Source organism: Amblyomma maculatum, chromosome 9, assembly GCF_055883805.1.
Source record: "Amblyomma maculatum isolate TAMU_Amacu chromosome 9, ASM5588380v1, whole genome shotgun sequence".
NCBI classification, from domain to species: Eukaryota; Metazoa; Arthropoda; class Arachnida; order Ixodida; family Ixodidae; genus Amblyomma; species Amblyomma maculatum.
The window spans coordinates 12,958,053-13,101,615 of record NC_139352.1 but is presented as its reverse complement, the minus strand read 5'-3'; the positions used below and the strand labels follow the sequence as shown (position 1 = coordinate 13,101,615).

Sequence of the window (143,563 nt, the reverse complement as noted above, 5' to 3'; positions counted from 1 at the left end):
TGGGCGAACTCTTCAGGTGATGAGGTTTGAAGCCTTAGCCTGTATGAGACGGACAGGATGTTGTACAGCAGCTGCTGCGGATGGCGTTGTGCTTGGAGATGACTTCGGGCTCGCTTGGGGTGGGCGGAGTATATGTCGGATGAAACAGAGCGAAGGTCGAGGGCGAACAAAGATGAGGACACACACAGCACTGACAGGACAACTGGGGTTTTTCTCTCCTTTTTTTTTTTTAAGAAGTTAAAACACACGTGCAGACATAAGTAAACGGAGCACGCTTTTTAGTTCAAATTAAAATCATGCCTTCTGCACTGGAGATAAAAAAGCAATATTTATTCAAGTGAAAAGGCACTGGCGTCTACTACTGGTCTGCACATGCCATAACTGACAGTTTCAATTAAGCAACGCGTGAAAATTTTTTAAAGCTAATAGCGTGCTCCGTTTAAATTTGTCCGCACCGGTATATGCACATATGGCTCGACGCATGACGAAAGGAAACAGGTGTGGTGCGCATGCCTAACACCGAAGCTCATTACCTTTCTTGCGCCTTGTATAAGAACGCCAACTCTTTATCCGATAACGCCAAAAAAAGGGTGCTGACGCAACTGTCCTCAAGTTCAAGACTTCTTTGAGCCTCAGTTATTGCCCTTGTTATACGGTCGTTTTTTTTTTTTTTTCTTTCGTTTTTTTTTTTTTCTGTAAGTGCTGCACTTATTGAACGTAGGCTTGCATTCTTTTTTTGTGTGTGTTTATTTGTGCATACGAGGCAGTAAAGCGGCCTGTCCTTCGAATTAGCCAAATCTTTTTTGTGTTCTCTTAATCTCTCATTTAAGCATCGTCATCTTTGTCCTATAAAGGTTTTTCCACACGATGGTGGAATTCCGTAAACCCGTCCCTCAGTGTACACAAACCGTTTTTATGTTTTGTATTGCGTCCAGGAATAGGCTCCATCATGGCCTACTAACACGGCTAAGCATAGACAGCTTGCATGAAGCGAGAAGGGCTACTTGTAAGTCCGAATTTGTGTAATCGTTTTTAGAATATGTCACAAGATGTGTACGTAGGGGATGACAACAGCCTTTTTCTGATTGTTGTAGTTATCAGGAGGTCGGTTAGTTCCGCCTTTATAATAATTGCGCCCACGCAGTTTTGGTCACCTGCAGAAGACGAGCGTTCGTATTAGAGAATGGGAATTTAAAAAGTCAGCTACAAAGTTCCGGCAGCAAACAAACAACCAAAAACGTACCTTATGACAAAAAAAAAAATCCCTATGCTTGCTTATCGACCGCATTATACTTACGATTATTGCAGAGCGTTTGGTTCCTCGAAGGTAAAATCCGAACAAGAAAAAGCCCAAACTCTTACCTACAGGAAGCGCAGAGCCATGACAAGTGCGCTTCTTTGGTGATTTAATAAACTTTAATAAACAGACCAAGTTCTTTCTCAAGGCGATGGACTGCGGAGTGCGGAATGCTGCAGAAGACGCTGTAATCACCAGAATTTAATTGGCTACGACGAGTTGAAGTCCAGAACTGTGTAGTACAAGAACCTATGTTATGAGGATACAAAGGTTTGCGTTGTGTTTTTCGCGGTGATGCGGTGATACAGTGGTCAAGATGACTGACTACTGTGTCGCAGAACCAGGGTTCGAACACGACCGCCGGCGGCTGCGTTTCGATGGAGGCGAAACGGAGTGGCGTCCGTGTGCTATGCGATGTCAGTGCACGTTAATGAACTCCAGGTGGTCGAAATTTCTCATGTCCTCCACTACGACGCATCCCATAGCTTAAGTCGCTTTGGAACGTTAAACCCTACAAACCAAACCACCAGAATTTTATTAGTTTCACCGTAGGTGGCAGGCCGGGCATGTTCAAATGAAAAAAATTGTCACCATCCTAAACTGTGACTTTTTTTTTTTTCGCGAAAAGCAGACCTTGCTTCTTTCATTGTGCCTCAGAAAAGAATAAAATGTCTTGTTCCCGCAGAAACTCGAGGTGGTGAAGGCGCACGCCACAAGATGGCGTCCGGCGGACCCGCAATTTGCGCGCGAGTACAAGAACCGGCTTGTGTCGCGAGGCCTGATCGTGCACCAACACCGTCAGGAGGCGATCAAGTACACCAGTGGAGCTACCGTTGGACCCACTGGCACATTCGTGGTACACACCGGCAGCAGGGCCACCGGCGAGGAAAACCCTGCCATTCTCGGAGCCTCCGCCCAAGCCAACTGAGACCCCGAAGAGTGAAATCTGCTTCAAATGAGAACAACTTATTTCGAGTTTGTCATTCAGCGTTTCGCAGGTTTGAATAAATGTCCTCCTTTCGCGCAATTTTCAGTAACTAAGTAATAAACTGATGCGTGTATTCAGCTAATTAGAGTTCACTATGCATACCAAAGCAAAAGTCGGCGGTAATGGCAATGCGCAAGGCAGTCATCGGTCTTAACGAGGAATTAATTGCAGCGCTTGGTGCTCGTCTTCTTAAACGTGACGCAGAATGCCTGTAGAGGAGCTGCATTCACTGGTTAATCGTGCCTGGGTAAGTACTGATTTTGGGCTCTATAAAAATGCGCGGTCGTTATCATTGACGCTCATATAGGAGCTCTCATCTGAAACTGGAGGCGAAGCAGTTTCAAACAAGTTCACTACAACGAGCAGTAATCGAAATATACTGAGGCTAAGTTTTTAGCACGCAGCAACAGGCGTTACCATATTTTCAGTAGCAACTTATCGCGGGGGCTGCAGAAATACACAGGGACACTCAGTCACTGAAGTTTTTTAAGGTCCGGTAGAGGCTACAGACGCCACGAAAACTCGGCTCTCTTACACTGAAGAGAAAACTTTCGCTTGTTTTACAACGGGTCCCAGTGGGCAGTAAAGATTGTAAGAGCACTGTGGAATGTATACACTGCTGAAAGGCAAAAGCCTGAGCGTTGCAGGTGCACACGGTGCATCATGTTTGCTCTCATTATCAGCTAAATGCACCGTCATTATCATTACTAATGACATCACTGTCATTACCACTAATTGCAGCGTAATTGTCATCGCTACTATCATCCTCACTGTGAGAATTATGTGTTTCCCGTTCCCGAGCGTGGCGCAGTTGATTACAGCGCTCGGCTCGGAATCCGAGGAATGGAGGCTTGATTCCCGATGGAAACCAGATTTTTATTTTTCTGACGACGTTGATTTCGATTTCGGGTGATGGCGTCATTTCATTGACAGCTATAGTGTGACCGAACGAACGCCGAGAGTATGAGTCATTAAAGGGTATCGCCTTGAAAGCGACTCATCATACAACGATGCGACCACTTAGGAGTAATTCCGGGATTTCCCTTTTTCCAGTTGAAAAAGGTACAGAATTGTGTAAGAAATATAATAAAATATTATGTAGGTATGTCGTAACGTAATACTTTTCTGAAGTTCTATTGTTGTTGTTTTTTTGCAGTACTTTTCTTGTAACGCTATTGTTGTTGTTTTTTTGCAGTACTTTTCTTGTAACGATAGAAAATTCTGATGTTGCTACAGAACTTTCCGTAGCCACAGCAGCCGCTCAGAAATTCCTCTTTCTCGGCTGGGCTCCTTCGGTGGTTTGCGCCCACCCTTAAAACACGAGGTGTAAATGTCGAAGTAAGCCGACTTGTGTAACATATCAGGCCGCTATTTACGTCATGTAATACGGACGTCGATAGTTCAATTTCATTTAATCCTGCTATAAATTAAATAGAACAGCCCGTTCGCTGATATATTTTTATAAAATTGTCACGTTCTTTGGGATATCATAAAAGGGCGGAAGAAGAATAAAGAGAACGGAAGAAGCAGAAGCTGGCGCTGGGCGGGTGCTGACGAGGAATTATGTGGCTCCTCAGCTTGCTCACGCGCCGATCGGCTATTGGGTCGCTGGTCCTGTTTTTGTTTTTCCGCATTGCGCATTTGCGTCTTTTGTTTTCTGTGGCTAACGCACGCTTTGAGATTGGTAATTTAAGGTAATGTCAACGCAGACTCCCGGCCAAGGGAGGTCCCCTAGGTAGGCTTCCCTTCGGTCTAATGAACTGCCCTTGGAAGCTTTTCAGAGCTCCGGCGTCCGCAACATACCTGTGGCGCTCGTTCTTAAGGATGGTGACACCATTAAAATGAACAACCCAGGGGATGTTAGAACAGCTCTTCAGGAAGCCACTTTCTTCTACGAAGAAATAGCTGAGGTACGCCAATTTGGTCGCGGTGGGATTCTATGCCATTCACCAGACCTGGCATGTGTAAAGGACCTACTAAACTGTTCTTCGTTTGCATCTCATCCAGTAGCAGTTTCATTCATCCATACCTGGCCTGCACACAAGGTCTGGTCCGAGGTGTAGATTCCTTCTTGAATCCAGAAGAAACCCTTAACCTTCTCTCTGCGGCAGGTGTTTTTGCTATCTATCGCTACAGCTGGGAGGTAAATAATGTTCGGGTGCCAACAGAATCAGTAATTGCTACTTTGGCAGGTACTGTCTGTCCATCAGAGATTAAAGCGGAGATTAAAGATTAAAGTAGATCCATTTCTATCAAGTCATCTGCAGTGCAACAATTGCTGGCTTTATAGTCATGCTGGTGGTTGTAAGTCCTCATTGCGATGTTGTAAATGCGGCGATGCCCATAAAAAATCAAAACCTCAAATGCTGTCTTTGCGGGGGAATTCACTCTGCAAAATCTCTGAACTGTCCTTCTAGGGCTCAAGAAATACAAATTCTTGACATAATTGACCGAAAACGCTACTTGCGGCGTGAGGCAATACAAGAAATTAAAGAGAGAGCTCACGGGTATGCAGGTGTACCACCTAAATGCATCAAAGAAAATCTGCCCTATGCAGTTTTTATTTCAGTGCGCCAAAGTAGTTATAGTCATCTTTTTTAATGCGAAACCGAACGTTATTACCTCGAAATAATGTTTTTCTCGATAGAAGTACTAATTTTCTATTCTCATAACAGCAAGATACATCCCAATTCAAGTTTATTAACCGATTCTCTCCTCCTTGTATATCTCAGATCAATTGCGACATTTGTAGAGCATTCGAATGCGGCGAATATCGCTGGCACTGAGTCCCTTCTTCTGGTAAACCTCTGGCAACCGTCTTCCGTCCTTCGTCAGCATGGTCACCAAGCCTGGCGCACGGGCAAAGAATGAAGAGCCATACAGCATAACTGACTCTGTGTCAAACTCTGTGAGCAGTCGGTTCTCGTTGGGTTGCAGCTTGTCGAAGTTACGCATCTTGCCTGGATAATAAAATATCTAAGGTAAACAATTTTTCCGTGCATCGTAAAGGAACTCGGGCACAGTTTTTACACAAAGACGTCGACTGTGTCTTCAGGTTTGCAAATAAATTCTGCTGAAGCGGCTCTCTAAACGGTGCGGCCTCTCGAGAGCTGCGCCAGAATGTTTCCAGCCTTCTTTTATTTATTTTTCAGGTGCACATGTTGAAAATGAAAACAGATTCTAATACTCATTATCATGCGCATGGACTCGAGAGTTGTTTACTTTAGCGTGATGATTACAATTCGTAAAGAAAATACGAGTGCGGTAACCTTACCACAATGCCGCACTCCTTAAGAAATTATGCGGGTATAATAACTTTTAGTGATGCTTTCGTGCACTAAGAACAGTTGGAGTAAGCATCCGAGCAAAAAGGCTTATTTAGTTTCTGAACTTCATCTGCGTATCACCATGCTTTGTTCCTCAAACAAGGAGGCTCTTTAATGACGGCAACCATCGCCTATGTCAGTAATGTCGGGAAGCAGCAAATCAAAAACGGCTGTTTTGCTTCAATTAAGTTTCTATTAATTTCGCATATTCAGGTACATTAACCGATCTTTAACTGACTGCTTTTGTTATGAATGCACATCTAGTTTTGCGCGGAGTTTAAATTTCGACGTATGCGGACGACGTTACAACATTGTTGGCATATTTTAATGCGCCATTTATATTAACGCGACAGCCTTAAAGTACCAGTGGAAATACGGCGTTGGCGTTGTGAGTGAAATATCGTGAACATGGCACTGGCAGGCTGTCAGGTGACATGGCTGAACACTGTGTGGACATAAGGTTGCTTGGTACAACGCTTGGCAGGGGCTGCAAACTCGGACAGCTCCTTTCTCAAGGGTGGATGATACCTGAACTATCCTGCGAGAACCCTTGTATTCACCTTACCCCTAGGCCACGGAGGGATGTTCGTGCGGCTTGGTTAAAGCGCTTTATATGTGTGCTGGTAACATACGCTATCGCCTCATACTCTAAAAGGCGGAGCTTAAGTGCCCCCGATGTATAACACAAAGTCAACTTGTCCGGTCGCTTGACTTTCAAAAAGGTGGTGTGGCCTTGGCCTGATTAAGTGTAGATGACCACCATTCCATGATGTCCACCAAAAAAATATACTGCTCCTTTCTTTACCCAAAACCTAACTTAAAGAAAAAATATGATGCCAGCGTCTGCGTTTCGATGGAGGTGAAGCGTAGAGGCTTCCGGGTGATGTGGGATGTCAGTGCATGCACGTCAAAGATCCCCCGGTGGTCGAAATTACTCCGTATTACTCCACTACGAGACCTCTTTCTCTCTTTCCACTTTCACTACCACCTTCCTCCCTGCCCTTACGGCGCGATTCAGGTGTTCACAGAAACAGGTGTGACAGATACTGCGCCTTTCCTTTCCTGTAAACCAATTATTATTATTATTATTATTATTATTACAGTATGAAGGCACGAAAAGCGAAAAGCATTCGTGTCGCAGATTCGTTTAGTGTTGCCTTTTAATTTTCACTTCCCTCGCGAAAAAAAAATGGCTGACGAGATGAGTGCAAAATACCAATTCTTTAAACTATTTGCAACTATAAGACAGCGACCACACAGCGCACGGGAAAAAGTGTCCCCTATGCACATGATTGGCCAACAGCTCGCCCTTTTTTAGATTTTTTCTACGAAAATAGCCACAACTGTCGGCTGTTTTCTTGACACCACATAGAACTGTGTACATCGCTGCACATTCACTTCAAGCACGACTTTACCATCGACCCAGAGGAAGTGGAGGAGGCTGCGATCGTCCTCGCGATAAGCTCTACCTCAGCCCTTCGTATAATTAGCGACTCGAAAACAGCAATAAGAAATTACAGCAAAGGCAGCAAACAACCACCGTTCAATACAGCTAATCTCGACACCAGCACATTCCTCCCTTCCTGATAATGAGGCTGCCCACAATTTCGCCAGAGGACTCGTCAGCCGAGCGAAGGGACAACCCCTCATGGGGTCAGCGAGGGACCGTATGGTTTCCTAACAAGAAATTACTCTACACTTCCGTCAAGCACGTACCCTATACCCTCCGGGACACAAATCTCTTACAAAGGCACAGGAGGTCCCCTGGAGAAAATTCCAGATGCATATTCCTTCCTAAATCCAGTCACCTACGCCCATGCATACCCTGCATTATGCACACCGTACTGTAACTTATGCCACCAGAGGGCCAACTTACACCACACACTATGGGCATGCCCACGAGACCCCTCTCCGCGGGATCTGCAGCTCTCCATCTGTGAGCAGTGGGAGGCCGCTTGCTCAGCACGGACCCGGTAATCCAACTGCGGGCCATCGAGCGTGCAACCCAGGTCGCCAGAGCTCAAGGGCCCCTGGTCATCAAGCGCGGAAGCTCCTGCCTGCCTGACCTCCTCAAATAATAAATGTTTATCCTCCTCCTCCTCCTTCTCCTCTTCAAGCACGACTTCGTTCAAGCGCGAGTTTGTCTCCGGTTGTTGAAGCCCGAGCGAGCAGCAGGAGCGCACGCGCGCAAGACAGCTTTCTCTCGCGACGGAACTCCAAGCGCGAGCACCAAAAGCGCGCGCAAAGCGAGTTGGCTCTGCGGTCAGGACGAAGCGCGAGGCCTATCGGTTCAAGATCACGTGGGCACTCCCTTCACCCCCGCTCTAGTTTACATCGGCGGCGGCGCGCACTGGGTGTGGTGGTAAGTGAGGAGTCGACTAACTAGACCAACTAGACCACAGTTCTGAACTCTGCTTGTTGCATTACCGCGCGGCCGATGAGAACCTCTCAAAAAAACGGTTGTACCATTTGGTCCTCTGTGTTCGTGTTGTTCATTGGGCCCACCAGTGTGGTATGAGCTAGCGAAGTGATGTTTGGTTCTGAGAGCACAGCCGCAGCCCCGTAGAGAACCCCGCAAAGTTTTAGTAGCAAGTTGTTAACAGGTGACTTTTAATAATACTTTAGGGGCTATATGCGCACTCTTTAGACGTCAATAACCAAATGATTAATTGCAAACTTGTATTAGCTGAAGTTTATTAATATATAACGGTAAGAGAAATGAAGATATGTGATTGTCCCTGACATTTAAACTTTAGGTGACTTGCGCTAGTCTGTACATTTCGTTTCCGCCTACAACTGTGTTTCATTGCCTCGAGGCAAGGGTGCATTAACACTGCCTAAGTGTTATGTATTGAATCCTTATGGAAACTTTTGTGCAAAAAAAGAAAATCCACTCCCTCTAAGCCTAGTGGGTGGAACAGCGCGAAGACACGAATCACAACACTTCAACAAAAATCAACAGAAGCACTCTTCTTGTGTGCTTCGTGTCTTCGCGCAGTTCCACCCACTATGCAATTGTGCCAACTCGCCCAACTGTCCATCCTATTTCAAGCCTGTAGATAACCATGTAAGTTTTATCTATCAGACAAGTTTGCCCAATCAACTGGATCTTTTTCAAACTTAATTGTGTGTGAACGAAAACTGCCGCAGCTTTTTATTGTCGATGCACCGAGCTGTCCATGTTGCACAACTGTTACTTAAACTTTCACTTCATATAGCCTGCTCAATCGGCTAATAAACTCTAAATGCATTTTTCTGAATCATCTAGGCTCCAGATATACTTGAAGCAACCATTTTGTGTCGTTGACCACATTCGAATGGTCGTCATTTTGTTACGCTGGTACTTATCAATAATACGTGTGAGCAACAGCCTGATGGTTGGGAAATGCATCGATAAAAAACGTATACGCTGCCAAGGCAGGAACTACAATACGAGGTTGGTTTATGTTTGTTTACATTGTCACATAGTGGTTGCAATGCCGTTGGTGACAAATGAGGAGGCTTGAAGTTCATTTGAACAAGATCATGAGGCAGATATTCGCCACTTGTGAATTTACCCGGCACTGAAGCCGACGAGAATTCGGCACCTGACGGCAGTGAGCTTTTCGGCGAACAACTCATCTTCATACATTGCATGGACGCAAGGGCCTTATCATCGCTCTCTCTTGAATTTCATTAGAACAGCCAACCTTTTTTTCTTTTATTTATTACCCCTTTAATTTTTTTTACATATTCCATTATGCCCTGGGGCAATTAACAACGTTATTAAAAAAGTTATTAGGCTGACTTGCGCCCACAAAATAACTAAGCAGTCCGCGGCAGCGATAGCAATAAGCATAGGCGTGCGCAGGGTTCTGCATCAGAAGGAGCCAAAATTCATCGCAGCGCCCACCGGTTCCTTAGTTGAGCCACTGGCTTTCCGGAGGAAAATGTGGCTGGAACGCAACAGCACGATTCCAATTGGCCGCCAGTATAGCAAAGAATTTTGCATGGTCATATCCTGCACTTTTAAAAACCATGGCACAGATCCGACGGAGTCAAGGTATGGGGCCGAACTTGGCGCCCCCTTAGAGGATTAGAGGGGGCGGCTGTCATGTATGCTTTACTGCACACACCTTGCAGTGCGATGCAGAGTTCGAGCACTGTTGAGAATGATGGAAACGAATTTCGTACCTTCGGCCACGTTCTCTGGGAAGATGTCCAGGTAGAGGTCTCTGTCGGAGCGCGAGTGTTCGTGGATGAAGCCAACTGTGTGCAGCAGCTCGTGCACTATCGTGCTTCTGCCCAGGCAGTCAGTGCCCAGAGAGAGCTCTTGCCTTCCACCCTGACGACCGACTTCGGAAGCGCAGCTGCGTCCCAAAGGTATATTAGAGGGGGAGAGGATTTCGATGATTATTTCTTTGAAGAAAAGGAATAAATAGCCTATTTGACGTCATTTAGAGGGGAGTTCTTAACGTTACGCTGCGCGGATTTAGGTATTCAATACGTGAGCTTAGCTATCGTCCATCCTACATCGTATTTTTTATTGCACAGTAATATGGCCAGCACGCAGTTACTCATTGATCCTGTTCGATTTAAACGACAGCGATAACATTTCAATTCTGCTGGTCTGATCACAGGAGTGGCTGTCGCTCGCTGGATCTCCGTATTTGCTGCTTTGACTCTTGAACAAAGGGCTAGCGAATCACCTACGAGTAAAATATTGAGCTAGTCACCTGAGTAACGGCAGGTTGACGATTTTTGACCCTTGACAAAAACTTATAGTTAGTGCACTAGGGCAGGAATGTATAATCTGATTTGTGCACTGCATCCTAGTTTTTTAGTGCCACATATTTTGTGCTCTAGGGGAAAAAAAATAAATTAGCATTCAAGAATATTAAGACAGATATATGTGCATCGATTTTTCAAGTTTTCAATCTGCTTCCTAAAATACTACTGGGATTTCCAATACATTTTGCATGGTATTATTGTTCCTAGTGTGCCAGCCATGACGTGGTCTTCTTTCCGAACCACTTTATTATGCGGTTATTCTACACATCCGGTACTGCGTCAATGGCGAAAACAGTCGCTTCAGCTTCCTGAGTTATCAAAGAAAAAAAAAAAAGCCCAGCTTCCCTTTTTTACAGTACGCATCCAAATTTGCTGTAAAGTATCAAAACACACGCTCGTCAAGCTATCAACCGGGTTCTCTCACTTAGCTCGCTCAGTATATATAAGCTTATACCGGCTCGTCTTTTTTATATTGCAGTAGTTTCCTCAAGCCCAGCTCATCACCATTGCCATTGTTAGGTTAAGTCGCCGAAAGGAATGTACCGCTTTCATTCAACTCGACAGTGTTACGACCAAGCATCCGCAATTGCGCGCTCTATTGTTCGCCTGTGGGCATGGATAAGTTTTGTGAATATGTGGTGATGGTCCAATGGCTCTAAGTGAGCCTGTTTCCAGGAATCCTGTTTTGTAAGCATGTTTTGCTTTGTGGACAACCTGCAAATGCCAAATTGACCCTGTCAAGAGAACGTCTGGAAAAACACAAAGAAACGTCCCCCTGCGGGAAATAGCAGGAAGTGCTTTCTTTCTTTTGTTCACCCTTCCAGTCGAGAAGTGCTATCCTCCAGTGATGAATGCCTCCTATCCAAAGGAGACGACAGAGTGACATGTCCGCTGACGTGCAGGACAAGAAAGGAGCATGACTCATACGGCCATTAAGTGATTTCCCGGGAATGCAGGAAAGATTTGCAATTGTCGAAAAGGGACCATGTTGGGAGCCCTATGCGGCGCCACGTGCACTCGGGTTTCTGAGAAGTAAAACCCCTTTTCGGAACCAGCCTGTGGTTTCTTTGCTGAAGAATAGAAATGTACCTCCTCTCCTCGCCGTTCCCAAGCTTTTCCCGCCAACAAGTGATCACGCCCAACGAATGAATGCCGGACCAGTCAGTGCTTCAGACCATCAGTGCAGTGATGTGTTCGATTGGATGCCGATACCTGAGGGGCGTGCCCTGGATTTGGTTGGTCAGCATCTTCAGAGAGGGGCTGGACATAGGGGGTTTTTAAGGACGCTGCAGAATACGAAATGTCGCTCTGGGCCCTGGGTAAACGGCTCATCCAGTCGCTTCTCGCTATGAACTCTTAACGCTTGTCATTTTGCTGATGTACCCTTCTTCTTCATGTAAATATTCTTGTAAATACGTTTTCTCAAAGTGCCAGTAAACCTGCTTGTACATATTTTACCAACTTCGAAGATTCAGTCCTTCTTCAACCCGGAGTCTCTGCACGCTACCAAGTGAAGGCCGGGTCGCCATAGCCCCAGCGTCACGACAACTGGTGGCAGCGGTGGGATCTGAATCTGCAAGCCCCAACACTGGTGACCAGCGTTGGGATCTGAATCTACAAGCCACAACATCTGGTGATTGGAGGTGGATCTGAAGCTACAAGCCACAACATCTTGTGATCGGAGGTGGCATCTCAAGCAACAAGCAGGCGCAACAATCGGCCAACAAGACAGCAGCTCGGAACATCGATCGCATGTGTGGGTGAGTGCTTGGCTTTTCTTCTGATGTGGACCAGGTTCTAGAACAGGGTTAGATTTTAGAACTGGTAAAAAAAGTGTTGAAACGCCTTTAGGTTTGGTAGTTTGCACTGTTGTTTTGGAAGTAGCCGACACTCGGAGCGATCATGGACCTACAAAAGCTGCAGAAACCGGAACTGTTGCAATTGTGTGAGGAATTGGGAATTGATACAAGTGGTTTGGCACGAAAACCCTTGATTATAAAGGCAATCACTGATCTGGGAACCGATGATGAGGAGCTCAGTGAAGCATGGAACCTCATCGGTCAAAAAAAGGAGCAGCTCAGACAGCAGAAAGAGCGGGAAAAAGAGGAAAAGAGGCGTGAGAGCGAACGTGAGTGGGAAAAAGAGGAAAAGAAGCGTGAAAGAGAAGCAAAAAAGCTGGACCAAGAAATTGAGCTCCGGAAATTAGAACTAGAGTTGAGCAAGAGGTCGGGCAATTGTCCCCAGCTAGCGGTACCTCTTCTCAACAAGGAGGCAGATTTCAAGATGTCAAAGTACATGCAGCCATATGTGATATCAGGGGATATCGGTCTGTATCTGGCTAACTTTGAGCGAACCTGCGAAAAACTGTCCTTCCAGCGAGACACTTGGTCTCAGAGATTATTGACGGTTCTGCCCTGCGAGGCAGCGGAGGTTGTCGCGCGGCTGAGCAAGGAGGACGCGGACAACTACGAGAAGGTCAAAACTTGCCTTCTGAGAAAGTATAGGCTTAGCGCCGAGGCGTTCAGACAACGTTTTCGGAACGCTACTAAGTCCAGGGACGAGAGTTACCCTGAATTCCTGTACAATTTAAGAGTCAATTTGGGCGAGTGGCTAAAGAGCACAGATTCCTACAGTGATAGGGACGCTGTAGTCGAGCGAATTCTTTTGGAGCAGTTTTATAACTGCCTCCCAGAAAAAGAAAGAAATTGGTTACAGGACCGAGGCGAAATTAAGTCGGCAACTGAAGCTGCCGAACTTATTGAGGAGTATGCTTCGCGCCGACAATTCAGCAACCCAGCAGTGGATAGGCCCCGCAATCCCAAGTTCAGTGTGAAAAACCGTCAGGAAAGGCACTTTGCTAGAGTTGGAAACGAAGAAATGAAGGTTTCTTCAGGCAAATTCCCTAGAAAGGACGGCAGTGAGAAAAGTGGGGAAGTGACCAACGTGCAGAACACAAAGAATAAGCTTGAGGCTAGGAAGCCGCTCACATGCTTTAGGTGTAATGAGCAGGGTCACATTGCCGTCAACTGCCGGAAAGAAAAGATTGCTTTCTCGTATGTCAGGGACTGCGATGAAAATATGCAGCTTTTAGAACCCTACCTGCATGACCTAGTAGTCAACGGGAAGCCTTGCAAGGTACTGCGCGATTCGGCCGCAACGATGGATGTTGTCCATCCGGCGTATGTGTCGCCTTCCGACTATACAGGACAGTGTGCATGGATCCGACAGGTAGTTGAGGAACAGAGTGTGTGCTTGCCGATCGCGAACGTGGTCATCGAGGGCCCTTTCGGCGAATTAACAACCGAGGCTGCCGTTTCAGGAAAGCTTCCTAAGTGCTATCCGTATTTGTTCTCCAACAAATCGGACATGCTGCTGCGAAAGAGGGGCATCCTTTTCGGAGACAGAGTTGTGCAAGCCTTAACACGTTCAAAGGCGCGAGAACTAGCTACACTGCTCATTCCAGAAAAATCCACAGCGGAGGAAACGGCAGTTAAAACAGTGGTAAATGCGGAAGATAGCAGGTCAGAAAACTTTGAGAGCGAGGCATCTCAGATATGTCAACTTGAAAGTGAGCTTGATGAGACGCGGAATGAGGACGTTCTTGAGAGTAACCTCTTGCCGCCAGTGTCTAGTAATCTCACGAGACTTTTAAGTGGAACCCGAGAGGACTTAGCTATAGAGCAAGCCAATGATCCCAATATACAGGAGATAAGGGAGCGCCACCGCGCCACTAAGACAGCAAACAATATTTCTTTCGAGATGAGAAAGGGAGTGCTGTATCGCTTATTCAAGGATAAGCGCGGAGTAGAGCGGGACCAATTAGTCGTTCCCCAAAAGTACCGCGGAGACTTACTGCGACTTTCCCATGGCAGCTCGTGGTCATGTCACCTTGGAATAAAGAAAACAAAGCAGAGGCTGTTGCAAGAATACTATTGGCCTGGATGTTTTAAGGACACGGAAAATTTTGTACGGTCATGCGACACGTGCCAGCGGGTTGGAAAGGCGCAAGATAAGTGGAAAGCTCCGATGGTGTTAGTACCAATCATTACCGAGCCGTTTCACCGGTTAGTAATAGATGTAGTTGGGCCACTTCCTGTGACAGAGTCAGGGTACCGTTATATCCTCACTATGTTATGCCCAGCCACGAAATTTCCAGAGGCTGTTCCGCTGCGCGAGGTGACGTCCGAGAGTGTAGTGGATTCGCTGCTGTCAGTGTTTGCACGAGTTGGGTTCCCTTCCGAGGTCCAAAGTGATCAGGGTAGCGTTTTCACGAGTGTCCTCACCACCTCATTTCTCGAGCGATGCGGCATTAAGGTAGTGCATAGCTCGATCCATCATCCGCAGAGCAACAGCGTAGAAAGATGGCACTCTGTTCTCAAACGAGTCCTGAGGGGACTGTGCTATGAAAACAAGCGCGAATGGGATACCTGCCTGCCTGCAGCACTTTTCGCTTTGCGGTCAGTGCCGCACGAATCCACTGGATTTAGCCCAGCCGAGTTGGTGTACGGAAGGTCACTGCGCTCACCTTTGCGAATGGTGCGCGAAGCCTGGGAGGGGCGCGGAGAAGACCCAACAGTAGTAGAATTCATTCTGAACCTCTTGAATCGCTTACATAACACTAAGGAACTCGTTGAGGCCAGCATGAAGTCAGCCCAGGCTCGTTCCAAGGTGTACTATGATAAGACAGCCCGTCAAAGGACGTTTTGTATCGGGGACCAGGTGATGTTGCTGAGAAGTTCAAGGCAGAATAAGCTCGAAGTACAGTGGGAAGGACCGGCTGAAGTCGTTGCAAAGCTTTCTAACACTAACTACGCAGTGAAAATTCCCGGTAGGCGTAAAGAAGTGCGCATTTATCATTGCAATCTTATGAAGGCTTATGTGCAGAGGGAAGCCGTGGTAAATCTAACTTTAAACCTTCCCGAGGAGATGGGGGACAACTTGATTTGCCTCAGCGGAAAAGGAAGCAACGCTCAGGAGCTTCTCAAAAAGACGGAGCAGAGAGGAGAACTAAAGAAATCCCAGCTGTCCGATCTGGGCGAAATAATAACAGAGTTTGAGTCCTGCTTCGTGGACAGGCCAGGCAGGACTGATTTGACTGAGCACGATATTGAGCTGACTTCAGACGTGCCAGTGCGATCAAGGTGCTACCGATTCTCTCCAAGGCAAAGAGAAATTCTGGATAGGGAAGTAACTCGCATGCTGGAATTGGGAGTAATAAAACCCTCGGAAAGCGATTATGCTTCGCCTATGATCTTAGTAGAAGCTCCAGGTAAAGACCCTAGGCCTGTGGTAGACTACCGAAAGCTAAATTCTCTCACCAGGGATCAAGTGTATCCTATTCCGAATATTGAGGAGAGAGTAGAACAGGTCAGTAGAGCGGCATATGTGACTACGCTGGACCTTACTCGAGGATACTGGCAAGTACCGCTCACTGAACGCGCCAGCAGATACGCGGCTTTCGTCACTCCGACGGGCAGCTACCAGCCAACAATGATGAGTTTCGGGCTCAAAAATGCTCCATTTTGTTTTTCCCGACTCATGGATAGGGTTTTAAAGGGGTGTGAAACATTCGCGGTGCCTTATTTAGACGACATTGCGGTTTTTTCCGACTCATGGGCGGACCATATGGTACATCTAAGAGCTGTACTGAGCCTTTTGCGTCAAGCTGGACTAACCGTAAAGGCCGAGAAATGTTGCCTGGCAAGGGCGACCGTGGACTACTTGGGTCACAATGTAGGTCAAGGTTTCAGGAAACCCAGCGAGATTAAGATTTCTGCGGTAGCAGACTACCCGCGGCCGAGCACGAAGACGGAAATTCGAGCATTCCTGGGTCTGACTGGGTACTACAATCACTACATCCCTAACTATTCAGCTTTGGCTAGCCCTCTGACCGACGCTCTCCGCAGGACAGAACCGACAAATGTAGTCTGGGACGAACAAAAGGAAGCCTCCTTCGTAAACCTGAAGGCTGTGCTGATTAGCCGTCCGGTATTGCGAGCTCCAGACTATGCCCGAGAATTCACGGTCCAGTGTGATGCCAGTGATCGAGGGTTAGGTGCTGTTCTCTGCCAGAGAGATGACGACGGTAATGAGCACCCCGTGCTCTACCTGAGCAGAAAACTGAGTTCTAGAGAAAGGGCTTATTGCGCGTCAGAGAAAGAGTGCGCTTGCATTGTATGGGCCATTCAAAAATTGCAGTGCTATCTTGGAGGGGCCAAATTCACCGTAGAGACGGACCATTGTCCCCTGGCTTGGCTGCAAACTGCGACATCGAAGAACAGTCGCCTTCTTAGGTGGAGCTTGATTTTACAGCAGTACAATTTTGAAATAAGATACAAAAAGGGGAAGTTAAATGGGAATGCGGACGCGCTTAGCCGCTCTTTCTAAGCGGTCCGAGATGTTCCTCACCATGTATCGAAATTGATAATCAGGTTTTTTTTTTTTTCCGTGCGCTTGTATATGTGTGACTATGTAAAGCAGCACGTTTGGTTTTCTAGGAATACGTGGGTCCTGAACGTCTTGAGAGTGGGCTTTTCTCGAACAACAATGGCAGTTTTCTTTTGACCTGGTCTCTTCAGACGGGAGCCGAGTGCTTGCTTCGACATGTGGTTGAGTTTCAGATAGCTCAAGCAATTTGGCCTACAACAATCAAGACAACGCGACAAGCAACAGCGAGCTTCAAGCGTTCACGAGCAGGCCATTAAGTCGTCTCTTCATGCAGCAGCTGCGGCTGCTGCCCTCCGAGTCTCTTCTGGCGGGGGAGGAGGCTGTTACGACCAAGCATCCGCAATTGCGCGCTCTATTGTTCGCCTGTGGGCATGGATAAGTTTTGTGAATATGTGGTGATGGTCCAATGGCTCTAAGTGAGCCTGTTTCCAGGAATCCTGTTTTGTAAGCATGTTTTGCTTTGTGGACAACCTGCAAATGCCAAATTGACCCTGTCAAGAGAACGTCTGGAAAAACACAAAGAAACGTCCCCCTGCGGGAAATAGCAGGAAGTGCTTTCTTTCTTTTGTTCACCCTTCCAGTCGAGAAGTGCTATCCTCCAGTGATGAATGCCTCCTATCCAAAGGAGACGACAGAGTGACATGTCCGCTGACGTGCAGGACAAGAAAGGAGCATGACTCATACGGCCATTAAGTGATTTCCCGGGAATGCAGGAAAGATTTGCAATTGTCGAAAAGGGACCATGTTGGGAGCCCTATGCGGCGCCACGTGCACTCGGGTTTCTGAGAAGTAAAACCCCTTTTCGGAACCAGCCTGTGGTTTCTTTGCTGAAGAATAGAAATGTACCTCCTCTCCTCGCCGTTCCCAAGCTTTTCCCGCCAACAAGTGATCACGCCCAACGAATGAATGCCGGACCAGTCAGTGCTTCAGACCATCAGTGCAGTGATGTGTTCGATTGGATGCCGATACCTGAGGGGCGTGCCCTGGATTTGGTTGGTCAGCATCTTCAGAGAGGGGCTGGACATAGGGGGTTTTTAAGGACGCTGCAGAGTACGAAATGTCGCTCTGGGCCCTGGGTAAACGGCTCATCCAGTCGCTTCTCGCTATGAACTCTTAACGCTTGTCATTTTGCTGATGTACCCTTCTTCTTCATGTAAATATTCTTGTAAATACGTTTTCTCAAAGTGCCAGTAAACCTGCTTGTACATATTTTACCAACTTCGAAGATTCAGTCCTTCTTCAACCCGGAGTCTCTGCACGCTACCAAGTGAAGGCCGGGTCGCCATAGCCCCAGCGTCACGACAACAGACACCGATGCTGAGGAACCAGCTGTCAACAAAGATTTTAAACTCTTAACACAAACATATGCCACCCCTATTACATTTTTCTTTGCTTGAACATTTTCCCGTACTATAACCGACTACCACTTGTCTGCATTTTTCGTAGGCCCTGTTTTACTGCGTGCATTACCTAATGTCGTATCAGATCGTATTAACTTTGTTACGACCGTGCATCCGCATTTGCGCGCTCTATTGTTCGCCTGTGGGCATGGAAAAGTATTGTGAATATGTGGTGATGGTCCAATGGCTCTAAGTGAGCCTGTTTCCAGGAATCCTGTTTTGTAAGCCTGTTTTGCTTTGTGGACACCCTGCAAATGCCAAATTGACCCTGTCAAGAGAACGTCTGGAAAAACACAAAGAAACGTCCCCCTGCGGGAAATAACAGGAAGTGCTTTCTTTTGTTCACCCTTCCAGTCGAGAAGGGCTATCGTCCAGTGAGGAATGTCTACTTTCCAAAGGAGACGACAGAGTGACATGTCCGCTGACGTGCAGGACAAGAAAGGAGCATGACGCATACGGCCATTAAGTGATTTCCCGGGAATGCAGGAAAGATTTGCAATTGTCGAAAAGGGACAATGTTGGGAGCCCTATGCGGCGCGCACGTGTACTTGGGTTTCTGAGAAGTAAATCCTCTTGCCGGAGCCAGCTGCCTATCGATTCTTGGCTGAAGAATAGAAATGTACCTCCTCTCCTCGCCGTTCCCAAGCTTTTCCCGCCAACAAGTGATCACGCCCAACGAAACAATGCCGGACCAGTCAGTGCTTCAGACCATCAGTGCAGTGATGTGTTCGATTGGATGCCGATATCTGAGGGGCGTGCCCTGGATTTGGTTGGTCAGCATCTTCAGAGAGGGGCTGGACATAGGGGGTTTTAAGGACGCTGCAGAGCACGAAATGTCGCTCTGAGCCCTGGGTAAATGGCTCATCCAGTCGCTTCTCGCTATGAACTCTTAACGCTTGTCATTTTGCTGATGTACCCTTCTTTTTCGTGTAAATAATCTTGTAAATAAGTTTCTCAAAGTGCCATTAAACCTGCTTGTACATATTTCACCAACTTCGAAGATTCAATCCTACTTCAACCCCGAGTCTCTGCACGCTACCAAGTGAAGGCCGGGTCGACGTAGCCCCAGCGTCACGACAACTGGTGACCAGCGTTGGGATCTGAATCTACAAGCCACAACATCTGATGACTGGAGGTGGGATCTGGATCTACAAGCTACAACATCTGGTGATTCGAGGTGGATCAGAATCTACAAGCCACATCTTGTGATCGGAGGTGGCATCTCAAGCAACAAGCAGGCGCAACAATCGGCCAACAAGAGAGCAGCTCGGAACATCGATCGCATGTGTGGGTGAGTGCTTGGCTTTTCTTCTGATGTGGACCAGGTTCTAGAACAGGGTTAGATTTTAGAACTGGTAAAAAGTGTTGAAACGCCTTTAGGTTTGGTAGTTTGCACTGTTGTTTTGGAAGTAGCCGACACTCGGAGCGATCATGGACCTACAAAAGCTGCAGAAACCGGAACTGTTGCAATTGTGTGAGGAATTGGGAATTGATACAAGTGGTTTGGCACGAAAACCTTTGATTATAAAGGCAATCACAGATTTGGGAGCCGATGATGAGGAGCTCAGTGAAGCATGGAACCTCATCGCCCAAAAAAAGGAGGAGCAGCTCAGACAGCAGAAAGAGCGGGAAAAAGAAGAAAAGAGGCGTGAGCGCGAACTTGAGAGGGAAAAAGAGGAAAGGGAGCGCGAACGTGAGAGGGAAAAAGAGGAAAGGGAGCGCGAGCGTGAGAGGGAAAGAGAGGAAAAGAAGCTAGAAATTGAGCTCCGGAAATTAGAACTAGAGTTGAGCAAGAGGTCGGGCGATTGTCCCCAGCTAGCGGTACCTCGTCTCAACAAGGAGGCAGATTTCAAGATGTCAAAATACATGCAGCCATATGTGATATCAGGGGATATCGGTCTGTATCTGGCTAACTTTGAGCGAACCTGCGAAAAACTGTCCTTCCAGCGAGACACTTGGTCTCAGAGATTATTGACGGTTCTGCCCTGCGAGGCAGCGGAGGTTGTCGCGCGGCTAAGCAAGGAGGACGCGGACAACTACGAGAAGGTCAAAGCTTGCCTTCTGAGAAAGTATAGGCTTAGCGCCGAGGCGTTCAGACAACGTTTTCGGAACGCTACTAAGTCCAGGGACGAGAGTTACCCTGAATTCCTGTATAATTTAAGAGTCAATTTGGGCGAGTGGCTAAAGAGCACTGATTCCTACCGTGATAGGGACGCTGTAGTCGAGCGAATTCTTTTGGAGCAGTTTTATAGCTGCCTCCCAGAAAAAGAAAGAAATTGGTTACAGGACCGAGGCGAAATTAAGTCGGCAACTGAAGCTGCCGAACTCATTGAGGAGTACGCTTCGCGCCGACAATTCAGCAACCCAGCAGTAGATAGGCTCCGCAATCCCACGTTCAGTGTAAATAACCGTCAGAAAAGGCACTTTGCTAGATTTGCAAACGAAGAAAGGAAGGCTTCTTCAGGCAAACGCCCTAGAAAGGACGGCAGTGAGAAAAGTGGGGAAGTGACCAACGCGCAGAACACAAAGAAAAAGCTTGAGGCTAGGAAGCCGCTCACATGCTTTAGGTGTAATGAGCAGGGTCACATTGCCGTCAACTGCCGGAAAGAAAAGATTGCTTTCTCGTATGTCAGGGACTGCGATGAAAATATGCAGCTTTTAGAACCCTACCTGCATGACCTAGTAGTCAACGGGAAGCCTTGCAAGGTACTGCGCGATTCGGCCGCAACGATGGATGTTGTCCATCCGGCGTATGTGTCGCCTTCCGACTATACAGGACAGTGTGCGTGGATCCGCCAGGTAGTGGAGGAACAGAGTGTGTGCTTGCCAATCGCGAACGTGGTCATCGAGGGCCCTTTCGGCGAATTAACAACCGAGGCTGCCGTTTCAGGAAAGCTTCCTAAAAGCTATCCGTATTTGTTTTCCAACAAATCGGACATGCTACTGCGAAAGAGGGGCATCCTGTTCGGAGACAGAGTTGTGCAAGCCTTAACACGTTCAAAGGCGCGAGAACTAGCTACACTGCTCATACCAGAAAATTCCACAGCGGAGGAAGCGGCAGTTAAAACAGTGGTCGAAGCGGAAGATAGCGGGTCAGAAAACTTTGAGAGCGAGGCATCTCAGATAAGTCAACTAGAAAGTGAGCTTGATAAGACACGGAATGAGGACGTTCTAGAGAGTAACCTCTTGCCGCCGGTGTCTAGCAATCTCACGAGACTTCTAAGTGGAACCCGAGAGGACTTAGCTATGGAGCAAGCCAATGATCTCAGGAATAAGCTCGAAGTACAGTGGGAAGGACCTGATGAAGTCGTTGCAAAGCTTTCTAACACTAACTACGAAGTGAAATTCCCCGGTAGGCGTAAAGCAGTGCGCATTTATCATTGCAATCTTATGAAGCCTTATGTGCAGAGGGAAGCCGTGGTAAATCTAACGTTAAACCTTCCCGAGGAGATGGGGGACAACTTGATTTGCCTCAGCGGAAAAGGAAGCAACGCTCAGGAGCTTCTCAAAAAGACGGAGCAGAGAGGAGAACTAAAGAAATCCCAGCTGTCCGATCTGGGCGAGATAATGACAGAGTTTGAGGCCTGCTTCGTGGACAGGCCAGGCAGAACTGATTTGACTGAGCACGATATTGAGCTGACTTCAGACGTGCCAGTGCGATCAAGGTGCTACCGATTTTCTCCAAGGCAAAGAGAAATTCTGGATAGGGAAGTAACTCGCATGCTGGAATTGGGAGTAATAAAACCCTCGGAAAGCGATTTTGCTTCGCCTATGATCTTAGTAGAAGCTCCAGGTAAAGACCCTAGGCCTGTGGTAGACTACCGAAAGCTAAATTCTCTCACCAGGGATCAAGTGTATCCTATTCCGAATATTGAGGAGAGAGTAGAACAGGTCAGTAGAGCGGCATATGTGACTACGCTGGACCTTACTCGAGGATACTGGCAAGTACCGCTCACTGAACGCGCCAGCAGATACGCGGCTTTCGTCACACCGACGGGCAGCTACCAGCCAACAATGATGAGTTTCGGGCTCAAAAATGCTCCATTTTGTTTTTCCCGACTCATGAATAGGGTTTTAAAGGGGTGTGAAACATTCGCGGTGCCTTATTTAGACGACATTGCGGTTTTTTCCGACTCATGGGCGGACCATATGGTACATCTAAGAGCTGTACTGAGCCTTTTGCGTCAAGCTGGACTAACCGTAAAGGCCGAGAAATGTTGCCTGGCAAGGGCGACCGTGGACTACTTGGGTCACAATGTAGGTCAAGGTTTCAGGAAACCCAGCGAGATTAAGATTTCTGCGGTAGCAGACTACCCGCGGCCGAGCACGAAGACGGAAATTCGAGCATTCCTAGGTCTGACTGGATACTACAATCACTACATCCCTAACTATTCAGCTTTGGCCAGCCCTCTGACCGACGCTCTCCGCAAGACAGAACCGACAAATGTAGTCTGGGACGAACAAAAGGAAGCCTCCTTCGTAAACCTGAAGGCTGTGCTGATTAGCCGTCCGGTATTGCGAGCTCCAGACTATGACCGAGAATTCACGGTCCAGTGTGATGCCAGTGATCGAGAGTTAGGTGCTGTTCTCTGCCAGAGAGATGACGGTAATGAGCACCCCGTGCTCTACCTGAGCAGAAAACTGAGTTCTAGAGAGAGGGCTTATTGCGCGTCAGAGAGAGAGTGCGCTTGCATTGTATGGGCCATTCAAAGATTGCAGTGCTATCTTGGAGGGGCCAAATTCACCGTAGAGACGGACCATTGTCCCCCGGCTTGGCTGCAAACTGCGACATCGAAGAACAGTCGCCTTCTTAGGTGGAGCTTGATTTTACAGCAGTACAATTTTGAAATAAGATACAAAAAGGGGAAGTTAAATGGGAATGCGGACGCGCTTAGCCGCTCTTTCTAAGCGGTCCGAGATGTTCCTCACCATGTATCCAAATTGATAATCAGTTTTTTTTTTTTCTTTTCGTGCGCTTGTATATGTGTGGCTATGTAAAGCAGCACGTTTGGTTTTCTAGGAATACGTGGGTCCTGAACGTCTTGAGAGTGGGCTTTTCTCGAACAACAATGGCAGTTTTCTTTTAACCTGGTCTCTTCAGACGGGAGCCGAGTGCTTGCTTCGACATGTGGTTGAGTTTCAGACAGCTCGAGCAATTTGGCCTACAACAATCGAGACAACGCGACAAGCAACAGCGAGCTTCAAGCGTTCACGTGCAGGCCATTAAGTCGTCTCTTCATGCAGCAGCTGGGACTGCTGCCCTCCGAGACTCTTCTGGCGGGGGAGGAGGCTGTTACGACCGTGCATCCGCATTTGCGCGCTCTATTGTTCGCCTGTGGGCATGGAAAAGTATTGTGAATATGTGGTGATGGTCCAATGGCTCTAAGTGAGCCTGTTTCCAGGAATCCTGTTTTGTAAGCCTGTTTTGCTTTGTGGACAACCTGCAAATGCCAAATTGACCCTGTCAAGAGAACGTCTGGAAAAACACAAAGAAACGTCCCCCTGCGGGAAATAGCAGGAAGTGCTTTCTTTTGTTCACCCTTCCAGTCGAGAAGGGCTATCGTCCAGTGAGGAATGTCTACTTTCCAAAGGAGACGACAGAGTGACATGTCCGCTGACGTGCAGGACAAGAAAGGAGCATGACGCATACGGCCATTAAGTGATTTCCCGGGAATGCAGGAAAGATTTGCAATTGTCGAAAAGGGACAATGTTGGGAGCCCTATGCGGCGCGCACGTGTACTTGGGTTTCTGAGAAGTAAATCCTCTTGCCGGAGCCAGCTGCCTATCGATTCTTGGCTGAAGAATAGAAATGTACCTCCTCTCCTCGCCGTTCCCAAGCTTTTCCCGCCAACAAGTGATCACGCCCAACGAAACAATGCCGGACCAGTCAGTGCTTCAGACCATCAGTGCAGTGATGTGTTCGATTGGATGCCGATATCTGAGGGGCGTGCCCTGGATTTGGTTGGTCAGCATCTTCAGAGAGGGGCTGGACATAGGGGGTTTTAAGGACGCTGCAGAGCACGAAATGTCGCTCTGAGCCCTGGGTAAATGGCTCATCCAGTCGCTTCTCGCTATGAACTCTTAACGCTTGTCATTTTGCTGATGTACCCTTCTTTTTCGTGTAAATAATCTTGTAAATAAGTTTCTCAAAGTGCCATTAAACCTGCTTGTACATATTTCACCAACTTCGAAGATTCAATCCTACTTCAACCCCGAGTCTCTGCACGCTACCAAGTGAAGGCCGGGTCGACGTAGCCCCAGCGTCACGACAACTTTCAACGTTTCTTCCAGCTGCTGTTTTTCTCCCTCCTACCAATTCTATGAGAGAGAGAGAAAATTGCTTAAATTTCATCATTTTGAAAGTTTTCTTAGAAGCCACGTACAGAACCCATAGACGGACACCGTTGGAGTATATCGAACACAGCCTCCTTTTCTTTTCACCCTTATGTGTAAATTTACCCTTAAAAGCCACTACCTGCAAAACTTAGTCAAGCCTACTTCCTATCCAATTTGTCTGTCTTGCTTGGGAACCATTCTCACAAGACCGTCATTGTCATTGAAGCTTCCTGAACGTATTACTCGTAAACTTACCTCTCTTTACCGTGAGGCTGAATTCTTATTAATTTCATATTGTTGTAAATCCTACCGTATAACTTCCCCTCTCTGTAGCCTGATTATAATTGAGAAGCAATTTCCTGCACAACATAGCAAGATAGTTACAAGGCATATCAGACATGTAAATTTGACTAAAACATCCTGACATTACTAACGCCACCTTGCGGGTACTTGTAAGCGCAGTCAATTACGGCTCATAATAAATGAACCCTCGTGTGGCTGAAAGATTGTATGAAAACTAGTGAATATCATAGAGGCCAACATGCTGGCTGAACATGATGGTGGTGGAGGTGGTGGGGGTGTAGTGATGATGATGATGGTGGTGGTGGTGGTGTGATGATGATGATTATTATGATGCTGCTGCTGATGATATGATGATTATTATTATTATTATTATTATTATTATTATTATTATTATTATTATTATTATTATTATTATTATTATTATTATTATTATTATTATTATTATTATGAAAACTTTTATTCAGAGCCACAGCAGTTTACACAAGGGGAAGGCTGATGGCTCCCTAGTGCGGGATAGCGTAAGTGAAAGCCGCTGTCCGTCCACTTTCGACCAAGCCTCGTTCTTCCTCGAGGCCGAGAATGCAAGTGCAAGAATGGTGCGACACCATGAAATTAAATAATAATAAAACATTTCATGTCTCTTTACGCCGTCGACGTAACTACTTATCTTCTACCTACCATCTTTACGATTCTCCTATAACTCAAACCAACACTATCAAATATCTAGGTATTCATATCTCCAGTGACCTATCCTGGTCCAGTCATACTTCTCATATAACCAACTCTGCCAATCGCGTTCTTGGCTACTTACGCCGCAACATTTCATTAGCTTCCTCTTCTGTCAAACTAATTGCTTATACATCGCTTGTCAGACCTAAACTAGAGTACGCTCATTCTATATTCGTTCCTTACCAAACTAATCTGATCAACTTACTGAAATCTATTCAAAATCGAGCCTCACGTTTTATTCTTTCAGATTACTCTTATCGCACCAGTGTTACCCTACTAAAATACAAACTCGAACTTAAAAATCTAGCTTTGCGCTGGAAACTAGCTCGCCTTTCTCTTATCATAAGTTTTTTTCACAGCTTGCCACCTGACAATGTGTTCATCCGTCCAGCCCATTGATCATATCGTAATCTCCACTCCAATACCGTTTACCCCCAGCGCGCCCATAAGACAACGTTCCAAAAATAATTTTCCTTTTCTCCGCATTGCCCTGGATTGGAACGACCTTCCCGACCACATCGCCTCACTAACCGACCTTCATAATAACGGCCTGGGGGGCGAGTTGGTGCATGATGGAATTGAACGGCGGCGCAACACGGAAACTGACAAAGACAAGAAGGGGACACCACACTACCAACTATTTATTAAACGGAAAGGTGGCATATTTATACGTCCATCTCAAGCATCACACTCATCGCCACAGTCCGCTCCAAACCCAACACGTGAACGCCGAGCAGCACCAACAGGAAATCAGACGAGATATTTCTAACATCAGTAGATAAACTATCAAAACCGAAAAAAAAAAACCTATTTTTTTTTTATTCTTTTCCTTTTCCTTTTTTTTTTTTCTCTCTTTTTTTAAAAACCGAAGGCAGGCCATATCTCATAGCAAATGCAGTGTGGACCGAAAACAGCAGAGTAAGACATGAGAAGCGACCAGCCCGAACCCTAACAAATAAAAAATAAAACGATAAAACAATCGTAGCAAAAGCAGAGTCAAAACAGTTAAGCAAAAGCAGTCAGAACCCTAAGCCATCAACAAAAGACGATCGTAGCAAAAGCAGAGTCAAAACAAATGAAGCAAAAGCAGTAAAAAAAAAAAAACTAGGCCAACAACAACAAAAGACGATCATAGCAAAGGCCGAGTCAAACAAAGGAAGCAAAAGCAGTCAAAAACCTAAACCAACACCAACATTTGTAGCTCAAGGAGAGTCAAAGAAATGAAGCAAAAGCAGTCAAACACAATCGTATACCAAAGGCATAGTCAAAAAAGGGGGAGCAAAAACAGTCAGGAACCTAAAAGCAACTAAAAACGATCGTAGCAAAAGCAGAGTCAAAACAAAAGAAACAACAGCGGTCAAACCTAAAACAACAGCAACAAAAAGCACTGGTAGCAAATGCAGAATCAAACGTGCGACGAAATTAACAACCCGCCTAACTAAACATCACAAGGCCGTTAAAAATTCCGGGCTTAAAGTCGCACAGTGCATGCCGCCACAAAAAATTATCAAGGAATGAAACTTCATTTCTACGGAGGGATACAGACGAGTCGCTAACACAAATGCTACCCTTCTTTTTGATCATGAAGGCTTCAAGAATTTCCCGTGCCACCTGATCGCGACTCCTGCCCAGAATCCTTATACCGTTAAGCATTGGCTCACAGTTGCAATCTTTGCAATGGGTAGACAAATTTAACCCGCCTCCGTTTTTTAACGAGTGGTCCCCTATATTCACCGAGTGGCACATAACTTGAAGAAAGTCGCCGGCCGGTACGACGTACCTGTCGTTTTCTCCGCGCCCAAAAAGCTGAGCGGATTGTGCTCGAAAATCGGGCAGAAGAAGAAACCCCTGTGCGAAAAGAGGCACGGCAAGCATTATTGTTCCTGTGCCGTCGGAGTGGTCTACGAAATCCCACTGACGTGTGGAGGGGTCTATATAGGCCAGACGGGTCGCTGTATTAACGACAGAGCACGGGAGCCTGAGAAATCGTTAGAATCGTTAGAGAAATCGCTGTACTTCTGCAGTACAGCGGGATGAGGAAGCCTTTTCCATCAACAAGAAGTAGCGTGGCAGAGTCTACAATGAACATCTTGTCAGTGGTGTCTATTTAAGCGGCTGGACGTTTGGGTTTAAAATGGCAAAAATCGATAAGTACATTGGTACATTAAATTCAGTTTTCAAAATTCGGCTATAACCGAAAAAGTTCAGTATTCTTGTCATGCAGCTATTAGGCACGAGTCCCGTGATCTCAATGTGCAAGATTTACTTATACAGATGTTTTAAGGAAGCCGACAATTTATTCAAAAGCCTTCTTGAGATATGAAGACGGCTTCCACAGCACCATTATACCAGTGTTGCCACACAAAAGAAAAAAAAAGACAGTTGTGCTTACCAGTGAGCTGACTAATTTCTGATAGCTATTTATTTTAAATTTTAACCGTTAGAGCTACAGTCTAGCTGCACTTAAGGACCGGTAGCCGACCGAGCCTCATCAAAGCCTTTGCAGAGGACAAAACACCAACTACTTACCGCCTGTTAGCTAAACACTGTTCACTGCCATCATCGGCTTATAGCAGTTAGCCGACTAAGTAATATGTTTATCACCATCTTGGAGGACACCGACAGGAATCCGTGTATCACTGTCCCGAGGAGTGTCGTGCCCTGGTGTCATCCGTTAATAAGTTATTAACAATCCGCCACTATTGGTGCGCACACTCCCAGACACCCTTAGAGTGAGTGGGCGTAGCTGCTCCGGTCTCACAGGAGATGCCCTCAGCCGGAAGTCAGCTACCTGTAGTGACAGAAGGAGGTGGCCGTTTGATGCCCAGATTTCCCCGTTTCAAGCCAAAGTAAGGGTCGGAATCAAAATTAACAATCGCGACAAACTTTATACAGCTAGAGACGATACAGAGGAATTCAATCAAATAAGAATACACGGACAAGAGGTTCACAGAAAGGCAATGCAAAGAATGCAATTAAAGAGGCTCTAATGCAGCAGAGGATTCACATCAAAGAACAACGCATGAGACAGTCAGAACAAATAAACACCAAATTGTTCACCGGACACTGTCGCAGACCGAAGTCTGGAGAGTCATAGTGTGGCCGTCCTGTAGACGAGCGCCGCTCCCTCGCAGATAAGTGGGCTTGCCAAGCAGCGGGTTGACCCCGGGAGCCGAGCAGTAGCACTGCAACACCGGCTCTAACATTGGCTGGCTGGCTGGCTCCTTTCTAAGCGACTTGACCTCAATAAATAGGGCGCGCCGCGTCTTTCTGTTACAACGCGCCAAGGCAGGCGTGCACATACACGTAACGTTCATTCTGCAAGCGTCCTCCCTTCCTCCCGCCGGGACGCGCGTCGTCATTGGTAAACTTCAGCCGAACCTTCAAAAAAATAAGGTTGCTTCCGGCTGAGTGAGTCATTGTTGCCGCCGAGTGATGAGGTGGGGGTGTCGCCGATGCACGCAAGGCTACGCGTTCTCCTCGCGAGGAAAAGGAGACATTTTTCCAATATACTGGAACCCTCTACGCGACGCCACGCGCGCTCTTCCTTTACGCTGCGTTGACTCAACGGAAATATGCCCCGATTTCTTCACACCTGGCTAGTAGGCCTATTGAGAGGCACTTCCATCACTGTCATACACATGCAGACTACGTGACTCCTCGCACTCTCGCTCAACCACAACAACGCACAGGTCAATGTCAACCACTTTCTTATAAATAGTTAAACATCCATTTCAATTTTGCCTGTCGTCTTGCTGTTGCGACTGTAGGAAGACGGAAAAGAAAATGCACGGGCCTGCAACTGGCTCTGTAGCTGAGTCACCTCCGCTGCCTCGTGGGAACAGAAGAGAAAATAGAGAGGAAAGAAAAAAAAAAAGGAAGAGGGAGTGAAAGGCGCGCGTCGAAACAGCCGTCGTCCACCACCGAAGCGGTGGCGGGTGCAACGACGGCCTGCATTTTCATTTGGTTCGTGTGCTTTTTATTTACGTTGGTGCTGTCTACCCGCTTGTGTTCACAAAAACGCCAAAGCATTCCAAGAGATATCTAACCACGCAGGATTCTAATAGTAAGTCACCGAAAAGATGTGTAATAATTCGGCTACAAAAATATTATCCGAAATGAACCGAAACATTCGTAGTGAAACAACGTCAAGGTGAAGGAAAACTTATTAAACAAGGAAGCATCGGTGAAGTTGCCAACTGCGGGTTCTAACGCCAGCGCAGTAAATAGCGAAGGCAGTGAATTCGTGTCTCACGCACTTTGACCGCTGCACCACTGCTTGTGGCTCAACTGACATCTTGCTTTCTGTGGAAAGATTTGATGCAGGCGCCATATGTATCGATCCCAGCCTATGTATGACAACCCTGCCCGCACCGGGGGTTCCAGTTCTTTGCAAGCCAAAAATATGTGCGTCGTGCTAGACGGAGAAACCAAGGCCTACCTTCTGATCACCTACCGATGGAGTTCACCGCGGTGCCCACCCCTGACCAGTCATACAAGAACATACTGCATCCTACAGAACCCGCGACTTTATAAACGAGATTGCCTACAACCAGCACTCAACACGAAGACGTTGAAGACTGACTCCATCAGTGTGAACGAGTCGCCTCTTTTAGCCAATGGGACAACGACGCAAAGCCTGGAAACGTCTTTTACAGCCTGTGTGACTGCGCTCGTACTTCGTACAAGAATCGAGAAGACATATATATATACTAACATCATGACACGAGTTTTGTCGTCTACTCATCGAGAAGACTATGCAAAAACACGGCTAATGCCAACCGGAATGGGCTCTGCGGCACATTGCAGAGCACATTAAACACAGAAGAGCAATATGGAACATCATCCCGGCCTTCCTCAACCGTACAATACCACGAAATGGCTAATAGCTGACCTCGTGCGCAAACCAATATACACTGCCGCTCAGCAAGTAAACATTGTGAGGGAGTATGCTGCGATACACAGCACCTCCCTTCCCAGCTGCAGAAACGCTGGCGTCCGCATCACCGATCCACTTACGCCTAAACAAAGACGTCACCATAGCAGAAATAAAGGCTTCCCTGGCCTGCACTATCCGTAAAACAACCCCCAAACCAGATCAAATCCTATATGCATTTCTGTTTAATAGGGACGGACCCCTACTGAACAGCTAGCAAGGACTACAATCAGCACTAGAAGACAGGCACCATGTTACAATAGTGGAAACACGCCAACCGCCTTTACACCTAAACCACCAATCACCTTTATGCCTGAACATGGCGAACGTAGATCCCAATAGAAAACCTCCGTACTATATCATTCACTATATGCGCAGGAAGATTATCCAAATTGTTACAAAGGCTACCGACGGCTACAACAACTTTTTGGCACACGCTCTGTACGGCTTCCGACCCCACCTATCAACGCCCAACATACTGCTCCAACTCAACAGAACGATACTAAACAAGCACGCATACAAACACATTCATACACAAAGCCTTCGATAACGTCATCCGCGACCACTTCCTTTCTAGCCTGGCCCCAAAAAATTGTGGCATGCGTGCTTGCAAATATATACACACATTGTTTTCTCAGCGCATTATGACCATGCGACGCTGGGAGCCGTTATATAACCCGCCATATATCTGCCCAACAGCGGCACTCAACATGTATCAGATGTATGACCCCTTCAACTCAACACCGTCATTACTCCGATTGCTAAATTAATTTGCCGTTATCCCAAACCTTCATCCTGAAATATATGCCGATAATGCAGTCGACCTCGGATATATCGAAGTCGAAGGGGACCATAAAAGATTTCCATATAGCGGCAATTCGATATATAAAACTTCGATATATAACTTCCGAGCGCAATTGTCTTGTCGTCTCTTCTTGTTCCTCGTCCCCTGTCGCAGCGCCGGTAAAATATCGAAGATGAACCAACTAGCTCAAATCTCTGTGTTACTATGATATATAAAACATGCCAGTAGATGAGCTCCTGTGTAATCCAGAAACGTGCATACAGTGTAGTGACGTTAGCGGCACGCTTACCGCAACGATAGGCTGCCCGCCAACGTACGAGCAGCGCGCACGGCGCCAAAAAGCGATTGTACTGAACGCACACCTACATGGCGCTGCGTAGGTCTCGTTTATCAGACTCGTTTACCTCGCCGAATGGTTTTATAGCGCTAACGTGGCGAACAGCGCAGCCGACCCGGATCAGCGCACGAATAATGATCGTGGGGGCGACATTAGGAGAGAAGCACTTTACATGAACACAGAAATTAGTTCGATGTATCAAATATTCCACTAAAAGGGGGTTCGATAAACGCGAATGCCAATCCTATACTTTTGCATGAGATTTTCAAATTTTCTCGCTCTCTCTCTGTTTCCACCTATGCGTGCAAAATCTTGGATTTCTGAATTTATATTAGACCACGAGACAAACTCCTTATTTCAATAAGAAATCTTAATAAGCGCTGTTTATAAAGTGATCTGCACATCGCTTGGTGCTGCCGTAGTGGATCAGAGTCTGTACTGTCGATCCCGGATAATATAGAACAAGGCTATATTCAATTAGTGCCTATCTCTAAATCTCATAATAAGGATATATTCAAGTAGTGCCTATATAGAATTCTCATAATATTATGAGAGTTCGATATAGACACTAATTGAATATATCCTTGTTCTATGTCCTTGTTCTATGACCTTGTTCGAGGGTTCCGGTGCAGTCTCGAGGGTCCCGGTGCAGTCTTGTGACTATGGGACCCTCGTCTGTATTTTTATGCATTTTGTAAATATGTTCAATCTAAAAAACTTTCACTTTCACTTTCTATATTATCCGGGATCGACAGTACAGGCTCTGATCCACTACGGCAGCACCAAGCGATGTGCAGATCACTTTATAAACAGCGCTTATTAAGATTTCTTATTGAAATAAGGAGTTTGTCTCGTGGTCTGATATAAATTCAGAAATCCAAGATTTAGCACGCATAGGTGGAAACAGAGAGAGAGAGAGAGAGAGAATAGGACCGAAAGGCAGGGAGGTTAACCAGGTTATGCCCAGTTAGCTACCCTACACGTGGGGAGGGGAACAAAGGGAGAAAAAGGAAAGATAGAAACAAATTAATAAAAGACATCATTACGTGGTACTCGTTTTTAATTCGTTATGCTAAAGCACTCCTCGCATTTGTTATTTCACATAATTTTATCAGATTCCTCGTCGTCTTGATAAGGGCACCATACGTTTGGTTCAATTTGGATTTTCATTACTGGAACTGCATCTACTCTGTCGGCGTGAAAGAAGACAGTCGTCTTACGTCTTCATAGAGGCCGTCGGGAGGCAGAATGTCACCTTCGAAAAGATCCTCTGCTTCCAAGATACGGCCGCCTGCGTTAGAGGAGAAATGGTCCCATCAAGGAGAGTCGAGCTGAGTCTGTTGCAAACTGGTGGTGGATTTAACCTTCCGGATTCGGCCGACGCTGATCCACCGCAGTGACAATAAGATTATAATTAAACATCATGACTGAGGCACATGTCTGTGACATAGCAGATAAAAAGTCTCCTATTATGTTTTAACCCAACGTGAGTGAGTGAGTGAGTGAGTGAGTGAGTGAGTGAGTGAGTGAGTGAGTGAGTGAGTGAGTGAGTGAGTGAGTGAGTGCATAAAATAAAATGTGTTATACGAGGCCAAAGGTCAAATATTATAGGTCGTAGACCAGCCAAACTTTCTCATTTGCACAGAGCATATTGAAGACACAGACACAGTATAAAATTATTGGGAGGAAGGGAGTCCTGTCAGAGTTCCCGCTATAAAAGTGACAGCAGCACGCCAAACATGCTTGCGATTTGCCGTCTGTCTCCCCATGTTTGCAGTATCGTGGTTTTGGTTCGTTTGAAAGCAGTCACACTAGTGGCACTCGATGCAATAGGGTATCGTCAACATAGCATCTTTTACTATAGAGGGACTTGCACAGTCGGTTGCAGGATATTAAAAAAAAAGAAACTCGTCTTCGCTATTCATTCGAGAGAAGCCAACATTCACGATCTACATTTGTTGACAAATAACTTTAACCTATAAGCCCTTACCTTTATGAAAAGGTTTTGGTTTTTAGGGTTTAACGTCCCAAAGCAACTCAGGCTATGAGAGACACCGTAGTGGAGGACTTCGAAAATTACAATTATCTGGGGTTCGTTACCGTACGCTCACATCGCACAGCACATGGATGCCACTCCGTTTCGCCTCCATCGAAACGCAGCCGCCGGCGATCTGGTTCGAACTCGAGTACTCAAGCACAGTGGTCGAGCGTCTTAATCACTGCACCACAGCGGCGGGGCTTACCTTTGCGAAAAGCAGATGTCTTCCCCTTATTACAGTTTTCAGAAACCCTGACTGCACCTCCTGTCAGTCGGAGAAGAGGCCAACAGCTTAGCTCGGAGTGTGGGCAAGTACGGTTTCTTGAAAATGCCGTTTAATCTTTCAAATATAACGCCAAAAGGAAAAGCCATCGCTCTCCTTCTGAGGGAAGGTGCAGCAGCCTGTCAGATCCGCTGCTTACCTCGCGTCTGCAGCAACTGTACCCGTAGTAAAGAGCAGTTTCTCTTTATTTGAGAATGCAAGCTTTTATTAATATTAAATTACATCTCAGCGAACTTATAATATTACGAAGCTCGAGAAACAAAAAAATGCACAGGAGATTTTTCGGTGTTTATCCATGTAAAATAATAATGTATTTGTGAAGGTGATTGATTAGAAAGCAGAAAAAAAAAACAGCCGCGGGTCGTTGGTGGGATTCGAACCCACGACCTCTGAATATGGCGTCAGGTGTTGCTATGCTTTCTCTCGTGATTTCTTCTGTGTCAGTAGCCGTTGGCGCCATCGTTATGTATCTCATAACGAGAGCCTAATCTTCCTATATTTGCTTACTAAATAAATCCTTATACAATAGCCTTCCGAACGCATGTGTGCGCTCCAGTAGGCCAGTGGTTTGCCCACAGGAATGTTTTAAAATCTGTTACATAAATGAGAAATTTCCTCTCCATGTACTGTAATGTGTCCATTTGTTATGAAAAGTGCATGAAACTAGTCTGTTCTGTGTTCATTCAACTAGTGAACAAATTCATGCACTTGTTACCGCCACTTCTTTAATATTACACACAAGTAGCGCCAGCATGCGCCTCAAGCGATACTGAAAATTGATAGCGAGGAAAGCCGAGTGGGTGGTGGTGACTATGGTTTGAATAATGCAGACGACTGTCCGAACAAAGCCAGCGACTCATTTTATCGTCTGCCTTCTTTTTACATTATATATATATATATATATATATATATATATATATATATATATATATATATAATGTAAAAAGAAGGCAGATATATATATATATATATATATATATATATATTATATAGCAGAAAATTAAGGGGTAATTAGGGGATCGTTATGATACAATTAAAGGAGCCAACAGTCTACGAATCTAAGGTAAAGGTATGGGGATATATTGATACATTATTATTGTACTTATTTTTTTTTTTTTGTAGTTGCTCTTGACCAGAATTAGTCACGTGATGATTTTAGCGAGAAAAAATATAAAATGCAAAGCGAAAGAAAAAACAATGCGGCCTTTAATTATATATATATATATATATATATATATATATATATATATATATATACATCAGCCTACTTTCTTCAACTATACATATCCGTATTTAGCCAATGCAGATCACATCACCTTCAAGCCACTGTTGAACGGACGGGGCTGGCAGCGCTTTCCACGCCACCGACGTCAGGAAAAGTAAGACAACCCATGATTCTTGATGGCAGTTCATGTCACCGAACAGGGACCACTTCTCAGCCGAAAACTGGATCTTTTACGACGAGCCGCAACTCTCTTGTGGTTTCCCGTATTCACATGCCTGGTTGGTTTGGAGCTGAGCGCTTATATCGGTCAGCTGAGTTTCTGCGAGTGACTTGTTTTTAATCGCGTTTATTTTTATTTTTATTTTGTCACAAGTTCCGCCACTGTTCTCATTCACAAAGCAATGAATCTGGATGCCGTTGTCCTCTCATGCAGCAATACAATACACTGCGGGAAAAAGCTACATTAAGATACAAGGAATAAGACAACGATAGAGTGTCGAATATTGGCTTACTAAGTAGGCATGGCGTGACTGGATCGATCGTGTAAATGCATCATACATCCAGGAAATGGAGACTTGCGTAAGTGGCAAGCTATGAACAATGGCATAGCTGTACGATGTACAGAAGCCTAACCTGTTCATTCCGAATGGAGCTATCTACTGGGCTAAGTGGTAATGATTTCAAACAATGAAGCAAACGTAGATACAAAAGCATATCGGTTAACGCCACAGAAAGTACGCTTTGCCGGCAACTTCCATGGCGCAAGAACCTCTAGGTCAACGGCATGAGGTAAAGCACGCTGCGTGTAGGCACTTCGAGATTACAGGGTCCTGTACTCTTAGGGTGAACAAACGAGAACATGGCCGCTCTTATCAGGGCGTAAGTGCGTGCAACTCGACTGCACATGTTAAGAAAAATAACAACCCATGAGAGGACCACCTGCAGGACCTTCTGTATGTACCTGCGCCACATGACTCACATCTGTGGACGTGTCGGATGCAACGTAGCTTCGAAGACAGCGACCAGCTCCTCGCGTGTTTTCTAAATGTGCGTAACCCTGTGCGGTCCTCGATGATCCTGTCATTGGTCATAGATAACGCTTGTGAAGTCGCAGGTGCCGGCGAAGTTCTCGAGGAGCAGCAGAGCTTCAAGAGCATGCAAGTGACGGTCGACCTTTTCTATGTGCCCGGTGATGCTGGGAGAAGGTTTCAGAACAAAAATAACACGTGATGGTGGATGATGATTTCATAAAAATTTCAGGCCGACAAATTTTGTTCTACTCGAATGAAGTGAATAGAATCCTCATTACAATTGCCGATTATTTAAACGCCGGTTTCAGCTCATAGGTACAGTAGGTTCATTAGTTCCGCTGTTTCCATGAGCTGTTCAATTGATAGTTCTGCGATGGATAAAATGCCGCAATCAACTTTTTCTCTTTTACTATGATATACATTCTAGGTTCTATATAAATCACGCGAGAAAACCCAGTATAAGGACCGTCGCTCAGTGAGAGGAAACCAGTGTGAGCTATCAATTGGCTGACTTTGCACATCAGTAGAAATATATAACATTGAGCTCTAGAGTTGAGGCAAAGCTACAAAGACTGTATTATAATCTCTTCAGCATGAAGGGAAAATGCGTAAGGTACTACATTGAGTTACTTGTCGGCAAAGGCATAGACCAACACCGTGTTTACAAACGAAGGGGGCGAGAGCGCCACTGCAGCCAAACCAACACCGTATTTACAAACAAAGGGGGCGCTCGCGGCACTGCAGCCAATAGGGGGTGAAAAGTAGGGTTAGCGCCCATAGGAATACATGGGGCCGAAAGGTTTCAGAACAGTTTTCTCATTTCACGGGGCACCTCTAATCTATCGATCTTCCTTTCCTTCTCGTATTTTGCCTGAGAACCCCTCCTCCCTTCCCCGCCGAAGCTTACTTCTTTACGATCGCTGGTCGGGTTCCGCTTCTTCGTCCATGGATTTGCTCGGTCCTGGGATGAGGATCTCCCCCTGAACAGAGACATCTGGGCTTCACATTATTCTTTACTCTCCCACATGTTCACAACACAAGAGCTGCCGCCCCGGGTCCCTCTGGGTACCTGTCGCTTGCCTCTCGCTTTCGAGTAGCGAATCCAGCTTCATTATTTTTTTTTTTTTACGTCTCAGAGCCTGCCAACAAGCACTCTTTGAAAACAACGTTCGCGGCGATCGTTTTTTCACGACCTGATGTGGCACGCAGTGATGACAGTCTAACTTCTCGCTTTCGAAAGCACCGATAAAAACACGTTTATAACCAGCTTCTTTGTCAGTCAGGGTACAAAAAAAGAAAAGCGCGTGCTTTGCGCGCGTCTGCTCCCCCTACTCTTCATTCTCCTGCTCCGCATGCGGCTGCGCCTGGCACGGAAAGCCGTGCTACAGTGAACTGTTCACTGTAGCCGTGCGCTGCGCGGCCGCGGCTGCGCGTAGGGTTTGTAATTCCTCTCCGCTCCGCCAGTAACCAAGCGCTGGCGTCGCGGAGTTAAAAAAACGAGCATTGATAACAACTGCTACCACCCTGTCTCAAAGGGGGAAACCTGGCGCAGGGGGGCCAGGTTTCCCCCTTTTGGGCCAGGTTTCGCGTCCGCGTCGTCTGCTCCCCGCCGCATTGAAAAGCATGCTGCGCGCGTTTGCGCGCGCACGCTCGGTTGTTGCTCTCCTCCTCCTGCAGCGTTCTGGCTGCCCTCGCGTTCCAGCAAAGGGGGCAAAAAAAAAAAATAAAGAGAGAAAGAACTGAAATGAAAAAAAAAAAAAAAATGACGGCGCGCTTTTTCGCAAAAAGCGCCACCGCATCGTGCTTACGTCACAGATCGGTGTTGAAACACCGATCTGTGACGTAAGCACGATGCGGTGGCTCTTTTATCGCCAGCGTGGTCCTGCTGGGGGTGAAAAATAGGCTTAGCGCCCATAGGAATACATGGAAGCGAAATATTCCAAAGCATTTTTCTAATTTCACGGGTCATCTGTGATGTCGTTATTCGGTACAGAGTAACCATGAATGGCCTGGAATAGATCGTGGAAGTGTGAAATCTCATTACCGAAGCGAAGTATTTTTAAAACATTGCGAAACGTATCTAGGTGCGAGTGGAGAGGGCGACCCATATATATACATGTAAACACAACTTACCACAACATTTTGCTCGGTTCAGCAGCGTTGAACCCTACTCATTTTTTGGTGAACTTCTTGTACGACGCCCCGACGTCATGTTGCATGACACACTACATTCTCTTGCAAGTAATGCAAGTCTGACGACTTGCGGGACCGCTCACAGCACGATAAACTGACCGCGCACAGTTGCAGACGACCATGCACCACCACCCGTTGTCGCTAGCAGACGCTCCGGATGTGGGGACCGTGGGGGCGGCCGCGGTCGGTATCGTCAGGTACGCTGTCGTCTGCTGCAATGCGCGAATCTCGTTCGGTTCATATTGTCGTATGGCGTTTGACAACTGGTTTTTAAATGTAATTTTGTCTAGCACGTATCACTGGAGCTACAGTATTATCAAGCTTATTTACCCTATGCGGCAGCCTATCAGACTGTAAGCAAAACTGCGCGATTCGCTACACCCAGCTTGCCTTTTGGCGGTGTCTGATTCATAACACAGGTTAATCAGGGAGTTTTAAATGTAGACTGCCTCTGTAATGACGCACCACACTTTATAACACACTTCTTCAAAGCGCTGGTCAACGTTTAACGACCGGCCACCACTTTTGATGCTCTGCGAAATGAGAAAAATGTTCCGGTAAGTTGTGTTTACATGTATTTCTACGGGTCGCCCTCCCAACTCGCACCCCAACATGTTTCGCTGTATTTTAAAAATACTTCGCCTCGGTAATGAGATTTCATATTTTCACGATCTGTTCTAGGATGTTCATAGTTGCTTTGTACCGAATAACGATATCACAGGTGCCCCGTGAGATGAGAAAACTCCTTTGGAATATTTCGATTCCATGTATTCTTATGGACGCTATCCCTACTTTTCACCCCCAGAGGCTGCGGCGCCGCGAGCGCCCTCTTTGTTTGTAAACACGGTGTTGGTCGATACCATATTAACCATAGAGTTCCTTACACTAACTAGAGGGAAAGCTGAGGGCGCTGCACTTCAGCCACCATGGGCGCGCTAAGAATCATGGGCCGGTGTGCTACTTGTTGCGGGACAGTCGGTTTTTTTTCGAGTACGTGGAATGGCGTTACTGCAATGTTTTTTTTTTTTGTTATCATCATCATCTGAAGGTGCGTACATAGACCGCGAAAGCCATAGTAGCGAAGGCGCAAAAGCAGACGTCGCCAATAAATGGTTTCTGTTTCCTGAAATGCCACTAAAAACTTCCTTAAGTGATGGCACAACGATAAATATTTTCATAACATTTTTCTATTTCAAAGTTTGCCTATTAAGTGCGAAATATTGGTATTTGTGCTGCTCAAAACTAAGCCAATAGGAGAAAGGGCCATCGCTTATATTGGATAAATCTCACACTGGCATTCTGTTTCTCTCTCTTTTTATAATTTATAGTCACAATATTCAATCTTAGGACATTATTTACGGTAGAACAACGTTTATCTTTGCATTAGCTTTGGCGAAAAGTTGTAGTTCTGCACTCGGTAGCTCACCGGCCCATGATGCTTTGAGCGCCCATGGTGGCTGAACTGGCCGTCTGGAAACTCCATGTAAACGCCCATAGACGGCAGCACAGCTTTCCCTCTAGGTAGGATGGCAAAAGTTATGGGGGAAAGAGAAATATACAAGGTTCTCAATGCAGATTTTCAGAAAATAGCAAGGAGAGATAAGAATGCCTTCCTGAACATACAGTGCCAAGCAGTTGAGGACAACAGCCAATTAAGGAACACAAGAGCTCTGAATAAGACAATCAAAGATATCAAAGGAAGCTTCTGTGCTAAGCTGGGCGTGATAAAGGACAAACGAGTCAAGGACCTCACTGAAGCCGCAGAGATAAAGAAGAGGTGGCAGGAATACACAGAAGAACTGTACAAGAAAGACCCGAATGTGCAAACCCAACATAAGACGGTTGTGATCACTGATCTCGAGCCGGGCATCCTGAAGAGTGAAGTTGAATGGGCCTTAGCCAGCCTTGCTAAGAACAAAGCTAGCGGAATTGATGGAATTCCAGCTGAGTTGCTTCAAAACCTCAACCATGACGCTGTTAACATTCTGCATACATTATGTCAGAAGATTTGGACAACCCTGTAGTGGCCACAGGATTGGAGGAGGTCAGTTTACATCCCCATTCCAAAGAAAGGCAGTGCCAAAGATTGTTCCAACTACCGCACGATCGCGCTTATTTCGCATGCTAGCAAGGTGGTGTTGAAAATCCTCCAAGGTAGGCTGCAGCAGTATGTGGATCGGGAGCTTCCGGACGTGCAAGCTGGGTTTCGCAAGGGCAGAGGAACTAGAGACCAAGTTACCAACCTTCGCTGGATCATGGAAAAAGCAAGAGAATTCCAGAAACCCATCTACTTCTGCTTTATTGATTATGCGAAAGCGTTTGACTGCGTAGATCACAGCAGATTGTGGCAAGCTCTCCAAGAGATGGGAGTTCCAATTCACCTCATCTTTCTGCTCAGGAACCTGTATGAAGGGCAAGAGGCCACAGTCAGAACTGGGCATGGTCTTACTGATTGGTTTCCGACTGTGAAAGGAGTGAGGCAAGGCTACATACTGTCGCCCTGCCTATTTAACCTATATGCAGAGTGCATCATGAGGAAGGCCGGTCGGAAGAGTCTTCAGCTGGAGTGAAGATTGCTGGAAAACGTATCAACAACCTTAGATATGCGGATGATACCACTTTAATGGCAGAAAGTGAAGCGGAACTCAAGAGACTTCTGATGCGCGTACAAGAAGAGAGTGAGAAGTTTGGGCTTAAACTGAACATTAAAAAGACAAAGATCATGGCGTCTTGCCCTATCAAGTCCTGGAGCATCAAGGGGCAAGAAGTGGAAGCTGTGACAGATTTTCGCTTCTTGGGCTCCAAGATTACCTCGGAAGAAGACTGCAGCCATGAAATTAGGAGACGCCTGCTTCTGGGAAAGAGAGCAATGGTTAGCCTTGACCGCCTAGTAAAGAGCAGAGACATTAGTCTGCCAACCAGGATCCGTATAACTCGTGCTATGGTCTTTCCAGTTGTGATGTATGGATGCGAGAGTTGGACTGTGAAAAAGGCTGACCGCCGAAGAATTGACGCGTTTGAATTGTGGTGCTGGCGAAGACTCTTGAGAGTTCCTTGGACTGCCAGAAGATCAAATATGTAAATATTGTCGACCATAAACCCTGACTGCTCATTGGAGGGTCAAATTCAATTCTAAAGTTAAAGCTCAGCTACTTTGGTCATCTGATGAGAAGAGAGGAGTCGCTGGAGAAAGATTTGATGTTGGGAAAGGTTGAGGGTCGCCGGAGAAGGGGCAGGCAGCGAACGCGATGGTTAGATGGCATCCTCGAGGCACTGCAGATGAAGTTATGTGATGTTAGGAAGATAGTGAGAGACCGGAAAGCGTGGCGTGACATGGTCAATGGGGTCACGAAGAGTCGGACACGACTGAACTGAACTAAGAGTAAGAAACTCTATGATATTAACTCTATGGTTTATACAGTTGGTCTCTTCGATTTGGCTGCACCAGCTGCACTAGTTCAAGTTGTGCAGCACCACTGTCCTCGTTTTGCCGGTGCCGCGCGCGCCCTCTGCACTTCTTTAAGGTGCAGGGCTAGTTCTGCACGAGTTCTCGGCCATCCTGCACTCGCTCCAGAGGAGGTGCAGAAAAAAAGTACAGCATGGCGTACGCGCCGTTCGGCCAAGAGCAGACGACGCTGCGCATCATTCTGCAGAGCAATGTAAAGCCCATCTCCTTCAGAACCCGGACGGTTCGCTGCTAACGGATCCGCGAATGGTTGCCTATACAGGGTAGTTGGGCTGCATGCTGGTGATTAGCATTTTGTTGATGGAGGAGCGGTATTATATGTAATTGTGGTCACATATATGAGTGGTACGTGGCCGCGATACGGCATCTTCGCACGCGTTGTCCTATGTAGTATTTTTTTTTTTTATCGTGTTGTGTGGCACTGCAGGGTTTTGACCGAGTAGGTGCGAACAGAAATTAGTTGCGATCGATCGAGTTTCTGTCGTGCTAAGCGTGTGTGCCACATGTACGATAGCGTGCGTATAGCGACTTTGCGACATCAAACTTGTAGCCCACAGAGTACATAGACGTCTGAGTCAATGTATGCCGCGCAATGAGGTAAGTGCGTCTTTTCAGCAGCTATAGCGCTTTTGGACAGAAGTCCGCGGAATTCCTTGAAAATTTATACCGCTGAACCAGTCAAGCGTCTCGTTAGGTAGTCTTACTTAAACTAATACCCGTGTCAACTGCTTACAAGGTTAATTCTCTCGTACCCAGGCGCATGAATGGCATAATCGCAGACCGGCCGATATAACGATCGAGCAGTCGCGCGTACGTTGGTCAATTGCTTGCAGTCAACGTCATCGTCACTTTCCGATCGAGTGCAGTAGACCTACGGCAGCTGGCTTCGAAATTGGACGTGATCCTGTTACAGCACGCGATGCATGAAATGTATACTGCGCGCACGCGTCTGCTAGGTTGCAGAGTCCTACACTTGCGTACTCGTTTTGGCAGCTGCCACCGCACGCCAGTGTCGGAACTGGCACTGTACGCTCACGTGACCGCCTGGCACCACCTAGGCACTGCTGCAGCACTTTTCAGAACAGAATTAGTGCAGCCAGTGCAAGCCAAATCGAAGAGACCTAGTAGGTCGTGGTATCGTGGTCGGCTACATTCAATCGAAACTATTGATACCGAAACTAGTCAAGCATCTCAGAGGCCATATGCATTTGTATCTAATTTGCTCCAGCATCCGCACGCCGCGCTGAGGTCGCGAAGGTGGTCGTGAAAGTTGGATCGGATCTGTGCCGTCTGTGCCTGCTACATGTGTGTGCCGGCTTCGTTGAACTTGGCCTGAGTGAGCGCGTCCTACCTTTCTCCATCGGAGGCTTCTCCTGTTTATGGGAGGAAATACAACGTCCGCCATGCAGTCCCCAGTGATCGTGGCCGCCACTGCCAAACATACCGCTACTGTGAGTTAGGCTTATGCCGATGACACTGCATCGTTAGAATTGCATCGTACCAGTTTAGTACGGCTTGGCCGTCGTCGCTTCTCGCTTCTGTGGAAGTTTGACCTCAAGTAGCGGCTCTGCTTACTTGTCCGTTGTGTGTGCTGCTGTGCGGAAATCATTTCCGAGTTCTGTGATTATAACTGGCTTAGCGCAATTCTCAGCTGTAAAGGAGAGTCTGAAAATACATTGCAACACTTTCGCCGGTCGTATAGAGATCGCCTTTTCGCTTGTGAAATTCAGCGATCACACTTCGAACCGTGTCACGTCACGCGCGCGGTGCGCTTTCAAACACAGGCAAGGCGTGTCGAAAATAGCATCCTGCTAAGATCGATACGAGACCGCATTTGTGTGCGGCGGGGAATGTGGTCACGAGCGTTGAAGCGATCTTTTCTCCGCGTGTCTAGACACATTTTTAAACACTGCGTAAGTCTATATTGGCCACCCGTTTTAGTAGGGCGACCGCGCTTGATTCAGTTTGCACGTCGCCGCCACCATATATGTATTTCGGGTCCGCTTCCGAAAACAACGGAGAGGCTGGACCCTAGACCGATTTGTCTGGAGCTACTAGTTTACAAAATGAAAGGAGCAATATTTCAGCTTGAGAGAACACCCGATAAGCGCGAAAAATAATTTTGTGCTGCTCGAACAACCTCGATCCGTAAGTGTGAGAAGTGTCTGCTTGCTCTGGCATTTTACTGTGCAATGCAAGCTTTCGTGCAGATGACACTAGGCTGGTGTGGTACAAAGGTTGCTGCTGAACATGCTGAACATAACATTCGCAATGACGAATCAATCAAAATTTATTCGATGGTGCACAGAGCTGGGCAATATTTAGGATAAACAAGCACACTAAAAGCAAGCAATAACTGTTACCCCTTGGTTCGATTACTGAACATTGGATCGTTCATAGATACTGCTTATCATTAAAGCCATTTGCATATATTTGGTTATGTATCCATTTTGTGTCCTGTTTTGTGTCCTGTTTGATTAGTTGGTGAAGGTTGCAATTATTTCCTGGACAGTGATACAGTGATTGCAAACTGAAGGCTTTTTTGTCTTCTCTAATGCAGGATATATATCACTGTTGTAGGCAGTGTATGCTTTTACTTGAATAAGATGACAGATAGAAATAAACCTCACAGAACTACTAACTAGCAGTTCTATTCACGGAAGTAGCATGGCAGTCAGTCAATCAGCCAGATAACTGGAGTCATACAAAAAAATAAAGAAACAATAAAGGTTACATGTAGCATCACAGAAATGTGTGTTTGGCTATTGCAGACTTCTGTCAAAGGTAATGAGGTGATTTAACCCTGTCACTTTAAGTGGCTCTGGTACGTACATGCATACCTTGTGGCAGTCTAACAGCTGCTGTGTTTGTTTTCATAGGGTTTTAGCTTCCCAAAATTACATTGTCTTTGTGAGACACTGTAGGGGAGGAATGGTAATCTTGACCATTTCATGGCCCTAACCACTAAGCCACGGCAGCGGGGCATCTGCTGTATGTCTGTGCTCTTGTAGTTTAGGTGTATGATCTCTCACTGTTGTCTCAGTTAAACATTTCTGCACATTGCACAAAAACAGACATTCTCTTTTCAATTCAGTATATGTGATAGAATGAGTGTTCATGACTGATTGGCTGAAGCAAACAGAATAAAGCATTTAAGTAAGCATTAATGCTCAAACATGGATACTTCTGTGTTTCAGGTTATCTTTCTTCATGGCCTGGGAGATACAGGGTAAGAGGCCTTACAGGCATCCCTTAATACTGATGAAGTTTGGGTATTATTAATTTATCCCCAAAGGTCCATTATTTTCAGTTTTGCTGATATTCACCTAATCGACAAAGTTGATAGAAAGCATTCTTGAACCCTTGAACCTGATTTACACTTTACACTCTTCCTTCCTTTTTTTTTGCAGCCATAATCTAGTATGGTGATGTCTTTAGAGAGTGCACTAATGCATGCCTGTTTTCCAAACTGCACAGGCTGGGCTGGTCGTCTGTATTCGAAGCAATACGTCAGCCACACATCAAGTATATATGCCCCACAGCGTGAGTAATATCATACTCTTTTTCCGCCACTTAGCATTTTGCATACAAGTATCGACTGCCTTTTTTGCTTTCCTAATTGCATGCAGGACTCTACATTGCATGCAGGACTCTACCCTATTGGCTTTTAGGGAGCGTAGTGCATAGAACTGTGGTTATCATTTGCTTTCGTTTGTTCTGAAGAGTAAGGTCATGGTGTGCGGCCCACCATTTTGCAGGCCAGTCATTCCCGTCACGCTGAATGGAGGCATGCGAATGACTGCATGGTTCGACCTCTGCTCCCTCGACCCAAATGGCAGGGAGGATGAAAGCGGCATCAAATCTGCTGCTGAAGGAAGTAAGTTGTCATGACTGCTTGTGTGCATATGTAACTTGGGATTAGCCTGAGGCAAGAAAATGTTAAACTATCTTTCAAGCAATGAGGGCTCTTTTATATGTGGATCATCTTTTTCTCCGTTGCAAGTCAACTTCTGTTGCAGCTACATGCCTGGCATTTGATTGGCAGTGCAATTAAATGCACCATTCTGGTGATAGCAGGAATTGATGCTTGTGGTGACAAATGTCTCCGGACATTCAGACTCAGGATGAGCAGACACCACTAGAAAGTGTATGAAATGCAGTTTGAAATCTTCCCACTCTCACTGAATCTTTTCTTTTTTCTACTCCTGTCTACAAATTTTGCTCTAATTTCTCTCTCTCTCTCCGTGTCATCACCAGTCCACAGGCTGATAGCCGACGAGGAGAAGGCGGGCATCTCTTCAGACCGCATTGTGCTGGGCGGCTTCAGCATGGGCGGGGCCCTGGCACTCTATTCGGGCCTACGCTACCCCAAGCCCCTGGCTGGCATCCTGGGACTTAGCTGCTGGCTGCCTCTGTTCAAGCAGTTCCCAGTGGTCAGTCTGTGTTTCCACGTGGCCTTGTTTCACCTGTCACAGTATTCTCGCAGCTTAGGCAAATGCATACAAGATTGCTCAACACAAACACAGAGAGAGGAACAGAGTTTGAAAATTCCTTAAATAATTCTCCGTTATTTGTGTACCTAGCATACCAAGCACACTTGTTCCTCTCATACAACTAGAAATCCACGGCATTTAGTACCCAAAAGTGCCCAATAGTGACCGATAAACTCATCTTTATGTGCAAACAAATAATCCTCTTTCATATTGAGTGACCCTGTACATTCTTGTTATTTGAATATTTTATTTTGTAATAGTCTTGTTTTTGTTCAACTTTGAAGACTTTTTGAAATTTAAGAAAGTAAGTGCAAAAGGACACCCTCATACAGCATTTTCCATTTAGCACAAAAGTGAAGAGACGTGGCTATAAAATAGTTAAGGTGTGCTACAGGTGGAGGGTGCTGACTACAGAGCAGTTTATAGAAAGGTGCATGATGCTGGGCTGCCTGGGCATGCTCGAGTATTGCTATAAGGTGAAATTCTGGGTGAATACTCCCTCAAAATGTCAGATGTAGCACCTTTAGACATCCCTTCTTCTACTGCCAGGGGCCTCTCTTAAGTGTGGAAAAACGTCTCGTGAAAAATACACAATTCTTACCCGTTGGCTGGATCCGCTCGCAACCACACTCATCCTGAATCCATCTCAGCGTGGAACACATCACTGGATTGCACTTGAATATGTATGCAAAACGTTTAAGCTTTAAATTTCAGTCATGGACCTATATACCTGGTGCTTCACCTACTCAAAATAAAATCCATCATATATGTGGAGCCAAGGGACCACAGGTTTGAGTGACAGCCCCGTGGTGCATGTTTGGAGACAAGATGCATAATACATCCACGTCCTTTACTGTTTCAACGCGCATGTAAAAAAACGGAGGTGGCTGAAATTAATCCAAGTTACTTGAGGCACACCCGTATTTCTTCAAGTGTGAGGAATATAGCTACAAAGTAGAGCACTTCAGATATACTTGAATTCATAGGAAGAGCTTCATTCAAGGGACACAATGCCACCTCTCGTCTACGCAGAAAGGTGCGCCACTTTCGGCTGAGGTCGTGCAGCGCAAGGCCACGCCGCCGCCACGTCAGCCGACGGTGGGCTCAGAGGTTAACTTAACCGACATAGACCATCCTGGCCAGGGCCGTACGGGGCAGCGCGAGTTCATATCGCACAAAGCGGCAGCTTTCAAAAAAGGCAAAGCGGCAGAGGACGCGGACTCATCTGGTTCAGCAGACCGCTTACGTGGAGACGAAGAGCATACAGAAGGTGCCACTTCCACTTCCTCTTCTGAACCAGTAACCCCATCAGGGAGTGACAAAGATGGCCAGGAGGAGACGACGGTGAGGCCCCGTCCTCTAAAAACTGGTGATCAAATGAGAAGCGGGCCTTGAAAAATACTGTATTTACATAATGATAGCGCTGCTGCTATTGTAACCTGAATATCCCTTTTGCATTGCGCAAAAGAGGAAAAAATGAAAGTACAGAATGTAATGTGAGGTATAGGTCTACAGTATACCAAGCATCGGGTGTACTTTTATGAACAGAAGTACATTTGACTTCTATAAAGATAGACTCAGTTAAGCTGAATTCTCGTGTAACATCTTCAGTGTAATAGTATTGCTTGGTTTGCCACATTACCAAATGTAAAAAAAAAAAAAAAATCGGCTTCAGACAGGCTTTTCCATTTGTCTTTCGGTTAAGATGAACTTTCGCAGAAACTGTAAACCATACCAGTCCCGCAAAATGGCAACCATGCGGCATCCGTGCAATGGTGTCAAGGAAACAAAAAAGTGTGCCCCCATATGCTGGCTCGTCTGCACATTCATAGAGAATCGCGGGGAGCCTTTCTTTCCGGATTGGAAAAGGCAGGGCAGCGTCAGTCCTGTTTTGATGCAGAGATTGTCAGATCTCAACATTGTGCATGCGTCACGTGCCGTAAGCTGACTCCCACAGACTAAAAGGCACGCACGTGCAGAGTGCACCTCCTCACTCACTTAAGGCTTCAGGCCCGCATATTCAATTGACACGGTATCGCAGTGCTGAGATAGACTGATATTGACGCTGTGTTCATCACCTACAGTATATGAAAAGGTGCGTGGTGTCCCTGATAGTGGTGTTGATGGAGTGAGATAAGAGAGGGACACACAGTTGTCCTGCTGGTGTTGTTCAAAGCACTTGGAACAGGATGGGAAGAAAGAAACTGGTGAAAAAAATTGCCGCTGTGGCATACAGTGAGAAAGATGGGAAGGTAAAAAGAGAAAGAAAACTAGACACTGCCATTTTAAAGTTGGATAACAGAAGCTGGTTTTATGCTCTGTCTTCAGCTCACTTCTTGTTTAGTGCAATAAATGCTCTATTTTCATATTTTTAACTAGTATATTTAGACGTACCTTGCTGCATGTTCACATGTTTGTTTAGGGGCACTTCTTCTCTTCTCTGACAAACTCTCCAGTCTCCAACTTTGTCTCCGCTGCGTTAAAAAAAAAAAAAAAAATTCAGGCAGCGCTAAGCTTCGCTGCTTATTGAATAAATATCCAATTCAGTTCGATTCAGTTCTTGGTTACACTATTTGCATTTGATTCGATAACGTAATTAGACTATTCACTAAGAACATGGTCGCTCTGCAAGATACTCGCTTGAGCTGGCAATATTCAAGCTGTGCTTTAGCTGATGGCGGAGAAACAGGTGCTCTCAGGTTACTCTGCAAAGTTATGGGAGAAAATGGCAGCCAGAGATAGCTTTGAAATGGCTCTGGCTTTTATTTATGGGTGCACGGTATGGTGATGCATGTCCTTTCGTGCTTTATTTGTTTTGCCTTTTTTAACCAAGCTACAGCACCTGCACTGTCTGCTTGCACAGGTTGAATGCATAGCTAGCTGTGTACATGGCATGTTGCTCGACAGGAAGTAATTTCCCTGAACAGTGCACAGACATGTGAGCCAGCTGTGTCGGGAAAGGGAGCAAAATAAAAGTTTCCATGGCCTGTTTGGTGGCCCATTTGTCCCTTGTAAAAGCTGCCACGGAAAATACAAGAAAAAGAGAAACGTGATGGGCTCAGTATAGATATGGATGTCCAATCTATTTCAATACTTGGCCTGTAACATATTGACCATAATGGAAGACATTAGTACAATGTAAATAAAGTTAGAATTCTCTTTTTGGAGAAGTGAATAGTTTTTTTTTTTTAATTTTGGTCCCCAATAAATCTGATGCAACTATGCTGCCAATGTACTAGTGTTTGCATGAAGAATGAGCACCTACATGTAGTTGCACCATATTACAGACCAAAATTGTATCCCGAGACCACAAAAATGCTACAGTACCAGAAGTCAAACTCTCCTTTTGCCATCTGTTGACAAAACCTAGTTTTTTTGGCAACTGATGTAAAACACATGTAAGGGGTCTGTCTAGCCCAGTGTACAGGTAGGCTACAGTTTACCACAGAAACCAAGGCTCATTTAAAGAGCAAAGGCTCCATGTGGATTACGAGGGATGTGGAATGGTTTGACTGTTGGCACCTTGCTGCACGGACTTTACAGGCAGCTGTGGGGAACCACGAGACGCCCATTCTGCTGTGCCATGGCGATTGTGATGACCTAGTGCCCCTTCACTGGGGACAGCTCACGTCGGAGCTGCTGAAGAAGTTTGCCAAGGATGTCACCTTCCGGCAATACAAGGGCATGGGGCACTCCTCGTGCGAGGAGGTCAGTCAACTGGCTTTCTTACTCTTGTCCTAGCCACAACACAGCTGACGGTTATGCTGCAAACTTTTGGACTACAGCACAAATTATTTGCGTCCAAAAAGATCATTCTGCCACTGAAGAGGTTGCAGTTGTGCGTTTTTCTTTTCTCATTATCTTTAAAGTTATATGAAATTTCAACACAAAAAATATCTATCAGCAGTTTTCCCGTGTAATGTACCATCCCCTTGTGAATGGAGACAGTTTTTCTGTAAAAAGAATGGGTTCATAATTGTGAGTAAATAGGGTAATGCCTACTCGCACTCTTGCTTCCCTATACCGGAGATGAAAAGAGCCTGCCTGCTGTGTAAAGGACCTTAAGTGTGCAGATATCGGATCCAAACTGAGTGGGAGTCCATGCATTCATCCAAACGCAGTGACCCCGATTATACTACACTTTTGCACCACTTGCACCTCCCGTTTGCCTTCTATGCTGGCGCAATCATGGCTAGCCATCACTCAAGAGCTTTTGGATCATAGCAGTTGCGAAACTCGAAGTGACCGGATTTTGTCCGCATTTTTCAGGTGTCTATGAATCGTCGCGCCATCTGGAAGCGCTTAATACAAGCTTTTTGCTATTGCTGCCATTGCTTTTTGGAAATTAAATTTTTCTTTCTTTTCCATCTTAACTTATCCTAATAATTTTTGCTGCTGCACACGTTGGTTGTGCATTTATCAACAATCAGACAGTTTGAAATTTAGACGCAGTTTCTTTTAATGGCCGCGGGTGCCGTTACCATTTTTGTAAACACCCGAATTTTGACCAATAAAAACCGTCGTTTTTTTATACATGGGCCTTATGGGAAGTTTCGCAACTGGTGGTAATGAGGAGCTCTGGCCATCACTTGCACCGTGGTGCATGCTTTTGCTCTACACTGGTCATTTGTCGGCATAAAAAATGAAGTAGGAACACAGTTTTCCTATTTGTGTCTGCTAGAGATGTTTGAAAGACTCTCTGTAGATTGGGAGGAAATTTTTGGTGGTGGTCCATTGCTTGAAAGAAGTGGGATGATGATGTGGGAAACAGAGCCAGCTGATCCTGCCTACTGCATTGCTGGTTGTTTCCTGTGTGCACTTGTTCCAAATAATTGGGTGTTCGCTAAATGTTCTGTGCACCCATGTGCACTTACGTAATAACCGCCCCCCTTTTTTGTTGGGATCATTCTGTGCAGGAGACAAAAGACATTGCCGCCTATCTACTGTCCAGACTCCCGCCGAAGCCAGAGTAGGTCAAGTCAAGAAAAAAAAACAGCACAGAGCAGAGAAGACCCGCACGTGCACAGCGAAACCCTGCAGAGAGAGACATGCTTCCTCCTCGCGTCAGGACATTTGCCCTTGTTGTGTCCAAGCACAGTATTTTTATTTTCATTCATTTTGTTCATTCCAAGGTCTTTCTTCTGTCGTATGAATGCTTTGAGAAAGAAAAAAAAAAGTGTAGATGCGCTGTCAAACGCACACTGCACCTAGTGTTTTTTGCCAGCTAGGCTTGGTGAGAGGAAAAATAAATGAGTTGGTGGTATGTGTGTTGCTCGTGTTCTTTCTATTGGATTATTGCCACAAACATATGCAGTTCAACTTTACCTATTGTATGCATACATAGACGGAAAAAAACAGATGAGGCGATAACAGTTTTTGGCACAGTTGGCCGCTAGTGGCTAGTCTACTTTAGCACTCGCTAGTACTATACAGTCGTGCCCCGTTAATATGACCCCCGTTAATATAGAGGACCCGAATTATGGACAGTTTTTCTGGGGACGAAACCTTTTCAATGTATTTATGCCTCGTTAATATGGAAACTCGCTGTCCGGACAATGGACAGGGGAAGAATGCACGCGCCCCACTTGGGCCCATGTATTTTTGTCTCGTTAATATGGACAGTGCTCGAGAAAAAGCAGAGTAGTCCGTACGCAAGTTAAAGAAGGGCGCGCCGCCCGCGAACCTACGCGACAGCCGATACGGCGGGATGCCTGAACGAGTCCTGTGGGGTTGGAAAGAACCAAAGCCGGCGTGTCGCCGTTTTAAGGAGGGGGGGGGGGGGGGGGAGCGCAAGAGCGGAGAGGAGCGTACACAGCAAACCGAGGGCCAGCGTAAGAAAGACCCCGAAAGGGGGAACCAGGAGGCTTCTGGGTGCAGCGGAAGTGCCGCCGCAGTCGGGAAAACAGCAACATGTGGTTGCAATAAATTCTGCTGAATGTGAACAGAGAGGCTGGTAAAAGCGTAAAAAACAAATGACAAGAAGAAAGACAAGTGCCTACAGTGGCGGTGGAAACTGAAGTTTTCTTTCCCAAAGCGCAATGTGTGTTCCATGAAGCCGTTAACGCTTTTCGGTGAGAGTTAAGACACGCTCACAAAGTACAGCGACAAAAGAGGCGACGTACGAACACGCAACCCGGACCGGGCGTCCCGTCCTGGACGCGCTTCCCTCTCTTGCTCCTGGTTTTCGTCCTTGTTGCGCTGTCGAACGGCCAAACTTTGCACACTAGGCGGTCCGTATGTCGGCTCCGCTTTGAGTCAACGATGCGGCCTTGACAAGGTCTGAGCTCTTCGTAGTCGGCTAGCCGTCGCTCTAAACTGTACTTCAGCTTGCAGTGTTTGTTTTATGGGAACACATAAAAACGGCGCCAAGAAGATGGGATGTTCGATAGCCCTCTGCATAGCAGCTCGCCAGCTTGACTCCTTCGCTTTCTTACAGAAACAGTACAAGGCAAAAAAAGAAAGAATCAGAAGAACGGAAAGGCAGAAAGGTTAACTAGGCAAAAAGTGCACAGCATCAGGAGCCTGTAGCCCTGAACTTGAGTCTGGCTTTTGGCATGACGGGAGTTAAACGCAAAAGAACAGAGCTGAACGTAGGCGCGAAGAAATCTGTGAATACAAGCGGCAAAAGCCATCTCAGTCAATCCAAGCTGCGAGGGACTAGTATCGACAGCTCAGCTGTTTCCTCGCCTCAGGAGAATCTCAAGCAGCTACTTAGCGGCTACTTAGCTCAGTGAAGAGCACATTTTGGAAGTGGCGGTGAGTAGAGAACCAGACGCTGGTTCATCGCCCAGTGGGGAGTTCGTGCTCGAAAGTTCGACCAACACAAAGCCCAACATCACGGGTGTCATGGTAAGCGAGTCGCTTCAGGCTGCACTACAATTTTTTGAAGACAACAATGACAAGGATAATGCACTCAAATGTGCCGGTGTTCTGTGAAATTTTGAGTCCAGTGCACACCGTTATGTACAAAAGCAGTCGTTAATTACAATTCTCTTTTCTCAATAAAATCCTTTTTGTTTTTATTCATGACTCGTTATTATGGATGACTCGCTTTATGGACAGTTTTGGTCGGGAACCAAAGTGTCCATATTAACGAGGCACGACTAGCAATTTTTGTCACCTGAAAGGGGCACCTTAATTGATTTATCACGACGATGTTATTGGAGGACTGCTCCTGAAGTCAGCCGATGTGTATTTCCACTCGCTTTAAAATTTCATCCCAAACATGCTTCTTAACTGATGGCAACAACACTGTGTCACCCAGAGTCTTTTCTCAAGGATGAAAATGAATACTAGATCACAGAAATCAGTGTCATATTTTCAAGAAAGCATGTAGTGAAAGCACAGCATATACTGCCCAGAAAAACCTAGCAGACTAAAGTAATGACATCTACAGTGAATACTTGTATATAATGGGTGAATGGGTGAAGACCCAGTGCTTATCAGTTTTTCATGCAGATTCACAGAAAAGTCTCGGCCCCAAGCACCATCAGCCGAGTTTTAACCGATAAAGCTGTGCCATTCTGCACTTCTTTAGACATTAATTTTTAACCAGAGGCAATTAAATGAGTGTAGATTTGCAATTATATTTACAGCATACTGTCTTTCAGGTGCAAATACTAGCTGCACCTTGTACTGCCAGTTTAATCGCGTACAGCAAGAAGTCATGGAGGCATTTAAGCCGTCATGATAGAATTCTCTTCATGCAATTCCATTCGATCCTTGCCACCCTCCCGTCTGACTCTGCTTGAAGCCTAGCAAAGGTAACAATGGCAACGCGTTGCTGCATTTGCCATATGTCTCTCCAGCTACGCTAAACCTTTCTATTTAGCAGCCATAGCCAAATATACCATGCGGTGGTCTATGTGCAGTAACGGCTTACACATCTAACGAAAAGATAACAAAAATTTAGTGTTTATACTACTTTAAGTTGAGCTTGGCTGCTTACTTAACATATTATGGAGGATGTGTGAATATCCAAAATTTCAAATGATTTCAAATATCTGCTACTCGATTGCATACACACTCATTACTCAAACCTCCTGAACGTTCACAACTTAAGAATTCTAGTTCGTCTAAACAGGCAGCGAAACATCTGCAACATATCCAAACTGCAATACCTTGCAGTTGTCACACAACATACCCTTTCCTAATGGAAGCAACTACCAGCTCACAGTGAAGCCCAAGTGCAGAACCATGCAACACATCAGTATGCCTAGCCATGAGAGCCTGATTGGCATTGATCATCCCATTTTTTAGATCACCACGTGCACACGCATAGAACCAGCCCAACTTATGAAGGAAAGAGCTAAGTTCCATCTAGCATGCACTGCTGTGGTTGTTTTGCAGACAGCTTTGATCATTCTCAGTGTTCGTCACAGCCTTAGAATATGTATCTTAAGCCACGGTGGTCAAGAAAAACGACACACAACGGGAGCGTCTGGCTTGAAGCGAGCCCCCACATGCAACCACAGTATAGCAAACACACTGGGCCACTGCACATGGTTTCGTTTTCGCGCCTTTGAGGTTCACGACAGCGTTTGGGTGGTTGAGGCCTAACACAACACATGCAGTCCAGCAAAACCGATATGAGAGTGTTAAGCAGGCTTCGAGTCATCATGAAAGCTACGTTTCGGGCAGCATTCCACAGCCAACACTTTCTCTTCAGATGTCACGAGGGAGCATGGAAGGGATAGTATGGCTAGCATTGCTGTTCTGTTCATCTTGCGAGCAGTTTTGTTGTGCTTTGCTAGTGCTTTGCCTTGCTGTTAATCAACCACTGATATCACTCCTCCAGTAAGGAGGTATCCAACTGAAAATGCTTCATGATAGCATGATAGCAAGCCTTACAGGTGGAATAAATTACACTGATGGGTGGAAACAACTGTTTCACATCATGTTTTTTTTATTTTCTGAATTTCTAGCTAACTGCACTAATGCTCAAAATTATTGTAACATATTCTATTTGTGGCCAGTTCTTATTTGTATTCACACTGCAGCCAAAAATGTATTTGCACATCCCAAATTTGCTTTTTTTCTTTAAATTTACCTTTAAAAAATAAATTTGCTTTTTTTTCTGGCCATGGGTCACAAAAGATTTCATATTTAAATATTCACATTTGTTTTGCACTCAAAATTTTGCTATTTGCTCAGTTCTACATTAAACCAAAGTCTTTTAAACACAAAATGTGCATAAGCAACCAAGCCATGAATAATACCAAGCAGTGAACATGAACTATCCTGGAAAGCTCTGTTCCTACAAATGCACATAGCATCAAATACGTTTTCAATGGCCCAGAGGGCGGCACCTCAGTTAATCCAATATAACAGCGTACTACATACAGGGCTAGCCTTGACAGATTGATACATTTTAAAAATATCAAAACTTTGAAATAAACTTGCACTTCTTGCTTGATAATGGCAGCATTATGTAAGCCAAGCGGTTCCTCTACTCAAGGCTGTAAAGCGACAAATGAGACACAAAGGAAATCACTGGCTGGTGTTTAAAAATATACGACATGAAAGTGAAGTAGGCAGCAAATGGCCAACACATGGTTTGGAGAGAATTTAAAATCAGCAGCAAGGACTAAAAGTAATAAGACTAGAAGTGCAAATTTTTTTTCATTTAGACCTGCAGGTAGGCAACATCTAGGGGCTGTAAATAAAACATAGCTATTTGCCAGTTGCCTCGCTTGAGTTTTATAACTGAAAAAATAAAATTACCACTCTTTGTGCTTTTATTAGGCATGTAACATGCAACAAAGGCAAGGCCATTACGGTACAATTCTTTTCATCCGATTCTACTCAATTATTGCTATTTCCTATCGGACTGATTCCAGCGACAGGAAGGGCAAGAACTTATTGAACTGCAGATGGAATGGGAATCGAATGGAATTAGACTGAAATAATTACTACCCCATGGATGCATAGCATGGCACCACAGGCCAGCAGCTACAGAGACATTCACGCATTTTACACCTGGAATGTGCGTGCTAGGCATGTGCGCTAACAGTGCCTCGAGTTTATAGAGGCCAGTCTAGCCCAGGCAAATTTTCTGTTCAGAAACATAGGCTCAGGTGCCTCAGATGATGCAGTGTTTTATTAGTGTGGAAGCATCGTGTTCCCATATCCTCGCTGCGTTGCTGAGACCACAATACTCGCTAAGTGACACTAAGCACATCTTTCATTTGTAAGCAAGCAAAATTTAAAGCCCAACTCTCTTGAAATAAATTCTTATTGTCAAACTTGGACAATGTCCGAGTATGTCAGCTCTGAATGGTAGAAAGCAATGCGACTTTGAGAATCCTGGTCCTTCTTGGACTAGTTAGCAGTGCCACTGTTGAATGGCATTGATTTCATTAGCATCACCTCTTAGAGTGCAGATATTTAAGACAAAAAATAAAATGAGAAATAGTATGTTCAATGCACATTCCATCGCTCTCTTCTAAAGGTGAAAATTGGGTACCTGCTCAAGAACACATCCACAAACACCGTGCATATTCTCAACATTTGAAGGGAAAAGTAATATGTGACCCTCTCAATACTTATATAATTATCTGAGAGGAGAGGCACTGGTGAGCTTGATACAGACACTTGGCACTTTCAACTTCACAAAAGCGTGTGTTGCATACTCTTGCTTTACAAGGGGCATTAAACTTTCACTATAAAAAAATATATATACAAAATGAGTGGACTGAATCACTTATTCATGCTTTTTTTGTGGGACGTCACACAGAAGTTGGTGGCCTCGATAAACAGCAGACAAAACGATAGCCACGTGAACATAAGCAAGCCCTATGAGAACAAGCTTTTATGTACAAAAGGCAGTGCTGTCCAGGCTAAGACGTCACATCAGCATTCTTCCAAAATGCGTAATCTTGCGTACCTATACTGAACAGAGTGCTGATGCCTGAACAGCACGAAGGGGCTGACTCCAGCCGAACAAGAAGTCTGTACAAGGTGAACCAGTCCCTCAAACGCACAGTAGCCCAGTCCCCTGCCACATGCTGAGGAGAAGCAGTAGTCCCCGCTAACGACACCCCCTAGCAGCATCCTCGAGCAGCTCTTCACAACTTCACCAACATCTGGCTTTGCCAGCAACTCTTCAACTGTTGGCCTTGGCAATTTTTTCTTCTTCGTTTTGGAGTCCTTCGGTTTTTTCCGCAACCTTCGCAAACGCTCGCTAGGCGCTTGCGGCAAATCGCCACAGCTGTGCTGCTTTAAGGCAGACCTGTCTTCAGCTGTCGGCATGGAGATAGAGTCGAACCGCCTGGGAATTCCCCTCGAACAACTGGTCAGCTCGACACAGACAAGTGCCTGCGCGAGGTCCAGACTGGCCGCGCGAGCCGCAGCACGGACATCTTCTAGCGCTTTGAAAGTGGCCGCCTCGATCACACCTTTTTTCTGCTTTTTGTTTCCCTCTGCAAACATGGCTGCCAGCCTTCTGAGGACTTTGCGGTTCCTGAGGACGTAGAATGGCACTCCATCAAGGTGTTCCTCGTTAGTACTGGGCTGATTCAGTGCGTGCCACTGCCGAACCAGCTCTGCCCACGGGAAGAAGAAAGGACATGAGATGCGAAGCTTCTTGAAAGATGGCCGCTTGTCTGGAGGGTACCTAGAATGACACAAGCAAAACAAAAACTGTCTATACCTTTAAGGAACACTGCTCTGTGGTACACCACAACAGTCCACTGCACAACACCCGCAGCAAAGTGTTTTTCCTTTGTCATTTGACAATAACCAGAAAACCAGCTTCTGAGTAAAGAAGACGTATGCTATAGAGCAGATTTCCAGACATCTAGGTGCATGCAGGTTATAAGTCACATCAAATGAAAGCGCTCCAGATTAGTCTCTCCACCCAGTGTTACATCCCCAGTATAAGGTATGACTGTCTGGCTTTATGCGGCTCTTTAAATGTGTGATTTTGCTCTTTGGCAGCAAACTCACACATTTAATGGTAGGGAACTTGCTATGGCGAAGCTCCCAGGAGCAGAGAGAATTTTCACTGTGCTACAGAGAAGAAATCGGGCTACAGCACTGAAAGATAGGACAGGACAGCTCTCATGAACAGCGCTTATTTCCAAACGGCACTGAAAAGTGCATGCAAAATTCAGGAATGACATCCTTGAAACAAAAGGCTCCAGGGAAGTTTTTCCTGAGTAAGATGCCATAATGTTCACAAGAACGCCATTCATGACCAAAGGTGTTACAAGCATGCTTTAACAAAAGTACCAGACAACTCTGGTTTCAGAAACCTCTGGGAAATTTCTGACAAGACACCCTGAATCTGAGTGGTGTGAACTGTCCTGTTTGCCTTTTGCCATTCAATGGCTGAGGCTCTCTATTTCAACCGGTTCCACTGAGAGCTTCAGCACTTCATCTCTAGGCCATACCAGTATACCCAGGTACCATCTGCAGTAATAATGGCCTTCCACCAGTGTTCACCTTCCTCTCCTATCCATCACTTCCATTGGGACATATGTCTAAGCAATATTGCTTTTGGACTGGCGTAAGAAGGCAGAGATCCGCTGCACACAGATTGTTAACATGTGAAGATGTTCATCCTAAATTCTTCTACTTGTTATTAGGCATGTTGTGTGATAGTGAGGCATCCATCTATCTTTATCAATGCAGCCACTGCGTTGATGGTTTAACCTCTTGTAACAGGTGCACTGCCGCCTCCCTGCAACTGATGGTGTTCCCTGCCATTTTTGAGTCAAACCACCCAAAACGAGTTGCAAGCGACACAACGTCCTCACTAAATGAATCCACAGCGTAGCGTTGTTCACGTAAGGTTCACATCACATGGATCACACAAAAAGCACACCTGGAGACGATGAGCTACTACCTCCTCTTTGAATAAACATTCCTGCCACCTCATTAGAGACAGGGCGATGGAGCATGTGGTGTGGCATTAGTGGAGTCACGACGTTTGCCAAAAACGTCGAGATGGCACAGCGAGTGCACAGCAAACCAACGTTAATAGAAATAGGGTCAATTGCCAAACTGGGAGCTGTTTCGAAGCGTTGCCGTCACTGGCTGCTTTGAGTGACGCTGCAGTCGAACTAGGATCCAGCCGGTCCGATCGGTGGCTGGATCATTACTACCATTACCCCCTGGGTGGACTCGTACAGTGCGCGCAGCATAGAGTACAGTGCGCTCGCGACGTGGTTTCTTATTGATCGTTGTTTGTGCTGCCTATGCTTGCATGCAGAGTTTATAATGGTCATGCCGACGAGCTGCGTGCCAGGCAGCGCGAGTGGTTACAGATGCAACCAAAACCCAGAGGCATTTGTTCTCGGCGCCACATTACGCGGGCCTCCGTGCAGCATGGGATCGCGCAATTCCGCGTGTTGACAGAAAACTTTCTGTCAAATTACATGTTTTCGACCTTTCATTTTCACAAAGATATGCTGAAGACGTACACTTATGTTATCAATGGTAAAGAATTGAGAGGGATAAATGGCGCTTCGTTGAAGGCTGCCTAAAGTTTTCTCTAACCTGCCTTCATACCTATCGAAGCTGCCTGCAAAGAAGCGAAAACTGCCAGAAAGGAAGGTACAGTCATGAAAGAAAAACAAAGTGAATCCGGACTGTCACTCTGAAGAAGCATCCTCAAACCATCGTCCCCACGCTGGTGAAAGATAGCGGACGGTGACGGCGAAGGCAGCTTTGTGGCATTTTTGATGCTCAGGAGCAAAACGTAGTGCTAATGTGTTCCTGGAGTACTCAAGGACCCTACAAGCTACTGAACAACTGACTGAAAATTAGTCAGTGGTCGAGCGACAGATCGAAAACGTCTTTAGAGATCTGTTCTGTTCGATTGTGGATCAGTTTTAGAGCAGGAAGCTACCACAAATAGCACGTTACCTGCACTTTGTACAGCTTACAGAGCAAGTGAGGATGTTTTATTTGGTAAAGCAGATGCATTTTTACATAAGATTTCCGTCCGAGAGGAGTAATGTGAGTCAGAAGAAATAATTAAGTCTCGCCTGCTATAATGTATGCATTCATTATAAAGTGCAAAAAGTGTTGTGAATAATTTGTACTATAATGTATATAGGCGGCTATGAATCAATTAACTGTGTATTTGTGTCTGCAGCAATTAACACACTGCACGAATGATCGCAAAATAAATACTTGCGACGCTGGCGCTGGCCAGGGACGATAAACCGAGAGTAGTGAATCCCAAAAAAAGAAATTTTATTGCCCAGAGTTGTTTGCACCGGAGTTCCTCTCTATGCTCCCTCTTCTCTGGCAGGAAGAGAGGAACAGACAACTCACGAAACTGAAGGAGTTCGCTGCCATTGCGGCTTAGGTTGCGCATGGCGCGAGGATAAAATAACTATACATGCTCACTGACAAAATTAGTGCTGTGCGCATAATCCACTTATTCCAGAAAACCACACCACTGACATCGTGGTTACTCGTGGTCAACTTTAGATTGCCGCAAATGCGGCCTTTGTGCTGTGAAGATCTTGCTAATTGGTCGTTAAGCACATATGCGGTGGCGCAGAAACACGTGCCAGACCTCTGCACTGACTAAGCTTATTAGTGACCTTACGATGAGACTTGTAATCTGATCTCCGCCTTTAGTGTAGATGTCTCATACATGCAACTTCGGGGATGAAGCTCATATACAACCGCGTTCCATTCAAAAGATGACCACCGCCAAAGTATGCCAACGTTGGCTGAGCAGCGATCACCTGTACAGCTCGAGTTGCTTCAGCAGAGTTTTGTAGCATGCTCGCCACACGGGGTTCAGATTTGACTGCTTTTCTTTAGCGTAAATAACGCAAGTACGGCATTCGGGACGCCAGTTAATTTAACATTACCGAAGATGCTTCGCCGGACGGCCGTGCTCGCGGCGTTTGCTTGCGTTTCGACGGCGACCTGGAGCAGAGTTCGACGGCTGCGCCACCTCGCGTTAAAATTGAGGCGCCGATTCAGCAGCATGAGGAACCCGGATAGTTTGGCAACTGATCTTAGTTCTATTCACCAGACCCCGTGTCAGTATTCATCGAGCAACCCTTGTATGAGATGGACCTGTGCAGACTGGCTCCAAGGATAAGGAACATTCCAATGGACAAAGAATGTGCACAGTGCTCACTGCAAATACACCGCTTTAGTGCATGCAGCATATCCTGCCCCACTACCCACTGCAAATCCCGTTCCTGTGCGTACATTACAGAGACCGAAACCGGTGGGAGCAGTTGCACCTGTTCATGTCCTCAGCAGGCCACAGCACACTGTCAGCAGCAGTGTGTCACAGCACTTGTGACACGTCACGCCTTTCGATCCATGGGCACGGAGAGGTCATGGAAACTCTTGACAGCCATGGACAAATTGCTTTCATACAAGGCCTAACACTACTGCATGTGCGCTTTTGCTGCACGTTGCCAACCAGCCACATGAGGAAAGTGCAGGCTCAGTTATGTGACAAGTGCCAGATCATGCACATCAAATCAGCAAGTGCCACCGAGAAAAGCCAGTTTCAACCCCAAGCTCGGGACAGCAGGAAAGTTGTGATCTGCGTATTTCGTTCACCTTGCATGAATATCAGGTGATACAGCCCAAATCGACCACGTGGTTTCATCCACAAACTGCCAAAAATTTCGAACTTTTCGTGACAATGTCGGGCAAGGGGCAAAGCAGCATTTTTGAAAGGGCCCCGAAACGGTACTTGGCAGAATAGTATTCTATTTCAAGGAATCCACACAGGCGAAACTGAGAACTTGAGTATTTGAGTCAAATTTAAAAACTGTGTGGAGCCTATAATTATCTTTAAAAAGTACTCCTGGCGAGCGCTCACCGCTAATTAGAGCGGCACATCCCAGATGATGTCACCGGGGATGTGGCCAATGAATGGGAGCCACCTCCCAAGTGACACAGGTAGGAAGGGGAACAGTGGGACGCCGTTGCAATTTGTTCTCTTTATTTTTCCTGCAAGCCGGCATGCGCCAAGTTGAGTGAGGAGAGGAAAAGCATCATTATCAATCACAAATATGATCGGTGCTAATGAAAGTAACTAAAATATTTTTTCGTTGCGCAGGGGACTGATAGGATACCTACTGTTTTTGCACTTTTCTAGTTTTAGTGAAAATATTTTCATAGACCTTTGAAGTGCAGGCTACAGTTTAATTCGTGCAAAACTTTTGTACATGCGTTCAAATCTCGATATAAAAAATCACGCAGACTGCCAGAAATCGTTCGTTATTTCAAAGTATTGTTTGTTGTAATCAAAACTTGTGGTATAAGCCAGTTGTCAAACCTAGGTATGAAAATTACGTACCTTAGCAGTAGAAATGTATGCAGGCAAACAAACTCTCAAATAAAAATGTAGTGTTTGCTTCCAAGCTGCTTTATTTGAAGAAATCAGCTATTTTCTTCTACCGTGTGCTGCACACACGACTAAATAAGAACATCTCTACACCTTCCATTTTGTACAACACCTCATCGGATACGTCCCTGCGCCGAGTGATAAAAGTGCGGGCTTTGTTCACGCATATCAAAACATCTGAATTCGATAGGACTTCATCTCCTTCAGCAATCAGTGAAGTTTGACAATCTTGTCTCCCTCTTTTCAAAATGGTCACAGTGGTCGATGGTGCACTACCAGGCTGTCACCAGAGGTAAACTGCTTTTTTCCAATAGGTCCCCTTCTCGCAGCAGCAATAACTGCTTTCACTTCTTGGTGCCATTGCTAGCTTCATTCATTGCTGGATTTCGCATGAAATTCGCAGTAAAATCGCCCGCAATAAAACGTACCTGCCCGCACACAAAAACAACCGACCGGCAAACGACACCCAGCACAGAGAAAAGGGCAGGCGGCTGGTTGGAAGGTTGGCCAGCTGCCGCACGGGAAAGCCAACTTCTGGGGCGGTTTTGCTCTGCTTGAACTTCGATATATTGCGTGCGTGCAGCTATTTTTGTTCGATTTAGTACTATTTAGTACTACATATTTGCTAGATAGTCTCATTTAACATTAAGGTGTTCATAAATTGTTCAATATATATAGTAATTCAATGCAAACGGTTCGATATAATCGGTTTTGACTGTAGCGTAAATTGCCATTTGGCAGGCACAACTTGGCTTGACCAGCCCAGCAATTCCATCACTGGAAATGTGAAAGTAAAACAGCTCTTAATGGCCTATAAAAAGTCTCAAAGATCACTTCGAAACCAACAGCAGCCCAGCTCCTCAGTCACTGCATATCATTAATATGCAGCCATTTATCCACGCGAAGCTTGAGTGCTACTCTCAACAGGTATCAAGCCACCTGATGTAAAACAGGCATTAGACTGCCTCAGGTTGCTACCAGCAAAATTCAACAAACAAAATCACAGTCAATTTTCCATTACGCAATTTTCGCAGGTGGAAAGTGATGCAGCGCTCACCGCAGGTGCTTGGCCATCAGCTCCCGGCGCTCTTGTTCCTCTGAATGCTGGGTGGCTGCTGTGTCTGGGTGGTCGAAGGGAAAGCAGGGTAGACCCATCTCCAGCGAAAGGCTCCGCAGCTCTCTTAGGCCTGACGCGCGGGCACCTCGGTAGACGAGCGCAAGCCAAAACGGCCGACCCCAGCCGGCTGGCAAGATCAGATCCCAGCCACTGCCAAAGCCTGTGCCAAAGCCACAAAGAGACAGAAGGGGGCAGCTGTTGGGGGGTGATGGCTATGATCACAGAAGGCGTGCTCCGGCCACACTGACGTGGCTGCCGATTTTTGTAGACGCCGGTATGCAGGGGTATAATAAGAATACACTCATCATCGTTAGCACTCCTTCTATTCCCTCGGCCACATACTGCCATCAGACTTAGCTGCTATGGCTCTGTTGAGTTCTGTTGAATTTGATTACCAAAGATGAAAAAATGTGCCTGCTGTGTTTCTCTTTTTCACCTAGCTTTTTGCAGTACAGTCTCCGACAAATTCTTGGGCTCGGCAGGACCATTTGTGCCCATGTGCTTGACCGCCGCAGTCCTTGTGCAGGGACTGCAACGGTTGAATACCACGGGTCATGTTTTCTTTCGCTGCCCGGGTGGGGATGAGAGCCAGAGTAGGGCATCATCATCCCGAAGCTACTAGGACAGCACCCAGGTTGTGTGTGTACAGTTGAAACAAACTCACGAACAAATAAAAAAAATCGTTTAGCAGCCAGAAAAACTTGCATTGCAAGAAAAATTGCACTGCAAGTGGGAATATGTACTAGCCTGTGTTTTGTCTCAAGTCCTGGTTTTATCATTTCACTTTGCACCGTACCTGACATGACATGACTTAACAGTACAAAAACGTGAAGCCATTGCAGATTACACTGCGAACCACATCACGCACGAATCTGCACTTCAATACAAGTTCCCCGCCATTCGGCCCAAGCTGGACGAGACAAGGAGTGCATTTGTTTCCCTGAAAAACGAAAGTCAATACAACAGTAGGCGGTAACCAGCTTCCCCCGCATGCACCACAGGTAGCAGTGTCCTTCAAGCCAGAGCAGGCACTCCTGTTGTCTCCTTCTTAACATGATTGCGAGTTTCTTGAAGAGGTCGTCTTAGCAGGCCACCTTTATGGAAATGCAGGGCACACCTTAACTCAAGTAGAAACTGGAGCCCCTAACACTGCCAAACTTAAAGCCAAGAAAATCCACCGAATTGAATCCATCTGAATTTAGAGTGACACCTTCCACAGCGATAAAGAGCTGAAGTTGGCTGTGGCACTGACGCTCATTTGCTCATGCACTAGGTCGTATAACTGAATTTCTTTATCTACACTGAAAACGTTTGACTAAAAACAGGCACCCAAAATGTTTGATTCAAGCGAGACAAAAAAAAAGTTCACAAACCCAAATTTGTTCTGGAGCCTTCCTTCCGGATTGCTAGGACTGGTATCCGTGACTCGGCATCCCCGAGCTCGAGAAGGGTGCCTGTCCAATGCAGGCAAAAGGCAGCAAATGGAATTAACAAGTGAGCAAAGAAGGCCATGTCCCCCTTCCAAATGATTTCACAAAAGATGGCCCTGACCATTCTTGCAAAAGGCAAGGGTACTAACAAGGCCCACCTGGCACAATTTCAAACACATGAATGTGCTTCTTCTATTCTTTACATGCCGCAAATAGAAAACGGCAAGGCACATGAGAACTGCGCAAATATGGTGACAATCTGTGCCCGTGTGCTTGACCCCCGCAGTCCACGTGTAAGGCCGCAACGGTTGAATACCACGGGTCATGTTTTCTTTAGCTGCCCAAATGGGGACAAGGGCCAGGGTAGGGCACCATCATCCCGAAGCTACTAGGACAGCGCCACAGTTGTACCTGCTACAGTGAAAATAAATGAGGCCGACAAGAAACCATGCTCAGAAAAATAATGAATGATTACTCAGGCCCCCTCACAAAATTTTGGTCAACCTGCGGGCTCCCTCAAACTCAGACACACACTTGTGCATATACCGAACTCGTCACCTCAAAATCATTTAGACATACAACAGACTCGGACTCGCAACTCATTCGCAGTGAATCAGTCACAACTCACATGGGCTCACTCATGACTCCCTTCGACTCACAATTCATTTGAGCTCACTCACTCATCTCGACTCATCCGGGCTCAGTCACTCATTTATACTCAAGACTCATCAGACTCACTCTCTCATTTTAGGCTCAGTCATTCTGACGAGTCATTTTGACTCATTCAATAAGCTGAAAAATTTCTTTACAACAAGTTTCCTTGAACAAAAAAGGATTATCCTCACGTATGTATGAGGCTTTGTTTTTTGTGCTTTGTTTTGATTGGTCACTTGTCATGTGAATAAAGCCAAAGCCTTCTATGTTACACATGCCCAGTCACAGGCACTGAGATCAAAGGATGCTGACGGTTGCATTTAAGGCCATGGTGGAAGAAATAAAAGTGCCGCAGCAGGATAGCAGCCACTAGTGTGTGTGCCGCTGGTGGCAGCAAAACTTTTTAGGGTGCTATGCATTCCGCCGTTCTGCTGGCGTTCCTACAGGGCGGTGACACGTGGGATGAAATTTCACGGCCTCTGTCAGCTGCAAAACTCTGCAACATACAGATACTATGTCTGTTTTATATTTATTTAACGCCTATCAAGACGCAGGTAGGAGCTTTCATGCCGTTTACCATCCAAATCTCCTAATTTCCGAACACAGAGACACGCGTCTGCCCGAGCAACTATGGAGATGACACCGCAACAGCCTCTTGTGGAAGGCTGCCGCGTCTCACACACAGCCACTACATAACTTTTTGTTGCCAACACCAATTTCATGTCACGTGATCGGCAGCTCAGCTGGCTGAGGAACAGCAATGTCCAGAGATCGACTCGGCGTATTCCCTTTGACTGAACTCCAGATTGGTACCATGATTAGCTGTCTTGACTATTTTGCGCATTTGGGCACAGCAAGTCATCATCATCATCATCAGCCTGAGTATACCCACTGCAGGGCGAAGGCCTCTCCCATATTCCACCAATTAGCCCGGTTCTGTGCTAGCAGCATCCACTTGACCCCTGCAAACTTCTTAACCTCACCCACCCACCTAACTTTCTGCCGCCCCCTGTTACGCTTTCCTTCCCTTGGAATCCAGTTTGTTACCCTAAACGACCATCGGTTATCCTCTCTTCATACTACATGTCCTGCCCATGCCCATTTCTTCTTCTTAATTTTCACCAGAATGTCAGTAACTTGAGTTATTTCTCTGACCCACTCTGCACACTTATTATCTCTTAATGTTACCCCTACCATTTTTCGTTCCATAGCTCTGTGAGTTGTCCTCGACTTAAGTAGAACCTTCTTGGTTAGCCTCCACGTTTCAGCCCCATAGGTGAGTACAGGTAAGATGCAACTGTTATATACTTTCCTCTTGAGCGATACCGGTAAGCTGCTAGTCATAATCTGCGACTGCTTACCAAATGCGCTCCATCCCAATCTTATTCTTCTTGTTATTTCCTTTTCATGGTCCGGATCTGCGGTTGCTACCTGTCCTAAGTAGACATATTCGCCTACTACTTGCAGTGCTTCGCTACCTAACGTAAACTGCTGTTCCTTCCCGAGGCTGTTGAACGTTACCTTAGTCTTCTGCATATTGATTTTTAAGCCTACCTTTCTACTTTTCCTGTCTAGGTCATCAATAATTAATTGCAGTTCATCCCCCGAGTTACTTAGCAAGGCAATGTCATCAGCAAATCGCAAATTACTGAGGTATTCTCCATCTACCCTTATTCCTAACTGCTCCCATTCCAAGTCTCTGAATACTTCCTCTAAGCAAGCTGTGAATAGCACTGGGGAGATCATGTCTCCTTGCCTAACACCTTTCTTTATGAAAATTTTGTTACTTTCTTTATGCAGAGCTATGGTTGCTGTGCAGCCACTATATATATCTTCCAGCACTTTCACGTATGGCTCGTCTATCCACTGATTTCGCAATAGACGAGTTGCAAAACCTACAAGTTAGCTTCCCTGTGAGGCAGGAATTCCTGCACAATGGCGGCATAGACTTACTTTGGAATAATAGTTGGGAGCAGCGCTGGCACAGCGACTGGCGGCAGAGTAACTCCCGCGCCCCTTGCCCATTCGTCACAGCATTCCGCACGTGGGTCGCCAATTCTAAAACTCCTTTCCTCACCCAGTGTGGCAGTGCTCTCCCTTCCTTTATGCCCGCGCCAAGAATGTCCGAAAACCTGTTCTCGCACAGTGGCCTGTGCGACGGGGACTGCATCCGAAGCTGCGTGGACTGTAGTAGATGCATGCACTGGACCTAACTATTGCCGCGGAGTCAGGTTCTGCCGCCATTGTGCATGAATTTCTGCCTCACAGGGAAGCTGACTTGTAGGTTTTGCAACTTGTCTATGCCTGCACCACCGCCGAGGTTTCAAATGAGTCAAATTTGTTTTTCACAACAAGAGTAGTACGCATAATTATGCACTCACTGAAAAGAAGTGATTCTACGTTGCTGCGGCTGTGGATAAGCGCCCTGCAGGGAGAAGGTATCACTCTACAACGCTCCTGAAGACGAAAACCGAAGCACAGGTGTATAAAAGAATGTTGCTCCAGCCAAAAAGAATAGTTTCAAGTAGGCGAGCATCTCAAAACAAACTGCCTGTGGCGTACCCCGCACAACAGTGAAGCTGACTGTACATTCAGCTCTTCAATCCCTCTCTGGCTTTTCACTTTTTCTGCCTGCATTTATGCACTTCTTTCAACTATATTAATTATTTTGCATGATGACAAAACACATTTAAATGTATACGGATTGTCTGCATGCATAAGCACGGAAACACAGGGACATAACAGGTGGTGACAGTTGCAGCTGGGATAGCCACACATAATTATGCTTAGTACATGAAGCGAAGCGGCATCAACACCCCGAGCTTTTATATAATAATCTTAAACATCTATGCCGGAACAGCTGACCAGGCATGGAAAATATAGAAGGCTATGGAGAAGCTATACATGTGATTTTTGCTTTTGTTATCAAATAAAGTTTATTACCATACATACAGGCCTAAACAAAATCAGAAAGGCCTTGACTAGGCCTTTATCCACCTTAATTTGTATATTCCAGTGGTAACATTTGTCACATGCAAAATGCACACGATATGCCAGGGGTGCGCATGCAGGAAGACTTTCCATAGTTTTCTCTTTCCTGGTCACTCAGGGACGTTACCAAGCCACAATGCTTTCAAGCAGCCATTGTCGCGGCAATAAATCTTTTCTCCCCTCTGCTGTCAGTAAATTAGGAAAAATGGTGTGCACTGTTGTCTCAAAAACACAGTTCACAATCTGAGCTTGAGCCCGGACTCACTCACAGCTCAGATCATGATCTGAATGTGAATGTGAGCGAGTCCGAGTGAGTCAATTCAAGAGTGATTCTGCCGACCTATGCAACAAACTGTTAGGTTCATAAAAACCATACATCAATTCCCACCCACCGGTAATGTAACAGTACGCAAGCACAGAAGCACACACAAGCCAAGTGCTCTCTTTCTCAGTTGAAAACTATCTCTTCACAACAAGACTAGAAAACAGAAAATGATCTACAATATTTTACATTTAAACTCTTATTCGAACTTAGCCATGCTTCGCGCCCCATCTTACAACACGTAAAGAAAAAAATGAACACTAAGGTTTGCTTAAGTAAGTCTGAATAAGGTTCAATAATAAAGCCAAAATGATAACACCTCTAAGTAAAGAGCAAGACTCCAAGCTGGGCTTGTTGGTTCATAGTTACTAAAAGGATTTGCAGCATTAAAAGACGACACAGAGAAAAAAGATGCACAGGACACAGGACAGATGCACAGATGCAAGATGCTAAAAGATGTCTTTTAGCGCTGCAAATCTTTTTAGTATCTAAGTAAAGAACCCTGCTGGTATGACAACCGCTATCAGCAAAGGACAGACATCTTTATACTACATAATTCTAGACTCATTACTTTTTCTAATGTTCATTCGTTAATGATATGTCTGTTCCACTAGTTTACACAAAATGCATGTTGGTGCGCTTCCCACAAACCCCCACCACGTTTCAGAATAAAGTTAACATTGACCTAAACGACAAAAAAAAAAAGCATGCTGCAAATAAATCCCTACAACTTTCTTGGTATTTCACTCGCCTCTCACTTGTTCTGCCAATATTGACGCTTGATAGCCATAACTTTCCTACTCGAAACTTCAAAATTTCTGGCCGTAACTCTGGATAAGACATCAAAAAAGTTTGATCGCCGTGCTCGATCACTCACGCACAAAGTTTTGTTCAGCATCCATATCCCAACAAAAGCACACGCACATTTTTAACCACACATCATATGTTCCTTATTTATGCCTATATTCATAGTCACGTTAATTACTGTTTGTCTTGCTGGGGAAATATAAATATTCCACAGGCACTGAAAGACTTTACTGCCTTCAGAATCAAGCCATCAGACGCACATCACTCAGCTGATTCCAATCACACTCTTTGCAACTCTATCACAACTTGAACATACTTCACCTTAAATTATTATCTGGTTTGGTTTGGTTTATGGGGCTTAACATTCCAAATTGACTCAGGCTATGAGAGACGCCGTAGTGGAGGGCTCCGAAAATTTTGACCACCTGGGGTTCGTGCACCGATATCGCAGAGCACACGGGTGCCTTGCTTTTCGCCTCCATCAAAAAGCGGCCGCCGCGACCTAGATTCGATTCCGCATCCTTGGACACAGTAGTAGAGTGCCCTAGCCACTGCACTGCAGCGGCGGGGCTTAAATTATATCTCTAATTCTGAACAATCTAGTTAATAACTGTGCTCATACTCACGGCATTACTGATCAGATAGCAAATACTAATCCTACTAGGTTTTAACACAAGAACAATCTTCTCTGACAAAAGTGAGGAATACTTATGAAACATTTACTACCATGTTTGCAAGCCTACTTAATAGAATTCTTTGCCTTGAGAAATCAAAACATGCTCTACGGTTCACGCATTTCATCATTACATTAAACTACATTTAATAGACATGCTATGTAGTTAACCTGCTAAAGTAGCAATAATCCTTTCTTTACAGTCAAACCTCGTTATAACGAAGTAGTACGGGGCGCGAAAATTTGTTCATTATATCCGATATTTGTTATAAAAGTGTGCGCCCGAATTCCTGTAAATAAATTTGCTAATAAAACGAAACAAAATGTGCACTAATATGGATAACAGAAAGGTGCGAAAACGCGCAATTTTTAAATTAAAAATTGGGTATAAGCACGAAATGCCGGGAGCAGAAATGAATATTAATTTGGGATGTTTCCTCTGTGCACAATTTGCGCGACGGAGCCAAAGAACTCGGGGAGTGTAGCGCGCGCATGGGTCGGTCACAGTGGCAGAGGCGAGGCAGAAGCTCATGCCATGACGAGGCAATGGTGATGACATGCCAGTCACATGCCTGTCAGCCATTGCATGGCTGGACTGAAGCGGCGGCGCCGACGCTAGAGTCCGGCCATGGCCGTTCGTGACCTCCGAGATCACCACACGTGGAGGTGTGATCTCGGAGGCCATGAGTCGTTGGCACTAGTTTTCGTCGCCGCTGCTAGATGATGCGGCACGCAAACGCGCGGGCGATTTAAACAAACTTCTGCGGCGGGCGATTCGACTGATTGAAAAATTGTGTTTTTGATGTTTTTTCCGGCTCCTTTAGACATTTTTTGTCGTTTTAATGCAAAGAAACTGCTTCGTTATAACCAATCTAATCAAATATTGAAATTTTTATTTTAAAAACTCCCATAGAAATAAACCATAGAACAGCCAAATTTTAATTTTATTTCGTTTTATCTGATAATTCACTATATCCGTGTTCGTTATAGCGAGGTTCAACTGTATTGTGTTAAATTGTATTATATAAATAAATTGATAATGTGTGCATTTTTTTTTTTCACTGGAAATTTCTGCTACTATACTACAGTCGATTGTGAATACATCAAACTTTAAGGGGATTGCAAAGTAGTTCAATATATACTGAATACATAATTCACTATTCACTGCATGTGTACAGCGAAGCGCATGCACTCAGGCATCTAATAATGGCATGGTTCAATTTTCACGCCTTCATGACAGTGTTTGCACAGATGCAGCCCATCACGGGGGCTGGAGTCCAGCAAAATCAATATGCAAGGACTAAGCGGGTTATATGTCATTGTGAACGCTATGTTTCGGCAACAGTCTCAACTGATTTTTTTGTCTTCATAAGCTGCGAGGGAGCGTGGATGGGACTGTTTTACCCATATTGCAGCTGAGGAAGCTGTTGTTCCCCGTTTTTGGTGCACATGTCGCAGCGTTTTGCACTAAAAGAAATCCCTCACCAGGCAAGAGGTTCTGCGATCTCAGTCGATTCAGCTCAGACTCAGACATCTTCTCAGAAGACACAGCATTGCGGAGTGACGGCTCCCACAGCGCCGAGTCACTTGCTTGTAATGGCAGAGGCCCCATTGCGTTGCTCCCACCAAAACCTGCACAGAGTGAGAGAGTGACATTAGAAAGCTAGAGGCCAGAAGAAAATGCCGTGTTTAACTCTCCTCTGTGCGCATATTAAATTACATTTCAATCATACAATGTTCCCACCAGACATTGAGTACACAAACAGGCTTGTCACAGACAGCAAAGGAGCCCACTTCATTGAAGGGGATCGCCACTTCTGCAGTTCCGTCCATACCATAAAATTAATCTTCAATGAACATTTCTGCCCAGCTCATTCCAGCCGTACTATCTGGAGAGAACACAAGGAAACAAAAAGCTTAAAACGAGAGCATGAGCCTAGTGCACAAATTGCCCCTGCTGTCAAGTTTGTTATGACCGTGCACTTTAGGCAGCACCAACATTTAACGAAAACTTCGTGACTTCATCAGAAGTGGCCTATTGTACAAGAATTTTTTCGTACTATCTGAAGGCTTGGACAATTCAAGCTTAGATTACAACAAGCTGATAAACTGGTAATCAAAAAATTACTTCCAAGTTGAAAGGTTAGCCATCCCTAAATTACAGGCAGCACACAACTTTCCTCATAACTACTAGCCCCACACTGCACCTCTAAGGTTTAATCAGAGCTAAAAATGAGCAACGATCTGGTCTGTCTTCATTTATGTCAAATGTGATGTCAATAACAACAGAAACCAGAGAAGGTGGAGCAGAGCACAACCAATCAAAAGGTACAGCCAGCCTAGATGCAGCACCCTCGTCAGCCACCCGCATCTACTTTTGCGGCATCAAGGGGACCGTGCAATGCCGATTTCTTGCATAACCACTACAGCACGCACCTGTTTCCTAAAACGAAGGCGGCTCAAAAAAAGAAAAAAGAAAAAAGGAAACGTAAGGCATGCCAATTGTGTTCATGCCCCATAGCCTGTACCATCGAGAAGCAGCGACCAATGGCTGAGGCCACACAAGACAAAAGTAAACTGAAGCGTTACAAACTATAGCCCCAAAAATTTACTGACACTAGGATGCTGTCTACCAAATTGACTGGCTTCATATACACTCACTCAGCTCTCAGTGCCACCCTTTATTGATTATATATTAAAGTGATTGCAAAATATCAAAAACTCTAAATCTAGCTGCTGTCTGCACACCTGACGTCTAAAATGCAAAGCGGGTTTGAACCTGAGGAACTCTACTACAGTAATGACATCAAAAAAGTATAGACACTTAATTTTTGGGTTCAAGTTTTGACCATTGTAATGATGCATAAGACATTACTGTACTCGGATAATCATGTGATATTCACCTACGACCGCTGAATAATAATTTATAACCAAATTTTTTTTTCTCACCTGTTTCGGTTCCGGTCTCAGCAGCTGAGCAACAGCTCTGACGTCAAAGTCAAATCTAGGTCACATGAGGGATGAAAAAAAAAAAAAAAAAACAAAAAAAAAAACAGCAATATTATTGTTCCTCTGAATTAACTACAATGCTAACACAGGACCTCCTCATAAACAGTACAAGCTAAGAACCAGTGATTATATCACTGTTTTATATGTCATGCCACATGTGACCTAGGCTTGAATGTGACATCACAGCCATCTCTTGGCTGCTGAAACTGAAACCAGAACTGCTTAGAAAAAAAAATTTCATTCAAAATTATTTAGCAGCCATAGGCGAGAACCACAGGGTGATCCATGTGCAGGAAAGCTTTACGCATCATTAACAAGAAGAAAATGCCACCAAAATTTGGTGTCTATACTCTTTTAAGCAGAATTGAAAAAGTTGGATTGAAACCAGCTGACACGTAGTGGCACCCCCAGTTCAGGCGTAACAGACATACTTTACTCACTTCTTATATTGTGCTGCAATGATATTCCCAAAAATGATAATTTGTATTGGGGTCGGTTTGATAATCAAATGCAAGTTGATATCCAGCCTAATGCAAGTGAACTAGTAATTGAGTATGTCATGAACCACCCACAGTGGTTTTAAGCTCACTATCCCATTTTTCTTGTCATGTACAGTATTTACTCGCATAATGCTCGCACTCGCGTAATGCGCACACGGGTCGGTTGCAGTGGCCAGGCATGGCAGGGGCTCCCACCATGATGAGGCAGCTGTGATGACATGCCAGTCACATGCCGGTCAGCCGTTGCATGGCTGGACTCGAGCAGCGGCGGCAGCAGCGGCGACGCTAGAGTCTGACCATGGCTGTACATAAACTCCGAGATCACCGCGCGCAGAGGTGTGATCTCGGAAGCCATGGGCCGTTGGTTTGAGTTTTTGTCGCCGCCGCTAGATGACGCGGGATGCGAACGTGCAGGTGATTTAAACACACTTCGGCGGGGCCGTTAAAGTCTAGCCATGGCCTTTCATGACCTCCGAGATCATTGTGCACGGAGAATCTCGGAGGCCATAAAATATTGGCAGTAGTTTTTGCTGTCGCTGCTAAATGACGCGGCACGCAAACACGCGGGCGATTTAAACACTTCAGCAGCGGGCGATATGATTGATTGAAAAATTGACTTTTTTCCCGGCTCCTTTACGCATTATTTGCCATTTTAATGCAAAAGAACTGCTTCATTATAACCAATCTAGCATCAAATTTTGAAATTTTTGTTTTGTTATACAGAAAGAACTCCCATAGAAATAAACCACTGACCAACCAAACATTGATTTTAGTTTGCTTTATCCAATAATTCGCTATATCCGTGTTCATTATAGCGAGGTTTGACCGTATTATCTGCCAGATAACAAAACTGTAATATAGTGGATGACCATGGCATGACCCCTTTATGGGAGTAACTGTGACACTAGCCCCAGCTGATGGGCACCTACTGAAAAACGAAGGTGAGCTCAGCAACTGACATGCAACATCGCTGGCCACATGCACCATGTGGCAAAATAGCCCTCCCCTATTCTAGCACCATGCTCTGCGGCAAAAAAAAAAGAATACTGAGGCAGACGCCAGGTGCTCACAATGCCCAGCAGTGGTCACCTTGGTCTTGCATGCTGGCAAGAGGATGCGAGGGTCCCTGACCATCCGCCCCAGAACTCGAGGCTCGGCCTCCACGTTTCCGAGTTGCAGCGCTTCCCAGCCTGCCTCCTGTGCCTCCCTCTCCGCAGTCCGCTGGTTCCACCACAGCTGCCTCTCGGGAGATGCGGCTTCCAAAGATGGGGTAAGCGTGTCGAGGACGACTCCTGTCGCGAGCGGACCAGTCAGTGAGAACCTCACCATCAGGTCCTTCAGATGCACCATTGTCACTGTACCATTTGTGTACACAGGTAGCTGAAGCACTTTAGTGGCTGAAGCCAATTCATCTTGCTCCTCCTGCCCTATTCCATCACCTGAATTGGCTGGTTCCTTTTCTCCCTTCTTTCTCCGTTTTTTCGAGGACTGCACCTCGTTAGCAGGCACCTTTCTTTCCTGTTTCTGTGCCTTTTTTGATTCCTCTGTTAGAGCTCCTGTCTTCAACTTCGCTGCATCCACAGCTACAGCTGACTGATCCGATGTTTTCGCTTCAAATTCAGTCCTCTCCTCTTCCGCTGAACTCTTCATTACCTTGTCTGACAGGTCAGTGGCTGCAACTTTCACATCGAGTTCTGAGTGAGGAACCATCGCTGGTTTCGCCTGTACCCGTTTGAGTTCAAAGAGTGCTATTAGCTCTTCAGACACCTCGCTGTGGATGGCAGGGTGCATCCACAGCCACAGTTGACGGCCGTCAGCACATGCACGGTTGGCACCGGTTTTGTCACCAGCCACACGCCACAGAAACTTCACCGGTCCGATGGCGCCAAAGGGGTAACAGCCCCGGTGGTAGAGCACGGCGGAGCCTTCCCGGCTTCCAGGCAGGTACGACTTAGCTCCAAATGTGAGGCCTGCACCACAAGGCAAACAAAGACTCCAAATATTTATTTCAAAGGAAGCCTCAAAGGAAGCCATACCAGAACAGTAATGTGTCCTAAACCAAAACCGCACATATGAACTACTAAAAAAAAAAAAAAAAAAAAAAAAAAAAAAAAAAAAAAAAAGCAAATATGCACCAAATGCCCAGAATCAACTAGTACAGCATAACATGCATGCTTCTATACGTACACTGCTGCTACTAAAATGTGGATCAATTAATGTGATCAATGCGCCAAACGGTTTCACAATAAAAAATGATTTGAAGAAAAAGCTTGCCGCAACATTACTGAGGCGTTCTTGGCAAAAAATTGTTGGGGTTTACGCATAAACCTAGTGATAGAGCAAAAGCTGTGTGTTGCAGCATTAGCCTTTTTACCACTGACTTTACATTTTTCATAATTTTTCCTTGATTTAGGTTTTGGGAAAAGGAAGAAGCCTTATACTTTCGGATGGGAACTACGAAATGATGGACACCTACACCTAACCAAGTCAAGGTCATGTTCTCACATTTTTTCTTGGAAATTGTACATGGTTTATAAGGAAGGAAAGGTGCAGACTTGAGGGAAGGGAGGAAGGTGGGAGTGAGAACAGAAAGAGTGAAAGAGGTCCTGTAATAGAAGACTACGAAGTAATTTCTGCCCCCTGGGCGCCTTTAACGTGCGCTGATATCACACAACACAGGGCTGCCTATCTGTTTAAGTTAGCTTTTGGGGAAAGATAGGAGCTGTATACTTTTGGGTGGACACCACGGAATCATGGATACCCACACTCAATTAGGTCAAGGCCGCACTTGGAAGGTTACTTGAAAGTCAAACTCCTGGCCTTGGTGACCATGGCTTTACCTAGCGCAATTAAGCTTTCGCTTCAAGAGATTTAAGCTCTATAAATGGGATGCTATTTAGCCTCGCAATAAGGTATATCACCGTAGATGCGTCAGTAGACAGACTAACCCGTGTCGGCACTTGTAATCAGCGCCAGCTTGGCAGTGAGCTCTTCAGCAAGGCCAATCAGCTCAATGCAGTTGTAGTACGATAGGTCCTGCATCAGTGAGCAGAGGAGTAATGGTCAGCAAGCACTCCTCGTCAGCTTACAAAGGTACAAGGAAACACGAGAGGAACTGAAACAATGCTTCCATTTTTCCGCACCAATGTTTTGAAACATTTTCTGTCCTTGAAAGGTATGTTCCCTGTTGTTGGGGGCTCTTGCTTTCCAATGAAGCTTCCCTTATCATGGCTCAGTGACAAGGCCACAACATACTGTATTGGACACAAACTCCATCACTAGGGTGAACAGCGCTAGCATCAATCTCAAGGGAGACCCCGCAACTCCTCTCGCAGTAGGAGCATTTTCGTGTTTTAAACATAAGAGCATTGTTATTCTGCTTATTTTGCCATGCTATCGAGTTCTTCCATGACAGAGTGAATGTGCACTGCCATGGTACAAGAGGCACGTTTTTTCAACCCTGCCACAATCATTTTATTATTGTGTCCGATGCACAGCATATACAACCGAACTCGATGCAAGGTCAAATCACTCATGTTATCCCTAGGCCACGCAAGCATATTCAAATGGCTCAGTTAAAGTGGGGCTTTATATGTTGGCTGGTAGCATACGCTATCGCGTCATCACGAAGGTGGGAGTGAAAACAGAGAGAAAGAGGTGCCATAGTGGAGGGCTTCGGTCCACCGCGCAACAGACAGTTTCGCCTCATCACACTTTAGTGGTAAAAAGAGTCCCCCTAAGGCATAAATAAAGCTGAAACCATAGAGTAAACTACTAGTATGTGCAAAAGCCATGTCATTACTTTCAAGCTGAACCTAAGCGTAGCCATGCAGATAGCGCTCACGTAACTCCAGGTTTAACCCTAAGCTAAATCACAGCTATTTTATTCATAGCCTCAGTAAGTAGCACACTAACATCGGGCCCAAACCATGGCTTGCAGTGGGGTAAAGTCACTGCACCCAAGCAAGAAATTTTACTCGGGGAAAACACGCTGAACGCTATTTTTTAACCAAAAGAAAAAAAAAGTTACTGAAATACAAGGCTGAAATGCATCATCTCACACACACAAACACTTCAGAAGTGTGGCCCATAAATCTGCTCCTTGGATGGGTAAAGATCTCAAGCTGAGCACTGCGCAAATAGATCACACTGCGAAGAACATTAAAAAGAAAGTATATATCATGTTAATAAAGAAACGGGGAACTAAGCATTCAAAAGCCAGATCCAAGCCACTATAGCAGACGCCCACACAAAGGACCACGTCTCTCACAACAGAAAAGCTTGACTGTCATCTCGTGCGAATTCTAATCAACCTTGTCCCAAGAGCCGGATCTGAAAGCACGCCTGTCAGGAGCTCTCAACAGGTGAAACTCTGGGCTTCTGCAATGAGTAACAAACACGCAACTTGCCACCTTGCAAATGGTGTCCACATCCATTTGGTGTCAATCTAGAACGATATCACCCAAAGCTCCAAGGCAGTGAGTTCCAAGTGTCAAATGAAAGGAAATCTGACAGGCTATACACATCAAACGCATATAGCACACCTTTTAGCATGAAGACATTGTAACAAATGCTTCTAGCATCATGTTATGCTCAAACAGCTATTGACGGTGGTAAGTGAAAAGCAATCAGTCTGTCAGAGCACACCAGCAGGGACATCTTGCACAGCAACCATAGTTGGCATGCAACACGCTGCACCACCATGGAAAAAAAAGGAAGAATGAAAGCTCCGTAGAGCTGAAATTAACGGCCGTATTCACAAATGCACGTCGACTCGGAGCTCCACCTCCACTCCTTGGAGCGGAGAATACAGCCGCTCCTCCACTCCAGGGCTGATTCATATTCATGAACACCCCTCGGCGTTTCCTCCGACAAGTTCTCCTCGAGAATACCTCCTCCACTCGAAGCCGCGCAAGTAGCGTATGGGGACGAGATTAAGGTGAACTGTTGGCCCGAAAACTGCGTACTCAAGTGTGTAACATGCACAGTTTTTCATGTCAAGTCTTCTAAACAACCCTCGACGTTAACAGCGCAGTGGAACTTGTTTTGTGGGCTGGATGAAAAAGGCGGCTATGAAAAATGGCCAAAAATGCTTTTGCATCTGGCAACAGCCGCTGCTGGTGACGTAGATTTTACGCAGAGCATGACGTAGGCTTCTAGAAATGGTGTGAATACTTCGGTTTATTTTTTTGGTGTCATATCTACGCTTGGCCTTTGCCGCATTGCCTTTTTGTTATTGCCGGGCTTTGACAGACATCAAAATATATTGCAGGAAAAAAAAGTAAAAGCCGCCAACTCCTATGAGCATGGCTCCATCATAGGGCTCAGATGGCTCAGGGGCGAGCGGTGAAAACACGCGTGCTGCTTCGCAGCGCGTTGCAGCTCATGCACACTGAATTCGATTCTCCAGAAGCAAATGCCGCGTGCGGTTTTCAAACAACTTGGGAGTCCTAATTGAAAACGTGCTTGAAAAGCAATGCCCTTCGTTGGCTGCGAATATCCCTCCGTAGAACGAGCACACCAACGCCCTCTCTCGACAGTGCCGCACTTCCGATGATGTACTACGTACCCTCAGGCGACGGGACAGCCATTGATGCGCGGGTTGCGGGATGCCCACAGTCCCACCGTGCCTCCGGTGCCCCCCAGCTTACTGCATGCAACACGCTGTTCCCCCACAAGTTCGCCGCCATCTGCAGAAGCGCGTAGGGCGAGCCACGAAGAATGCGCCGCCGCCGCTCGACTCCGGCCGCGGGCAAGCTCACCATTAATGGTCAAATCGCGCCTCAACTCTGCACTCGGTAGGCTCCGAAAAGTTGTCCATTTATCCAATGACGACTTGAAATGTTCCCACGCCCCACATGCGAATTGCAATGATGCGACGATCAACACAGCACAGACGACGGTGGCAGGGACGGCCGGAGGTTAGCCATGGCAGCATTCGTAAAACGATAGCGTGGCGGAAGTCCCAGGTAGCTGTCACTCTCAGTCGATGCTTTAGAGAAAGGTTCGGTGCATCCTCGTCGTATCCGCTTTCGTGAAAAGTTTCGTACACCGGCATAACGAATTCCAAACAGCAAGCGAGCGATGCGATGTCCGCCATGTTTACAAGCAGAGTGGCATTCGAGGAGCGGACAAGGTAGCGTCGTCACCGACTCGAGACTCTCGAGAGAGCTCATGTTTTCTCCGCCGCTGGAGCAGTGATTCCAGTGGAGGTTGCTTTCTGAAACGAAAAACAGGCTCCAAGGGCTGCTTGGAGTAGTAGAAGTTCGAGAGAAGGCATGTTTGTGAATACGGCGGTAAATCCTCTGATGGGCCACACCTACAGGCTCCCACTTCCTGGACAAAAAAAAAAATTAAGCACCTTGCTAAATTCCGGATACATGGCTGCATGTACCTGTGTGCTTGACCCTCAAGGTCCAGAGACAAAGGCCAAGAAGGTTGAATAACACAGGCCAGGTTCACTTTAGCTGCCCACTTGGGGACAACAACCAGACAATGAAACCATCATCCCAATGTCAGGGCAGCAGCTAACCATGTTTTATCTCCGCCACGGCAGCAAGTCACAACCACGTCACATTTTTTCCACAAGGTTAAGCGCGATCAAATACTTATGCTCACTATACACTGCATGAGATGAAGCCAAATAAAATGAAGGTGTCTCAATCGATGTTGCAAATTCAGCCCCACTAATGTGAACCAAAATTCATATAAGAAAGAACTTTCAGCGGCAAGCAAACAAGTGATACATTGAAAGCTCGTTAATTCAAACCTCATTAATTGAAACATAAATAATTCTAACTACACTACTTGGTCCGGCCAAACTTCATAGAGACCTGTGTACAAAAAGCCTGTTATTTTGAACGCGAGTCGGTTCCCGTATGGATAATTCAAACTGCGTGCCGCCGCGTCTTCTGGGCGGCTTGGCGCACAGCACGTGGTCAAAAAAAAAAAAAAGAACGCCGTCCCAAAAGACTGGCATATTTATAGGCTGCGCATGTCCAAAACGGGCACTGAAGGTGAAATCATGTGGAACCGTGGAAGAGTGGGTAAAGCCTAATTGGCGCCAAGACCGGCGCGGCGGCTGGCGGCGCTGCAGGTTAGGGGTTGGCGGCCACAGCAGTCTCCGAAACTCGCAACTAATTGCTCATTATTTCAAACTCTGTTAATTTGGAATACGGATAAGCACTGTCGAATCCCAGCCACTATCCATGAAAAGCTATAACCGGCGCCGCGCGCTACGAATTACGCGGGAAAACAAGCCAACTTCAAATGGTCTCTCTAGTTTTGCCTTCAGGCTCTTGCCTCTCTCTCTTCAAAGTGCAACTCACATGGAGCAAGACATGCTTGGCACTGCCCCGGTAGGCTGCCCGGATGCCCTTGTCGGTCGGGTGGAGCGGCACGCGGTACCCCCAAAGGTCGGCCATCTTGAATCGCTTGGCATGCCAGATGTGGGTCTCTAGCCAGACATGACGCCGCTGACGCCGCGCATACTCCGCGAGCAGGTTGCGTGGTCGGCGCCGATGCTTCCGGCTCGGACGCTTGCCTTTAGGAGGATCGGGCTGTGGCAAAGGAACAAGGTTGTCTCAAAAAAAAGCAAGGGTGCGCCTACTTGTCACAAATGCTTCAAAATGTGCTGCCGTATCCTGGAACAACAAGAAGCAGTAACCACTGTGCCGACACAGATACATATTATGCCGATCATGCTTACCTGGTTTATTTTTAAGTATTTTTCAGACAAGTCATGTAAGCATATGGCAAGTGCTCATTTGACTATTTTTATTATAGCACATATTCCTCAGTTCTGGAAAATGTTCATTTGCAGAAAACGTTCTAAGTTATCAAAGATGTTTAACAAATCAGGACAGTCCACTTATTGCATTCCTTATATGAAGCATACACCATTCTACTGGTGGCTGAAGGTAGTTTAATTTCATACCTTTCTTGCTCCCCTTGAAACAGATGCCTGCGTAATTACTGCTCTGTGATTAAAAATCCTATCAGCTGATAGTCAATGTATATGCGGCATGCCTCTCAGCATCATTTCGCCATTCTCCACTGGTAAACATGAACCAATTAATTTCTTGTGATGACAACAATGATGCAAGACTTGCTGCATTCGTTTCAGGTTCATACTGCTAGCAATGTGCAACATGTTCTTTAGCGCCAAATCGAAGCAGCCACCAATTAGCCTGCTTTTTCACTGTCACCATCAACCCCGCCAACAATGCCCCTAATACAACACTAAGCAACCTCACTAGACAAAAGCAAAGCATTTATACAGCTCTGTGCATAGGGTCACATTCATTTGCTGCAGGAAAATACTGAAACTTGGGACCTCTCTCCACTGCCAGTTTGAGGTAGTTGACCCCTAGAAGACTACAGCTTTTTGCTGTCTCCCATAGTATTTGAAGACAGTGCAGTAGCACTGCATTTCTCCTCACCCTCCCCTACTTCTCCCCCACCTTTCAACAAGGGGTTGAATCTTCAAGGGCGCCCAGAAAAATGTAGGAAAAAACATGGTGAGAATACTAAGCCTAGCGGCAACCAGTTCCACCTTGTTTCAAAGGAGATGCTCTTAGCATCAATCGATCCTCCAGTACACCTGTCCAGTATATACCTCACATATTCCTCATGGCTCACTCTCGAAACACAGTCGACATAAACAGATTACGGTTTCAACAACCAATGCCATGAAGACAAAACATTTACTAATGCTAACATTTAAACTGCATCACATAATGTATGAGCAGGTACCACCACCCCTGTTAGTGCAAAATGAATGCCGGAACGCCTCAAAATTGGTACCTGAATGGCTACAACATTTTTTTGGCAAATAAGAGAATGTTCTCAAGGTGTATATTAGTCCAAACTATGACCTCTTAATGATAAGACGATATTAGAGCCTCTGAAAAACATACAGTAAAACCTTGTTAATTCGAAGCCACTGGGACCACGAAAAATCTGAATTAACCAAACACACCAAAACATATGACTCGGGCAAAAAAAATGTGTTGAAGGAACGTGCTACTTTTATACGGCATACTTTTGATTACTTAAAGTCATCAGAGATGCTGGTTTGCCACGTCCGGTAGTTTGCAACTCCGAAGGACGTGTTCTCGAGTTGGTCAGCTAGATGAAACGTTTCAGAACTTCCACTGTGGCAAGCACTCAACCAAACTGCAAATAACGTTTAGCGAACTTCACTGACAGCAGGTGCTCGGGGAGGCTCGTCGGTGTCATTGTCGCTATTGTTGCTGTGCCTCTTCTTGATAATGCCAGCCTTCTCATCCTATGCACTAGTATTTGAGCACTTGCTCCAAAGTCTTATCAAAGAGCATTTCATTAGTCCATAACCTATGACGGAGGGATGAAGAGCGGACATTTCAAGCATTTGCGACTAATACATCTTTGCACAAAGCTAATCAATATTTCAAGAACATCACTCGGACAGGCTGCGGTGTTCCCTGCACACTAGCAATGACAAATACATTTCAGGAGACACGGTGAAACAGTTAGCACTGACCTCATATGCCAGATGATTACCAGGAAGTTTCATGACAAAGTCATAGCTATGACACAAGCACCTTACATACTTCGTGCCTCCTGCTAGAATCAGAGGAGGAGGAAAAATTTCACTTACAGAAGCTAGTCAACAATGTGGATGATAGAAAAAAGTCTGGCAGGCCATGACAGAGGAATGCAGTGAAATAACTTGATTGCAAAGGCACTCACTTCACTATAACTGAGCCATTTCAAAAACCTTTCATTTCGGGAACAGAACCTCACAACCACTGCAGCATAGTCCATCTTTGAACAGAGAGTGGCCACTTGAAATGCCCAAAACAAATCTCCACAAGTGCCCATCCTTTTGCTACATGCCTCGTGTGCAAGCTTGTCCCGTAGACGCTTGGGCAGCCGCCGCTTGTCGTGGCTCACAGCCCGCCTGCGCATATGCCGTGGAACTTGCTGTGAGATGAGCTTCGGATATTTGCGCTCAACGTCCTGCGCCAAGGATGCAATTTCGTCCGCTCGGCTCCCCAGGAAATGGAAGAGTTGCACCTCTGAAATTCAGAGAAATCATGCTCTGATGACCTGTCATCATCTTATGTTTCATTTTGACAGCAAACAAACGAGGCAAGTTGAATGACAAAACAAGACAATCTTTTTACGCTCATGAAGCAGCAACCACTAAGCTCCGATATTAGAACTGTTTAAGCTGGCTGGCTGGTGTACCAAAGCGAAAGACACACCAGACTACCTATAAGCCCAATCCTCATCTCACTGCAAAAAAAAATCCATTCAATGAGCTCATTTTGAGGAGGTACAAACACCTAATTTTTGGTTGGGCATTTTATTCTTTGTGATGACGTGTAAGACATTACAATGATGTTGACGTAGCATTAAACAATTTTACTGATATTTCTTCTCTCCCTTGTTTTGGTGTTATAACAGCCAAGTGATGGCTGTGCCATGAAAGTTCTGCATAGGTCATGTGAAGATGAAAGGCAGCAGTGTAAACACTCTATAGTTTTGACTCACTATAATGCTAAAAACAGCCTGCCTCAGAAGCCGGAATCACAATTAGTGAAGTAGCACCCATTAATTCAAAATTTTTTTCCTGCCTCAAGTGGCCCATACAAAATGTCACACCTTATTTGGTCGTTGAAACCGAAACAGGTGAGAAAAAAACAATCAAATTAATTAGTGCCTGCAGAAGAATGCTATGCGGTGTTCCACGTACAGTAATGTCTTACGCATCATCAATAAAAAGAATACATGCAACCAAAATCTAGTGCCTTATACTTCATTAAAGTTGCCACACAGTCCGCTCAACTCATTGGCTATCATGTCAAAGACTTTTTCCTCCATGAAGTAGTACATGGCAGTAAACACTTCCCTTCAAAACCCAAAATGTGCTTTGATTGCCACACCCCACCGAGCTGATCTTCCTGTCAAGAGGAAGCCAGTGAGGCACGCCACGGGAAGATTGCGGGTGAGGGAGAGAGTGGAAAGGGGACACTGAAGAGAGACAGTACAGAATAAACAGCTGGCAAGATCGGTATAGGATTCAGGGAAGTTGGGTTACCGCTGATCAAAGAACAAGTGGTATAAAAAAATCAAGCGGCAGTTAAGCTTGGCTAAGCACGGATATATACATGCACAAGCAGAGGCATCGCATACCTAAGCTTTGTTCAGTTTGCCTCTGCTTTGCCACATCTTGCTGTATCCAGCGAAGTATCTAACAAATGCTTTATGCTTTTATTAGGATGAAGAAGGCCTAATTGAGTTCTTTAGCAATTTTTCAGAGGGAATGAAGATGGCAACACTCAAAGCTGAAAATGTAGCAGCTCAGCACATGAAGAAACCCACTACCAAGATGGAGCAATGGCTCGTGAAGCTCTTTGCTTTGGCCAAGGTTGGAATCACACTTTATTTTTTTTTTTTTGAGTGAGTGTTTAAGTTTTACAAAGAGTTACAAGCTTGGAAAATAAATAATAAGGTTGTGCAGGGGGAGTGGTGAGCACTTGCCTAAGCTGGAAGTAGGAATGCAAGGTGCTCTTCTAAACCAGACAGCCATCATCATGCAATGATGGGCTGGACCAGTGGGACTCTGCTGCCCAAAATAAGCCATATGGGCAAGACAACTATACAGCTCATTCACACCACACTAATCCCTGAATGCCCAGAAATCCACCTTAGTGTGACTGAATGATGTTTCAGATCCAGGTCTGCTATACTTAGGCCATAGTGTATATCCAAGGGTACTGTTCACTTTTGGAAAGCATGGACAGCAGATTTGGAGTAAGTGTACAGTACACACTGCTGGATCGAGGGAAGATGAGAAAGTCCCTGGACAGCACACACTATCTAGAAGATCTCCAAAGTGGCACTGTCCAGCTGTTCAAAGTAGGGATCATTAGTAGAAGAGGGTTAGAAGGAAACAGGAACATATGAGCCGAGTAGCAGCACAGAGATCCGTGTATGAAAGACTACGCTACTGCATGGGCTGGGCAGCACAACAAATGCAGGATTGGGGTCACATTTCAGACCATGAATGCAACACGAGGGGAGTTGGAGACATGCGGGACACCAGATACCCAAAAGGCAATAGGAACAGCAACTGAAAATATATTTTATGAACGCTCAGCATTAGTTGTGAGCCACCTGTCTAAAATGGTGACTGTCATACATGTCCACTGCAGGAAGAAAATCCATCCTACTGATCTCCACCTCCTGTGCCAGCTTCCTATTCTCATCTGCCCACCTGGTTAAAGTGACCAAGTGTCCCGATTTAGGCAGAATATGTTGCTCTTTTGAGGGTGCGATCCCGCTGTACTGTCAGCATGCTTGAAGGATAGCATTTTGTCCCGCCTTCGCTACACTGGCTACAACCGCTTCACATAGTTATAATAAACCCGTTAAAATTACTGAAATCATGGAAGGAACAAGCCATAGTCATGCAACTCACAGAAAGGCTGCGCCCTCAAGTCACGTCTTTTCTCGATCTAGCTAGAGAAACTCTGTTGGCTAGCTAGCAAGCCGGAGTAAAAGCTAGGTCCAGACTCCCGAGTGTTCACCCACACTGTTCACGGCAACGTTGGTTCACGCCGTGTGCCTACGTTTTTTGGGTTACAATCCCTAAAAGGAATTGCAAGCCCAGCGAAAAACTAAGCAAGGAGTTCCGTTCCTAAAGAGAACGAAGTCAGAGCATGATGCCCGCTGCGAAAAATGTGGGGCATTGCCCACAGTGGACATTGACATTTTTAAACACATAGGCACCAAGAAGCACAAGCAGAATATGTCCACTGCTGTGTCTTCTGGTGTTAAGTTTTTCAGACAAGAACGTACCAGTGACACGGAGTTAAAACTTGCTTGCTGCTTCCAAAGGTGTGTTTGCATATCACACGATCACTCACATACAAAGCTTTCGTTCGATAGACTGCACCTCAAAACTTCTTGAGTAACTTTTCGACGAGAAGTTTGCCTGTGCACGCACGAAAGCCGAAGCGATTGCCTTCAACGTATCTGCTCTTTCTGCCGCAGAAAAGTTGAAGGCCGAACTCCATGACGCAAAATTCATCTCTGACTTTTGTGACACGTCGAACCACAAAGATTTGAAAGTATTTCCAATAATGGTCCACTGCTTCACCTCTGCTGCAAAAGTGGAAGCGAAGTTGCTGGAGATCGACACCTTGCCAGGTGAGACTTCGAACATGGTGAGCCAGTACATCATAAATGCACAGGAAGTCAACAACATCGCACCGAAGCTGGTTGTGTTCAGCGCTGGCAATATGAACTGCAACTTCAGCGGTGCTGTGCGGAATGGCAAGAACAATGTCTTCTCAAGAATGCAAGATGCTTTGGCTCAAAAGATAACTGGGATTGGTTGTGCAGCACACATTGTGCACGATACCATCCAGACTGCTGCTGACTGTCTGCCGCTTAAAACTGAAGCTGTGATCGTTAAACTCTACTCATACTTTTACATTTATACAGTGCAGGTGGAGTCATTCAAGGAGTTTTGTGACTTCGCATCTGTAGAATACCAGCGGCTTCTGGGCTACAGCAGCTGAAAGAGACTCAAGGACTGCCATCAAAATTCACAAGGCTCTGAACCAGCTGTAGACCAAACTCCAAGAGAGGCTTCATCACACATTTCTGCCATCAGGTGTGCGTTCCAGAATAACATCGCTTAAGGAACTAGGAGAAGTTACAAGAGGTTCGGCAGCAGAAGTTGCAAGGAAGTTCTACCAGACCTGCACATCACACCTCGAGAGATGGTGCAACCCAGCTGTCTCTTGTGGGCCTCTCTTGAGTCAGCACCGCTTTGGGATGATGTGCAAAGGAGTGAACAACTCATAACTTCAGAGTCCAGTGACATCAGTCTCGACGAGTATCGTTTACTTGACGAAGCCTGCAATGTTGCATATTACGTCATGACTGAAAAACTAGACGAATGGAAGAGCCAGAAGAAGCTACTTTGGAAACGGTGGAATGAATGTGCTTCAGTACCTCGAGACGAATGATGTGCCTTGGACAACATAAGGGCAATTGTTGAGTACTACATGTGCTTGCAGAGAACAAATGCACCCGTGGAGAAGGCGTTTTCTTTGATGAATAAGTTGTGGTCTACAGAGAAGATGCAGCTTCAAGTGATGGCACTTAAACAATGTTGCTGCTAAAAATAAATGTGCACATGACATGTCAAAAGTACCACACACACACGTGCAAAAATGAAGGGCTGCTCAAGAAGTTACATTCAAGCCAGAAGTATTAGATGCGCCAGCTAGGTAAAGCTGAATGAAGAGAAAGAAGAATGGTGTAGATAGGAAAAATAAAAAGTGTATATCTAAACCAGATGCCCTGAGATTCAGATCCCGCTTTTCCCATATCCCGCTTTGGTGTCCAGAAATATGGTCACTTTACACCTGTTCTAAACGGATGTTATTTGAATAGAAAATAATAGTATTCATACCACGTGGAAACTTCATGTCGTCCAGATCCGGGGAGCCTTCGAGACGAGGCTTCTTGGACATCCCGCTAGCCCCGTCGTCGTCAGCGACACGCTGGAACGAGAAGAATCGCAGAGACATTACGCGAACGTAACTTCATACGAGGAATAATTTTTAAAAACGATGGCCTCTCTAGACACTGTCGAGATGAAATTCCTACGAGGTTGCTTAACGCCGCAGTGATCACACAGCGCAAAATGCTCGTAGGTTTTCGGTGCGTGCCGCATTCACTCACCTTTTCAGGCTTCCCCGAAGAAATCTGGCCTCCGTCATCACCGACAGTAAGGCCCGGCTCAGTCTTTTCGCCATTGACATTACCCGGCGCATATGCGACATTTTTATAATAATCTGCCGGTTGTTCCATTCCTGCCGGCATTTCAGGCGACCGCTTCTTAGATTACTCGACTAACTCGACTTTAGGCCCAAATAACAATTTCCAGGCTACTGTAAATGCCCGCATTACAGATTATTTCTGTTCACACTGGTTAATGATAAAGCGATGAAGTGTCTAAATAAGAAAGTGATGCGACAGCAAACACGTGCACCACGAGCAAGTACGCCGCCGCCATTTTCAGTGTGTATGTGATGAGAGAGAGGGAAAACTGCTTTTTGACAGTTTCGGTTTCGGAATTGAGCCAGCATCCCAGCATCTCTCATCTGTCAGGAGTTTTTGAACCACAGCACTTTACTCCAGCGACGCCAGATGACACCACAGCTGCCTTTTGCTAGGGGCTTTACTTTTGCTAGAAACTCTTATGCGCGGGCGTTTTTTGCTCTTCCAGAGGTGGAAGCAGGCTCGAACATTTTGGAGCAGCTTTGGGAGCAGAATAAAGCCGTTTTGGAGCAGTTTTGCAGCAACAAAACAAGTTTTGGAGCACGTTTGTAAGGTCAAATGCCTTTGATAATTGCAGTTCTCTTTTTCTGAAATACAAAATCTCCAATCTGATTCCCTTTTACGCAAGTTCAATGCCTTTCCAACTAATTCACACTCATATATGACAAAACAAAAGGCCAAAGATTTAAGGATATATAATAAAACACAGATTGGCCATATTAGCAACAACTTGGAACAGACTAGCAGAAATCGGAACGCTTGCTGGTGCACTTCCCAGACAACACACCAACTCCTGACGTCCCGTTTAAACCCCTACATCCCACATCCTAACAGGGTAATCCGCAGGACGTCCCTGAAAGCTTATTCTGGGCTATGTTCGAACCTCCAAAGAAGGATTTCCGTGGGACGTTCCATTTACTTGTCCTTTTATAAGATCATGCTACATAGATTCCAAAGCAGATGTAAGGGATCATGCACCCTGTCGCTCGAAAGCGAGTAAACAAGAACCATACAAATTCGGTTGAAATATAAAAAAACAAGACATATACTGGTCATCGCTATAACTATAGAAATTGGCGCCGTCCCTGCTACGATACTCAACAGAATTGCTAACTAAATTTCAGTTGCGCTTTTCCTGTTTGGGGGTTGCAACTGATTATTCATTGTGGTTTTTCAGAGCATATGAACTGCGAATGAAGCTCATAACTCCATTAGCTGATGCATGGGAATTGGTTCCTTTGAAAAATATATAAAAGGCGGTCACGAAATATGCTGCATTACATGCAGCCTACCATGATATATGAGAGGTAAGGTTCAATGTGAATTGTGTTCGCAAAAAGGGCATACGTCATTTGTGACAGTTAAACGTGGCGCCCAACCATAACGGGATACAACCAATACAACTTCGTGGCGCACTAGCACATGGCGCCCAACTTCTCCGTATGACACAAACCAGCTCTAACTAATGGCTTTATTTTTACTGTCGACAAAGAAATGAAAAGGCTCATTTAACAGAATGTGGCATGGGATCTTGGTTAATTGTACTGCTAACAAAATATATAACTATTCAAGATATTATTTTATAGCTTTGCACATATGCAGTCTATTGCTTGCACTTATCAGGACACCCTTATTGTGGAGTATATATAGAAGTGCTTGAGAAGTGTGGTGATCTCAAAATTGTCACTCTATTCTTTGCAAAATGTATGTGCGTAAGTTCTGTGTTTCCCGCTGTGTTTATTGTGCATAGTATGCGACACCCAGTATGTGCATGCAGTGTTCAACGCCCCCGATATTGATTTGCACATGGGCTCCATCGAGTACGGAAAATGTTTTTTAGCCAAATATATGTCTTGAACCGTTAGTTCAACACAAAATAATTATAACTGGAAATGTTGAGAATGGTTAACTTCAGTGTAGTGGCCTTTCCCGTTAAAATTCAACTGTGCCTCCAATTCATCCCTGCCTTAAATTTCCCAATACAAATTAAAGATGGCAACTTGAGTCTGCTCATAACACCAACATGAGCTGAGATTTTGAGAACTGGAAACAAACGATTTTTGAAAGACAACATATAATTGCATGCTTCTTACGAGGCCTCTGCAAGACAGGGCCTAGAATAGCAAGCAGAGAAAAATCCCCTAAACAATGTCTCAATAATCTCCCAAAATACCCCGAACATATCCCACCTTATTTCATTTGAGATGTTTTGGGAACTTGCCTAGGACATCCGAATCTCCCATAATCGGAATCCCTGAGACGTATGTGTTGTCTGGGTTCATAACTGAACACATAGTCTGACTTAATGCGTTTACCTATTTTGAATGATAGATTGAAAGGTCGAGTTTTACCATTTTGGTGCACTCTAGAGAGATACTTTGAAGTCCATATTAATGGGCACATTTCCGCTTCCCATCTTGTGCATATCTATTTTATTTAGAATACACCTCAAAGCCCCCAGACATGGGCATTATGATCCTATATATGCCTGGACTGATAAATTCCGGAGCACTGGTTATTTTGTCTGCCAAGAAGGCACCTTCAGACCACGATAACGCGCCATGACAAGCTTGGTACCAGTGCCACTCCCGTGCTTTTTGTCAACCATGAGACCACAGACGACTGCAGCACGACCTCGATCGTCTTATCTACTTGTAAATATGGCGGAGGTCTAAAGGAGTGGAAGCAGGCTCGAGCAATTGGATCAGCTTTGGGTAGCCTTTGCATCCTTCAGATTTCTTCACTGCCTCCTGCAAATAGTTCACCATTCTTTGCTCAAGCAATGCTGGGGCTCATTTTTAATACATTGGCGATAGGCTCTGTATGCCTTCCCAAAACTCTCGAGAAGCTACCTAACTGCTCACAGTAGTTTGCGCTACCTGCTTCGCTTCTCTCCACTGGCGATTCAAAAGGCTCTCAAGAGAGTAGGTGCTACGTCACCAGTGCAATTATCTACAATCGCTGGTGGCTCATACTAAATTTAATTGCCAACAAATATGATCTATGCTTCCTTCCCTTACAAAAATTTCATTTGTATTAAGTGCGGTGCAAGATGCCTTTGTCCCTGGTAGTGACATTGTTCCCGTGATCTGCTAAATTTGATGGTAGAACATCAAGGCAGTCGGTTTGGTGCAGAATGGAGAAATAGGAGATGCACTTTCACCCCTGCAACGGTAGTGGGCAAAAGGTGGCTAGAAGGTTAGCGCAGACCAAATGGCGTTGTAGCTGCAACAGCAAATTTGCAGTTCTAACTGCAAGGTTCCCCTAGCCTTGAAACAGATGTATTAGCCCTATAAGCATAAAACTTTTCTGAATGCTCTGCAAAATTTACGACTTCAGACACGTATAGCTGATATTGTACAGAAAAAGTTCACTCCCTAAACAAATTGGTCCAACTCGTTGCTATGTGCAATGTGTTGCTTATCAGGAGCCCGTGAATGGATATTTAAAATTCGACAACCGTTTCCACATACTTCTCAAGCATTGGTACCAAGGCCGATCATGTGCAAGCGATTGAGCGAACTCAGCAGCGAGCGATAACAGAGCGAAAATCGCGTTTTCGCTTGCATGAGAAACGGGTTTTGCTACATTCTTATGCCCGCTACCTGGTACGCCTTTTGTTCGCGGTTTCGGGCTCTGCTATGCGTGAGTCATTCAGCCCAGCGAGGCGCAATCTAAAGTTGCACCTCGAGGAGCAGAGCTTACGCTCTATAATGAACATTCAGTATAACACATCATGCAGTTCTAGAATGCAGTCACCAGTATTATAGTAGGGGTAGGGCATTCCACAGGTCAACATGAAACTGCAGGACTGAACCCACCCACCATTCAAACGAAAAACAAGGTACCCATGTAGCAACAACACATACCCATGCAGTAAAATCTGTAAGACATCTGCCCATAGCACACTAAATGGACGTACAACACAAGTCCACAAATAATGCAGAATTATAGTCCAAACTAAATTCAAGCTCCACATAGAATGCAGAGCTGTCCTGCAGTGATGGTGAAAGCAAAAGCATAAGTTATTTATTGACAAAATGAACACAATACCTTAGAACCATCACAAACAAGTGGACCAACACACAGCAGCTGTCGCACCCTTTTTATTCACATGTCCTAAGCCCTTTAAAAGGGGGGCTCGCGGAACTCAAAAGTCACTTCCTTGCCCGTGAGTTTCTTGTACACAGCTGCAAACGTGTCCGTCTGAAAGAGGCAAACAAGATGGGTAAAACAGGTTCAACGAATGTTGAATGCACAATGAACACACCTAGGGCACAAGTGTGGCCATCAGAAAAAAATTAGAGTGACTAGGAAATGAATCAGAGGATCATTTTCCCAAGTAGCGTTTCATCACAGTGACCACCACTCGAGTGTAAACAGCCAGCTGCATCAGCATAACTCACTGCTGCATTATATGGACTAAGCATTCGACTCTCGTTTCACAGAACTCAAGACCATGCAGTTTCTGCAAAGAATATTTGCAGCAAAAGCAAATTCCCCATAGCAAGAACATTTACTAGACCCAAACTGTTATGGGGTCTGGACTATAATGGGGTGGGTACCCACGGCCCTCAGCCATGGATGTGTCGAACCCCTTTCTGGGCCCGTGGAAGTGGTGGGGGACCCCTTGACAGGGACTGCTTGAGTGGACTGCAGCTGCAGTTCTCGTCAAGGCTAAACTGGCCTCTAAAAATGCGCACTTGATATGCTAGCTCACTGCGGCAGGCAGAGAACGCGGGCAAGAGGCGTCATGTTGACGTGGTATGCGTGCCGCTAGAAGAAATTATAGACTCCTCACAACATCATGTCACTCGCTCGTCATACACCCAAGGCGCTTATGCATTGCAGCCCCGTCCTGCAGTGCAGCAGCCAGAGCGCGAGTTTCACCGAAATTAGCATCAACAATTGCAACATGCAACAACATGCAATTAGCAAGCAGTCTTCTCGCGTCTTATTTACTTTGAGTAAAATATATTCAAGTTTTTATCCCTCTGCTTTCACACGAAGACCATCTAGCCAGGCTAAAGTCATCAAGCACCTTCGAGACAAAGACACAAAGATTAGTAAACTGATCAGCAAAGGGTACCATAATGACAACATTGTTGAAAACCTTCCCTGCCACAATGCTTGCGGCGAGTGACGAAAAAGGAAAAAAATTCTGATGGCCGTGCACCAGCCCTGGGCTCGTATTCTGAGTTCGTGTCATTTTTGCCGTTTTCGGCCTCGGCTGATTGGTGAAACGCCGGCATCCCCCCACCAAACAGACAACACATAGTGAAGGTGAAAACGATAAAAAATCGTAATACCGGTCTGTGGACGAAGTGCTGCATTCCAACCACAGACTCAACTAATAAAAAATGGCTTTTATAACCTACGATAAAGAAATGTGTGGGCATTGTCAGTGCTGCCCAATGTTCAGCACTTCGCCCAACCATCGTACACTTCAAACCGATGCTAACCAATCCTTCTACTGTAGAATCAAGGGCTTCGGTTAGGGGGCAAGAAAATGTCAAAATTCAATAATAAAATTTAGCGGTAAAATGTTTTTTTTTTTCCCCCTCGGCACGGTGTTTTAAGACCCTGAATACTGTGCTGGAGTTCTCAGGTTCGATCCCGATTGCCGGCTGCTGCGTTTCGATGGAGGCGAAACAGAGAGGTGTCAGTGTGCGATGTCAGTGTACGTTAAAGATCCCCAGGTGGTCGAAATTACTCTGTAGCCCACCACTACGGCTCCTTTCTCTCTCCACTTTCACACCCATCTTCCTCATTTCCCGTATGGCGCAGTTTAGGTGTCCACAGAGCAAGTGTGACATACTGCGCCTTTCCTTTCCTGTGAACCAATTATTATTATTGTGTTGGACAACAGCCAGCACGAGTTTTCTTTCAGTGCCATTTCCACAAATACGGCAACAAACACCCATAAAATAGCCCAGCCCAAAGCAGGATAGCCAGATGCTCTGCCTAAGCTGCACAAATGCCACACTAAGAGCATGAGCATTCATTCTATCCACTGCTCTCCACTTGCAATGAGCATAACAATAAGATCCACAAGCAGCCTAAAATATTGAAAGCTCAAAATTTTTAATTGAACTAGAGAGGAATAAAACCAGACGAAAGCGAAGCCAAGGACCGCATGCTGCAAAACCAGGGGCCAATAGCATATTAAAAGCAAAACTCCTGCAATGGCTCAGCGCAAACAGAAATGGGAGTGAATTTGAAGCTCAGAATGCAAAAATCAAACCTCACGTGCAACATACAAAAGGGAACAGAGGAAAATAACGCAACCGAACCTTTTTTAGTTTTGGTTTATGCATACTAGAAGGTGCGTGCTGCAAGCTGCTAGCCAAGACTTATTTCTGCGATAATTTCAGTGGCATTGCTTGATCAGGTGCAACTACAGGCAAGTTGCAGTTAGCCTAATTTTTTTTTAAGCCCTTAAACAAGCCGCTCTTTGTTTTCGTTTTGGTTGGCTTTCTTTTCAAACTGAAATGCCTTTCATAACCACACAAAGCTCTATGGAGGAGGTCACATTCCTGCACATTACATGCAAAGCAGCAGCATTGGTCTGGCTATGGTGAAATATACCGCAACTCTGCCTAAACAAATCTTGGCTCCTGTGGCAGAAAATTCACAGCATATGAGCGGCATGGAACTTTGGTTAGGATTGTGTTCTTAGAAGTCATTTTGTTATGTGGCTCTGGCAACAGGCATATTCACTGAACTTTAGATGTCGCACCTGCCTTCTTTCATTTTATAGGAACTTTCTCTGCAGGAAGAACTTTCTAAGAGTAGATGAAAAGTTCTGAGAAGACTGCACAAACGAACTGGTGAAATAATAAACAGGCCAATGTACTCTTGCACCAGCTACATCAACCATGCCCACATGCGGTTTATTGAGAATTCCATGAAATCTCAGCCTGAAATGTGTATGAAGCGAATGTGTATGTGAATGAACTACACACACAGTGAATGTATATGTAGTCGACCACTGGCCTATAGCATTCATTCTACACTGGAATGCAGTGAGCTACACCGGTAAAAACTCTGCACTGTGTGCCCTAAAGCAACACACCACTTACACTATAAAACCTCCCGCACTACTGAAATTACATCATTGTTTTTCCCATATTCCGCACAGAAAAAGCTCAAGGAACTTGCTATGCTTATATCACAATCAGAGTTTCCAAATTAACTCCAGTAACAGCTTTCTGTGCCTTTACAAAAGCAACTCATGCATCCCATACAAAAGGAAGGTATAGGGGATTAAAGAAGCATAATTTTGCTTAGATCGACAAAAAGACTGCCACAGTTGACTCAAACGTGCATCTTTCTAGACATTCTATGACCCTCCAGAACTGTCACGTGCACTAGTATTGAGAGTGACCAGCTCTGTATTTTCCATGCCTTGACATTGTCTACCACAATCATGAATAGTAATAGGGCTTAAGAGCATGTGGACGACAGCCAATATGGCATTAACTGGTTTTGAAGATGTTCTGAGTCCTCTACAACACTAGGTTAGAGGGGAAAAAAATCAAATAAACCAGTGTTGTGGACAAGGGTAAATGGCAATTTGGTTGACCAACGAGCAAGCGGTGCTATTGTCACAAGCAATAAAACAATGTTTTTCTTTTTGCCATCAAATACACTTGGAAGGGCTAAACAGACCAATAAGCTGGATACCACAAAAAATACACATGATGTTTCATGACAGCAGCATGTAAATCTTGTAAAATTAGGACTATGCGGCTGTTGTAGCAGAAAAGCCTCGCGCAGCCAGAGTTCAAAGCCAGGAAGCACCGGATTACAAGTTTTATGCTTTGGTTTATCTAGTTTAGCTTCCAGGAGACACTGGCTATGAAGAAGGCCAAAGAGGAGGGCTCAGGAAATTTTAACCACCTGGGAGTTCTTTGTTGTGTACAGACATTGTGCAGCACACAGGCACCTTACTTGTTTGCCTCCATTGAAAAGTAGCTACTATTGAGCCCCCAACTAGAGTTCAGAAATCTTGTGCCCTAACCACTGAGCTATCGTGGTGAGGTACGATGTTAATGAAAGAGCGTGGATTTTAATTTAAAAAATGCCCTAAAGTGACCCAGGGTATGAGGGCTGCTGTAGTGGAGGGCTGTGGAGATTTTGAGACTCTGAAGTTCCAATTATTGTGCACCAACATTGGCCAACACATAGCTGCTTGCTCTATCGAAAAGTATCTACCACGATCAGAATCGAAGTCACATCCGTGGGATCAGCGGTCGAGAGAAGTTTCATAGCCAACCTTCACCATAAGCACAGCCACCAGCTCGAACAAATTCAAAATGCCTACTCAGTCATACCTTGACATACCCGCCACAAAAGTGTGCTGTTTATCAGTCTTGCTTTGCTGCACTGAAAATGGATACAAGCTACTTTGGTTTACAGCTTTCAAATGCAAGACATTCTCACAGGGGAAAGCATTCCTAAGTGGTGTTATCTATTGTGCCAATGACCAATGGTGGACGGACGTAGGCCTTATCATGAAGTGTGGTAGGAAAGGCCTGGAGACAGCTTGGGTCTGGTACATTACTGATTAAGTATCAGTACTGAAACCATCCAAATCCTTCTGAAGATGAATGACAGCTGCCACAGACGGAGTCATGAGACAAAAGGGTTTCGCATGCATCTCTGACAAAGCAAGACAAACGGCCAAAACATGCAAAGATATTTAAAATAACACATGCTGACCTGAAGAAAAATTCAGAACAGGCTGCTAGCAAACAGAATGCTTGCGTGTGCACTTCATAGCTGGACATCATGTTTGGCCAAAAGGTTTTGCCTGACAGATTCAAACGTGTAGTCTACCACTCTGATGCGCTCAAGCAGTGCCACTTGACTGCAGTTTACATCAATGAGCAGCACATTTCTGTTCTCTACTTTGTGCATATCCTTTTTGATCTTATGCCCCTGTAGATAAATTCCCAAGAGCTGGTCAGTATTGCCTTCAGGAAGGATAGACAGCCCTCAAATATAGCCTTTTCATCCTTTAGCTCCTTTAATTCACTTTTCTAGTGATATGCACCTTCAGCACACCAACCCATAACGCTTAAGAACATGCATCAGGGGTGGAAGCGGGCTCGAGCATTTTGGAGCAACGAAACAAGAGTTTTGGAACATTTGAATTATGTTTTGGAGCACATTTCTAAGGTCAAACACCTTTGATAATTGAAGAGGGAGAGTGTTCGGACCATTCGAAATTTTGCACATTGTACACAATGCACTCTGAACAGGGAATTTGCGAATTCGTTATTACCGAGATTTTACTGTATATGCTGTCGGACTGTTGGATGTGCTGCAGCTAGACTGAGAACATGTCGCTTTGGATGAGACATGCGACTTAGGCAGTGCGCTGCAGTACTCGATCCTCAACGCGCACTCGCTAGGTGCTTTCATTTTTAATACACTATTGATTTGGCTTCATTTAAAGGCCAGCAATGGCTGCGACAACGAATAAAAAAAAAAAAAGGGGGGGGGGGGGGGGGGGGGGCGGCAAACAAAATGGCAAGTCGCGCTGGCCAATGGGAAGCGCGAGACGAGGGGCTCGCTTCGCGAGCGCGCACTCCAGCCAATCAGTGATCTGGAAACAGATTTTGGAAACCCCGCAGCGGTGGTCATTCTGCTCGAGTGACGCGATTTGGAGATGCCGCAAAAAATGCGCACAAAGAAATAGCTTCAAAACAAGCCCAACATGGCGGTGGCCAGCCAGCTGCTTCACCCGCGGTGTGCGAACAAATTTCACCTATTTTGGGTCATTTCAAAGCACCTGTGATGTTTCAAAAGTAGATTTTATCATATTTCTAGACCGAGTAAAGTGTTGATATTTTAAAGGCTAGTGCTCAAAGGTGCAACCATTCTGAAAATGTGTTTCTCTCAAAACAGAGTTTTCGACCATTTTTGACCAGTTTAAAACCCGCGTCCCCCCTTTACAAGCAGTGTCCCCACTGATAAAAAGGGAACAGCGCAAAAAGAGGGCACTGCGAGGAACAAACAATATAGGCGCCTGTTTTCTGTCTAGCAATGTTAAGCCAACTAGCCTGCAAAAGCACCCTCGTATTCTCACTGACATGGCTAGATGTTCATGCGGCGGTGTGCAGTCCACTCTCAAACCCTTTCGTGGAGAAGCTTATGAACAGCTAGCCTTTTCTAGCTCTGTTCAGCCTACTGGCCACTGTGCTGTCACCAAGAAGGCAGGAGCTCAAATGCAACATGCCCGTTTCCAGTGCTCCAAGTTGGCAGACAGATTTGAAACCGAAGGTGTTGCGTCCTGAGTTGCACTGACACTTGACAGTCACACAGGGTTCGAGTAGCAACAGGAAGCCCACAAACATCCCCAGACCACAGCAGCCATGAGCAGTGCATCGCGACCTTGACAGCTGTTACATTTTACAAAACAAAAAGTTAGGTGGACAAGTCGTTTAACAAAGTTTTTTCAGCACAGGTCTGCATGACAAAAAACTTTGTAAACCAATCCCATATTTAGGCAAGCGCTAAGTTGCTGAAACGGCATCACTGTCGAGTTCTGCTGTTTCTCCATTCCCGAGGCTTTCTCTCACCCGACCACGGTCGTCATGCTAGACATGCAGTGCAAGTACACTGGCCCCAACAGTCGCAGAGTCAATCCCTTCTGCCTAAGCCCTTGTGAAGTTTTAAAGGCGAAAAAATCCAGCCAAGCGTAGTGCATAACTTCCCTGTTGCTACAGCAGATGCAAGATGGTTTAGAGAAAATAAAATGGCGATACCTCAGCTGAAATCAGAAGGCAAAAATTGGCCATGATGGAATGTGCAATGAATAACCAATATATGTGGAGGTATGGAAAAAACAGTGGCATTGGAGACAAGCAGACAGACACGGTTAGGAAATCGGTGGCAATGACAGGGTTGCACAGATGGTGTGGGACAGATTATCTTAAGCCACACTGCGTATAAAAAGTTTATATGCCAGGTCATATTCATAAATTATTCCAATGTGTTCGGGGAAATTCCTTAAGTCATAAGGAAGCAATTATTAGTAAGCCCCACCCAAGTGTACATATGTCAACAAAAGAAAGCTATACAGCAGTCGGAAAAGGTTCACAATTAAAAGAAATAATAAAAATATCGACCTGGCATGGGGTTTGACCCAGAGACCACCACCACCACCTCTATATGTGATGCAGTCACTCCAGCAACTGAGCTAATCGGAAGGATAGGAGATTGCAGGGTTGAGATTGGATTAGATTCCAAGAATACAACTGCGCCAACGTGATCACTGAGCAGACATCTAAGTGCTTTTGCCACAACAAAGCAGTTTTGTTTCGTGAAGCCTCCGACTAAGCAACACACCAACTCAAAAGACTTCTCAGCAAGGGAATGTTCAACAAATCTTCCAAGACAAAAGACAGTGACGTGGGCAAATCATGCAAGCTGCAGCAACCAAGATCCTCTGACCAGCTGTGTGGTAACAAGATACCACAACTAAAAGACCATGAAGAGGCTGTTATGTTGTAGGAGCGGCAGTAGCACAGTTGGATGGCACCAATGACTGCGCACTGCAGGACTATGAAAGTGATTTGAATGATAAACACCCAGTGACAGCAGTGAATGATTGCTCTGCTGGGCTTGAGATAAGCATTCACATGGCTTACTAAACACAACACTTGTCCTCCTGTCCGCCAACATTACTAGAGCCATTTTTTTTTTTTTTTGCTGTTAGCTTTTCAAATTTTTTGCGGGTTGGCAGCCAACCCAGATTTAAGTAAATTTGGCATTCAAATCAAACAAGCACTACTCACAAGACAGTCTTGGGACAACACAAGAGTAACCTGGGTGTGTAAAAATCCTCCAGAGATGAATGCAACCAACAGTAGTAAGCTGCACTGCGTGCAGTAATTCCAAGTAGCTTGCATATCCAACATCAAGTAGCAGAGTACGGCCCTTGAGATGCTCCTGACAACTACCAGCCGCATAACAAAAATTTGCCATACAGCGCCGTACCTTGTGCTCAATGTTGGTCTGCTGACTGCGCTCGAGGTGGACCTTGATGAGGCGGCTGCCGTCGAGACGCACTCGCACCCGCTTGCCGACAATCTCGGCAGGGAAGACGAGGTCTTCAAGCAGCGCGTCGTGCACAGCAGTGAGTGTGCGCGAGCGCGGCCTCTTCTGGCGCTGGCGTGTTTTGCGTGTTGGCTTAGGCAGGATGTTGCGCTTGGCCAGGAAGACCACATACTGGCCACTGTACTTCTTCTCCAGCTCCCGCACCAGCCGGGCCTGAATGCGCTGGTACGCCTTCAACTGGGGCACGGGAACGTAGATCAGGATGGCCTGCAGAGGCAAGGAAGCCATTTGATGAGCAAAGGATATGCCAATGAAAATGGTGTTAGGGGAACTGCAGTCATCATTTTGCCCCAAGAACACCGACGGCTTTTAAAACAGGTAGACAAACTCGACGCGTCTTGGCTTCAGCCCGACACACATGCAAATAGACCCTCCAAATTCAAAACATGTCTTCACGATGACTGGCTGTAGAGTGAAACAGAGCATTAAAGCATTTACAGCATGATTTCACCCAAAATAATGTGGGTAAGACTAGAAGACAGGGACAAGGGCAATAGATTGAGATCTTTGGGAATGAACCCCACCCCCTCCAAGCATGTCAGGGAACGCAGCCCAACCACTTTTGCTCTGCAGTCCACAGGAACCGTTCCACCTTTAAGCGCAACACCTGGAATACCCTGTGACACTGTGTCGTCTACCACTACCTCTGCATCCGACAAGAAAATTTATATAGGAAGGGACAACACTGGGGCTTTGCCAGCAGTGAACAAATTACAAAGCTATGGCCCGGCAATAAAAACTGAATGTCCTAAAATGCTTACCATTTTCCAGTTCATGTTCACATTCAAAAATGAAGTGACAACCCTACTTCAGCACTTCAGTAATTCTGTATCTATGCACATGGCCCCAAAGTAGCACCATTCATCGCAGAACACTGCAACAATGAGCAGGTGCACAACTGTTTAGCCCACATTTGTCACCTATTGGCTGGTACACTGGATACATGCGTGTTCATAGCACACCTCAAACCAAAGTTCCTTAAACATCATGCATTTCATTTGACTTTGAGAATACAGGATACCTCACAATGCCCATGCCTCGTCACCAAGTTCAGGTAGTATCACTCAGAAGGTGAAGAGCAAATTTGCCCAATAAAGAGCAACACAGTGCTATTTTAGTCTATGGTACATCACATTTGAGAATTTTTACCCAATTAGCACTGTCACAGGACCTGCATACAAAAAGTAGGGAAGGAACTTTCCCTCATCAGCACAATTTGCGACCAATTGCAAGTGCCAACCCGTTTAAAACCCAGCATTGCCGGCTACACACGGCCAATAATATCAAGTGCGTCTCTACTGCACAGCAGCCTTCAGAAAAAAATTAGAGTGCATAACGTGTTTGCGATCAGCACAGTGTCACTCATCACGTGGTTCATCACTAGGCTGCAGATGGCAACGACAGACGCTCAGGTTGTCAAGATACCTTCGAGGCGCCCCATTCTCATAGTGTGTTTCTGGTATTTGGGCTTCTTACCTTCTTTCCGTTAACTTCAACGAGCTTGGCCTCAACGATATGCAACTCTCGGAGCTGTGCTTTTAGGTCACTGTTCATCTCCAGCTCGAGGAGGGTCTGCAAAGACATGAGCAGGCGACGGTCAGTTCACTAACGTAACACCGGACAAGCGAAGTCAGCGATCAGATAAATGCCGGAAAGATGGCCTTACTTGGGAGATGCCCGCCTCGAAGGCGTCCACCTTCTCGCCCTGGGGCTTTATAATCTTCACGTTTTGCGAATACATCTGAAAACAAAGCAAGACAGATGTCGGTAAAGGCGGAATTGCCGCGATCTACACAGCGCTAGATGTGTCACTGAGTTTGCGGCCTCCAAAACATTTGTCGCGCTGTCACCTGCACGACTTAACAGCAGCGAATGAATCTAGCACTTTTTTTTAACGCATTCGAAAGGAACCGATCGCTTTTAGCGCGCCGGCCAAGATACGGCGGTAAACGAATGCATGCACCTCGCAAGCGAATCAACTTTCATCAATGAAAATAATAGCCGATCCCAACCTCTGCGCCGCAAATATAAAAGCTGCGGCTCTCGCTTGTTTATATCAGTTCGAATTTACCCAAATTATCGAGTAATCATTCTTAAATCAGTCATTTAACCAAGTCACAAACGTGCAACGAAATACTACCTTGGGCGCTTGCGCCGGAAAAAGGAAGTCGCCACGTTTAACCCTCGGCACCAGCGTTGTGGGGAAAAGAGAAATGTGCCCTAGGTAGCGCTACCAGTTTTCTACTTTGGTTTTGTAAACCGTGGGGTGGCGCCAGCTGACACTTTAACTCGGAAGCTGATGCTACAGCATCACCATATGAACAAAAAAAAAAAAAAGCAGAAGCGTGACGACATCAAGGGGTGCGTCGGTCACGTGGTTAGCATGACGTCACCGCTGCCGTAAATTTGTGGCGTCGGGAGTAAACACGCCCTGGCAAACACGCAATCGCGGGCGTTTTGCGGGAACTTTCCGTTCAGCATGTTGTGCTGCGCAGTCACTGATCGCCTCAAAACGCGTCGAATACATGATATGAAATGCCCCCGCCAGCCATACACAAGCGCAAACTCGATGTGTGCCTTTGTTCGTGTTTTTTGTATTACTCTTTTACATGGAACCAACGAATGTAACTGAGGCAGTTTATTTTATATTTTAGCTCATCGTACCTCATAATTCATAACTGTCTTATTGTATTTATAAAGGTGCTACCAAATTGTTGCCATAACGAAATCGAGCTGGCAGGGCGGAACACAGGATGTGGTAGAGTCATGCTAGAGTCATCATTTCTGCGGATTTTCCGCAAGAGAAAAATAAAACTGTACGCCTGCAATTCACGTATCAGTAAAACTACAACTTAGGTGATATTAAAGACGCCAATTTTCATTCTGTACGATCGAAGGGGGCCACCACAGGAAGGTTTTTCCGCGCCGGGCAGCACATAACGCGCCCCCAGCAACAGCGGAGCAGAGACCAAGGGCCGCTGTTTATTCCAAGGAGCCTCCCTCCGCTCGGTCAGCCGGGGAGCACGCAGTTCAGCAGCCGCCGCGCACGTGCCCAAATACACCCCGGGCACGCGGCGATCACGTGCATGGTGAGTCCCCATTGGTCAGATCTGACGAGCCCTCGGCCCGTCATTGGCCGAGCCAAGGCGCGGCCCCCCAAGCTCGGCCTTAGAAAAGGGCTTCTCGACGCGCCGGCCGCTTTTTCTCTCTGCAAAACCCCTGCGTGCAAGATCGTTCTCCAACGTTGTGCGTGGCCGAGAGAACATTTTTCGTACTCTAGTGCGACCGGGCAAGACGCTTTCCATGACACGTTTCGTGCAAACGCCTCCACCGCACGAAGACTCTGTAAGTACAGACTGCAACCCACGGCGACTGCCGGCCGTCCGTCATTTTTTGGGCGCTGTTATCTGTCCTGCGCACACCCGAACTTGTGCTATTCCTTCGGTGGCCTAAAAACTTTGCGGGCGGGGGACTTTTCTTTCTGGAAACGCGAAGTAGTGCGCGCGCTGACTGGTGCAAATAAAAAGCCGCCCCCGTACGGTGGGCGCCAATCTCGTACAACACTGGCTCTCGGCGTGTCTTCCATCCCCTGGCGTTTTATCCGTTTTTGTCCCGTGTCCGTTTTGTCCCCAGTCTATTCGGACCGGCACAAAGGTAAGAGAAAATGGGCCACGGCGCCGAGCATCACCGCAGTCAGCCACCGACCGAGCCAGTCAGCTGATGATCAGACTCTCCCGGAAATGCCACTGCAGGAACCACTTCCGCGTTGCACGTCGCCCGTATAGAGAACCCGATGGTGTGCGCACTATATTTTCTTGACTAGAGTGCGTGCTTTGTACTCTGTTTGCCTCGTTGGGTCCGCCAGAGTAATCTGGGGGCCGAGAACGCCCTATCCGGGGTCGTTCTAACGATAAGAGCTGGCGCTTTGTTGCTTTTACTTTTCAGCTAGTCTGTCGCCACGATGCGATGAGCAGACGACATGCCATGCGATAACGGCTGCAATGCGCCCTCTGAAAAGATAATGGTTGAACGGGACGTAGATAATGACGCGTGAATAATGGCCATATTCTCAATTTGAGCAGATTGTAGCTTGTACCGGTTTAGGGCCTCCTAGCGGGGCGCGCAAGCAACTCAACTATTTCAGCGAATGTTTTTTTAACTCAGTGGGTCTAAGTTCTTGTTTCGATATAAGCGTGCAAGATAACTCCTTAGTCTGTAACGGATTAAATGTGTGCTTTCAGTGTCAAGTTTCAGTAATGTCACTGCAAATTTCACCTTAAAATTGTTTTCACGTGAGAGCTTAATATTCCTTCTCAGCTACATAGAATAATTCCATTCCGCTGCCGTGAAAGAACCTCCCAATACAGGCATTGTTCGCACGAAACTTGCAACAAGTCTCTAGGGAGAGAGTTGTGTACATTAAAATTGTTACCCACTGTAGAGGCAATAGAGTTCCGAAAATGTTACAATCTGCTCTCACAAAAATTAAATTTTACGCCATGGTGAAATATTAGTGTACTGACAGGTGCCCATTTGTGAATTATGTACATGTTCAGTAAATTTTCAAGAGTGGTATGGTAAAAGAAATGTGAAGCTTCCAACAACTTTGAACACGGTTGTAAACATGTTTTGAATGCAAAAGCATGAAATGTATGCCAACATCTGTTTGCTTCAGTAAAAATACTCTATTCAATGAGGCAGCTTTGCTTTCTCGTCGCCATTGTCGTAGTTAGTTTCTGTGATGTGAAGCTTTATACAAACACTGCATCATAAAAATGTTGCACAGAGCCCTGAAATGGCATTTCTTAGTGTGCAACTCTTCTTTTGGCTCTTTGAGAAATAAACTGCTTTTCTTACACTTGCGAACACCAGAGAGAACTGCGGTGTGAAAATATTCCCATGAATGTAGCGCTTTTGCAATGGTTCATATTGGTATGATACTTGGTTTTTTGAGTTTGTTCAAAACCATGTGACTTGTGGATGTTATGCTGCTTTTATTTGGACAAGATGACTGCCAACCATGCATAAATTATTGCATTTTTATTTGCAGCTGTTTTTTGGCCTATTTCTTTGTGGTGGCTAATGCTGATGGAAAGGAATCTGATTAAACAAGGTGTCAAACCAGATCATACATAAAGATGATATTGATTATCTGAAAAGCTGCCTAGCTCTGGCTTTTTCTGTACCAGTCATCCTTTTCTTCCTGCCTTATCACAGCCTCAGATAAGCGCAAGTGACCGAGATCCAGTTCCCATGGTCCTAAAGTTGAAGTCCAAGGCAGTGTGGACAGTTGTCTTCTTTTTTTACGCCAGTAGGTGGGCATTAAAGATGAATGTGGCCTTCGGCCTTACCAAGAGGGTGGGGTGTCCGGTTCTGGATTGTATGTGTGTGTGTGCCGCGCATTCCAGGTACAGCATGGTGCTCAGACAGTGAGCGACCATGGGTGTCTTTCAGATGGACAGCACAAGCAGCAGCAGCGGCAGCCACATCGTACACCTGGCGCGCGCCGACTATTTCGCAGTGGAGACACTGCTCTCCATGAGCGGCCGCAGCAACAAGGAGGCTTCTGGGATGCCTCCACCAACTAGCGACCTCACGCCACCTAACTCAGAAGACGAGCAAGAAGAGCAGACACCTGTTCAACGCCAGCTACAACCCGCCCCTGGCTCGTCGGAGCTGGCCAGGGTACGCTACAACCACCTCTCCCTCATCCTTCCCCATGAGACTCTCCTCCACTTGGCTGCTGCAAGCGAAACAATCTGCGGCAATGCAGCAGCGGTGGTGTGTCATGCCGAAGGTGCACTCATCCATCACACACATAGGCTTGAGTAGTCTGCTTCATCAGTTCTGTGCATTGCCACAGATGGTGCAGCCCTGGTAAATCTATGACTGTAGATTAAGAGTAATGGTTTACTGCTCTACAAGTGTGGAAGGATTTTGCACAATTTTCCTAGCTTCCAGTAACACTATTGGAACTTTAGCTTTGATAGCGTATTGCAGTCATTTATGTAGGCAGAAAAGCCAGCAACTTGGTGACCTAAGCGAAAGGAGCATTATTCTGCTAAGAGATGGATTTGATATAATTTATCACGCATGCATTATAGGGTTTCTAGAAAGTACTTGCTAATGCAGACAAGCTTGCTTGAACTTCCAGTTTGGCCTTCAATAGTGACCAAAAGAAAGTTTATTGCTGCTGTGTTCATAGGTGGCTCCCTCTTGATCTTGAAAATTATTCAATGTGCACTTTTAGTACGGTTAGCATAGTTCTGAGAATTCACACTACGGTAGCCAGTCAATGTTAACGGTCTCTGCTTTAATGGTTGTAACATCCTTTTCAGGCATCTGCTATCAATGGACTAAAAAAAAAACATATTTGTGCCTATGTAGCATATCTGAAGTCTCCAGAAGGCTTGTTCAGATATCTTGTAACCTTCAAAATATTGAAACACTGAACTGAATATTATCAGGGAAACACTCAAGAGACTGGAAGAGTTTGAAGATTCACATGATGCAAGAAAAGGAAAAAAAAGGAGGCTGGATTTAGTACTGGCAGCAAACATTTCTCATCAGGAAAATGTCAGAAAGTGCTATCAGGGCCACTATTTGTGAAGTATTTTGCTTGTATTGGTATTTCACAGCACTGTTTGCTGAGTTCGCTAGGTTGGCTCATAGCAGATGAAATTAATCTCTGATGAGATAGTGGCAGCCATTGGACATACACACAAAAAACATACGTTCAAGCACTTTAAAGAATGTGCAGAGCTGTATTCTAGGAGAGTATATGTAAACTCTCAACACTGTGCGATGTCAGTGCATGTTAGACCTCCAGGTGGTCGAAATTTCTGGAGTCCTACACTACGGCATCTCTCGTAGCCTGAGTTGCTTTGGGACGTTAAACCCCACAACCCATACCAACATTTCTAGAGTCCACTGAACTGGCAAAGCATAAATATAATTTACCATATCTTTGGCAACCAGCTGGCAAGAAATCTCCACTGGTCATGTGTTGCCTTGAACCAAATTGTTGCCTGCACGTGATGCAATGTTTCTTAGTCATATTCAAGACATGCTGTTCAGTATGGCACTCCGACTTGGCACAAAATTGCAAGAATGGCCAGTGGTCAGCACAGTGTAGAATAAAAGCTGGGCACACACAGCGTTAATTATATTTATATGGAACATTGCCAAAGTTGCAGCTGCACTTTCCCGGATAAGTGGAATAACAGAGACAGATGAATGAACAGACGAAGTTACTATTTGCATATTCTTTTTCCGACCCAAAAAGGGAGCCCAGAAATGAGTTGACAGTTGATGATGCACATCTTGCAACTATCAATAACAAAGTCACGTTGGGGAGAGTGTTTCGGAGACAAGCGGCTTTTGTTCTACTAGAACACAGCACATCTTGGGGAATTGAGGTAGCAGCGCTACCATGAGTCGATTTTCGCATTTTCTGGGCTTCATTTTCAGTTTAGCTTTACAGTCATGAGAAAAAAAAGTACAAGTGACGAAGCACTGGAATGATAACACTTGGCACTGCAGTGACAAATGAGCTGGTAACGAGAGCACTATGTCATTGCTCAATGTCAGAGTGGTTCAGCCAACTGTTGAGGCTCAGCAATATTTTTACATCACTCTCCCTTTTCTTTCTTTTCGTAATCCAATTGCTCCCATGGGAGACTGTTCAACTTTGAGATAGCTTCTGGCTTTTGTTTGTTTCGCATTTATTTTTATGAGCATTGGCTTCAGCCACACCAAGGAATGATTACTATGGTACAAAAGGGAATAAACGCCTGAATTAGTGCGGTAGCAAGCAAATAAAACCAGCGATATCGTTCACCATGCACAGGCTTTAAATTTGCACGAGAGCCCTATGGCACCTCAAACACTAGGACAGTGGTGTGCTTGCCAAAGGTTTATCCATCCCCCACCCCTGCTTTGGCTGCCAGTCAATGGAGGCTAATATTTTTTTACTCGGACTGTACCTTTTGAACCTTCCACCGTTTTTGAGCATGCTCTAAAATTTCCAAATCTGCATTTCTTCTCGAAAGCCAATATTAAAAAATTATCTAATTGAAATAGTCTCTACTAACCTCTCGGGTTATAAAGAAAAATTGCTGCACACTAGGCCACACATCTCTCTGACTGTTTCACTTTTTTAGACACTGTTTTCCAGAATTTTTTTCAACATAGACTACATTCAGGGAAGCACCTGGCACACTTTGCTAGCTGTAGTAAAATAAAAGTAGTGATGAACCAACCAGTCCAAATTCATGGCCTTTATATAAAGTCCACGTTGCATGAAATCTTAAGTCAGCCCATTCTTTTTCCATTCTTGCACCTCTCGTACTTGTAACAAGGGGCAGTTAGTTATACATCTTGCCCAGTAGAATCTGTTTTGCACATCTTCCTTCTGCAAGGCCCAAAAACAAAAAAAAATATGGTGTTCAACTTGCATGTGTCTGTACTCAGTACGAAACAGTTCTGCTGAAAAAAATCCCACATATGTGTTGTGCTTAGCAGAGAGATTGTCGCTGCACAGTTCTTGCAATTAGTTTCCATCTATTGGCAGTAAGAGCTGAAGCTAAAGCAATCCGAATGGAAATGCAGGACAGAAAACCATAGCAGAGACCTTCCAGGTTTGACAAGCACACTGGGAACAATGCCCATGAGGAGAGTACCTGTTTGCATGGGGCACAAAAAACTCTCAAGCCATTGCTGCATTATTTTGACATAAAGCAATTTCATGCAATCATTTTAATCCTTCAACATTACTAAGTGGGCTTCAGTGCCCTACAACAATGCTCTGGAGTAAGATTGAAATCTAGTAGCAAAGGGTGGCTAAGGCAGCTATGGCAGCATTTAAGGGAAGAATGAATGCAGGAGGTTGGCTTCTGGTTGTGCACAAATGCAGGACCGGGGTTTCTAATGAGGCAAGGGTGCCAGGCTTGCTTTGCAAGTTAGACGAATTGCCTAGGTGAGGGTCAAATGCCAATTTTATGGTGAGAGGGTATCCGGGGCTGGTGGTTCAGCTGTCTCATACTAAGGTGGAAGATTTGTAAAGGTTCCCAGTATTGACAAGTTACTGTGCCTTACTGGTTAACAGGGTCATAAATGACCGCTTTTATGCACTGACAAGAGTAGTAACTGAATTTAGTTTATAGTAAATGCTCTTCGTGCCCGAGTGTAGTTTTGTGTATTTGTAGTATATGCTGCATAGATGGCTCAGTCTAAAGTTCTGGGAAATTCCCTAAGGAGGAATAGATTTGTAATGAGGGAATGGTTACACTCAGTGGCATCCATCTAAGCATAGTCATATGTCTACAAAGAAAAGCAATACAGCTTTTGCAGACACTTTGTAGTTAGACAAAAATTCTTCCTAGTCTTGGGTACAAACCTGGGATCATTGCCTGTCCAGGACAGTCACTGTACCAACAGAGCTAACCAGGAAGGCTACCAGGTGGTAGGGTGAGAGTGAATTGATTAATAACTGGGACCCCCAGTTTAAAAATGACAAGAATCCACCAAGGTGGAGTATATTTGCTATACTAGAGTGATTACTCATTGGCATCCACCTAAGTTAAGACATGACTACAGAGGAAAGCTATACAGCTTTCTCTGCAATATGACTGTGCTTAAGTGGATGCCAACAAGTTATAACTCCCTTATTAAAGATAGGTGTATCAGTGGGATAAATACTACATGAAGCTGTAAAGGTGCTTTTGCACACACAAATGTGCTTGGTGCTATGCAAGGAAACTGCTCATTGTCATCGGCAGTAAAGTTCCTTCTGAGTATGGAGTCAAACTACTGCCAATGTATTCAGGAAACCTGCACAAATCACGCGAAACTGACATTGCAGTCAGTTGCTTACAGAACTATAGTTTTGTCGCATGGCCCATGTATTGTACTGCATTGCCTGACTGTACACCGACCAGTTTCAGCACATAGCTGTCAGCCTGCAGCACTAGTTCCAAAGTTCCTTTTTCTTTTTTCCGCCAACAGCTCCTTCTGTCAGACAGCCCAGTCAACTCCTCAAGCAGCCATCGAACCTGCACCCCCGTCTCTGTGATCGTCCGCGCTCCACCCAGAGCTAGCCCGCCTCCTCCATCACCACCACAGCAACCCGTCCTGCCTCAGGCCACCATTGTTCGTCCAGAGCCCGCTCGGCCCGTGGTCGCCATCGCTCCAAAGCCGCCCGCAGCTCTGCTGCCCGTGATGCACACCACTGGTGAAGAAGCGGCGCTCGTGCAGACCGCGCTGCTGCCTGTTGGCGCCGTTCAGCTGCTCGTGGCCAGGCCCGTCCAGGCAGCACTGCTGGTGAATGCCGCTCCGGCGCCTGTCGTGCCCGAGGAGCGCAGGCGCTCCTACGTGTGCAACTATGCGGGCTGTGGCAAGACATACTTCAAGAGCTCACACCTAAAGGCGCATGTACGCACGCACACGGGTGAGCGGCCGTTTGGCTGCCAGTGGGCAGGCTGCGGCCGCCGCTTCTCACGCTCCGACGAACTGTCGCGCCACCGACGCACGCATACGGGCGAGAAGCGCTTCTGCTGCCAGCTGTGCAACCGGCGATTCATGCGCAGTGACCATCTAGCCAAGCACGTCAAGCGGCACGGCAGCAGCCGCCGGGTTGCGCTGTGGCCGCCGGCCCGCTAGGTGGCGCCACCTGCTCGTCCTTCCATTCCCGCTTGCGCGGGACCATTCGTCACAGACTGCGCCAGTTCGTGACCGAACTTTGAGTGTGTGATGCACCAAGCTTGAGAAGAGTTTGAGGACCACTGCATACGTGCCGCTCACAACGCCAATGAAGGCGGTTGTGGGAGAGATGAGAACTAGGGACAGTCTCGTCTCTGGCTTGAAACCCCAGAGTTTAGAACATCCACTGTGCCAAAACAGCCTGCGATGCCTGCACGCATGCGCACACATAGAAAGAAACCCCGTGATGCTGGCGAGGCACAGGCGGGAGAAGGTGGAGACGCATACTTTCCTGCCTCCAGCAAAGAAAACAGGCTTTGAATGCTAACATGCTTCTGCTGTTTAAAGCCCAGGTGGCTGAGACAGCACTGTTCATTTTGTATATACATGTACAGAGGCATTTTCTGGCAACTGTTATTTATGAATAAATGCCAAAGGGTGCAGGTCCCCCTTTGTGTTCCATTGCAAGCACAACACTCTTTCTTCGAAATTGGTAAAAGGTAAGCCATATTGCAGCAGAGAATAAAAAGAAAGTACTCTGACAGCCTACTTACTGACTGATCGCTTAAGATCATTATTATATAAGGTCACTGCCTTGGAGGTTATTGAAAACAGCAACTAAAGTCTGACTTGCTGCAAAGCCAAGTGCAACAAATGCCCATGGAGTGTAATGGAGTGATTATATGATGTGCCAGATGTGTCTTTACCCTGTAAGAGAAAAGTGATTTTGCCCTTTCGACCATTTCTGCAGTAATTTGTAAAGCAATCTGTGCAGCACATCCCAATGGGACTACAAAGTCCCATTGTTGCTTCTTAGAATGCCTACTTGCCTAAAGTATGTAATACTTTGCAGAAGCATAAAATGAAGCTGCAATGCTTCTCGCAGAACTTGCCAACAGTAATAAAAATTAAGGTGTTAAGTGTGGAAAGAACTATATTTAAAGACAGTTGCTCAAGTTCTAGGCAGATTCTCAGAACAACAGAGGTGCCATTACATTGCACAGGAACTCTTGGTTCATACCGAACAGCACAAGTTGCTTCTACCACACTGTTAGTAAAACAACTCCTGTCAAACCACTTTAGACGTGCAGGGACAGCATAAAAAAATTTGCAGGATCCTCGCTGAAAGTATAACGTCAACAGCTGGAAAATTAACATTATTACATGGTTTATGCTTGCTTGAGTGCACTTCCGATATAACCTCGAAGTGTGTTATGGACACTCTTCATATTCCATTGACTTCTCCACATTCCACTTTGTCCTCACAATAGGATCAGTTAACCGAGGGTATTTGAAAACACGTCACTTGACAAGTGTACAAGACAGTCTCAGAGGAACCATGCTGACATGATCTACTCCCTAAATACTCATTTTTCCTGCTACTCCCCTACATGGGAGTGCAGCACCGAGGTGAAGCCAGCTTAATTGTGAAAGGGACCCATTTGTCATCGGTTAGTTGGCACAGCATCAAAAATAGTCGCATAGAATGCAGAAAGGCACTGTCGGCTAGATGGTGATGCACTGTCCGCATCAAATAGAATGTGAACAAGTGAAACATGGAAAGCTAACCTGGATAATTTTGCGGAGTACACTGAATACTAGTGTGCTTGGTGGAAAGACTGCTGCATTAAAGTTTCAATGGGTCCTGCCTGTGTTTTTTGTCAAGCAGGTAAAAACGTGTACTTGCATTTCCATTACAGTTATTCTCCTTGCATTTCATTTGATGCTGACAGTATCTGGGAAAAACAAAAGGGTGATGTGGAAAAATGACTTCAGTGTTGTGCTACTGCTTTAGGGTTGTGTTCTTCAGCACAGCCACATGATGCAGCAGGCTTTGTGAAGTGCTTCATGCACTTCCGGTTCACTATCAAACAGCTGTGGTGGTGAACACTGGTAAAGACAAACAAGGACACCCAGAAGCCCGCCAAAGATGTTAGAGAAGCAGACCTGAAGCTGCAATCACATCTTTTCCATTCCCAAAGAGATGCTTGGCAATATACTATTCATATCAACACTTTGCTGTACATACACTGGTCCAGAAACTACTGTCTCTTAAAGAAGTAAAATTCTTTTGTTTCATTAACTGCTTTAAATGACCTTGTGATGTGGAAGACTTAACCGATGGTGGTGCACTGGGAAGTAAGAGCTCTCACCACACTCCAGCCTCAACATTTCAGGACATGAGAAAGAAGTACCTTAGCACTTGCCTCCACTGTTCCAGGGAGCTTATGGACCAAGGGAGGAGCATGTGTGGAAGCTTTGCACCTAAATTCTTTCTTGTGCCCACAGCTTAGTAATGCATGCAGAGGAAGACTGATTCTCTGTGAAAAGGTCTAAATGCTAATACATAATTACTCAATACAGGTGTGATACCTTCCCCGAGTTCTAATCTGTGCTAAGATTAGCAGCTAATGAGATGAGATTTGATGTGTTTGACCAAACATCTTGCAATAGGTCATGCAGAAGAGTTACATGAGCATTGTTCAGGCTTAAGGTGAGTGTATTATCGAAGGCACGAGCATTAGACATCTGTAAGGGTTCTATGCAGCTTGGGAAATGTAAAAGCAAAGTGAAAACGACAAGAACAGTGACAAGTGTACTTTCAAACTGAGTTGCTCTCGCCAATGGCAACAGTAAAGACCACATCAATAACGGGACGTTGAGGATAGACAGAAGTTGGTCCGTATGGATAGGGCTCACTCTTGTAATTAGAAAAAGGTCCATGCTCACTGAAAATGAAGCTTATCCAAGCTAGAAAACGCAGAAAAAAATACAGCTGCCAGCTTCATTGACCAATTTTGCAATTGAAATGCACCCACTGGTACCACTTCTGACTTCAGATCACAGAGGATATGCAACATCACAGAGGATATGCAACATCACCATTCATTTCAACACTTCACATTAGTGGCAATCTATGCCTTTTACTTGAATCAACTGCTGGGAAATATTTTAAAAGCAATAAAGTCTTAAAGAAAAGTGCATCTGTTGCTGCTGTACAACTGTCAACATATCCAGAAAGACCTAAAAATCAATTTTTGACAACAGCAATATAGATGTATACCACTATTCTTAGTGTCTCCATGAGTAGGAGCATTTTGCCTATCACAACAATGCCACACGTTTCTTCATCGCATTAAGCCACTTGTGCATATCATGGTGCTAGTAGTCCATGTGCCAGACTGCAATTACATATACAAGGAACTGACTGACTCCTGTACATATAAAAAAAAAAAAATGCAGCAATCTATACAATCTATCAGACATCTTGAGGCACTTTGGGACCTGAACTAAACATCCAGTGTTCGAATGCTGTGGTCAGAAGGCGTTAATGCTTCCATCATGTGACGAATTATAAAAGTATAGAAGCGTTTGTAAACCTGGCTGTGTCTGCCTCTTAAGCAGAGGAGGAGGTGAAAGAAGCAAACAGCTATTGACACTAAACAAGGCATAGGGGATATTTCTACATGCTCACCAATATGAAATGATGTAATCATAAAGATGATTTATTAAAAATTATTAAAAAAAAAGCCACATGCTGCCAGTGAAATTCAAAGCCAGAAATTCTAAATTCTGCATCTCATGCTTTTCCAGCTGCACCATGGTGACGGCTGTTCCCTGTCCTGCTTTCTCAGCTGTTTATGTTCCGTTTAACCCATCCTTGAAAGTCTTCACTAGTGCCGCCCTCGTCCATAGCAGTGGGTGTGGAACATGTTATTTGCTGTAACACAGGACATTCCACATATGCCACTGTGGAGAAGGGTGGCGCTGGTGAACATGCTCTAGGATGGGTTGTAAGCAACATAAATATCTAAACAGAAGACCGAATAGCCGTAGCCATAGCTCAGCTGGGAAGGCAACGAACACGCAATTGTTGCGGTTATTTTTCTTCTACTTTTTAATGAATCGCCTGCACAATTACACAATTAATTTGCATGATCAACACTCAAATGGTGCTTTCTAGCCATCAGTGGTTCTTTGCTCTTTTCATATGTATCTCATAACTAGCCTTTCACTTTTCTCTGCACTTATTTGCTCATTGAGAGATGTTGATTACGCAATGGAAAACAGCATGATTTTACAAAAGTTATCAACTTATTCGTGCACGACAATGCACCTTCAAGCATACTGCAGTGGGCTTGTCTCTTACTTTATCAAATGCTACAGCATGTTCACGAATGGGTATACTATATAAATTTTGTGTCTCCCTCAGTGGACTCGTACCGTCCTCTAGCCATGCCCATGTTGAGCAGTGTCATTTTTGCTTTCAGACCAAGATGGAAAGTTTTCGAGGATAACAGCCACTATAGGTCTACTGCAAAATTCCTGTATGGCTGGGCAGTTCTGATATTTTTCCATACTCACATTTTCAGAATGTTTTTCTGGCACCAATGAGCCGAAATATGACCTCTCAATGAAGCTGAAATATTCACCAACTGTCTGAAGCAGTAAAAGCGGCTGAGGCACTCACCTTTAGCAAAAGCTTCAGAGCTACAACTGTACCTCTGGAGTTTTTGCATCAGAGGTATGCATAACAATTATGGATAGCTTGAACCTTGCCGTGGTAGTAAGTGTCATTTTTACATTTAAAAGCAGGACATTAAAAATTTACTGCAGAGGTTTCACGTGGCTGAGCTTAGCATAATGCGCAAAAACACTAGTTTGGCATATTTTGTCTTGGTAGATGGCAGATGCAATTGACATCGTTATCTTCCCACCATCACCTGTCAGATGCACACTCCTGAGGAGGAACATGATGCATGTTGCCCAAGTTGTCAAAAACACCATAGATATAAAGGCCTGCTTTAACCATGCCGTACAAATGTGTCTGCATGACCTAAGGGAGCGCGTCGGAATCACAGGGTCCTGGAATGCTGGATTCTAATCACACCCTTCCATCTCAATAGCCAAAGCAGAGTTGATAGCACTTGCCAGTTTACCAACATAGGAAAGGGTTAGCTGATTAGGCCTAAGTAGTGCTTTCATACTGAAATCATATGTGCTACAAAACTTTCTAACTATCATTAATATGCGCAGTTACATATTTCTGCTCATTCGCAAAAATATTTTAACACTACTGATGGTGACAAGGTATTTTGTGGCAGAAGAGAAGAAAAGAGTAAGAAGAAGCGGTGGTGTGTTTTGGAGCTAGTAGGCCTCACCTTGTTCCGCTACCACCTGCATTGTAAATAACACCCCTTTACTATTTTATAGTAACACTATCTAAATCAGAACTGTTTTCTTTTTTTGCTGCCCTTAGGTACAGCTTCTACACAATTGTGGTGATGACTAATATGCCTTGAAGCCAAGAGCAACTCTTCCAGAACTCGTTTGCCTCCAAGACTGCTAATGTGAAAGCCCCATCTGCTGTTCTGGTAGTTGTCCACTGAGAAAAAAAAAAAAAGTTGCCCAACTGAGGGCATTCTGGTACTGACATGTGCCTCACTATCATGCTGGTGCACCACCACATCTGCTTCTGCTGCTTCAGCCAAATGGTCAGTGCTTCACAGGATTGAAAGTAGAATGAGAACCTTGTTAATCTGGATTCTAAAGCTGCATGTGCCATGTTCTGCACTGCATTGGAAAAACAAACAAAAGCAAAGTTGCATTGCCAGATGGGAGAGGGTGGGCTGGGACAAAAATGCAATAAGCGAAATGTAGATGTCTACACTCATTTCAGTACCTTTGACATGAAGCTGATGCCGCTGTAGACTGGCAATAACAGCGTGGTTCTCATTACGAAATGAAAGCATGCACAACTACTGCAAGAATTTATAGCTGCCTATATAAAATTTTCACAGTACTTCCTGGCATTTAAAGTGACAGTCTATTGAGTATTTGCACTGAAATGTAAACTATAAATACACACACACAATGTCTCCACATGTGCACAGAGCTCACCAGTCAAAAGCACAGGGGAGGAGGAAGGAGTTCAACGCAGGCGCTCACCACAAGCCACAACCATCAAAGCTGAGTCTCTGGTCCGTGTGGACGTCCCAAAAATGTCCGGCAAGTGCGAAACCGCGCCGAGGCATCCTCGTCGGCCGAGTCCACATCACCGTCACTGGAGTTGCTTTCGCGGAACGTAAAAGGCCGCTGGGTCCACCGGACTTCCCGAGGCTGTGGTGGCACTCGAAGGCTGCCCACGGCTCGCTCTGGATCCAGCCGCTGCGGGCAGAGCAGGATCTCGGGTGAACCGCCAAGTAGGGAGCGGTAGCAGAATTGTGGAGGGCTGCGTAGCCACGGCTGTTTCTTGGAGCGTGGAATAGGCTGCCGCGGTGCTGGTCCCTGCATGATAATGAACAAATATTGAAGTACCTGAGCTGAGTGGTAAGGAATATGACTAGCAAGCAGTAGAGTGCAAGAGAACACACGGATGGAAAAGAACATAGGAACATATTGGTATACTGCTGAACTCCCCAAATTGGACATATACAAAGTGTGCCCTGCAATGCTGTTTGTCTGACCTGGCCTCAGCGTTTAGCAGCATACCCGTCTTAAAGGAGCATAGACACTTCCTTTTTGAATTCGTGCTTTATCTTCTGTAATGATATGTAAGACATTACTGTACATGAAGCACCTCATGATATTCGCCTACGTCCACTTAGCAATTTATATTCCATTTCTTTTCTCATCGGTTTCGATTTTAACAGTCGAGCGATGACTGTGAGGGATGAATAAAACAGCGAAATAATAGTTCCTGTGTCATTTTAATCAGCCAGAACACTAAAGCCAGCCTGCATCAATGACAGGAATTAAAACACGCGAAGAGTCAGTGATTATATCGCTGTTTTTTCATGCCGCACGTGACCATAACCTTGACTGTGACATTACAGCCATCTCTCGGCTGCTGAAACCAAAACTGGCGAGAAAAAAAAATTCAATTAAAAATTACTTAGCGGTCGTAGGAAAAAAACCACATGGTAATCCTTATAAAAAAATGTCCTACGCATCATTAACAAAAATAAAAATGCCAATAAATTTGCCATCTATAGTCCTTTAATTAAACAAACAAATAAGCCAATCAATCAACATGCCTGTTTTCTTTAATAAATCTGCACTCTACTCTATGCTGCAGGAATATAAAGGTATACAGGCCACCATCGAAGAGCCCTTGTGACAGCTTTCCTAGTAACTCATCCTTTAGTAGTCGGCTAAGAAAGTGCTCCATACACTGCAGCATGCTACAGAATGAGTCATCTACTTCTAGTTATGTACAATCGCACAATTTTTTTTTTGTACTTACATTTTACCAAAGATTTTTACATTTTACATTTTTTAGATTTTACCTTTTACCAAAGACAGGAATTGGATGTTGGAAATAATGCGCTTCAATTAGTATAATTTGGACTGACAACAGAATGGCAGACATAGGAAAATGAACAAAGACCGTGGAATCAAAGTAAGGACTTCCAAAGGGAATGAAAATAAAGGTGATGATGATGAAAGACAGGCGAGATGGATTAAGTGTGGAAGGTGTTGCAGGAGATTACTCTCACAGCCGTGGCCTATAATATGAATGCTGCGCACTTATCAGAAGGAAGGTCTGCCTACCAAATAAAAGTGTTTTGTTATTGTGAGCAAAATGTGGGCTTCACACAGAGTGCTTGCACATGAAATGATGCAGTTATCTATGAGACGCAAAAAGAGGCTGCACAATAAGTAAACAGCATGATGAAGGCATTGTTTACTGAGATCAAATGCCATTTTTTTACTCAACCTTACATACCGCGTGCCATGTGCTGATGCTTTACAAAAATGCAGTTATTTCTTTTAGACACCAGTGTGCTTGGACAAAATATTTTCAGAAACCATACTTTGCGCGCTGCTTTGTGCAGTATTTCAGTCAGCACGAGTGCTCGAAATGCACATACAATAGGAATGGAATGGTACTTAAGTTTACCGGCCAACCTACTATCTTCTTTTCTTTTCTTTTTTTTTTTTTTTTTACTTTTTCAAGCACACGAAAATGCCATGTTCAGTGACAGTGATGTCTGTGCCATTAGAACATAGTTAACTATGAACGCAGGTTAACTTCCATTCCTCGCCGATGTGTCCCTTCAAACCAGCGGATAACAGCGGCTTTCTTTTAATAATCCCTGTACCATACCAACAAAGAAATGCAGCCTGCATCATCTTTGCGCTGTGCACTCGAGCACTGCTCATCAGTTCATAAAGAGTGACATGCAGGCATACCTGGCCATACTTTGATGCAAACATGGACTCTGGAACCTAGCAGGTATGGCAAGGCACTGCTTTTGGATGGAGGGCGCTACATTGCTCAAGCACTCTACTCAAGGATCATACAGACTGCATCTATGCAAAAGCATTACTGCACTATGCACAGCACGAAAAGATATTTCAGTGAAAAATGTAGGGGCACGAAAAAAGACACTCACCAAAGGATGAGATTCAGTTATGTGCAAAGCATATAAGATCAAGCACTGCCTCCTTGAGCTACTCTAGTGGTTTGCGACACTGTTACAGTCGAAGAATGGCGTTTTACGTACTTCTCTTCAAATAAATTCGCACAGGGTCACCGCGTCAAATCATTTCAAAAGCATCAGTGGGTGCACATAGCACAGTTTAGCCTAAACATTTATCTGTTGAAATGAGGGCTTAAGAAAGAGGTGATGGTTTCTTAGGCTCTAGAAATCCCAGCAAGAACTTGAAAATGGCAAGTGAACCTTGATTCGGAACCAGAAATATATGAGACAGCACAGTAAGTATGTGCTCCCCACTATTCTGCACCCTTATGTGTTGTCCCGTCAGTCAATGGCACCGGACAAATAAATGTTTACAAAATGAACAAACAAGGCTTGAACTAAGAAGCCAGAATGGCCAGGCTGCATAATTGAAAGTGCTTGACGATACACTGCACAAAGATGACACAGGAGTTACAAAAGCTTGTGCTGCGCTATTTAAAAAAAAAAAAAACTGAAAATAGAAGAAACGAACAGCATGATAAGTGGTTCGAGAAGTTCGCTGGAAGTTTAAGTATGCCTTTATGGGTGAGGTGCATTTCTGAAGAGTATGCGAAGAAAAATGGTCCGCCAGATATTTTAATTTCCAATTTCCTTCCATTACTTGCCTGTTGTATTGTAGGTGCCTTACATGCTTACACTGCTTATTCGTTAGTCCACCTGTGTTGCATATTCATCGACTACATTGCATCATTCCAAGAGAAGTGCGTGCAGCATATGTAATGACATGAGTGCAGACACAGATGATGCCGACTGCTAAGGCATGCACTGTCCTAGTCAATACACCGAGTGTTACACATACGTGCTGCAGCTGTTTTCACATGTGGCTGAACAAATTTAATGCACCATATATTGGTGTTCTTTTTTCCACATTACATGAACCTGCACAAGTAGGCAATAAACATAGTTTTCTCACAGAGCGCAAAGGTTCTAAAAGCTACTATGTGCGCCGCATATCTCAAACACATCACAAGGCACGGTAACACGTAGCCTCATCCCATTGTCATTTTGGTTAAACAGCAGCTTGCACCTCATATAGATACACAATGGAGTAGAGTACAGCCAAAGTTTAATTGGTTTTGTGACGATGCAATACAATCAGTTACAAATTAGAAATAAATTATGAGAATGTGTGCACCAACACAACAACTGTGACAAAGAAAGTAAGCAAGGGTAGAAAGCTAGAATGGAGAGTAGCACCAGCACATAATTACCCCATGATCCTTAGTACTGACTCCTGACATGCACCTCACCTATTTGCAACGAATGACCACCTCACTAATGTTGGCATTTAAACAGTGGGCACTCCATTTGCAACAGAATGCTGTTTGTTCCCTTTATATTTCAGACACCACAGAATGGCGGTCTACATGTCAGCAACAGCATTTGTCATGCAGAGGCATATTTGGCTGTTTGGAAGTTTGGCAAAGGGCTTTTGCATGTAAAACAAGATGTGAAGTTGGTCCTTGGAAAAGTGCATAAGTGCATACATGAAGTTTTTGTGAGCCTTGAGGGCCCACATTTTCCACAACACATTAGAAGGCTGTTCAGACCTTTACCTGCACTTCAGTTGACTGAGTGGTACATATATCTGTATTTGACCAACACCTGCATTTGACATGCGTGTGACAATAATTTTTGGCACCTGACAAAACTGAAAACAAAAAATGCGTAGGTGAATGAAAATCAGCTTAAAAATAACCTGCCATTATTATGCCACCTCAAACTTAAGCAGCATAATACTGATTCATCATGAGAAAAGTTAAATGCTTAGCCTATACCCACGTTTCTACAGGTGGCATGCACTGGCGCTCTTGTGGTGCCCAACTACGCCGCCGGCCGCCATGCTTGTGGTGCACGTAGCAGACGAATGCCTCCGATAGCATGCTTTCTTCCTCATGCGGCCTTTTGCAACTCGCAAACATGAGAGCATCAGCTGGCCGTCGCTGCGCGCGACAGCAACAAGAAACTAAGTCGCACGTAAACACAATTTCGGGTGGACCGCTGCGCCGCTCAAGCCGAGGACGAGAAACAGGTCAAACGACGCTGTGAACTGACTCGAAACGCAGATAATGGTCAGGGGCAGCAGCGCTTCCGTGAAATTGGAGAGTCGGAATTTGGAAGCCTTATTGTTACACTAGAAAAATATATTTTACACAAAGGTTGCTGCCCACTCGCAATTAATAGTAGCTCATCAGCACCAGAATGGGCTAAGTGCATGGTGGTGGCAATTTGGGCTGTGCGCCGTGCACGTCAACAAAAGCCGACATGCTAGTGTGTAGCCGATACTCAGTAGTCCGCGCATCATCCCAGTCATGTCTGTCTTTCGCGGTTGGCATTTGAAACACAGTGCACGTGCAGTGTAATGATCACGTTAAACTGGGGGTTGCCGAGCTAGGCAGCGAGCTTGCATTATGGCCCTGGCGCAAGCATAGATTCCCAGCATGTGTACAAGAGAGAAAAAAAAAAGCAATCGCCAGGGTGGCCACGACACTCCCGGCAAACAGCGCATGTCCCAAGGGCTCAATCAATTCAAGGTCTGAGACAGGCTGAGGTCACATATCTTATACATACAGCTTTTGGAAAAATTTAATAGATTTTATCTGGGATGCACCTCGTCCTAAACGTTCACAGGTAATCTCGAGGGTAAACTCTGAAGCGCTATGTCTAGGTCACATATGCAGAAGAGATCGAAATCAAGGGTCGCAGATACGTCATCTATAGCAATGCAAGAGCCCTGTAGACCCGCTGCAGAACCACATGCGGCTTTCTGGATTCATGAAACGGCTGTGGTCACTGTTGTCCGAGCTTTCTTTCCGAAATAGAGGGAAACCTAATCCCATGAACAACGTTCTTCGCAGCGCCCTTTTCGCGTACCTCGGCTCGAGCAGCGCAAACCAGATCATGTGCCCGCCTTAAGTGGCGTTTGTTCAAGACGCATTTTCATGCAGCTATCGAATGCGACAATTACAGGACCGATATCCGATGCCTACAGAGTCTAAATGACAACATGAATGCGGCACGCGAGCCACTGTAACATGACGAAAGCACGCTTTCGGAGCAGTACTGATAGTTCGTCTACTACGTGCACTGCAAAAATGGCCAGCGGCGGCGTAGTTCGCTGCCACGTGGGCTCAGTGTACAACTTTGGTGATGTTATACCTATTAGTTAAGAGACAAATTAAAGTGTTAGGCTACCAGTCAATTCATGATGCAAAGTAGAGCAGAGTGAAGGTCTCAGATTCCACCCTTCTGAGCCGAATGACAGTTGGCTGGCAAGTGCAAGATATCACCGTTTGTACTCCCAGCTACATGCTGTTAAACTATGATGCCATTCAAATACGGGTATTGAGTCAGCACAAATATAACTGCATATTTCCATTGGCCACTACATCACAGTTGCTGCTACTTTTGTTCTGAAGGGAAAAATATTTTGAAGTAAACGACTGAGATTGTGAACTTTTCATGCCATACAGCAGCAGGCACTAAGTCCAAAGTTCAGTGGCACAGCCTACTGAATGATCCACCATCTTCTAACTTATGTGGCAGGTCCTTATAGTGGCACAAACTTCGTGCACTACAACTAGATAGATAATGAGGAGTAATATGCACATACATATAGAATTTGTTAAACTCTTTTGCGAAAACTCAGATTTGCTCCGTGACCAAATATTCCGCAAAATTAAACGAATAAATGGAACAAAAATGCAAAGCTAAATAATGTTGCTTGATCAATTTTGTTCCTTGAACTTACACATGTAAATACAAAAGCTCATATAAAAGGAAAGTCCACTTATGCAATGTGTACACTGTAGTTATCATCAATCAATGGATACCTGTAGTGTTCCCCTTGGGGGCAACTTTCCCTGCTTCATCTCCTCCTCAATGGCCAAGAGGTCCTGAAGCTGCTGACGTCGCTTCTCCTGGAGCTTCTGCTGTATGTCGACTGCTGGTACCACGTTGCTGCCTACTGGGGCACGCTTCCAGAATGGCTGTGCTGGTGGTACAAATGATGAAGGCTTCTTGCGCTTTCGTTTCAGAGCAGCTGGATTCAGTCGGCAGTTGAACACGCCTGTGGGAGCTGCAGGAGCAGGTGCTCGAGGCGGAGGCACGAGCCTTCGAACATGACACCACCGGTAATAGAGCAGCATGAACCCTAGGCCCAGGAAGAATCCTCCCCACACAACAAACAGCACCAAGTCCTGCCCCCAGTGTGGGCCTGGCTTCAGGGCAAGCCAGACGGCCGTCAAAAGACTGTTCTCCAGAAGCATGGCCGTGTAGAAGGCTGCGCAGCGTGCTCTGCCCGGACGACCAGGGTCAGGCCGCAGGTTGACATAGCAAATAGTATGCACGTAGGCGAGTAAAGCCCAGTAAGCGAGACGGCGGGCGGGTGCTTCGCCACGGAAGAGCCGCGGGGGTGGGGATGCTAGCCAGACCAGCATCGCGAGCCAGTGCAAGAAAAGCACTGCTAACACCCAACGGCCATAGAGCGAGGCATAGAGAATCAGGGCACAAGCCCGTGCAGATACTGTTCCTAGCCTCCAGGCCAGCTGGCAAACCACGCCTAGCCAAGTGAGCACAAGTCGATGGAGCTGTCGGCGGCGGATGTTCTTGCTGAAGGAGGCAAGGGCCCAGCAGACGCTAAAAAGGGATAGCAATGCTGAGACACGGTCCAGGGGGGCAACCAAGCTTGGTGCTGGCTGTGCCCAAGCTAGGTGCAGCTGCAGCAGAAGCATTGGTGCCGCTTCACCAAAGCCATGGATGAGACGCAGCAGGCACAGGTCGGCCACCTCCTGCTTGACACGGCTTAGGTGAACTGGAAGGAGCAGCTTGAAGTAGCGCCACAAGACGCCTGCTTGGAAGGCATGCAGCAGCAACACACCTCCACGGCGCGCCTTGGTCTTGGTACCGCGCTGGAGGTACCAGTATAGTGACAGGCCTTGACTGACGAGGAGCGATCCCAGGATGCTTGTGAGGGCAACAGAGAACCAGACAAGCTGCTGACGCACAACCAGCAGGGTGTAAGCCACCATGACATCGAAGACAATGTCACAGAAGTAGGATGCCATGGAAATAATGTTGAAGAGGACATCGCACAGCGGTAGCAGCTCCTGGCCAGAAGGCTTGTGGGAAGCTTCTTGGTCTGCTGCAGTGGGCGTGCCCTCTGCAGTGCCCTCCTGGGGCGGCTGAGGTGATGGGGGAGCCAGGGCTCCAGAAGAGGTGCCAGATCTCGGCCTGGCATGCTGATCAGCACATGACTACCTGTGGGCCGCAGTAGCTGGTGTCTTGTGTGTTGAGGTCTGCGAGAACGCACAAGAACAATGGACTCAAGCAATGTTGACGCCCTTTCCTGGGATTACAAATATGCACCATGGGAAAAAATATGATATGCTTGTGCCCCTCAAAACGAGGCAAAACGAAAAAAGCATGAGGTGTGATTTGTAATGGTAACACTGCGAGACCCAATTAGTTCATAGGTTTGCAGAAAGTAGAGCAGTATGCTCCCTGCGCAAGTGCGCTATTTCAGGTCATCTTGGGGGAGATCTTGACACAAAATGGAAACATCGTGTCCCTCCGATATCGATCGCATTCTAAGGAACTAAAGCGCTCACATAACCCATCGGCGCAAACGTATAGCCACCAAAAAGGAAGGCATGCAAGCCACGTCACGACGACATCCTAAGACAACTCGAACCCGGACGCTGCCACATCGATTCAAATCTTCAAAACTTTTATTCATTTTTACTGAAAAACACTGTACGATGTGGCAGAGAAAGATGGGAGCACGGTGCAAGTGTGCCCATTCAATGGATTTTTCACAACATAACTCCTCCCGGTTAAGTTAATTTTCGACAGGGCTGCAAAAAATGTTTAAAACGAATAACGTTTATTTGTCCGGAGAAATAATATGCTGCCACAACAACTGCATAACACCATTCAGAACCGGCGTGCACACAACCAACGTTAAAGATAGACTGACTCCTAGCTTTGAAAAGCACGTTTCGCACGCTTTATGAAACGCAAGTGACGCGCTAGCCGGCTAAATGCGTGCAAATGCTCATTGAAAGAGAAACACGGGCGCGCGGCACGCAATGCTTCATGCGTGGCGCTGACGATGCTCCCACATTGTTAGGCGCTTTAAACGGGGCGCATTGAGCGATTTGTTTACATTCCGATCATACTTGCCAAGCTTCCGACATGTACGAAGCAGCCCCAAGCCCTGTACTTTGGGAGAAACGCAACTCCGGCAACACGACTCACCACTCATCGCTTCATGTGCACCAGGTTTCGCGTCTACAGGTCGATATTGTCAGCTGAAAATAGATCGCGAACCCTTGTCTTCAAGGATCAGCACACCGAAGGGCACAGCCATGGAGGGGCACCAGCAGAGAAAGCACTCACATCAAGGCATCAAACGCTTCTCGCTCCCCCACTTCCACTTCAAGGGAACAGGTTGTTGGAGAGAGCCCGTACTCCTCTCTTCTCTTCTCTTCTCGCACTCTCTCTCAATGCATCTCATGCTGGGTTTTCATTATTCTGACGTTCATGACGTTAAAATAAATTTGTACTGTGTTCTGCAACTTTATCGGAACCGTTTTGAAAATTTCTCCCGCTTCAACCAACGTTACTAGAACCATACCTCCGCGCGTAGAAACGCGCGCGAGGGTGATCTCGGAGGCCATGCTAGAACACTACTAGAACAAACCCAGTTTCACAGGATGGATGGATGGCTCTCCTCTTTGAAACAGGGTAGTAGCTCCGCCCCGAGAGGTGTCCTCGGCGGCTGTCGCGTGAACTAACGGCGCTGCAGCACGGCCGGTCTCGAGGGAGAGCGCGCTCCCCGGGACTATTGCGCACTGGAACAGACGACGCTTTCAGCGAGTTAAACGGCGATTGTTGCTGAAAGATCTCTGTGAACGCAACCTAAAGGTAACGTACACTCACTGTAAAGGGCGATTGTTGCTGAAAGATGTCTCTGAACGCAACCTAAAGGTAACATACACTCACTGAGGCAGGAAATGATTGTGGGAAAAGTAATTGCTTAGTGTAACTGTTGTCATACCGATTGTTACTTAAAGGTGTCTGTAAACGCAACCTAAAGGTAACATACACTCACTGAAGGCAGGATATAATTGCAGTGAAGACAATTGAAAAAAAAAATGATTCAGAAAAGAATAGAACACAGGAGTCGTACGCATGTTTAAGTGGCTTCAGTGAAGAGATGCGTAGTGTTAATCCATTGAGCCACCAAAACGACGGGAACGGTGGGCTTTAAATGTATTCTTATTTGTTTAGACAATATATCTACTATTTGTCGCTTGGTGGCGCTCCTCAGAGGAATCAGGCGCCAGAGCGTCGTCTGCGCGAGTGCTCCTACGGGATATGGTTTGCTAATAAGCCCCCGGGGACCGGCCGTGGCTGCAATTGACTCTTGCTTAAAGCGAACTTCGTTCAGCAGATCAGAATCCGCAAGGTCTCCTGTTCCATCTATGCAGATGACATATCCCTTTGGATCCGAGCTCCAAAGAGACGTATTCTCTCAGCTAGGAAGGCCATGCAACAGGCACTGGACGGCGTCCAGTACTTCCTAGCATCCAAGGGATTGACCCTCTCGGCTACCAAGTCTGAGGCCCTTGTCTACCATCCCAGAGGAGCAAGGAGTTCCCGCCGACTTGCAACTTTGCATATCGGAAGAACCCCCCTTCCATGAAGACGCCAGGTTAGATACCTAGGTCTCACAATTGATGACCGTCTCACCTGGATCCCTGCGGACAAAGCCCCCATTCCCCATCTGGACCGTGTAGGAAGAGCAGTCCAGAGTCTCCTCGTAAATGGCAATGGTTGCTCATCCACTTGGGCAATCAAGCTCTTTGAGGCAGCGGCGACATCGGTCATCCTGTACGCCCTTCCCTTCGTCTCCCTTCGGTCGACTCGAGTCATCCGTCTCGACATGATTCGAAGGCGATGGATTAGAAGATTCCTTGGAGTCCCTCAGTCTTTACAGATTCCTGCTAACCTCGCGGAAGCTGGTATCTACCCTCTGGACCTTCTCCTCGCCCAGAGGGGACTGACCCACATTGACCGTCTCAGCCATGCTCCCGATGGTGCCTCACTCCTAGCACGGCTGCACAGCAATTCCCATTCTCGTATGGGTAAGCTGTCTACAGTGTACAGGGAAATCATTGGTCCCGTCCCAGGTTTCTCAGTCCTATCCCCTCCACCCAATCGACCCCAAATTCCTGTCTTTTTGGGTACGGACGGCCACACCAAGAGTCACACCTCTGCAGCTGCCTTTCAGCAGACAACTGCAGCTCTCCTAGAGGTGTCTAGAGGATCTAAATTCCTCTTTACGGATGGCTCGGTTCGTCCCGCTAAATTCCAAGCAGCTGCTGCCATGACATCACCGCAGCTAGACCAGTCTAGGTCCTGCCGCCTCTCATTCCCTGCCACTTCAACAGCTGTTGAGCTTGCCGGTCTTCACATTACCGCACAGTTCATCGCTTCCAGTGTCCCTCCTGGACCTGTGAATGTTCTGTGTGACTCCAGATCCGCTCTGCAGCTGCTGACTATCTACCACGGCATCAACCTCTCGGTGAATATTCTCCGAGCCTGACTCCTAGCCCTCCAGGACTCGGGGTATCAACTGGCCCTTCATTGGGTTCCAGGACATACTGGAGTCCGGGGCAATGAAGAGGCCGATGCCCTGGCCAAAGAGGCGCACGACAACGGCGCCCCAGTCACTGAGGATGTCACACCTTTCGACTTTTCAAGACCCCTCTTGAGAAGGTCAATAAGGTCGTTCCATCCTGATCGTCGTATTGCCGCTGGTGAACATCTCCAACGGCTCTCTGACAAACTTTCACGGAAGGACAAATCCCTCTTCCTACTACTTCGAATAGGCTGCACGTGGACTCCGTCCCGCATGTATGCCTGCGGCCGAGCTCCCAGCCCAGCCTGTCCCTCTTGCGGCAACACTGGCACACTGGGGCACTTGGTCCTTGTCTGTCCAGCCTCCACTGGCCATCGCCAGAAGCTTCTGATCGGCTACCGGAATCTTGGTCTCCCTGCTGATACGGAAGGGCAACTGCTCTTGCCGGCCCGGAACCAACTTTCTGCTCACCGGCTTCTCCTGATTTATCTGGAGGAGACCGGCCTCAGCTTTATTCTGTAGGCCTGCATGGGCCTATAGTGCTTCGTGCGGCAATGGCTGCGTCATCTGCGGCGTCAGTAACCTCCCCCTCCCCTACGTCCCCCTAATTCCAACTTCCCCTTCCCCCTGGTCACCAAGAGTGATGCCACAAAGGTGGCTAACATAAGACGTGACCATCCCCACCCCAAAAAATAAACCATAGTCACCACCACCACCATCTTAAAGCCCCCTCTTGCTCCTTGCCGGGCGCGTCGTCTTACACGCAGACACTGTAGCGGAAGCATGGAGCGGCCGGCACACACGTGGCTGTTACGTGCTGCCGTAATCTACACGGCTGCAGTGCAGTTATGACTACATTATGACAGTTTTGGCTTCGAAGGCATGCATTTCCTCAGAGAACGCGTTTGTGTGATGCGTGACAGCGTTGTCGTCTTGCTCCCCAGAACCAGCGTTCTAGTAAGTTGTTTGCTCTTCGGTTTCATTACTTTTTATTACGCGATATCCTGATGCGCAACTCATTTCGTATTAAATTATGACGTAGCCAATAATTGCACAGCGTTCAGTCTGCTGTCATGCAATTTTTCGCTTGTTATTTAGCATCTCCCTTCGTTTCCAGTTTCAGTCCAATTTGTGACAGGGATTCAAGCCGCCGACATGTGTGCCTTGTTTACTGCAAATGTTGGGTGCGCGCCGAGAAGATGCTGCCGTCTTTATCCTAAAAAAACAAAACAAAACAAAAAAACAAAAACAAATAGACGTACGCCTCGCAAACTTCCTAGTTTCATCCAGCCACCTAAAGTTTTGTTGCCTCCTGCTGCTACGCTTATCTTGGAATCTAGTCTATTGCCCTTACTGACCATCGGTTATCCTCTATTCGCATTATACGCCCTGCACTTGTCCATTCTTTTTGAGTTATACAGCATATGCATTAACCAGCGTTTATTTCCTGACCCACTCTACTCTTTTACTATCTCCTGAAGTTATAACTACGATTTTCCTTTCCATAGCTCTCTGTGCAATGCTGATTTTAGGTCTAACGCTTTTCATTAACTTCCATGTTTTTGCCCCATACACGACTACCTGTAATATACAGCATTTATATAGTTTTCTTGTAAAGAAAACTGATAAACTGACATCCATTATCTGAAAGTATCAATGACAGCTTTCCGTATTTCGAAGGATACGAAGTGAAAAAATGCCTGTGTTCATTCAGTGCGATTAACAGCGCGCGTTAAAGAACAGCAGGTAGCACTAATTACTCCGTAGCCTTCGTCCTTCACAGGTCTTGATTTGTTTCGGCACATTAAATGCCACCTTTTTTAATTTACTGTTCACCATGGTCGCTGAGGGTAACAGGCTGTATTCCTGTAGAAGGCATGTTAGCAGCAGGAAGAGGCAGAAATTTGAGTGGCCAGACACAATTAGGAAGACTGTGGGTATAAGGTAGCCACGTTTGGAACAGGACGAGATTGAAGAAAGAAATGGGTGAAGCCTTTGGCCTACAGTAGGCTGGTGACGACGAAAATGATGAAATACGGCCCCCGGGTTTGATTGAAACCACGAGCCTCGTATCAGCAGCCGTGTGCCATAGCTACATATATCCAACGCGGCATTTCAATGTGATGTGGGAGCTACATTAAAACATAAGATAAAACAACTGACCAGCACTGTTCTTCAGCGTCTTCTGACCTCCTGGACACCAAGATAGCGAAGTGAGGTCACCCGCAAAGCACAAGCTTACTATTATTTGGTGCCACTTTCCCCAGATATGTTTGTGCCATCATTTCAGATTTCTTACTGGAATATAATCCACGGCCTTTAAACTTTTTGAATATTACTTGACACAGACTCCACGCTGTTGCTCTCACAAGTGCGTTATGACTTCTTAAATGTTGCGTTTTGTTTTCTTATCACGGTGTTTTTTATCGTTTTATATTATATTTTTGATCACGTAAATATGCAGCTGACTAGCCCTCTCTGCTCCCCTCCCTCTCTCTGAAGGCCTTGGTCGATTCCTCTGTGTGGGCATGCGCCATCTGTTGTGAGATTAACGACCATCAATTACATACTCTCCTCTCCACTACTTATAGGCGTCAAGAAATTATGTCCAGGAAGGAAATCACTTGGAAACCTCGGCTCTGTGCCTTATTTTGGTTTAGTGGATTCATGTCCAGAATTCTTTACCGGTTGCTGTTTCAGAGTCGGGCACATTGTCTTCCTTTGAAGATTTAATTAACCTCTCAAATGAATCTTGCACGTACACTGTGACTTTTATTCATGTTTCTGTTTGTTGCGTTGTTCTTTTCTACAAACGTACTTTTTGTTATGAAAAAGAGTATTATATGCCCCCATCTTGTAGTGGCATTCACCGGCCAACAGTATTGGAAAACAAATCAAATAATGACCAAGTCGACCCACAGGAATTCCCCGGGTATCATTTCTATGCCGGAAAGAACATTCATCCGATTGTGCCGGGGGCGCTGCTGTATGTTGAAAATAAAGAAGAGGTTGCAGCTTAGCTCGAGCCAGCTCGAGAAGCGCTTTTTTCTTCAGCTGCAACGGTACGTTTAATCTTGGCTCCTTTCTTGTACTGCACTGCCTACTGGAAGCGCGTTCATAGCGAATTACGAGACCAGGAAGCAAGGCACTGTCAAACAGCCTATGGCCAGGGCAGTCCACGAGGCTTCCGGGCATGGCTCGGATCACGAACTCCATTCTGCCCACTGTTCACCCAGTACGGCTGCGGATCGCAGCCGCGGCCAACAACGTTCTTCTAGTCCGCGCAGAACCAGACATGGACACGGGACTGTGCTCGCTTGCCTGGTGTGTCTACTGCTGTGTGGGGCCTTGTTTTTGGCATTCTTCCTCCTATACCCGAAAGACACCCGGCTGAAGCGTCTCGAGCTGAAGGAAGATCGTATCTGTGGTGAGGTGCCAGGCATGGGATACCTTGGAATCAAGTTCCAGCAGTGCGCGAAGCACCCATGTTCCAGCGCCACTTGCGGTGACATCAACTCTGGCGTCACGTGCAAGGCAGAAGTACCTGCCTTTAAAGACAGGTGCACATGCTGCGACTGGTGCCTTGTGCGTGCCTTAGCGTGCGAACAAAAGGAAGGAGATACAGATAGCTTTACCTACTGCCAGCCTTTGTGCAATCACCTGTCTCTGTGATGGCGCATTACGCATCTAGCTGAAACCATATCGTCGCATTAGGCGCCTTAGAGAAAACTGCTTGGAGGAGTGTAATAATAATAATAAAAAAACATGTGCGCACTATGTATAGGGCGACGTTAAGACGAATACGTGCATCAATTTGTTTATTTCGGTTAAATAGCCTGGCAGCAGGTCATGTATGATGGAAGCTGGAACAAGAACGCAAGTTTGAAAAGAGTGAAACCGCATTAAACGTTAATAAAATTTTAGTACACCTAACCAAAGGTAGAGCATAATAATCGAGTGTAAGTTATAGTATAGTAGGGATAATTGTCGGCAGCTCTTCGGTTGCTGAATATTCCTCCCTTCCCCGCTTTTGGTCATCGGGTTATGCAGTGCCTACATGTTCTCCGCGGCTGTTATCGCGGCTTGAGAAGCGTCTTTGTCGGTCACTTTTCTGTGCCAGATAATTAGTAGTAGTAGTACAGGACTTTATTGAGGCGCAACACTTAGGCGCCTAATACATATGTGGCTCCTCGCGGGCCCAGAAGCCAGGTCCTCTTTCATCCTCGTTTATCTACCCCTGTCACACACACTAGCGGCCCCTTTCTCCACCCTCCGGATATTATCTAGCTTAAGGTCCTCTCCATCATTCATGCAATTCAGTTTCCATTCTCTCCCACCTGTGTCTCAGTATATTATATACACTGACTCCCAGGCTGTTATCCGTGCCATTCAATCTAAAAGTATAACACGTCATCTGTCCACGGAGCTCGAGGTTGCACTCGTTGCGCTGCAGCCCTGCCCCGTCTTCCTCCGATGGATCCCTGGACACCCGGGGATTGACGGCAATGAGCTGGCGAACCAGCTCGCCCGTGAAACTCGTAACCGGGCACGTTCATCCCCTGGCCAAGATCCTTGGAGGGCGGGTCGAGAGTGTCTCTTCGCGCCACCATCAGCGAATACTACAATACTGCTCGCTTAGACCACAAGCTCTACCCCGACCCTCATCCTAATCTTTCCGTTCGGGAGGCTCATATCCTTCGGCAAATACAGTTGAACACACTCATAACCCCTGCCCGGATATATCTCTACAAATTCCGTCGCGATCCATCATGCCCCAACTGCCCTTCCCCTTATGCCAACCTTTCATACTGCCTATTTTCATGTCCGGTTGCATTGCAATCGGGATTCTTTCCCACCTCCTCCCATACTATCTGGACCTGGGTGGACTGGCTTGGGGCTGAGGATGAAGAAATTAGTTTAACTTCTGTAGACTTTCCTTCATCGGGTGCCTCCACATTCAGTAGCTTCTCTTGAAAATGCATTGACGTTATAACGGTCATGCGAACGGAAGCATGGCGCTCTTCTGTCGGTGTACAGAACGCAGGCGAACAAAAAATGTGGAGGTTCAATTACACTTGAACAAAGTTTCCCGAGCGTTATAGCCACGTCACAGCCGTTGCTGCTGTTTCTATTTTAGCTCGTTTCCGCGCTTGGTAAGCTTCTCGACAACGGGCTGGTCTGACTTCTTGTTGTTCAATGGTCTCAGCTGGCCTGTCTGGCACGGCTGCGGTCACTGCATTTTGCTTTATGCGCTTTATTCACCCGAAACTACACTTGCGCCCCTTGTCCGCCCTCGCCCAGATTGCATATGTGTATGGCGTATTTACCTATGTCAAATGAAGGAGCGGCCCAGATGGAACGTCATGAAGACGGCGATGTTCAATGTAAAGCGCAAGAGGGTGTTTCGAATGGAAGTTGATGAAGGAGGAGTTGGAAAGAAATTTATTTAATGAAAATTCAGTAAAACACTCCCTTGAGGGCCCCTTTGTGAATGAGCCCTCTGGCCGTTCCCTCTAGCTTGTTTGCTGCACAGGACGATAGTGTGTTGCAATTTTACACGAGACATGACCGGCTGCGGCAACTGTATTGTGCTCTCTTGCCTGGACACGACGATGAAGACGACGATGTTTGCTGCTCAGCGTGATAGTTCAAGGTCAAATATTCGCAGCCTAATGACCTTGTGGTTTGGCATGGATGCATTATAGCTTACGCCCTAAAAAAGCTTACCATACACTAATTGCACCATTTGGAAGAATCCTGCTAGTCTGGTAACGTTACTTCGAGCCCATGGTGGCTGCAACAGATCAGCATATCTCGGCTCACGGCTTTCGACCGTCGGGGCATTGGACTGTGCTTTGGATATTGTCGTCAACATTCATCCATGCGGAATACAGCTCAGACGCTTGCATCTGCGAGGAAAAGTTAATGCGACCGCTTATAGACGCTTACCGCACATGAACCCTTCGACGTGCGAGCCAGAGTTCGAACGCAGGGCTGGATTGGAGCGCATACGCTTGATGATATTTGATCAAAACGCTTGGGCACTCTGAGCACCTCATTTGAACAAATTATTTATTTTTTATTTATTTATACACAGTACCTACAGCGCCCTCACAGGGGCATTATTGTAGGGGGGAAACATCATAAATAAGAACAAACATCTAGTACACAATAGATTAGGCAAATGATGCGGTCTACACAGAAAATACAGAAAACCCATGCACTGTGGAAGCAGAAAAAAACAAACAAAAAATAAAAACCATTGTAGAAAGGCAAACATACCCTAAACACACACACACACGCACACACAAAAAAGCTATATTTTAAAATACAGCACTGCTCAAAGAATAAAGCTTTAGGCATAATCAACTTTGAAAAAAATTTCAAAAAAAAAAAAAAAAAAAGCAACATAATACACTCGGACAACAATTATTGCACTTATATTGACAGGTGGCTTTGCAAATCGGTCAGAAACGATGTAGGAGGAGCGGTAGCGACCCGCGAAGGGAGACAGTTCCAGTCATGCACTGTTCGTGGGAAAAAACTATATTTGAATATGTTTATACGGCAATTGTATTCGCGTACCTTAAGTGGGTGGTCAGTGCGGGCGGAAATGTAGCTGGGTTCATTAATGTATTTCTCTTTTGGAATTCCAGTTTTATTATTAAGCACATTATAAAAGAAAGACAGTCTCAAATATTTGCGCCTGTTTTCAAGTAACGGCCATCCCAACTTCTCGCGCAAACCAGAAGAACTTTTTTGGAAATTATAATCGGCAGACACAAACCTAGCAGCCCGTTTCTGAACGCGCTCCAGCTCATCAATACTCAGTTTTGTATGCGGGTCCCAAACCGCGCAAGCATACTCAAGTATCGGACGTACAGTAGACATGTATAATGTCTCCTTCAGCGTAAGGGGAGCGTCCTTAAAGTTACGTCTGAGAAAATTTAATGTGCGGCTGGCTTTAGCAGATATGTAATTTACGTGTGTATTCCATGATAGGTCAGTAGAAAAAAAGACTCCCAAGTACTTATAAGTTGAAACTGTGGATAATTCAGTGCTACCAAGGAAATAGTCTGTTTGGAGGAATTGTTTCTTTTTTGTAAACCGGACCAGATTACATTTGGAGATATTCAGCGCCATATTCCAGTTGTTGCTCCAAGAAAATACAGAGTTGAGGTCATGCTGTAGTGAAATTGCATCTGCTTCGGAAGAAATGTTGCGGTAGACACAACAGTCATCAGCATAAAGTCTGATTTTACCTGAAATGTTACTACTGAGGTCATTTATAAAAATGAGAAAAAGAAGAGGGCCCAAAACCGACCCCTGCGGAACACCTGAAGTCACACCCACACTTTCCGAGCTGACACCGTCGATAACCACGCACTGTGTCCTTTCCGCAAGATACGCTTCAATCCAGGATAAGAGTGAGGTAGGAATATTTAATTCTGAAAGCTTCTGTAGCAACAGGTTGTGAGCAACTAAATCGAACGCTTTCCGAAAATCCAAAAATATACAATCTACCTGACCGCCAGAGTTTAAGGAAACAGAAATGTCATGTGTGAATTCCACGAGCTGTGTTTCACATGAGAAGCCGGACCTAAATCCATGTTGTGTCGAACAGAAAAAGCTATTGTTTTGTAGATGGTTAATTAACTGAGTATAAATGACATGTTCCAGTGTTTTGCACGACACGCTGGTCAGCGATATGGGCCTATAGTTGCATGTTTTAGTTTTATCACCACTCTTATGAATCGGAACGACATTGGCACTTCTCCAGTCAAGGGGTAAAGAAGAATTCTCTAATGATTTCTGAAATAAGGCAACTAGATATGGGGCAACTGAAGCCGCACAATTTTTCAAAACGTAATTGGAAATGTTATCAGGCCCTGGTGCTGATGTAACTTTAATTTTCTGTAATAAAAGCATGATCCCCCGTTCAGAAATTTCTACGTCACTCATTCTGGTCAGGGTGCTGGAAGATTGAAAATCAGTACGTATATTAATGGGATCGGAAAACACCGATTGGAAATAAAGATTGAAACTTCTCGCTTTACCTTTTGAATCGCTTCCAAAATCAGTTTCATCTAGTATATCAGGCGCAGAGACCCTGCTGTTTCTCTTATTTTTAATGTATTTCCAGACTGCTTTTGGGTTTGTCCTTAGTTGTTGGCCTAGTGTGCTGAAGTATGCCCTTTTTGCTTTACGGATTTCTTTCGATAAGTTCTTAGTTTGCTTTTTCATCTCGGAGTACAAAGTTAGTGCGGGCGTATCACAATATCTGCGAAACAGCCGTTTCCGCCGGTTGATCATTGCCCGCAACTGTCTATTCATCCAATGCATATCGTCACGACGCTTGGCTGAAATTAAGCGGGATGGGATTAAAGTCTGCGTCAGTGACAAAATTTTAGTTTTAAACAAGTTCCAGAAGGAATCAATATTCAGAGATGGCCGATGTGAAAGAAACTCAGGAAAAAATGCGTCGAGTTCCCGTGATAGCGAAGCATAATCCCCTTTTCCATAAAAATACACTTTGCGTGGTTGAGTGTGGTGGGTCTTCATAGCATTACAGGATAGTTTTGCTAAAACTACATCATGGTCGCTTATGCCTGGCAGCGTTATGACAGACGAGACTAGGCTAGGGTCATTGCAGAAAAACAAGTCTAGTACATTAGCACTGGTAAGGCCGAGTCTGGTAGGGGTTTGAACAAACTGGAATAATGAATGAGCACTAATTACTTCACGGAAAGCGGTATACAAGAGGGATGCAGTGCGAATTACTGGTTTAAAAGAAGACCATTCTACGCTGGGCATATTAAAATCACCGGCAAGGATAACATGTGTTGCGTCTAAGGCTAATAATGTGTTGCTAAGTTCAAAGAATGGCTGTGCGCAGGTTGAACCGGGCGTCCTATAAAAAGAGCCAATTGCGAAAGAAGTACCATCGCCCAGCCGTACCTTGCACCAGACAGCTTCACAGGAATCGTTTTCTAAGTTAACAGACACGCTTCTCAAACTGCTATGAACGAGGATGAACACACCACCACCGCGTACATTGCGATCCTTCCTATACGTGGTATAGGATGGAGGAAATATTTCACCATCGCTTATGTTGCTGTCTAGCCATGACTCGGTTCCAATTACCACATCTGCGTTCGTCATTTGTAAGAGTGAGAAGAATTGGTCAGTTTTGTTTTTTAGACTGCGACAATTAACAACAATACAGACAAGTTCATTTTTAATAACAGTTTGTGGGCTAGCTAAAAGCCTCTGTGATGGCTATTGGTTTACACAAGTGATATCGTCGGTTTCAATGTTGTACATATAGGTTTTGTTGTCCAGGTTTAGCTTATTAAACCGCAGTTTCAACTTTCCGCCGCGTGCCTTAGCAAACTGCATGAGCTTTTTTCTTTGTTGCCGTACTTTGGCCGAATAGTCCTCGCTTATCGCCCAGTCAGTATCTTTTAGTTTGGCAGCATTTGAAAGAACACGATTCTTCTCTTTAAAAGACAAGAATTTAACGATCAGGGGTCTGTTCTTGTCGGGCGCATATCTTCCTAGTCTGTGCGCTCTTTCAATAGCAGCGGCATCAACGGAAAGTTTTAGCTTTTCAGCGCAAAAAGAGATAATATTAGTCTCAGACTGTTCCCACGATTCGGTTTCTTTGTCATGGATGCCGTAGAATATTAAGTTGTTTCTTCGTGATTGGTTCTCCAGGTCATCGTGCGATGACTGGAGGGCCGTGCACGCGACAGCAAGTTGCTGGGAACTTTGAGATAATCTTTCTACTTCAGGCTTTAGCGGGAGCACCAGTGACACATTATCTTCAACGCTCTTGACTTTTTCTGCGAGCTTTGTTAGTTTTTCCTCGAGATTCCTCTGCTCAAGCCGAATGGAACGTAGTTCGTCCAATATTTCGGTCTGTTGCTGTTGTATGACAGGTATTGTCATGATAGTATCGAACATCCGCTTTTCCTGTTCAGCAGACAGAGGCCCAGGGTTTTGCTCTACGTCTCCCGCAAGCAAGAGCCTTCTTTGAAACAAACCTATGTATCCTGAACAGCTCGCGGACACATCGTACAGAAGGCGTAAAAACATGCACACAGCAAAGTTGGGATCTGGCGTCGACTTCCTAAACGGTTTGCCATTAACAGAAAGGTAAGAGTAACAAACCTGAAGAAGAACAAGGTGTAAGCGTCTAGCTGCCATGTCGGCGCCAGATCCCGGTGTGGCTGGGTACAACAGCTGCTTATGTAGGTCATGCTTGTGCAGAAGGATCCAGGGTTGCCAGTCGATGAAGTGTTCGAGCGCCGGTAGCACTGTTAGGTCCAACGGCGAAGCGTCACTCAAAAAAGCCAGGTCAGCAGGACAGATTTGCTCGGTAGAAGCGGCTCCGTTCATTGGCCGGCACGTCGACATCGCGGCAGGATCGAAAATTGCCATCATTTGCAGCACCTGAAGAAGAACAAGGTGTAAGCGTCTAGCTGCCATGTCGGCGCCAGATCCCGGTGTGGCTGGGTACAACAGCTGCTTATGTAGGTCATGCTTGTGCAGAAGGATCCAGGGTTGCCAGTCGATGAAGTGTTCGAGCGCCGGTAGCACTGTTAGGTCCAACGGCGAAGCGTCACTCAAAAAAGCCAGGTCAGCAGGACAGATTTGCTCGGTAGAAGCGGCTCCGTTCATTGGCCGGCACGTCGACATCGCGGCAGGATCGAAAATTGCCATCATTTGCAGCACCTGAAGAAGAACAAGGTGTAAGCGTCTAGCTGCCATGTCGGCGCCAGATCCCCAGCGATATCCAATTGAGCGATATCCGAAATTGAGCGATATCCAAAAGTGGGCAATATATTTAGTACTTTGTCAAGCCGATGTCTGAATTTCCTTTATTGTGACTACTTTCAGTTAAATTGTCGCGCACCAAAGTACGTGATAGCACATTGTTTTGGCCACTAGTCGCATTGACTGCCAGTGAATGTTTCGTGGAGGCTACGTTCTGACCGCCCTTTCACTTTCGCTGCTCGGTTAGGCGTATACTCGCCTGTTCTTTTGTATCGTAGTGACGTCTTGGCTACTTTGTTACTTCCGTGAACGGTTGCACTGCGTCGGGAGAGAGGCGAGCCCTTCGATCTCCTGATTTATTTTTTACGTTGCAAGGCTACAACGCTAGCACTGCTTGCACCGAGAGTTCAGGCATAGAACTAGCAGATGAAAGACGACTGCAATTAAGGCCTGCGTCACGGTGGCAAGCTTACCGCCCGGTGACGCAAAGCGGGCGCTGAGCGCGGCGATGGGGAGCGGTACTGGCGGTTTGGCGACTCTCCCTGCGCTAGTAGTTGTCGGTTTGCTCTGTCTTTTCGCCGGAACGAGGTCGTCGGGCGTCGAATGCAAAAGCGTGGAGGCCGATACGTCTGTACGGGCAGTGACGAAGGATGTGTCAAGCCACACCACAGTGAAAACAAAGAGGATGGTTGTTGGATGTCCTCCAGGGGTTGCATTTCTTGGGGATTAGGTGTCGTCGCTGGATGGTCGGGAAGGGACCAATGGGTGACGTTCAGGAACGCGTTGGAAGCGGGGAGGGCTTGATATTGCACCTTGCGGAGGTGATCTACGTAGTGTGCTTCTTTGATAGTAGCTGTCAACGCCCGGATGGATGCCAAGCACCTGCTGCACTTCATCGCGGACGATGTCCTCGAGTCTCACTGCCTGGGACTGTCGGGATGATGATAGCAGCCGGGTAAGCTCTTATCGGACGGCTTCGCGTATGCGTTCCTTTAAGTGATTGGTTCTGGTTGCCGTTTATAGCTAGCTGCACTGACTTGTGACGGATGGCTGTAGTGTCGAGTTCGGACGCCGAGGTTCCATTCAATGGGGGATGATTCTCTTTCGAATTCGGCCACGTTTGTGGGTGGATTTCTTACGAGGCCAATAAAAAGAGATTCTTTGAAGCCTCGCAACAAAAATTATATTTCTTACCTTCCGTCTTCTTGGGGTCAGCGCGACGAAAGATAAGCTTCATTTCTTCGACATAATTGAGGACTGTCTCATTTGAGAGCTGGATGTTGGCCTGGAGGAGCGATTCCGCCCTTTCTTTTCGGACAACACATGTGATGGCTATCACAATCTCTGCATTGAATGGGGTCCAATCCTTCAGAAAAGTCTATCGATTTTAAAACCACACTCGGGCAGATACTTGAAGTGCAAAATTGACCTGTGTCAACCTTGTAGTGTCGTTCCACGCATTGAAACTTGCCACTCGGTCGAAGAGGTCAAGCCATTTTTCCGCATTTTGATCTGACCGGCCTCGGGAGAGGAGGGGGGGGGGGGTCACGAGGACGAGAGGCTGTCTCTCTTCGGCTGGCTGCATCTACAAGTGAACGGTCACTTTGACTGGCCTTGTCACTGCCTCGTGACAATTGAAAAAACAATTGCAGCAATAGGCTCAACAATTGTTTCCCTTCAGAACGTTTCACTTACACTGCGCTGCGGACCTTTATGTTCCCAAACATGTCATCGCTCGCACATGGCTTAGTAAAATTTGCCTACCTGAGTAGCTGCAGCGTATGTGAATTATAGTTATTTCTAGGCTGAGACGCCAGAAGACAGGAAGTTATTTGGACATTTGGGAACAGAAAGCTGCTTCCGAAATTGCGACCAACCAGAAAAACTACTGAGAGCCTTGGATAAGGCTAGTAGGTGAAAGTACCGTGAGTACGGTCTGACTACTAGCTGATCTTAGACTGCTGTAGAAATAACGCGTTCTATAAAAACGGCATAAAAACAAATACGCTGGGTTTGATTTGGTTTCTGTAGTTTAATGCCCAAAGGCGACTCGGGGTATGAGGGGATGGAGTAGTGCAGGGTTGCGGAAATTTTGACTACCTGGAGTTCTTTAACGTCGACTGACATCACATATTACAATCGCCTTGCTTTTCACTTCTACCGAAAAGCGGCCGCCGGGGAGTGTAGCCGAGCGCCCTGAACGCTAACCCACCGCGCCGGGGCAAGGACGTATGGTAATAAATACGGAGGTGCAAAGAAGAAGGGAGAATACTCCACATGTGGCAGAAATTCTCTTGTTCGTCTGTATTCTATAGCTACGGTCCTTGAAGATTAACAAACAAAATAGGTATATTCAATTTAAAATACATGGACAATGACATTTTTGCGATATTATATGAGAAACGTTTTTTTCCAACAAGAGTAGGAATTAGACTCCCAAAGCGAATGTATACTTGTTTCTCTGCTTGTGAACAAAACAAGGCCGTGTTATTCCCTGCCACCACATGAAAATATACAAGCTCCCAGTTTCGACGAGTCAATGATAGCGGATTTCGCTGTTTACCCAAACGGTTTCAGGCACATGGAGCCACTCCTATAACGTTATCGCAACATGGTAGATGGAAGAGCAAGATATGAACATAATAAAGGTTGTGGTGTCAACGAGACGTACCCGACAAAGGCATTCGGTAGTTAAGAGCCCTTCATTGTTTAAACGAACGTTGCAAGGATGTTAATGGTACATATATGATAGCTGTTGTATGTAGAAACTTAACTAGGTGGAAAACTCAACTTAAAGGTCCAATGTACGATAAAGGTCCTAGTCTGGTCAAGAAACGCAGTTCACAGACGGCTTCCATAGTTGGTTTCAATGGACACTGTATTGCGCTGGGTTGCGCTGTAACCAAGCAAGATGTTAATTTTTTTTTCTGATCACTTAGGGCACAACTGCCTGGAAGAATGCATGCTTGTGCGAAGGTCTCGCAGCTTCGTCGTTAAAACATCGCCGAAAGACAGAAGTAGCAACGCTAAGCTGTAATTGCCACTTTGCACTTAGCGCTGACACTCGAAAGTTAGATTTTACGTTAGTTTCGACAAAAATTTCCATTTGAAACTGCAAAATGATAGCATATTGATCGCAGGCGACGTCATTTCAATTGCCGCTCATTTTTCTAAAGTATGCCGACGTTTAAAGAACTAGAGAGAACCGCGCACTTAGCCACTGATGTAACTGCGTCCTTGAAAAATGTGGTGAGGCATCCTTTAGAAACCTTGCCATAAGGTTGAACCTTATATGGTATATAAAACTTAACATCCGAAAGTGACATTGGCTAGAGATTCCTACTGAGCTTCCTACTGGAACATGATGTTATAAAGTGTGCAGCAAATAAATAAGGACGGAAGGCGTAGCACGTAATAGCATAGAAGCTATATGTTATATACCATTACCTCCTCCATAACTACTATGATATTACGTGCTAAGTCTTCCGTCCTTATTACTTTGTTGCACACGTTATAAGATCATGTAGGAAGCTCAACCCTCCGCACTGACTTGTGACGGTGCTTTCGATTGTTGAGCTCAGTGTCAAGCGATAAAACCCCGGCTTTTTCAGCTTCATTCATATGGGGATGAAATGCACGAGCGCTGGTGTTGCGCGATACCAGTTGCGCGGAGTAGGAGAAAATAATTTTAATGTAACGCACTATTAAGTGTCGAGATTGTCCTGGGCTAG

The 143,563-nt window shown here is 45.7% G+C and overlaps 6 protein-coding genes and 2 pseudogenes across 11 annotated transcripts in view; 4 read left to right on the top strand and 4 right to left on the bottom strand.

The window, feature by feature from the left end:
* The window catches only part of LOC146178352 (uncharacterized), a 3,074-nt gene extending 766 nt beyond the window's left edge, over window positions 1–2,308 (top strand). Inside the window, exon 3 of the mRNA XM_084579742.1 lies at window positions 1,983–2,308. Coding sequence (XP_084435868.1) covers window positions 1,983–2,225 — 243 coding nt within the window. The 3' untranslated portion in view covers window positions 2,226–2,308. The remainder of the gene's footprint in view (window positions 1–1,982) is intronic.
* A 2,710-nt stretch (window positions 2,309–5,018) lies between these two features.
* On the bottom strand, window positions 5,019–27,686 carry LOC146178351 (astacin-like metalloprotease toxin 4 pseudogene; annotated as a pseudogene).
* A 15,456-nt stretch (window positions 27,687–43,142) lies between these two features.
* Window positions 43,143–51,671, top strand: Apt1 (Acyl-protein thioesterase 1). 2 transcript variants are annotated; one of them, XM_084578173.1, is made up of 8 exons: window positions 43,143–43,362; window positions 45,109–45,140; window positions 45,389–45,454; window positions 45,670–45,788; window positions 46,169–46,344; window positions 47,437–47,748; window positions 49,948–50,112; window positions 51,321–51,671. In XM_084578173.1, the coding sequence occupies exons 1-8, from the start codon at window positions 43,291–43,293 to the stop codon at window positions 51,375–51,377; spliced, it is 999 nt and encodes a 332-aa protein (XP_084434299.1). In that variant the 5' UTR covers window positions 43,143–43,290; the 3' UTR covers window positions 51,378–51,671. The 2 variants fall into 2 exon arrangements, with proteins under 2 accessions (XP_084434299.1, XP_084434300.1); XM_084578174.1 differs by lacking the exon at window positions 47,437–47,748 and having other exon boundaries at window positions 43,148–43,362.
* Window positions 51,672–57,199: 5,528 nt separating this feature from the next.
* On the bottom strand, window positions 57,200–89,353 carry Pop1 (POP1 ribonuclease P/MRP subunit). Its single transcript, XM_084578172.1, has 10 exons — window positions 88,995–89,353; window positions 88,723–88,813; window positions 84,126–84,307; window positions 81,575–81,805; window positions 77,195–77,282; window positions 75,317–76,216; window positions 72,223–72,369; window positions 65,234–65,314; window positions 63,801–64,020; window positions 57,200–58,018 (listed from the first exon to the last, which is right to left on the bottom strand). The coding sequence occupies exons 1-10, from the start codon at window positions 89,133–89,135 to the stop codon at window positions 57,256–57,258; spliced, it is 2,844 nt and encodes a 947-aa protein (XP_084434298.1). The 5' UTR covers window positions 89,136–89,353; the 3' UTR covers window positions 57,200–57,255.
* On the top strand, window positions 85,558–87,450 carry LOC146178349 (uncharacterized; annotated as a pseudogene).
* Window positions 89,354–93,183: 3,830 nt separating the features above from the next.
* On the bottom strand, window positions 93,184–103,434 carry RpS7 (ribosomal protein S7). Of its 2 annotated transcripts, none has more exons than XM_084578169.1 (5): window positions 103,363–103,434; window positions 102,889–102,963; window positions 102,699–102,794; window positions 101,103–101,429; window positions 93,184–93,299 (listed from the first exon to the last, which is right to left on the bottom strand). In XM_084578169.1, the coding sequence occupies exons 2-5, from the start codon at window positions 102,961–102,963 to the stop codon at window positions 93,222–93,224; spliced, it is 576 nt and encodes a 191-aa protein (XP_084434295.1). In that variant the 5' UTR covers window positions 103,363–103,434; the 3' UTR covers window positions 93,184–93,221. The 2 variants fall into 2 exon arrangements, with proteins under 2 accessions (XP_084434295.1, XP_084434294.1); XM_084578168.1 differs by lacking the exon at window positions 103,363–103,434 and adding an exon at window positions 103,235–103,360.
* A 963-nt stretch (window positions 103,435–104,397) lies between these two features.
* LOC146178346 (uncharacterized) lies at window positions 104,398–112,388 on the top strand. Its single transcript, XM_084578170.1, has 3 exons — window positions 104,398–104,567; window positions 106,677–106,907; window positions 111,228–112,388. The coding sequence occupies exons 1-3, from the start codon at window positions 104,526–104,528 to the stop codon at window positions 111,879–111,881; spliced, it is 927 nt and encodes a 308-aa protein (XP_084434296.1). The 5' UTR covers window positions 104,398–104,525; the 3' UTR covers window positions 111,882–112,388.
* On the bottom strand, window positions 109,228–127,179 carry LOC146178345 (XK-related protein 5-like). 4 transcript variants are annotated; one of them, XM_084578165.1, is made up of 4 exons: window positions 126,665–127,020; window positions 124,240–125,703; window positions 117,870–118,208; window positions 109,228–109,635 (listed from the first exon to the last, which is right to left on the bottom strand). In XM_084578165.1, exons 2-3 carry the CDS (start codon window positions 125,470–125,472, stop codon window positions 117,885–117,887), a joined length of 1,557 nt encoding a protein of 518 aa, XP_084434291.1. In that variant the 5' UTR covers window positions 125,473–125,703; window positions 126,665–127,020; the 3' UTR covers window positions 109,228–109,635; window positions 117,870–117,884. The 4 variants fall into 4 exon arrangements, with proteins under 4 accessions (XP_084434291.1, XP_084434293.1, XP_084434290.1 ...); XM_084578167.1 differs by lacking the exons at window positions 109,228–109,635; window positions 126,665–127,020 and adding an exon at window positions 127,110–127,179 and having other exon boundaries at window positions 112,837–118,208; XM_084578164.1 differs by lacking the exon at window positions 109,228–109,635 and having other exon boundaries at window positions 112,837–118,208; window positions 126,665–127,018.
* Window positions 127,180–143,563: the final 16,384 nt, after the last annotated feature.

Coding starts and splice junctions, on each gene's coding strand:
- Apt1 (XM_084578173.1), top strand. CDS start 43,291: ATGGGAGGAAATACAACGTCCGCCATGCAGTCCCCAGTGATCGTGGCC. Junction 45,455..45,669: donor AAGTATATATGCCCCACAGC/GTGAGTAATATC, acceptor ACCATTTTGCAG/GCCAGTCATTCCCGTCACGC. Junction 46,345..47,436: donor TGTTCAAGCAGTTCCCAGTG/GTCAGTCTGTGT, acceptor TCGTCTACGCAG/AAAGGTGCGCCACTTTCGGC.
- Pop1 (XM_084578172.1), bottom strand. CDS start 89,135: ATGCCGGCAGGAATGGAACAACCGGCAGATTATTATAAAAATGTCGCA. Junction 88,814..88,994: donor CTTCGGGGAAGCCTGAAAAG/GTGAGTGAATGC, acceptor TTCTCGTTCCAG/CGTGTCGCTGACGACGACGG. Junction 84,308..88,722: donor CGACATGAAGTTTCCACGTG/GTATGAATACTA, acceptor TCTGAATTTCAG/AGGTGCAACTCTTCCATTTC.
- RpS7 (XM_084578169.1), bottom strand. CDS start 102,963: ATGTATTCGCAAAACGTGAAGATTATAAAGCCCCAGGGCGAGAAGGTG. Junction 101,430..102,698: donor TTGAAGTTAACGGAAAGAAG/GTAAGAAGCCCA, acceptor TTGCCTCTGCAG/GCCATCCTGATCTACGTTCC. Junction 93,300..101,102: donor AGACCAACATTGAGCACAAG/GTACGGCGCTGT, acceptor TGCCTCTTTCAG/ACGGACACGTTTGCAGCTGT.
- LOC146178346 (XM_084578170.1), top strand. CDS start 104,526: ATGACACGTTTCGTGCAAACGCCTCCACCGCACGAAGACTCT. Junction 104,568..106,676: donor CTCCACCGCACGAAGACTCT/GTAAGTACAGAC, acceptor GGTGTCTTTCAG/ATGGACAGCACAAGCAGCAG. Junction 106,908..111,227: donor GCTCGTCGGAGCTGGCCAGG/GTACGCTACAAC, acceptor TTCCGCCAACAG/CTCCTTCTGTCAGACAGCCC.
- LOC146178345 (XM_084578167.1), bottom strand. CDS start 125,472: ATGGCATCCTACTTCTGTGACATTGTCTTCGATGTCATGGTGGCTTAC. Junction 118,209..124,239: donor CCCCAAGGGGAACACTACAG/GTATCCATTGAT, acceptor ATTATCATGCAG/GGACCAGCACCGCGGCAGCC.